Here is a 144,179-nt window from a genome sequence, read left to right on the forward strand (position 1 = left end):
CCTCTTCAGCAAAAACAACAACAGAGAAGAATGCAGCAGGCGACACAACGGGTTACTCCATGGAGCTCTTTACACATACCGTCCCTGGCTTAGAAAGTGAAGCAGTTAACAGTCCATGCCCATTACAAGTTGAATCTGACATGGAGTGCACTGATGCACAGCCACAGCCAGACTACTATGCTGGTCCTTTGACTCAGACCACAACATTGCCCTCGCAGGGTGCTGATCAAGAATCAGACCCTGATGAGACTATGTTGCCCCATCACGAACGCTATACCACCGACCGACACGGTGACACAGACGAAGTTGCACACGAGCTACAAGAAGAGGTAATAGATGACCCAGTTCTTGACCCCGATTGGCAGCCATTGGGGGAACAGGGTGCAGGCGGCAGCAGTTCTGAAGCGGAGGAGGAGGGGCCGCAGCAGGCATCAACATCGCAACAGGTTCCATCTGCCGGGCCCGTATCTTGCCCAAAACGCGTGGCAAAGCTAAAACCTGTTGGAGGACAGCGTGGCCATCCGGTTAAAGCTCAGTCTGCAATGCCTGAAAAGGTATCCGATGCTAGAAAGAGTGCAGTCTGGCATTTTTTTAAACAACATCCAATTGATCAGCGCAAAGTCATCTGTCAAAAATGTTCAACTACCTTAAGCAGAGGACAGAATCTGAAAAGTCTCAATACAAGTTGCATGCATAGACATTTAACCACCATGCATTTGCAAGCCTGGACTAACTACCAAACGTCCCTTAAGGTTGTAGCACCCTCGGCCAATGAAGCTAGTCATCAACGCAACATCCCTTCCGGCAGTGTAGGGCCACCATTTTCCGCACCACCTGCAGTATCTGTGCAGGTTTCTTTGCCAGGCCAAAGCCGTCAGGGTCAGGGAATCACCAGTTTCGTAGTAGGAAACACTGCATCTAGGGCACCGGTGGCAACAATACCATCTCCCACCGTCTCTCAGTCTGCCATGTCCACCGGCACCCCCGCTAGTTCCACGATCTCCAGCTCTCCAGTCCAGCTCACCCTACATGAGACTATGGTTAGAAAAAGGAAGTACTTAGCCTCGCATCCGCGTACACAGGGTTTGAACGCACACATAGCTAGACTAATCTCGTTAGAGATGATGCCCTACCGGTTAGTTGAAAGCGAAGCTTTCAAAGCCCTGATGGACTACGCTGTACCACGCTACGAGCTACCCAGTCGACACTTTTTTTCCAGAAAAGCCATCCCAGCCCTCCACCAGCATGTTAAAGAGCGCATCGTCCATGCACTCAGGCAATCTGTGAGCACAAAGGTGCACCTGACAACAGATGCATGGACCAGTAGGCATGGCCAGGGACGTTACGTGTCCATCACGGCACACTGGGTAAATGTGGTGGATGCAGGGTCCACAGGGGACAGCAAGTTTGGGACAGTTCTGCCTAGCCCACGGTCTAGGAAACAATTGGCTGTAGCCGTTCGCACCCCCTCCTCCTCCTCTTCGTCCTCCTGCAGAAGCGAGAGCTCGTCCACAGACCGCAGTCGCACAACCACTCCATCCGCAGCTGCCACTGTTGCACACCAGGTCTCCCATTATGGGGCAGCTACTGGCAAACGTCAGCAGGCTGTATTGGCTATGAAGTGTTTGGGCGACAACAGACACACCGCGGAAGTTCTGTCCGAGTTCTTGCAGAAAGAAACGCAGTCGTGGCTGGGCACTGTAGATCTTGAGGCAGGCAAGGTAGTGAGTGATAACGGAAGGAATTTCATGGCTGCCATCTCCCTTTCCCAACTGAAACACATTCCTTGCCTGGCTCACACCTTAAACCTGGTGGTGCAGTGCTTCCTGAAAAGTTATCTGGGGTTATCCGACCTGCTCCTCAAAGTGCGTGGACTTTGCTCACATATCCGCCGTTCGCCCGTACACTCCAGCCGTATGCAGACCTATCAGCGTTCTTTGAACCTTCCCCAGCATCGCCTAATCATAGACGTTGCAACAAGGTGAAACTCAACACTGCACATGCTTCAGAGACTGTGTGAACAGAGGCGGGCTGTTATGTTTTTGTGGGAGGATACACATACACGGGCAGGCAGTAGGATGGCAGACATGGAGTTGTCAGGTGTGCAGTGGTCGAAGATTCAAGACATGTGTCAAGTCCTTCAGTGTTTTGAGGAATGCACACGGCTGGTTAGTGCAGACAACGCCATAATAAGCATGAGCATCCCCCTAATGCGTCTGCTGATGCAAAGTTTGACGCACATAAAGGATCAGGCGTCTGCAGCTGAGGAAGAGGAAAGCCTTGATGACAGTCAGCCATTGTCTGGCCAGGGCAGTTTACAGGACGAGGTAGCGGGCGAAGAGGAGGAGGAGGACGAGGAGGATGATGGGGATGATTATATTTTTAATGAGGAAGCTTTTCCGGGGCCACTGGAAATTGGTGGCGCGGCAAGGCCGGGTTCTGGTTTTTTGAGGGACACAAGTGACGTGGATTTGCCTGAAACTGCCCCTCAACCAAGCACAACCGCAGATTTGAGAACTGGAACTTTGGCCCACATGGCGGATTATGCCTTACGTATCCTCAAAAGGGACACACGCATAACTAAAATGAAGAATGATGACGATTACTGGTTGGCCTGCCTCCTTGATCCTCGCTATAAAGGCAAATTGCAAAATATAATGCCACATGAGAACTTGGAACTAATATTAGCAACCAAACAATCAACTCTTGTTGACCGTTTGCTTCTGGCATTCCCTGCACACAGCGCCCGTGATCGTTCTCACACGAGCTGCAGGGGCCAGCAGACCAGAGGAGTTAGAGGGGCAGAAATCAGAAGTGGCGTTGGCCAGAGGGGTTTTCTGACCAGGTTGTGGAGTGATTTTGCTATGACCGCAGACAGGACAGGTACTGCAGCATCAATTCAAAGTGACAGGAGACAACATTTGTCCAGTATGGTTACAAACTATTTTTCATCCCTTATCGATGTTCTCCCTCAACCGTCATTCCCATTTGATTACTGGGCATCAAAATTAGACACCTGGCCAGAATTGGCAGAATATGCATTGCAGGAGCTTGCTTGCCCGGCAGCTAGTGTCCTATCAGAAAGAGTATTCAGTGCTGCAGGTTCAATACTAACAGAAAAAAGGACTCGTCTGGCTACCCAAAATGTAGATGATCTAACCTTCATTAAAATGAACCACAACTGGATTTCGAAATCTTTTGCCCCACCTTGCCCGGCTGACACCTAGCTTTCCTATGAAAAGGTCTTGCCTGTGGACTATTCTGAATGCCTTTTCCAATCTCGTAATTTTCTGCACCTGATTGTCCAGCATACGACATGTTTACACCTCACTAAATGGCCAAACTCCCCACACGGGGCCGTGGTATCGACACTTGGCGACAGCACCCGTGAGAGTGCAGTTTGTCTGAAGAGGTGGGTGAGCCCGCTTTTGGTCGACGGCACTGCCACTGGGTCCCTCCTAGTACAATAAAGTGTCTCTGGCGGTGGTGGTGCGCACCCAACGTCAGACACACCGTTGTAATATGAGGGGCCCTGGGCCTGTACCGCCGGCCACAAGACAGTTTCCCCCCACCCCAGCTCAAACAGTGCTCTACCACTTGCAAAATTATCTCACAGCTCCACCAATGTTTAGTCTATGCGCTGACATCCTTCAATGCCTGCCACTGACAATACCATTGTATTGACATTTTTGTTATGTTAGGCCTTCGATGCCTGTCTGTGGTCACTCCTTCCACTAGGCCTCCACTGACCACACCACTGCTGCCCGTGTACCCCTGTAACCAATTTAAAATTGCCTACAGCCATGTGTTATTATTTTAGGCCTTCGATGCCTGTCTGTGGTCACTCCTTCCACTAGGCCTCCACTGACCACACCACTGCTGCCCGTGTACCCCTGGAACCAATTTAAAATTGCCTACAGCCATGTGTTATTATTTTAGGCCTTCGATGCCTGTCTGCGGTGACTCCTTCCACTAGGCCTCCACTGACCACACCACTGCTGCCCGTGTACCCCTGGAACCAATTTAAAATTGCCTACAGCCATGTGTTATTATTTTAGGCCTTCGATGCCTGTCTGCGGTGACTCCTTCCACTAGGCCTCCACTGACCACACCACTGCTGCCCGTGTACCCCTGTAACCAATTTAAAATTGCCTACAGCCATGTGTTATTATTTTAGGCCTTCGATGCCTGTCTGCGGTGACTCCTTCCACTAGGCCTCCACTGACCACACCACTGCTGCCCGTGTACCCCTGGAACCAATTTAAAATTGCCTACAGCCATGTGTTATTATTTTAGGCCTTCGATGCCTGTCTGCGGTCACTCCTTCCACTAGGCCTCCACTGACCACACCACTGCTGCCCGTGTACCCCTGTAACCAATTTAAAATTGCCTACAGGCATGTGTTATTATTTTAGGCCTTCGATGCCTGTCTGCGGTGACTCCTTCCACTAGGCCTCCACTGACCACACCACTGCTGCCCGTGTACCCCTGGAACCAATTTAAAATTGCCTACAGCCATGTGTTATTATTTTAGGCCTTCGATGCCTGTCTGCGGTCACTCCTTCCACTAGGCCTCCACTGACCACACCACTGCTGCCCGTGTACCCCTGGAACCAATTTAAAATTGCCTACAGCCATGTGTTATTATTTTAGGCCTTCGATGCCTGTCTGCGGTGACTCCTTCCACTAGGCCTCCACTGACCACACCACTGCTGCCCGTGTACCCCTGGAACCAATTTAAAATTGCCTACAGCCATGTGTTATTATTTTAGGCCTTCGATGCCTGTCTGCGGTCACTCCTTCCACTAGGCCTCCACTGACCACACCACTGCTGCCCGTGTACCCCTGGAACCAATTTAAAATTGCCTACAGCCATGTGTTATTATTTTAGGCCTTCGATGCCTGTCTGCGGTCACTCCTTCCACTAGGCCTCCACTGACCACACCACTGCTGCCCGTGTACCCCTGGAACCATTTTAAAATTGCCTACAGCCATGTGTTATTATTTTAGGCCTTCGATGCCTGTCTGCGGTGACTCCTTCCACTAGGCCTCCACTGACCACACCACTGCTGCCCGTGTATCCCTGGAACCAATTTAAAATTGCCTACAGCCATGTGTTATTATTTTAGGCCTTCGATGCCTGTCTGCGGTCACTCCTTCCACTAGGCCTCCACTGACCACACCACTGCTGCCCGTGTACCCCTGGAACCAATTTAAAGTTGCCTACAGCCATGTGTTATTATTTTAGGCCTTCGATGCCTATCTGCGGTCACTCCTTCCACTAGGCATCCACTGACCACACCACTGCTGCCCGTGTACCCCTGTAACCAATTTAAAATTGCCTACAGCCATGTGTTATTATTTTAGGCCTTCGATGCCTGTCTGCGGTCACTCCTTCCACTAGGCCTCCACTGACCACACCACTGCTGCCCGTGTACCCCTGGAACCAATTTAAAATTGCCTACAGCCATGTGTTATTATTTTAGGCCTTCGATGCCTGTCTGCGGTCACTCCTTCCACTAGGCCTCCACTGACCACACCACTGCTGCCCGTGTACCCCTGGAACCAATTTAAAATTGCCTACAGCCATGTGTTATTATTTTAGGCCTTCGATGCCTGTCTGCGGTTACTCCTTCCACTAGGCCTCCACTGACCACACCACTGCTGCCCGTGTACCCCTGTAACCAATTTAAAATTGCCTACAGCCATGTGTTATTATTTTAGGCCTTCGATGCCTGTCTGCGGTGACTCCTTCCACTAGGCCTCCACTGACCACACCACTGCTGCCCGTGTACCCCTGGAACCAATTTAAAATTGCCTACAGCCATGTGTTATTATTTTAGGCCTTCGATGCCTGTCTGCGGTTACTCCTTCCACTAGGCCTCCACTGACCACACCACTGCTGCCCGTGTACCCCTGTAACCAATTTAAAATTGCCTACAGCCATGTGTTATTATTTTAGGCCTTCGATGCCTGTCTGCGGTGACTCCTTCCACTAGGCCTCCACTGACCACACCACTGCTGCCCGTGTACCCCTGGAACCAATTTAAAATTGCCTACAGCCATGTGTTATTATTTTAGGCCTTCGATGCCTGTCTGCGGTCACTCCTTCCACTAGGCCTCCACTGACCACACCACTGCTGCCCGTGTACCCCTGGAACCAATTTAAAATTGCCTACAGCCATGTGTTATTATTTTAGGCCTTCGATGCCTGTCTGCGGTCACTCCTTCCACTAGGCCTCCACTGACCACACCACTGCTGCCCGTGTACCCCTGTAACCAATTTAAAATTGCCTACAGCCATGTGTTATTATTTTAGGCCTTCGATGCCTGTCTGTGGTGACTCCTTCCACTAGGCCTCCACTGACCACACCACTGCTGCCCGTGTACCCCTGGAACCAATTTAAAATTGCCTACAGCCATGTGTTATTATTTTAGGCCTTCGATGCCTGTCTGCGGTCACTCCTTCCACTAGGCCTCCACTGACCACACCACTGCTGCCCATGTACCCCTGTAACCAATTTAAAATTGCCTACAGCCATGTGTTATTATTTTAGGCCTTCGATGCCTGTCTGCGGTCACTCCTTCCACTAGGCCTCCACTGACCACACCACTGCTGCCCGTGTACCCCTGGAACCAACATCAGAAAATATAAAAATAAGTATTTTGCTTATAAAAAAGAAAATACTGGAGAGATATCAAATGCAGACATTTTAACATTAAAAACAAACACATACAACAAAAATCTGGTACAGTACTAAAAATGGCCACCAGCTACAATAACTTTCTCCTGCAAGTAGTTAACTGAAAGGTTTTTTCAATTTTAAACACAGATATGGCATCCACCGAGTGTTGTCCTGTCGCGTCTTCTTTATATTATTGCCAAGAAGATGCAAAACAATGAAAATAATAAAATCATTATTTACCAAAAAAATAGAGTAAGTCAAAACCACATTGCAAATAAACATTCATTACAAATAAAGAAGCAGGGCGCGTCCGAGGGTGAGTATATACCTAATAAGAATATAATCACCCTCGGACGCGCCCTGCTTCTTTCCGACAGCCTTCCTTCCTAAGAATCAGCCCTTCCGTGGTGTAGAGAGAGGGTTTGTTACACTCCAAGGTGTTCCCCAGGTTGCCTTTCCTGAGCTTCGATCTTCCGGCTCTCGTTTAGTAGTTGTTGGAAACTACGCTGCATTGGGCCTAAAAATTGGGTATGGGGTGTAGAGAGATGGTGTGTTCCACTCCAAGGTGTTCCCCAGGTTGCCTTTCCTGAGCTTCGATCTTCCGGCTCTCGTTTAGTAGTTGTTGGAAACTACGCTGCATTAGGCCTACAAATTGGGTATGGGGTGTAGAGAGATGGTGTGTTCCACTGTAGAGAGATGGTGTGTTCCACTCCAAGGTGTTCCCCAGGTTTCCTCTCCATTGCTTCGATCTTCCGGCTCTCGTTTAGTAGTTGTTGGAAACTACGCTGCATTAGGCCTACAAATTGGGTATGGGGTGTAGAGAGATGGTGTGTTACACTCCAAGGTGTTCCCCAGGTTTCCTCTCCATTGCTTCGATCTTCTGGCTCTCGTTTAGTAGTTGTTGGAAACTACGCTGCATTAGGCCTACAAATTGGGTATGGGGTGTAGAGAGATGGTGTGTTCCACTCCAAGGTGTTCTCCAGGTTGCCTTTCCTGAGCTTCGATCTTCCGGCTCTCGTTTAGTAGTTGTTGGAAACTACGCTGCATTAGGCCTACAAATTGGGTATGGGGTGTAGAGAGATGGTGTGTTACACTCCAAGGTGTTCCCCAGGTTTCCTCTCCATTGCTTCGATCTTCCGGCTCTCGTTTAGTAGTTGTTGGAAACTACGCTGCATTAGGCCTACAAATTGGGTATGGGGTGTAGAGAGATGGTGTGTTCCACTGTAGAGAGATGGTGTGTTCCACTCCAAGGTGTTCCCCAGGTTTCCTCGCCAATGCTTCGATCATCATGCTCTCGTTTAGTAGTTGTTGGAAACTACGCTGCATTAGGCCTACAAATTGGGTATGGGGTGTAGAGAGATGGTGTGTTCCACTCCAAGGTGTTCTCCAGGTTGCCTTTCCTGAACTTCTATCTTCAGGCTCTCATTAAATTGTGGTTAAACGGAACAACTGCATTTGGCGTACTAGTTGGTTTGGGGCCTACTATCGGTGTCTGCCGCTCCTTGCTGTTCTCCTGGTTTCCTGTCCTGAAATTCCGTTTTCAGGCGCTCGTTAAGTAGTTGTTAATGTTAGACTGCATTTGGCCTACTAGTTGGGTTGGGGCCTACTATCGGTGTCTGCCACTCCTTGCTGTTCTCCTCCACTGAACAAAGCTGTGCCGCCTGTTTACTACTGTTGCCAATTTTGAACTGCATTTCGACTACTTACTGATTTGGGCCTACTCTCTGTGTCAGCCTCTCATTCCAGTTGTCCTCCACTGCAATGCCCCCTGATTAGTCCTGTGTTACCAATTTTGAACTGCATTTAGCCCACTTTATTCTTTGGGCCTATATCTGTGTTTCCTCCTCATCCTGCCCATTGCCCAGCCAGTGATAGATGAGTCTGCTGGTACATTGACCCATAACGCAACATTTCCCGTGCACGCTACACTGCAAGATTGTGACCCTGCTGAAAGTCAGGTCCCCCTTCCCGCATACCATACCACCTTACACGGGGACAAACAGGAAGGTGCAGATGAAAGTGCAGGTTCCTTCATCAGGTGGGGGGAGGAATACTAGTTGGCGACGTCACTGGCACAGGGCCTCTCATGGTACGCAAAAGTGTTGCTGCCGGTGGGAGGCGCCCCCGCCATGCAAACACACCGCTGTACTTTGAGGGGCCCTGTGCCAGTGCCAATGCCAACGAGTGGGCCCCCCCTGCTTGCTCAGGTTCACAGCACTTGCAAAGTTGAAATACTTACCTCTCCCTGCTCCACTGCCGTGACGTGGTCCAGATTTCCTGGGCCCACTAATTACTTGAACCAGCCCTACCCACCACAACTTTAGCCAAATGACCCCCAATTTCAAATGCCTTCCAATTATTATAAGGTAAATTACGCTTGACAAGCTTCATTAAGAAGAATGGATGGTTTTGACATTAAAATGGGCACTCTAGGTGTTTTCCTGGCCCCCACTCACTGCCGACTATGCTGCCCCATTGACTTGCATTGGGTTTCGTGTTTCGGTCGATCCCGACTTTACGTCATAATCGGGCGATTTCACTCGACCCGACTTTTGAGATAGTCGGGTTTCGCGAAACCCGGCTCGACTCTAAAAAGGTCAAGGTCGCTCAACTCTAGTCATCACATCATCCTCAAACTTTTAGATCTGTGCCCATCAGCCAATTTCTCCGTATCAAACGTATCTGTTCGGATGACGATACGTTTGAACAGCAAGCTAGGATATTGAAGAACAATCTTCAGCAGAGAGGGTACAATCATAGAGCCATACGTGCTGGATATAGGAGGGCGAAATTTACGCCAAGGGAAATTCTCTTGGCCCAGTCTCGACACAATGTGTCTAGAACACGTTTTGATAACCAACCTGTACGGTTTATTACCACTTTCAACTCCGAGTGGAGAGTAATATCTGACATTTTGAGAAAATACTGGCCTGTGCTCCTGGCAGATGAAGATGTTGAACCATACATCTCTCAATATCCTTCAGTTACATGGCGGAGGTCAAGGAATCTTAAAGATTTGTTGACTAGAAGCCACTATGTGGCTCCGCACAGGCCAGTATTTTCTGGAACTGCGGGTCCAAAATGGGGGTCATTCCAGTGTGGAGGATGTTCGGCATGTAAATTCATGGAAAGGACATTTTCATTTGAGAATAGTGACTCTAACAAAACCTTTTCCATTACACACCACATCAATTGCAAAACCGAGAATGTGGTGTATTATGCCAAATGTGGTTGCGGTCTCATCTACATTGGAATGACCACACGTGAGCTGCGGGTGCGGGTTTTGGAACATGTACGAGACATAAGAAACGGAGCCCTGGCAGTAGACATAGACACGTTAAAAACTGTACCCAAACACTTCAGGTTACATCATAACAGCAATCCTAAATGGTTCAAAGTGAGAGGAATTGACCGTGTCCAACTGGGGATCAGAGGGGGGAATTATAAGAAGGAGCTACTTAAAAGAGAAACCAGATGGATGGTAGATCTGGACACAGTTGCCCCCAAGGGCCTTAACGAGTATGTTAGCTTTAAATCCTTTTTAGGTTAGCGCGAATTTTAGTTGTGGTCTTTTGTACTTTATGTTTACGTTTTTATTTTGTATATATTTGTGTTTCTTTCCCTTCCCATTGTTCTTTTTGTCGTTTTCTTTATGATATGGTGTTGGCATAATACCTCTTGTCCAACAGTCATTAGGTTCGTTTTTGGTGGTGCGAGATATCAATAACTTTTGCTTATATTATAGGTTTGTTATTTCACTACAGTATTCTAACAGACATTGTGGACCATCGTTGCAATATCGTATGAACATTATGGTCACATCATCTATCTGGAAATGGATCTCTACATTACTGTTATATGTGAAAACATCCCCAAATGAGAGATTGACAATTTGCTCCATTTTCAAATGTATATGTAGTCGATGTTTATCCATATGTATATGGTCCTATTGTTACTGTGTTATGTTATATATTCCTGTATGTATTTGATGTGATGTCGTTGTTATTTAGCTATTATACACCACTATGTAGATCCTGTATTAGGGTCTTTAGAAGGTTACGGGTATGTTTAGAATTGCAGTTAGGTTATTGTTCTATTAAGAATTCCGGTATATGGCACCTACCACTCACCTTAATATCAGATACGCCGTAACTTAGGCGATATGAGTGTAAACTAGTGAGCCCCGGATATTCACTACCTTTGGGAGGAGCTACCTATATTTTGTTGTGTTGTGTTGGCGCACGGCGCGCATGCGCTGTGTCGGCGCTGTGGAGAAGTGCTCTGTTGTTGCTTCGCGTCACCCTGGTTACATGCCGGGTCATATGACCTGGGCATGTGACCGGATGACGCGCGTACTGAGCGCGGTCTCTTCTAGTGACGACGCATCATGGCGCCGATGCGCGATTCCACACACACATGCCGGTAATTGAGTGATCAGTTCCGGCTATATAAGACCGAGGCAACATCCACACCATACCTCCTGACAAAGCTGGTAAGACAGCGAAACGCGCGTCGAGGTGCGCTTTGGCTGATTGACCCCCCTTCTCTTTCTGGTGACCAACATGACAGCAGGTATAATGAGGGTTTCTTTATAATTGTATGTGGAGCCGTACTAGCTACATGATATAGGGGAACTTGACTGACATTTATATGTGGCTAGGGGCCGAGTGGATATATATACGTATTAGATCCTGCATATGAGCCAGATTAGCGGCTGTAAGTATACTATGTCATGTTTAGATTATACGCACTAGTGTGATTGTTCTGATAGTCATTCAGTGGGGAGTCACTCTAGTCTCTGGCTATGTTATGATCTCATTGTTACTGTATCTCACCATATTATTGTAGATGTTATGTGTATGTTTTATACGTTTTTGATATTAATAAATTGATTGTTTTTATATGCTTACTTGGTTGTGATCCAGCCTCTTCATGCTTTCTCTTTTGGTGCCCATAAAAATTAAAAGTTTGAAAATTGCAAAATTTTCAAAATCTTCGTCAAATTTCCATTTTTTTTAACAAATAAATGCAAGTCATATCAAATAAATTTTACCACTATCATAAAGTACAATATGTCACGGGAAAACATTCTCAGAATCACTGGGATCCGTTGAACTGTTCCAGAGTTATGACCTCATAAAGTGACAGTGGTCATAATTGTAAAAATTGGCCTGGTCATGAAGGTGACTCCTTCCACAGGACAATCACAAAATCTTTCATAAATCCACTCTACCCTGGAATTTATCAATAATAAGACTGGATGATCTGCTTAAGTGGGATCCTCAACAGCTAAATTTTGGATCTCCCAGAGCCCCAGCTTCCAGCCATGGACTCGGCACATTATAATACCAGCAGTGAGTGTATGTTTCACAACATAATGGTAGAAACGAGAGTAATAAAAATGTACTTACTGCTGTCAAAACGGATCTATTAATAGGAAAGTTTTCGGCGCGTTTTCTCTAATATCTATGGGGAAACAGGTTCTCTATTTAGAGAGAATGGAGCTGTTATTCTTAAGCAGTGAGATTCCTATTGTGTGGGTAATTACAAGAAGGCCTATGTTGACCTGGCAATGAGGTACTGTATCTGAATACCTGAAGTGAAGGAGAAAAACAGAAATGAAAGCAAAGGCACCATCTGTTACGCAGTAATGATTGTGCTATTTGAAGGCAGAAAGGTTTGTCTGGAGCAGCTGGTTTCCCTCCAAGTGACCTTTTAGCATTTCTGCTTTTGCCGTCTGACAGATGTGTCAACTCAATAATTTCAAAGGCCCCTGAATAAATAACCAATTGTGAGCAAGGATGACCCAAAGCGATGACAAAATGGGTGCATGCAGCACCATTATACAACATAATATCTACTGAAGGAGAAGGGAACATTACGGGAGGAAAATGCATTTTACTCTTTAGTTTTGACTAAATGGCTTTTTCTCCTTACGGATCTGTTGTTTTCTAGGGGAAGGAGGAAAAAAAAAAGGAAACGTGAAGTGATCAAAATGGTATTGTGATGCATTTGCCCTTGGAAAACTTTTATTAGCTGGTTGCAGGACTCAGGTGGTGGGTTTCGTCTCAAAATGGATTCCTGTTCAGTCACTCAGCTCGCAGCTGCGAAGAGAGACTCAAGGCCAAAGCTAATTGGTTTTGTGAATGATTGCGGCACCGCGGATATGTGACTGCAATCAGACCCGCTCTGATCGGGTTTAAGTCCCCCAAATAGTTTTAAAATGCGGTGCAGGTGTTACTCGAGATTTTAACTTGCACTTGAAGAGATTTCGGTTTAAAAGCCATCCGCATTGTACAACATGTGCAATACCAACCCGCGCGTTTACTCTGCCAGCAGTAGCACTCGTGCACACATCAATTAGCCATTAACCAGCTACACGAGACAATGGATCACTTTACTTCATAGTCATGGTTTCTATGTCATTCTCGTTTAAATATAAAAGAATAATAAATTATAAAAATTAAACATTTTACATTTAGGATTTGTTTTTACTCGTACAAAAAGGATTATCTCGTACTGACCAACCAGAGCCTCAGCAATAGGGCGAGTGATTCTAAACACATGTGCAATATACTTAATTTACCCATTTTCCCATCTTCTACGGATGATCGCTGCACTGCGCTTCACTCCATCAAATTGCAGTAACACTACATTCCTATCATGAGTATATGGTGAGTCTTATATTTCAGCACCTATTACTTAAATTAGGTTACTTGTGTTTTTTTCATTGCGTTTTTAGTGCGTTTTTTAGATGCTTTTTTGGCGTTTTTGTGTCTTTTTGGTGTGTCATGATTTAAATAAAGTTGCTTTGTTTTTTATATTTCTTTTTATTTGGCTTTCACAAAACTTTATTGACACAGTGATGTGCAGATTACACATCATGTATTTAGTGTGTTTCCACAGTGGAAGCACACTAAAAACGCATGTGCATTTTTCACCTGTGGATATTCCATATTTCATGCAATTCACACATAAAACTCAGCGTACCCACAAGAGAAATTAACATGTTGCAGATTTGAAACACGCACCACCGGTCAGTTTACGCTGCGTCATAAAAAGCACAGTGGGCAGGAGGTTATTATAAATCCTATCCACTTTGCTGGATCTGTAAGACGATGTGTTATGCGCAGTGAAAATATGCAACGTCAAAAACTCATCATGTGAACTTAACCTAAAGTTTGTGAACGGATCATTATCAGCAATGCATGGGGCAGGCAGGTACAGTTAGGGCCAGAAATATTTGGACAGTGACACAAGTTTTGTTATTTTAGCTGTTTACAAAAACATGTTCAGAAATACAATTATATATATAATATGGGCTGAAAGTGCACACTCCCAGCTGCAATATGATAGTTTCCACATCCAAATCGGAGAAAGGGTTTAGGAATCATAGCTCTGTAATGCATAGCGTCCTCTTTTTCAAGGGACCAAAAGTAATTGGACAATGGACTCTAAGGGCTGCAATTAACTTTGAAGGCATCTCCCTCGTTAGCCTGTAATCAATGAAGTAGTTAAAAGGTCAGGGGTGGATTCCAGGTGTGTGGTTTTGCATTTGGAAGCTGTTGCTGTGAGCAGACAACATGCGGTCAAAGGAACTCTCAATTGAGGTGAAGCAGAACATCCTGAGGCTGAAAAAAAAAAAATCCATCAGAGAGATAGCAGACATGCTTGGAGTAGCAAAATCAACAGTTGGGTACATTCTGAGAAAAAAGGAATTGACTGGTGAGCTTGGGAACTCAAAAAGGCCTGGGCGTCCACGGATGACAACAGTGGTGGATGATCGCTGCATACTTAATTTGGTGAAGAAGAACCCGTTCACAACATCAACTGAAGTCCAGAACACTCTCAGTGAAGTAGGTGTATCTGTCTCTAAGTCAACAGTAAAGAGAAGACTCCATGACAGTAAATATAAAGGGTTCACATCTAGATGCAAACCATTCATCAATACCAAAAATAGACAGGCCAGAGTTAAATTTGCAGAAAAACACCTCAAGAAGCCAGCACAGTTCTGGAAAAGTATTCTATGGACAGATGAGACAAAGATCAACCTGTACCAGAATGATGGGAAGAAAAAAGTTTGGAGAAGAAAGGGAACGGCACATGATCCAATGCACACCACATTCTCTGTAAAACATGGTGGAGGCAACGTGATGGCATGGGCATGCATGGCTTTCAATGGCACTGGGTCACTTGTGTTTATTGATGACATAAGAGCAGACAAGAGTAGCCGGATGAATTCTGAAGTGTACCGGGATATACTTTCAGCCCAGATTCAGCCAAATGCTGCAAAGTTGATTGGACGGCGCTTCATAGTACAGATGGACAATGACCCCAAGCATACATCCAAAGCTACCCAGGAGTTCATGAGTGCCAAAAAGTGGAACATTCTGCAATGGCCAAGTCAATCGCCAGATCTAAACCCAATTGAGCATGCATTTCACTTGCTCAAATCCAGACTTAAGACGGAAAGACCCACAAACAAGCAAGACCTGAAGGCTGCGGCTGTAAAGGCCTGGCAAAGCATTAAGAAGGAGGAAACCCAGCGTTTGGTGATGTCCATGGGTTCCAGACTTAAGGTAGTGATTGCCTCCAAAGGATTTGCAACAAAATATTGAAAATAAAAATATTTTGTTTGGGTTATGTTTATTTGTCCAATTACTTTTGACCTCCTAAAATGTGGAGTGTTTGTAAAGAAATGTGTACAATTCCTACATTTTCTATCAGATATTTTTGTTCAACCCTTCAAATTAAACGTTACAATCTGCACTTGAATTCTGTTGTAGAGGTTTCATTTCAAATCCAATGTGGTGGCATGCAGAGCCCAACTCGCGAAAATTGTGTCACTGTCCAAATATTTCTGGCCCTAACTGTATTGTCAGAGACTCATCGGGAGCTTCTTTGCATTCTTGTGTAAGAGGGTGACATGGAGTCTGGCCATCTTCTTCATAGCCAATATGTTGTTTATGAACATGTTGCTTTTATGACCAAGTGTTAGTCTATACTGTATTTGCTACCTGAAAATGAATGTTTGGGCCTAGTACATAGATTCCAAGAAGGTACTTAATTATGTTAGTTGTACATGCAGAAGGTTCTGGGGAACCCTTTGGTAGTAGTGAGTTCATAGGAGAACTGTTCTGTTCTTAATAATATTGTAAGGATCTGGAACTGAGCTAAGAGATCATGAAACTGTACTTTAATAGTCGTTGAATCGGCAGTGCAGAAGAAGAAGGCGGCAGGGTTGCCAACATGACATTTCATTATTTCTGAAACAGATTATAAAATAATCACAAAGCAGACAATAATTTTTACCGACTTACTGGAAAGCCATAATAAATCATTAACGGGAACCTGTCACCAGGATTGTCCCATATGAGATAAGGCCACCAACTTTCAGCCGTGATATCCAGAATTCTGATGTTTTCTTGTGGTAACAAGTATCAATTTTCATGTGGGCTGCAGTACTAACTAACGGTCACAAAATGTCACTGTCTTCCTTACAGGAAAGAAATATATCTTGGTACCGTGTTAGCCAGTGGATAGAAAAATATTTAGAATTAGCTGAAAAGCCCGGCGTTGCCTGGGCATAGTAAATATCTGTGGTTAGTTATAGCACGTCACTTCTTTTATTTTCCCATCACGCCTCTCATTTTCCCAATCACATCTTTAATTTTCCCCCTCACATCTCTCATTTTCTCCCTCACACCTCTCATTTTCTCCCTCACTCCTCTCATTCCCCCCTAACACTTGTCATTTCGACCTCACATCTGTCATTTTCCGATCACTACACTATTTTCCCTCACTCCTCTCATTTTGCACTCACACCTTTTCATTTTTACCTCACACCTCTCATTTTCACCTCAGTATATACATGTTTGTCATCTCCCTTATATATAGTATACACCTGTATGTCATCTCCTGTATATAGTATATACCTGTATGTCATCTCCTGTCATGATTCCAATGGCAGGGAATCACAAAAGGACAAGCACCAACGAGCTCTAGGGTGATGGAACCTGAGCTGACCGCGACCCTAAACCTGAACACACAAATAACAATAGCCGGGGAACGTGCCTACGTTGATCCTAGACGTCTCGCACCAGCCGAAGATCTAACTTCTCCTATTAGAAGAAACACAGACCTCTCTTGCCTCCAGAGAAATACCCCACAGAAATAGCAGCCCCCCACATATAATGACGGTGAAATGAGAGGAAGGCACATACACAGTATGAAATCAGATTCAGCAAAATGAGGCCCGCTAAAACTAGATAGCAGAGGATACAAAAGTAAACTGCGCGGTCAGCAAAAAAACCTTCAAAAAACCATCCTGTAATTACTTGAACTCATGTTCCAACTCATGGAACATGAGGAGCAATTACAGCCCGCTAGAGCAACCAGCAGCAAAGAAACAATTATAAGGAAGCTGGACAAGACAAAAAATAAATCAAAACGTGGAACAAGAAAATCAAAAACTTAGCTTGTCCTGAAGATTACTGAAGCCAGAAGCTGAGGTAACAAAACACTCTGATAACCTTGATAGCCGGCGGGGAAATGACAAGAAAGCCCGGTTAAATAGGAAACTCCCAAATCCTAATAGAACAGGTGGACACCAGAGACAGCAGAACACAAATCACCCAGTACCATCAGTAACCACCAGAGGGAGCCCAAAAACAGAACTCACAACAGTACCCCCCCCTTGAGGAGGGGTCACCGAACCCTCACGAGAACCACCAGGGCGACCAGGATGAGCCCTATGAAAAGCGCGGACCAAATCATCAGCATGAACATCAGAGGCAACCACCCAAGAATTATCCTCCTGACCATAACCCTTCCACTTGACCAAATATTGGAGTTTCCGTCTGGAAGCACGAGAATCCAAGATCTTCTCCACAACATACTCCAATTCTCCCTCCACCAGCACCGGAGCAGGAGGCTCAGGTGAAGGAACAACAGGTACCTCATACCTCCGCAACAACGACCGATGGAACACATTATGAATAGCAAACGATGCCGGGAGATCCAAACGAAACGACACAGGGTTAAGAATTTCCAAGATCCTATAAGGACCGATGAACCGAGGCTTGAACTTAGGAGACGAGACCTTCATAGGAACAAAACGAGAAGACAACCACACCAAGTCCCCAACACGAAGTCGAGGACCCACGCGGCGACGGCGATTAGCAAACTGCTGAGCCTTCTCCTGGGACAACTTCAAATTGTCAACCACATGACTCCAAATCTGATGCAACCTATCCACCACCATGTCCACTCCAGGACAATCAGAATGCTCCACCTGACCAGAGGAAAAACGAGGATGAAACCCCGAATTACAAAAGAAAGGAGAAACCAAGGTAGCAGAACTAGCCCGATTATTAAGGGCAAACTCGGCCAGCGGCAAAAAGGTAACCCAGTCATCCTGATCAGCAGAAACAAAACACCTCAAATAAGTTTCCAAGGTCTGATTAGTTCGCTCCGTCTGGCCATTCGTCTGAGGGTGGAATGCAGACGAAAAGGACAAATCAATGCCCATCTTAGCACAGAACGTACGCCAAAATCTAGACACAAACTGGGATCCCCTGTCAGAAACGATGTTCTCCGGAATCCCATGCAAACGAACCACGTTCTGGAAAAACAGAGGGACCAACTCAGAGGAGGAAGGCAACTTAGGCAAGGGTACAAGATGAACCATTTTAGAAAAGCGGTCACACACAACCCAGATGACGGACATTTTTTGAGAGACAGGGAGATCCGAAATAAAGTCCATGGAAATGTGCGTCCAAGGCCTCTTCGGGATAGGCAAAGGTGACAACAATCCACTGGCTCGAGAACAGCAAGGCTTAGCCCGAGCACAAACCTCACAAGACTGCACAAAAGAACGCACATCCCTAGACAAGGAAGGCCACCAAAAAGACCTGGCCACCAAGTCTCTAGTACCAAATATTCCAGGATGACCTGCCAACGCAGAAGAATGGACCTCAGAGATGACTCTACTGGTCCAGCTATCCGGAACAAACAGTCTCTCAGGCGGACAACGATCAGGTTTACCCGCCTGAAACTCCTGCAAAGCACGTCGCAAGTCTGGGAAGACGGCCGACAAAATCACCCCATCCCTAAGGATACCAGTGGGCTCAGAATTTCCAGGGGAGTCAGGCACAAAACTCCTAGAAATAGCATCCGCCTTCACATTCTTTGAACCTGGCAGGTAGGAAACCACAAAATTGAAACGAGAGAAAAACAGTGACCAACGAGCCTGTCTAGGATTCAGACGCCTGGCAGACTCAATGTAAATCAGATTTTTGTGATCAGTCAAGACCACCACACGATGTCTAGCACCCTCCAGCCAATGACGCCACTCCTCAAATGCCCACTTCATGGCCAAAAGTTCCCGATTACCCACATCATAATTCCGCTCAGCGGGCGAAAATTTTCTAGAAAAGGACGCACATGGCTTCATCACCGAGCAATCGGAGCTTCTCTGTGACAAAACCGCCCCCGCTCCAATCTCGGAAGCATCAACCTCAACTTGGAAAGGAATCGAAACATCAGGCTGACGCAACACAGGAGCAGAAGAAAACCGGCGTTTAAGTTCCTGAAAGGCCTCCACAGCCGCAGGAGACCAATCAGCCACATCAGCACCCTTCTTAGTCAAATCCGTCAAAGGCTTAACAACACTAGAAAAATTAGTTATAAAACGACGATAGAAATTAGCAAAGCCCACGAACTTCTGCAAACTCTTAAGAGATGCAGGCTGCGTCCAGTCACAAATAGCCCGAACCTTGACGGGATCCATCTCAATAGTAGAAGGGGAAAAAATATACCCCAAGAAAGAAATCTTCTGGACTCCAAAGAGACACTTTGAGCCCTTTACAAACAAGGAATTAGCCCGCAGGACCTGAAACACCTTCCTGACCTGCTGAACATGAGACTCCCAGTCATCTGAAAAAAACAAAATATCATCCAAATACACAATCATAAATTTATCCAGATATTCACGGAAAATATCGTGCATAAAGGACTGGAAGACTGAAGGAGCATTAGAAAGTCCGAAAGGCATTACCAAATACTCAAAATGACCCTCAGGCGTATTAAATGCGGTTTTCCACTCATCACCTTGCTTTATTCGTATAAGATTATATGCACCCCGGAGATCAATCTTAGTGAACCATTTAGCCCCCTTAATGCGAGCAAACAAATCAGTCAACAAAGGCAAAGGATACTGATATTTTACGGTAATCTTATTCAAAAGACGATAATCTATACAAGGTCTCAAGGACCCATCTTTCTTGGCCACAAAAAAAAAAACCTGCTCCCAAAGGGGACGAAGATGGACGGATACGTCCCTTTTCCAAGGACTCCTTAACATAATCCCGCATAGCAGTATGCTCTGGCACTGACAGATTGAACAAACGACCTTTAGGAAATTTACTACCAGGAATTAAATCTATAGCACAATCGCAATCCCTGTGAGGAGGAAGCAAACTGAGCTTAGGCTCCTCAAAAACATCCCGATAATCCGACAAAAATACAGGAACCTCAGAAGGAGTAGATGAAGCGATAGAAATCGGAGGTGCATCATCATGAACCCCCTGACATCCCCAGCTTAACACAGACATTGTTTTCCAGTCAAGGACTGGATTATGAGTTTGTAACCATGGCAGACCAAGTACTAGAACATCATGTAAATTATACAACACCAGGAAGCGAATCACCTCCTGATGAACGGGAGTCATACGCATGGTCACTTGTGTCCAGTACTGAGGTTTATTCATAGCTAAAGGTGTAGAGTCAATTCCCTTCAAAGGAATAGGGACTTCCAGAGGCTCAAGACTAAACCCACATCGCTTGGCAAATGACCAATTCATAAGACTCAGGGCAGCGCCTGAATCTACATAGGCATCGACGGAAATGGATGATAATGAGCAAATCAGAGTCACAGACAGAATGAACTTAGACTGTAACGTACTAATGGCAACAGACTTATCAACTTTTTTGTGCGTTTAGAGCATGCTGATATAACATGAGCTGAATCACCACAATAAAAGCACAACCCATTTTTCCGCCTATATTTTTGCCGTTCACTTCTAGACTGAACTCTATCACATTGCATTGTCTCAAGTGCCTGTTCAGAAGACACCGCCAAATGGTGCACAGGTTTGCGCTCCCGTAAACGCCGATCAATCTGAATAGCCATAGTCATAGACTCATTCAGACCCGTAGGCGCAGGGAACCCCACCATAACATCTTTAATGGCCTCAGAAAGGCCATCTCTGAACTTTGCAGCCAGGGCGCACTCATTCCACTGAGTAAGCACTGACCACTTCCGAAATTTCTGACAATATATTTCTGCTTCATCTTGCCCCTGAGAGAGAGCTAATAAAGCTTTTTCAGCCTGAATCTCTTGGTTAGGTTCCTCATAGAGCAAACCCAATGCCAGAAAAAACGCATCCACATTAAGCAACGCAAGATCCCCTGGTGCCAATGCAAATGCCCAATTTTGAGGGTCACCCCGCAGGAAAGATATAATAATCTTAACCTGCTGAGCAGGGTCTCCAGAAGAGCGAGATTTCAAAGAAAGGAACAGCTTGCAATTGTTCCTAAAATTCAGAAAACTAGATCTATCTCCAGCAAAGAACTCTGGAATAGGAATTCTAGGTTCAGACATAGGAGCATGTACAACAAAATCTTGTATATTTTGAACCTTAGCAGCAAGATTATTCAAGCTGGAAGCTAAACTCTGGACGTCCATGATAAACAGCTAAGGTCAGAGCCATTCAAGGATTAAGAGGAGGAGAAAAAAAAATCAGCCAGGCTGCAATTAGGGCTAAGCAGCAACCTCAGAGGAGAAAAAAAAAAAAAAAACTTCCTCAGACTACTTTTCCTCCTACTTCAGCCCAAACATTTTGGGCCGGCTATACTGTCATGATTCCAATGGCAGGGAATCACAAAAGGACAAGCACCAACGAGCTCTAGGGTGATGGAACCTGAGCTGACCGCGACCCTAAACCTGAACACACAAATAACAATAGCCGGGGAACGTGCCTACGTTGATCCTAGACGTCTCGCACCAGCCGAAGATCTAACTTCTCCTATTAGAAGAAACACAGACCTCTCTTGCCTCCAGAGAAATACCCCACAGAAATAGCAGCCCCCCACATATAATGACGGTGAAATGAGAGGAAGGCACATACACAGTATGAAATCAGATTCAGCAAAATGAGGCCCGCTAAAACTAGATAGCAGAGGATACAAAAGTAAACTGCGCGGTCAGCAAAAAAACCTTCAAAAAACCATCCTGTAATTACTTGAACTCATGTTCCAACTCATGGAACATGAGGAGCAATTACAGCCCGCTAGAGCAACCAGCAGCAAAGAAACAATTATATGCAAGCTGGACAAGACAAAAAATAAATCAAAACGTGGAACAAGAAAATCAAAAACTTAGCTTGTCCTGAAGATTACTGAAGCCAGAAGCTGAGGTAACAAAACACTCTGATAACCTTGATAGCCGGCGGGGAAATGACAAGAAAGCCCGGTTAAATAGGAAACTCCCAAATCCTAATAGAACAGGTGGACACCAGAGACAGCAGAACACAAATCACCCAGTACCATCAGTAACCACCAGAGGGAGCCCAAAAACAGAACTCACAACAATCTCCCCTGTATATAGTATATACCTGCTGTGTGTCATCTCCCCTGTATATAGTATATACCTGTATGTCATCTCCTCCTATATATAGTATATACCTGTATGTCATCTCCTCCTATATATAGTATATACGTGTATGTCATCTCCTCCTATATATAGTATATACCTGTATGTCATCTCCTTCTATATATAGTATATACCTGTATGTCATCTCCTCCTGTATATAGTATATACCTGTGTGTCATCTCCCCTGTATATAGTATATATCTGTGTGTCATCTCCCCTGTATATAGTATATATCTGTGTGTCATCTCCTCCTGTATATAGTATATACCTGTATGTCATCTTCTATATATAGCATATACCTGTATGTCATCTCCTCCTGTATATAGTATATACCTGTAGATAATCTGCTCCTGTATGTAGTATATACCTGTGTGTCATCTCCTCCTGTATATAGTATATACCTGTATGTCATCTCCTCCTGTATATAGTATGTACCTGTATGTCATCTCCTCCTCTATATAGTATATACCTGTGTGTCATCTCTCCTGTATATAGTATATATCTGTGTGTCATATCCCCTGTATATAGTATATACCTGTGTGATCTCCTGTATTAGACCTCAATAACACGTTATTTGCTCAGTATTTTTACCTCAGTATTTGTAAGATAAATTGGCAGCCTGATAAATCCCCAGCCAACAGGAAGCCCTCCCCCTGGCAGTATATATTAGCTCACACATACACATAATAGACAGGTCATGTGACTGACAGCTGCTGTATTTCCTATATGGTACATTTGTTGCTCTTGTAGTTTGTCTGCTTATTAATCAGATTTTTATTTTTGAAGGCTAATACCAGACTTGTGTGTGTTTTAGGGCGAGTTTCGTTTGTCAAGTTGTTTGTGTTTAGTTGTGTGTGGCGACATGCATGTAGCGACTTTTGTGAGATGAGTTTTGTGTGGCAACATGCGTGTAAAAACTTTTTGTGTGTCGAGTTGCATGTGACAGGTTAGTGTAGCAAGTTGTGTGCAGCAAGTTTTGCGCATGGCGAGTTTTGCGCGTGGTGAGTTTTATGTCTGGTGCCTTTTGAGTATGTGCAAGTTTTGTGTGAGGCAACTTTTGCATGTGTTGCAAATTTTGTGCATGTGGCAATTTTTCCGCGTGTGCAAGTTTTGTGTGTGGCGAGTTTTCCATGAGGTGAGTTTTGCACTTGTGACGAGTTTTGCGTGAGCCTAGTTTTTGCATGTGGCGAGTTTTGCGCGTGGCGAGTTTTGAGCGGCGACTTTTGTGTTTCGACTTTTATGTGGTGAGGTTGGTGTATGTGTGGTGAAATGTGTGCTGAGGGTGGTATATGTGTTCAAGCACGTGGTAGTGTGTGGCGCATTTTGTGTGTGTGTTCATATCCCCGTGTGTGGTGAGTATCCCATGTCGGGGCCCCACCTTAGCAACTGATCGGTATATACTCTTTTGCGCCATCGCTCTCATTCTTTAAGTCCCCCTTGTTCACATCTGGCAGCTGTCAATTTGCCTCCAACACTTTTCCTTTCACTTTTCCCCATTATGTAGATAGGGGAAAAATAGTTTGGTGAATTGGAAAGCGCGGGGTTAAAATTTCACCTCACAACATAGCCTATGACGCTCTCGGGGTCCAGACGTGTGACTGTGCAAAATTTTGTGGCTGTAGCTGCGACGCCTCCAACACTTTAAGTTTCACTTTTTTCCCCATTATGTAGATAGGGGCAAAATTGTTTGGTGAATTGGAAAGCGCGGGGTTAAAATTTCACCTCACAACGTAGGCTATGACGCTCTCAGGGTCCAGACGTGTGACTGTGCAAAATTTTGTGGCTGTAGCTGCGACGGTGCAGATGCCAATCCCGGACATACACACATACACACACACACACACACATTCAGCTTTATATAGTAGATTGAGAGTCCTCAGTGGTTGATACCTTTTAATGGCTAACTGAAAAGATGGTAATAAATTGCAAGCTTTGGAGACTACATACGTCTCTTCATCAGGCAAAGACTAAAACAAATTGTGAAGAATCACATATTTATGCACAACATAGTATAGAAAAAAAAAGGGAAAAAAACCATGGATAAGCCAGGTGACATGAAGCAGAATTACCATGGGTGATAAACAGTTACGTCCATAAATATTGGGCCAATTCTTAGATAAGGATTGTTTTATTGTCCTGTGATTAGGGTCTCTGTTTTGATGACCCCACATGGACTGAGGAGCAAGTTCCTTAGTTGATGTAAAAAGACATAAATCCGTGTGACACATTTATTCCTTCAGTGAGCGTGTCAAAGGTCGTCATCAGTTTATATTCCCAGACTCTTCTCTCTTTCTGTGATTTGAAGTTACCTTTTAATACAAGTAATTTCATGTCCATAATGTTATGATTTGGGAGACAGAAATGTATTGCCACAGGTATATCCATTCTTTTTTCTCTTATTGTATGTCGGTGAGAGTTCATCCTTGTTCTCAGTTTCTGCCCTGTCTCCCCCACATACCGATCCCAGTTGGACATTTAGTACAAATAATTAGGTACACCACATTAGAAGTGACGCAGCTGAAAGTACCTGGTATCTTCTAGTCCTGATGTGAATTGGGGATCTTTATCTTGTCCGTGGTCATTATAAATGGACAGGTTTTACATTTTTTCTGGTTGCAAGGAAAGGTTCCTGTAGCTGTTGGAGAGGACAGGGAGATCTTGACAATGATGCTTCTTAGATTTGGGGGCTGCCTAAAACACAGTAGTGGGGGGTCTGGAAAAATGGATTGTAAGCGGGGATCTTTTTGCAGTAAAGGTTGTAATTTTCGTGCAGCTCCCCTTAGCACCTCCAGATTTGGATTGTAGGTAACCACTAGAGGTACCCGGTTATTTTCTTCTTTAGCTTTGTAATGTAGCAGGTGATTCCTTGATATTCTGGTGGCTCTTGTGATCTGGTTTTCAATTGTTCTTGGATGGTAGCCCTGATTCAAAAAGGTCTTTCTGAGGTGACCAAGGTGTTCATCTCTATCCATTGGGTTGGAACATATACGATTGTATCTGATGGCTTGGCTGTAGACAATAGAGTTTTTTATGTGTTTTGGATGGAAACTGTCCCATTTAAGGTATGTTGGGCGGTCGATTGGCTTCTGATACAGGGATGTCCTTATTTTATTGTTCTGCAGCTTAATGATGGTGTCCAAAAAGTTAATTTCAGTGCAGGAGTAGTTGAGTGTCAAGTTGATGGTAGGATGAAATTGATTAAACTGTTCATGGAACGTCTTTAGCTGTGGCTCTGACTCCGTCCAGATGATTAAAATGTCATCAATGTAGCGGTAGTACGCCAGAGGCCTGATGGGACATGAGGACAAAAAGTCGCTTTCAAGTTTGGCCATGAAAAGATTTGCATACTGTGGGGCCATTTTACTTCCCATTGCTGTGCCAGTCTCCTGTAGATAGATCTTCTTGTCAAACTCAAAGTAATGGTGGGTGAGGATGCATTTTGGAAGTTTCACCACAGAATTTGCATCAGTCCCTGCGTTTTCCAGGAAGAATTTGCAGGCATTTAATCCATCCTGGTGTGGGATATTGGAGTACAGAGATTCCACATCCATGGTGGCCAGGATGGTTCCTTCTGGTAGAGGACCTATTGCTGATAGTTTATTCAATAGGTCAGTTGTGTCCTAAATGAAGCTGGGTGTCTCCTTTACCAGGGGTTTAAGAATACCCTCTACCCATCCAGATACCTGCTCAGTAAGGGTGCCCACACATGAAATAATTGGTCTTCCTGGGTTTCTAGATTTGTGGATTTTGGGAAGCATGTAGAATGTCCCTGTTCTTGGACTTTCTGGTATCAGGTCATTGGTTCTTATGGATTCGTCGGGCAGACAAGATACCAACTTGTTTAGTTCCTTGTAATAATCCTGTGTAGGATCTGACTCCAATTTTTTGTAGTAGCGTGTGTCCAAAAGTTGTCTGTTAGCTTCCCTCATATAGTCTCATGTGTTCATCATGACTATTGCACCACCCTTGTCAGCAGGTTTGATGATGATTTCTTTGTTGGTTTTCAGAGACTGTATGGCCTTTCTATCCTGGGCACTGATGTTGGATGCTTGTCTCCTGTTAGTATCTATGATGGTGGATTTTATCAAATGTCTGAAGGAGTCTATATAGTTATCCAAATAAGGGTGGCGTCCAGGTGGAGGTGTCCAGTCTGACCTCTTCTTTGTTGTTAGGATCCCTTTTCCTTCAGTCCAGGTGGGTCCTGAATCTTCTGTATCACTAAAATATTCCCTCAGACGCAGTCTCCTGAAATATGTTCCATATCACTGCAGAGTTCAGTTTTATCCAGTTCCTTAGTAGGACAAAATGAGAGTCCTCTGGAAAGCACAGCCTGCTCCACTTTGTTGGGTTTATAATCTGGGAGATTAATGACACAGTTATTTGTGCCTGGAATGGAGTGGTTGTCCAAGTTGTCAGGTTTTGGCTTTGTTTTGTATCTGTTTGTATAGAGTCCTGGCCCCAAAGTATGCAAATCTTTTCATGGCCAAACTTGAAAGCGACTTTTTGTCCTCATGTCCCATCAGGCCTGTGGCGTACTACCACTACATTGATGCATTGATGACATTTTAATCATCTGGACGGAGTCTGAGCCACAGCTACAGACGTTCCATGAACAGTTTAATCAATTTCATTCTACCATCAACTTGACACTCAACTACTCCTGCACTGAAATTAACTTTTTGGACACCATCATTAAGCTGCAGAACAATAAAATAAGGACATCCCTGTATCAGAAGCCAATCGACCGCCCAACATACCTTAAATGGGACAGTTTCCATCCAAAACACATAAAAAACTCTATTGTCTACAGCCAAGCCATCAGATACAATCGTATATGTTCCAACCCAATGGATAGAGATGAACACCTTGGTCACCTCAGAAAGACCTTTTTGAATCAGGGCTACCATCCAAGAACAATTGAAAATCAGATCACAAGAGCCACCAGAATATCAAGAAATCACCTGCTACATTACAAAGCTAAAGAAGAAAATAACCGGGTACCTCTAGTGGTTACCTACAATCCAAATCTGGAGGTGCTAAGGGGAGCTGCACGGAAATTACAACCTTTGCTGCAAAAAGATCCCCGCTTACAATCCATTTTTCCAGACCCCCCACTACTGTGTTTTAGGCAGCCCCCAAATCTAAGAAGCATCATTGTCAAGAGCTCCCTGTCCTCTCCAACAGCTGCAGGTACCTTTCCTTGCAACCAGAGAAAATGTAAAACCTGTTCATTTATAATAACCACGGACAAGATAAAGATCCCCAATTCACATCAGGACTACAAGATACCAGGTACTTTCAGCTGCGTCACTTCTAATGTGGTGTACCTAATTATTTGTACTAAATGTCCAACTGGGGGCCTGTATGTGGGGGAGACAGGGCAGAAACTGAGAATGAGGATGAACTCTCACCGCCATACAATAAGAGAAAAAAGAATGGATATACCTGTGGTAATACATTTCTGTCTCCCAAATCATAACATCATGGACATGAATTTACTTGTATTAAAAGGTAACTTCAAATCACAGAAAGAAAGAAGAGTCTGGGAATATAAACTGATGACGACCTTTGACACGCTCACTGATGGAATGAATGTGTCACATGGATTTATGTCTTTTTACATCAACTAAGGAACTTGCCCCTCAGACTATGAGGGGTCATCACAACAGAGACCCTAATCACAGGACAATAAAACAATCCTTATCTAAGAATTGGCCCAATATATATGGACGTAACTGTTTATCACGCATGGTAATCCTGCTTCATGTCACCTGGCTTATCCATGGTTTTTTTTCCCTTTTTTTTTTCTATACTATGTTGTGCATAAATATGTGATTGTTTTAGTCTTTGCCTGATGAAGAGACGTATGTAGCCTCGAAAGCTTGCAATTTGTTACTGTCTTCCTTTTCACTCTTGTACAGAACTAGGTGAAAGGGTAAGTTTTATCCAGCAACAAAAGAACAAAGACAGATGTGCGAGAGTTAACTAGAAGTACAGCCCATAGAGGGTAGGAGCATTGGGAAACTCTGGGTAGTTAGAGATTTTGCAGGAAGTTCAGTCAGTCAGTGAGTGTGCAGAGATCTGGAGAGAAGCAAAACTAGTGTGGAGCTGGAAGGCACAAAGCAACAAGAATTGTGAAGGAACTTTAGAGTTAACTAAGATGAAGTTCTGCAGACAACTGAGTGAAAGCTATTTGAGGGATAGAGAATTAAAAGAAGTGAGTCCAGTGTTGGCCAGATGTGGGAGGCCAAATAGAGCAAGGTCTTACCCAGCTGAGGATACAGTAGGGCACGGCTCCAAGGGAGGCCCTCGTTTGCAGATGACATGCAACTGTTTGGGTGCAAAGTTTGCAGCGTAACATATTGACCCATGTGTCCCTGCTTGTTTACCATCCACATGTAAAGTGCCGCTGCCCGAAACCGATAAGAGCCTTCCTATGAAACAGAAGAAGTTGTAAAGTGTACTGCTTGCTGCCTTGTGTACCTAAGTGTGTTGCCAAGTAAAGAAGGCCTTGTTTTTATGAACGTGCCAGGTGCCATTGTTTTGAAGTCTAATAGACCTGGTGAGCAGTGAAATGGGCCTGGCCTGATGGTGAAGGTACCAATAGCAGCACTGCCAGCATACACACACATCCAGAACTCTTGTTTTGCTTGTATCGTGCCAGGGCGTCGGACTCATGACACTCCCCTACAGCTACCACCCTTGGCACTGAAATACAAGGATGAATGCTTTTATTCCATTGACTTCAAGAAGTAATATAGTGTTTTACAATGAATATTTCAATCCTAATAATGCAAGGACGATTAGTGGGAGTGGGCGCACGGCCCCCAATGAGATCCATGCAAGCTTTTACAGTGATGTGTCAGGTTTGCAGTCTTTACCCTGATTGACACACATTGTTTTTAAATAAACTGTTTTATTTGCAGACATGCTGTGAACAAGGGCTAATGTAAGCATAAAACAAGGTAACTTCTTTTTTTTTCTACACGTCATGATTGTTTGTCAATATTTTTATGAAGATGTGAATACAATTACAAGAAATTCTAATCCCTAAATGTTAGGCTACCATTTATTCTTGAGATACATCATTAGTTAGAGGGTGATGGGTGGTGTAATTACCAGGAATACTACTTAAGGTACCGTCACATTTAGCGACGCTGCAGCGATCTAGACAACGATGCCGATCGCTGCAGCGTCGTTGTGTGGTCGCTGGAGAGCTGTCACACAGACAGCTCTCCAGCAACCAACGATGCCGAAGTCCCCGGGTAACCAGGGTAAACATCGGGTTACTAAGCGCAGGGCCGCGCTTAGTAACCCGATGTTTACCCTGGGTACCAGTGTAAATGTAAAAAAAAAAAAAACACTACATACTTACATTCCGGTGTCTGTCGCGTCCCCCGGCGTTCTGCTTCCCTGCACTGTGTAAGCGCCAGCCGTAAAGCAGAGCGGTGACGTCACCGCTGTGCTTTACGGCCAACCGGCGCTAAGTCAGTGCAGGGAAGCAGAACGCCGGGGGACAGACACTGGAATGTAAGTATGTAGTGTTTGGTTTTTTTTACATTTACACTGGTAACCAGGGTAATCATTGGGTTACTAAGCGCGGCCCTGCGCTTAGTAACCCGATGTTTACCCTGGTTATCAGTGAAGACATCACTGAATCGGCGTCACACACGCTGATTCAGCGATGTCTGTGGGATATCCAGCGACGAAATAAAGTTCTGGCCTTTCTGCTCCGACCAACGATGTCACAGCAGGATCCAGATCGCTGCTGCATGTCAAACACAACAATATCGCTATCCAGGACGCTGCAAACGTCACGGATCGCTAGCGATATCGTTGTTAAGTTGTTCAGTGTGAAGGTACCTTTAGAAAAAAGTGGTGAGTAGGGTTGAGTGACTTTTCCTTTTATAGGATTGGGTCGGGTTTCACGAAACCCGACTTTTTCAAAAGTCGGGTCGAGTGAAATCGGCCGATCCTATAGAAAAGTCGGGGTCGGGGTCGGCCGAAACACGAAACCCAATGCAGTGCATTGGGTTTCTAATGGTTCCCAGGGTCTGAAGGAGAGGAAACTCTCCTTCAGGCCCTGGGATCCATATTTAAGTGTAAAATAAAGAATGAAAATAAAAAATATTGATATACTTACCCTCGGACGCACCCTGGTTCTCACCGGCAGCCTTCCTTCCTAAGAATGAGCGCCTGAAGGACCTTCGATGATTGGTCGCGTGAGCGGTCACATGGGCGTCACGCGACCAATCACAAGCCGCGACGTCATCTAAGGTCCTTCAGGCGCTGATTCTTAGGAAGGAAGGCTGCGGGTTAGAACCAGGGCGCGTCCGAGGGTGAGTATATACCTATTAGGAATATACTCACCCTCGGACGCGCCCTCGGACGCTTCCTTCCTAAGAATTAGCGCCTGAAGGACCTTAGATGACGTCGTGGCTTGTGATTGGTTGCGTGACCGCCCATGTGACCGGTCACGCGACCAATCACAAGCCGCGACGTCATCGAAGGCCCTTCAGGCGCTCATTTTTAGGAACGCAGGTTGCCGGTTAGAACCAGGGCGCGTCCGAGGGTGAGTATATCAATATTTTTATTCTTTACTTTACACTTAAATATGGATTCCGATACCGATTCCTGATATCGCAAACATATCAGAACTCGGTATCAGAATTCCGATACCAGATCAGAAGATCGCCGACCTCATGGCCGACCCCACACAGGGGTCGGGTCGGGTTTCATGAAACCCGACTTTGCCAAAAGTCGGCGACTTCTGAATCTGGCCGACCCGTTTCGCTCAACCCTAGTGGTGAGCTCAAAGGCCATGAAAATGAATCAAGGAAAATGCAGATATTGTGGTCAGGAATCCAGGGACCGTAAGTTACTGATGTTAGCAGAACATCTGGCCGCAGAAAAGCAAAGAATGGTATGAAAAAAAATGTATGGTGGATGCATTTTAAATACATTTTTAAAAAACTTATGGTCTTGTCTTAACCCTTTGTATGATAACATTAATTTGTTTTGAAGTGACCATTATGAATTGAAAATAATGTAACGTGCCATAGCAATAGATTACAAACTCTCCAAAATATAAATCACAAATGAGAAGAATAATAAAAGCTCAGAACAAAATTAATATAAAAGATGCAGCTGTAACCAGAAGCCATGGAGAACTTGTGCATGATGTGTCATAAATGAGGAGATGAGGGGAGAATGCCATTTTATGGCCAGCCGAAATCAAGCGGAACCAAAGTGTGCTGGGAGATTTGCAGGGGGAACGACCTCGTGTGCTGGACTGGTTCAGGTGACCCACAGGGAGAACTTCCCTGATGTGAAAGCCCTGGGGGCACCAACCACTAGAAAATTTGGCCACAGGGAAGAGAGCGGAGTAGACATGCTCCAGATACATTGCTGAGACCAACATGACAGGCCTCAGCGGGAAGTCTGCACCACCCAGGTGCCGGTCACCGCTTGGCAAGGTCCAGATTCCCCGGAAAATATCTGCAAGTACTGCTTACGCTGGTCAGAGCCAGGATCTTCGCCCTGTGCTGGTCAAGCCTGAGAGGCCCGACTACGCCTGCGAAGAGATGAGGCCCAGTCCTCTCTGCCCCGAGCCTAAGAGACTTCCGCCGATAGTCAAGTTGAGAAGAACCATGCGGAGACTGTGACAGGAGATGTACGGCTGCGATTGTGGGGGAACAGTGCGAGTAGGCATGGCCGTCACTTCCAGCTATCACCTACTGTACCGGAGTCAGCTGGGATTAGGAGTACAGGTTGGGAGGGAGTCAGTTGGTGTGTGGGAGGCTCAATGGGCTTTAATACACTACATAAGGAAGAGACATGCGACCTAGCGGGAAATCCCGTTGACCCCTGCTAGGACTAGAAGTTTGAGGGAGAATTCACATGGTGACTCCCAAGACTTAGCGCACCACCTATGTGAAAAAGACATTAGCGTTAAGTAGTGAAAGACTTCCTTGTTTATTCTAAATGTGTTATTCCTTCTACTGTTAACTTGCATTGCTACTAACACTAATTGTTTAACACTAGAAGTCCCCGAAATTTCGAGCTCCAAAGGTAGTTCAAGAAAAGCACATCCAGCCCATGAATGGCAGCGCTTCCCAGGACTCACATTCAAAGATGATATTTCATATTTTTTATTTCATAACTTAAAATAGAAGAGATACAACGCGTTTCGGATACAGTATATATCCTTCTTCAGGTATCATAAAAACACAGTACAAATCCTACTAATATAAAATTCAATTACACTTATATATAGTATCAAACCTTTTATCCCAGTCTCAGAAACTTGATTTGGGGTGTGGACCAATTTCAGGAAAACACCCACTGATTGATACAGCCTTGATAACGTTGATGCAAGAAAGAGAGCAAAAAAAAAATATATATATATATATATATATATATATATATATATCAAAGGAAAAAAAAAACACAAGAAAAAAAATAAATAAATAAAAATAAAAAATAAAAGATTAAAAAATAAAATATCCTTTAAACTCTCTCTATGATATCATTCAATCCATTTGGAAATAATGTTCCCAAACGATGTATCCAAAACGTTTCTTTCCTGTTTAAAAGAGCATTCCTGTTTGCAACTCCAGAGGGTATCTGCTCCACTGGAGTTACTTTTATGTTAAAAATTTTATTATGTTTAAGTAGTAGATGCCTTGAGAGACTATGTTTTAAAAAGCCATTTTTTGCTCTATTTCTGTGGCCATTAATGCGGGACCGCAGTGTCTGTACAGTGCGTCCCACATACTGCAAACCACAACTGCATGTGATGACATATACAACATGATCACTACTACAGGTGAGTCTTTGTGAGATTTCAAAGACATCACCAGTATTATTGCATTTAATAGTTTTAGCCCCATGATCTACATAGAAACATAGTAACATAGTAACATAGTAACATAGTTAGTAAGGCCGAAAAAAGACATTTGTCCATCCAGTTCAGCCTATATTCCATCATAATAAATCCCCAGATCTATGTCCTTCTACAGAACCTAATAATTGTATGATACAATATTGTTCTGCTCCAGGAAGACATCCAGGCCTCTCTTGAACCCCTCGACTGAGTTCGCCATCACCACCTCCTCAGGCAAGCAATTCCAGATTCTCACTGCCCTAACAGTAAAGAATCCTCTTCTATGTTGGTGGAAAAACCTTCTCTCCTCCAGACGCAAAGAATGCCCCCTTGTGCCCGTCACCTTCCTTGGTATAAACAGATCCTCAGCGAGATATTTGTATTGTCCCCTTATATACTTATACATGGTTATTAGATCGCCCCTCAGTCGTCTTTTTTCTAGACTAAAAAATCCTAATTTCGCTAATCTATCTGGGTATTGTAGTTCTCTCATCCCCTTTATTAATTTTGTTGCCCTCCTTTGTACTCTCTCTAGTTCCATTATATCCTTCATGAGCACTGGTGCCCAAAACTGGACACAGTACTCCATGTGCGGTCTAACTAGGGATTTGTACAGAGGCAGTGTAATGCTCTCATCATGTGTATCCAGACCTCTTTTAATGCACCCCATGATCCTGTTTGCCTTGGCAGCTGTTGCCTGGCACTTGCTGCTCCAGGTAAGTTTATCATTAACTAGGATCCCCAAGTCCTTCTCCCTGTCAGATTTACCCAGTGGTTTCCCATTCAGTGTGTAATGGTGATATTAATTCCTTCTTCCCATGTGTATAACCTTACATTTATCATTGTTAAACCTCATCTGCCACCTTTCAGCCCAAGTTTCCAACTTATCCAGATCCATCTGTAGCAGAATACTATCTTCTCTTGTATTAACTGCTTTACATAGTTTTGTATCATCTGCAAATATTGATATTTTACTGTGTAAACCTTCTACCAGATCATTAATGAATATGTTGAAGAGAACAGGTCCCAATACTGACCCCTGCGGTACCCCACTGGTCACAGCGACCCAGTTAGAGACTATACCATTTATAACCACCCTCTGCTTTCTATCACTAAGCCAGTTACTAACCCATTTACACACATTTTCCCCCAGACCAAGCATTCTCATTTTGTGTACCAACCTCTTGTGCGGCACGGTATCAAACGCTTTGGAAAAATCGAGATATACCACGTCCAATGGCTCACCGTGGTCCAGCCTATAGCTTACCTCTTCATAAAAACTGATTAGATTGGTTTGAAAGGAGCGATTTCTCATAAACCCATGCTGATATGGAGTTAAACAGTTATTCTCATTGAGATAATCCAGAATAACATCCCTCAGAAACCCTTCAAATATTTTACCAACAATAGAGGTTAGACTTACTGGCCTATAATTTCCAGGTTCACTTTTAGAGCCCTTTTTGAATATTGGCACCACATTTGCTATGCGCCAGTCCTGCGGAACAGACCCTGTCGCTATAGAGTCCCTAAAAATAAGAAATAATGGTTTATCTATTACATTACTTAGTTCTCTTAGTACTCGTGGGTGTATGCCATCCGGACCCGGAGATTTATCTATTTTAATCTTATTTAGCCGGTTTCGCACCTCTTCTTGGGTTAGATTTGTGACCCTTAATATAGGGTTTTCATTGTTTCTTGGGATTTCACCTAGCATTTCATTTTCCACCGTGAATACAGTGGAGAAGAAGGTGTTTAATATGTTAGCTTTTTCCTCGTCATCTACAACCATTCTTTCCTCACTATTTTTTAAGGGGCCTACATTTTCAGTTTTTATTCTTTTACTATTGATATAGTTGAAGAACAGTTTGGGATTAGTTTTACTCTCCTTAGCAATGTGCTTCTCTGTTTCCTTTTTGGCAGCTTTAATTCGTTTTTTAGATAAAGTATTTTTCTCCCTATAGTTTTTTAGAGCTTCAATGGTGCCATCCTGCTTTAGTAGTGCAAATGCTTTCTTTTTACTGTTAATTGCCTGTCTTACTTCTTTGTTTAGCCACATTGGGTTTTTCCTATTTCTAGTCCTTTTATTCCCACAAGGTATAAACCGCTTACACTGCCTATTTAGGATGTTCTTAAACATTTCCCATTTATTATCTGTATTCTTATTTCTGAGGATATTGTCCCAGTCTACCAGATTAAGGGCATCTCTAAGCTGGTCAAACTTTGCCTTCCTAAAGTTCAGTGTTTTTGTGACTCCCTGACAAGTCCCCCTAGTGAAAGACAGGTGAAACTGCACAATATTGTGGTCGCTATTTCCTAGATGCCCGACCACCTGCAGATTTGTTATTCTGTCAGGTCTATTAGATAGTATTAGGTCTAAAAGTGCTGCTCCTCTGGTTGGATTCTGCACCAATTGTGAAAGATAATTTTTCTTGGTTATTAGCAGAAACCTGTTGCCTTTATGGGTTTCACAGGTTTCTGTTTCCCAGTTAATATCCGGGTAGTTAAAGTCCCCCATAACCAGGACCTCATTATGGGTTGCAGCTTCATCTATCTGCTTTAGAAGTAGACTTTCCATGGTTTCTGTTATATTTGGGGGTTTGTAACAGACCCCAATGAGAATTTTGTTACCATTTTTCCCTCCATGAATTTCGACCCATATGGACTCGACATCCTCATTTCCTTCGCTAATATCCTCCCTTAAAGTGGACTTTAGACAAGACTTTACATAGAGACAAACCCCTCCTCCTCTCCGATTTTTACGATCCTTTCTAAACAGACTGTAACCCTGTAAGTTAACTGCCCAGTCATAGCTTTCATCTAACCATGTCTCGGTTATTCCCACTATGTCAAAGTTACCTGTAGATTTTTCTGCTTCTAGTTCTTCCATCTTGTTTGTCAGGCTTCTGGCGTTTGCGAGCATGCAGTTTAGAGGATTTTGTTTTGTTCCAATCTCCTCGCTGTGGATTGTTTTAGAAATGTTCTTACCTCCCATCTGAGTATGTTTTCCTGGGTCTTCTTTGTTCAAGTCTAATGTTTTTCTTCCCGTCCCCTCTTCTTCTAGTTTAACGCCCTCCTGATGAGTGTAGCGAGTCTTCTGGCGAATGTGTGTTTCCCAGGTTTGTTGAGGTGTAGTCCGTCTCTGGCGAGGAGTCCATCGTACCAGTAATTCACACCGTGGTCCAGGAATCCGAATCCTTGTTGTCTGCACCATCGTCTTAGCCAGTTGTTTGCATCAAGGATCCTGTTCCATCTCCTGGTGCCATGCCCGTCTACTGGAAGGATAGAAGAAAAAACTACCTGTGCATCCAGTTCCTTTACTTTCTTCCCCAACTCTTCAAAGTCTTTGCAGATTGTCGGTAGGTCCTTCCTTGCCGTGTCATTGGTGCCAACATGTATCAGAAGAAATGGGTGGACGTCCTTGGAGCTAGGATCCCACAGGTACAACATTTTTTGGAGTTACATTTAAAAACTCCGGTGCCTTGAAGAACTCCACATAAAGTTTGATCCTTATTTTTATAAATGTTTTTTCTTTTTGGATCCAACTGTTTTTTTAATTTACTGGGGGCCACCAAATTTTTCAAAGTTTTCCCCCTTCTATATGTAATCCCTGGTTTATCAGGGAGATGTTTTCCCAAGACAGGGTCAAGATGTACCAATATTTAGAAAGCACAGTTCTTATGATTTCTGTTGCCCCTATTGAATGTTGTCACAAAATTCAATTTCCAGCGATCATCACTTTTTTCCTCACCAGTAGTCAAAGTATCCCCTTCCTGGTTTTTCCTTTTAACCCCTTAGCGACCGCCGATACGCCTTTTAACGGCGGCCGCTAAGGGTACTTAAACCACAGCGCCGTTAATTAAAGGCGCTGTGGAAAAAGTAAATAGCGCCCCCCAGAGTCGGATTTTCTCCGGGGTCTCGGCTGCCGGGGGTAGCCGAGACCCCAGAGAACATGATTCAGGGGTTTTTTAACCCACCCCGCATTTGCGATCGCCGGTAATTAACCGTTTACCGGAGATCGCAAAAAAAAAACGCGATCTCTTTTTAATTTCTCTGTCCTCCGATGTGATCGCACATCGGAGGACAGAGATAAGGGGTCCCAGGTAGCCCCCCAATACTTACCCATCTCCCCCGAAGCTCCTCGTGGCTCCCGGTGGGCGTCGCCATCTTCAAAATGGCGGGCGCATGCGCAGTGCGCCCGCCGGCTGGCCCCACGAGAATTTTTGGGGTCTCGGCTGCCGGGGGTAGCCGAGACCCCAAAGAGCATGATCGCGGTCGGTTTTACCGACCCCTGTTTTGCGATCGCCGGTAATTAACTGTTTACCGGCGACCGCAAAAAAAAAAAAAGTCAAAGTGTAATTCTCTGTCCTCTGATGTGATCGCACATCAGAGGACAGAGAAATAGGGGGATTCGGGGACCCTGCCATACTCACCTGTGTCCCTGGGTCCTCCTGCTGCTCCTCCTGGCCGCCGGCAAAAGAAAATGGCGGGCGCATGCGCAGTGTGTCCGCGATCTGTCTCCATCTGCCGGCTGGCAGGAGAAGAGCAGTTGGGGCTAAAATTAGGGTTAGGGGTAGGGTTAGGGGTAGGGTTAGGGGTAGGGTTAGGGTTAGGGGTAGGGTTAGGGTTAGGGGTAGGGTTAGGGGTAGGGTTAGGGTTAGGGTTAGGGGTAAGGTTAGGGGTAGGGTTAGGGGTAGGGGTAGGGTTAGGGTTAGGGGTAGGGTTATGGGTAGGGTTAGGGCTAGGGTTAGGGCTAGGGTTAGGGGTAGGGTTAGGGCTAGGATTAGGGTTAGGGCTAAATTTAGGGTTAGGGTTGGGGCTAAATTTAGGGTTAGGGTTGGGGCTAAATTTAGAGTTAGGGTTGGGGCTAAATTTAGGGTTAGGCTTCTTTCACACTTACGTCGGTACGGGGCCGTCGCAATGCATCGGCCCGACATACCGACACACGTTGTGAAAATTGTGCACAACGTGGGCAGCGGATGTAGTTTTTCAACGCATCCGCTGCCCAATCTATGTCCTGGGGAGGAGGGGGCGGAGTTACGGCCACGCATGCGCGGTCAGAAATGGCGGATGCAACGTACAAAAAAAGTTACATTGAACTTTTTTTGTGCTGACGGTCCGCCAAAACACTGATCCAGTGCACGACAGACGCGACGTGTGGCCATCCGTCACGATCAGTCTATGGGCAAAAAACGCATCCTGCTGGCACATTTGCAGGATCCGTTTCTTGTCCAAAACGACGGATTGCGACGGATGCCAAACAACGCAAGTGTGAAAGTAGCCTTAGGGCTAGGGTTAGGGTTGGGGCTAAAGTTAGGGCTAGGGTTGGGGCTAAAGTTAGGGTTAGAGTTTGGATTAGGGTTAGGGTTTGGATTAGGGTTGGTATTAGGGTTAGGGTTGGCATTAGGGTTACGCTTGGGATTAGGGTTAGGTTTGGGATTAGGGTTAAGGTTAGGGTTGTGATTAGGGGTGTATTGGGATTAGGGTTAGGTTTGAGGTTAGGGTTGAGATTAGGATTAGGGGTGTGTTGGATTTAGGGTTTTGATTAGGGTTATGGTTAGGGTTGACATTAGGGTTGTTTTGGGGTAAGGGTTGTGATTATGGTTAGGGTTAGTGATTAGGATTATGGATCCGGTTGGGATTAGGGTTAGGGGTGTGTTGGGGTTAGGGTTGGAGCTAGAATTGGGGGGTTTCCACTGTTTAGGTACATCAGGGGGTCTCCAAACACGATAGCCAATTTTGTGCTCAAAAAGTCAAATGGTGCTCCCTCCCTTCTGAGCTCTGCCGTGCGCCCAAACAGTGGGTTACCCCCACATATGGGGCATCAGCATACTCAGGATAAATTGGACAACAACTTTAGTGGTCCAATTTATCCTGTTACCCTTGTGAAAATAAAAACATGGGGGCTACAATATCTTTTTTGTGAAAAAAAAAATATTTTTTATTTTCACGACTCTGCATTCTAAACTTCTGTGAAGCACTTGGGCATTCAAAGTTCTCACCACACATCTAGATAAGTTCCTTGGGGGGTCTAGTTTCCAAAATGGGGTCACTTGTGGGGGGTTACTACAGTTTAGGTACATCAGGAGCTCTGCAATCGCAACATAATGCCCACAGACCATTCTATCAAAGTCTGCATTCCAAAAAGGCGCTCCTTCCCTTCCGAACTCTGCCGTGCGCCCAAACAGTGGTTTACCCCCACATATGGCACATCAGCGTACTCGGGATAAATTGGACAACAACTATTGCAGTCCAATTTCTCCTGTTACCCTTGTGAAAATAAAAACTTGGGGGCTACAATATCTTTTTTGTGGAAAAAAAATATATTTTTTATTTTCACGACTCTGCATTCTAAACTTCTGTGAAGCACTTGGGCATTCAAAGTTCTCACCACACATCTAGATAAGTTCCATGGGGGGTCTAGTTTCCAAAATGGGGTCTCTTGTGGGGGATTTCTACTGTTTAGGCACATCAGGGGCTCTCCAAACGTGACATGGCGTCCGATCTCAATTCCAGCCAATTCTACATTGAAAAAGTAAAACGGCACTCTTTCTCTTCCAAGCTCTGCGGTGCGCCCAAACAGTGGTTTACCCCCACATATTGGGTATCGACGTACTCAGGAGAAATTGCACAACAACTTTAGTGGTCTAATTTCTCCTGTTACCCTTGTGAAAATACAAATTTGTGGGCAAAAAATCATTTTTGTAGAAAAAATTCGATTTTTTTTTTTCACGGCTCTACGTTATAAACTTCTGTGAAGCACATGGGGGTTTAAAGTGCTCACCACACATCTAGATAAGTTCCTTAAGGGGTCTAGTTTCCAAAATGGTGTCACTTGTGGGGGGTTTCCACTGTTTAGGCACATCAGGGGCTCTCCAAACGCAACATGGCGTCCAATCTCAATTCCAGCCAATTCTACATTGAAAAAGTAAAACGGCACTCCTTCTCTTCCAAGCTCTGCGGTGCGCCCTAACAGTGGTTTACCCCCACATATTGGGTATCAGCGTACTCAGGAGAAATTGCACAACAACTTTTGTGGTCTAATTTCTCCTGTTACCCTTGTGAAAATAAAAATTTGTGGACAAAAAGATCATTTTTGTAGAAAAAATGCGATTTTTTTTTCACGGCTCTACATTATTAACTTCTGTGAAGCACATGGGGGTTCAAAGTGCTCACCACACATCTAGATAAGTTCCTTAAGGGGTCTAGTTTCCAAAATAGGGTCACTTGTGGGGGGTTTCTACTGTTTAGGCACATCAGGGGCTCTCCAAACGCAAAATTGCGTCCAATCTCAATTCCAGCCAATTCTACATTGAAAAAGTAAAACGACACTCCTTCACTTCCAAGCTCTGCCATGCGCCCAAACAGTAGTTTACCCTCACATATGGGGTATCAACGTATTCAGGAGAAATCGCACAACAACTTTTGTGGTCTAATTTCTCCTGTTACCCTTGTGAAAATAAGAATTTGTGGGCGAAAAGATCATTTTTGTGTAAACAAAAGCGATTTTTTTATTTTCACGGCTCTACGTTATAAACTTCTGTGAAGCACTTGGGGGTTCAAAGTGCTCACCACACATCTAGATAAGTTCCTTAAAGGGTCTAGTTTCCAAAATGGTGTCACTTGTGGGGAGTTTCCACTGTTTAGGCACATCAGGGGCTCTCTAAACGTGACATGGCGTCCGATCTCAATTCCAGCCAATTCTGCATTGAAAAAGTCAAACGGCGCTCCTTCACTTCTAAGTTCTGCGGTGCGCCCAAAAAGTGGTTTACCCCCACATATGGGGTATTGGCATATTCAGGAGAAATTGCATAACAAAATTTATGGTTACATTTCTGTTTTTACACTTGTGAAAATAAAAAAAATGGTTCTGAATTAAGATGTTTGCAAAAAAAAGTTAAATGTTCATTTTTTCCTTCCACATTGTTTCAGTTCCTGTGAAGCACGTAAAGGGTTAATAAACTTCTTGAATGTGGTTTTGAGAACCTTGAGGGGTGTAGTTTTTAGAATGGTGTCACACTTCATTATTTTCTATCATATAGACCCCTCAAAATGACTTCAAATGTGATGTGGTCCTTAAAAAAAAATGGTGTTGTAAAAATGAGAAATTGCTGGTCAACTTTTAACTCTTATAACTCCCTAACAAAAAAAAAATTTTGTTTCCAAAATTGTGCTGATGTAAAGTAGACATGTGGGAAATGTTATTTATTAACTATTTTTCATGACATATCTCTCTGATTTAAGGGCATAAAAATACAAAGTTTGAAAATTGCAAAATTTTAAAAATTTTCGCCATATTTCCGTTTTTTTCATAAATAATCGCAAGTAATATCGAAGAAATGTTACCACTAACATGAAGTACAATATGTCACGAAAAAACAATCTCAGAATCAGTGGGATCCGTTGAAGCGTTCCAGAGTTATAACCTCATAAAGTGACAGTGGTCAGAATTGCAAAAATTGGCTCGGTCATTAAGTACCAAATTGGCTCTGTCACTAAGGGGTTAAACATTCCTCCTGTGTTTTTATTTTGTTGTCCCTATATGCACCATTTATCAAATTTTTCGGGTATCTTTTTTCCTTGAATTTTCTTTTTAAAATTTTAGACTGAGCTACATAATCAGATTCTATTGTACAATTCTCTCTGATGCGATAAAATTGGCTGTGGGGTATATTAACCTTCCACTTCTTGTAATGTGCACTATTGAAATATAAAAAGCCATTTGAATCCACTTTTTTGAAGTGGGATTTTGTGATGATTTTTTTACCACTATGGCTGATCTCTAAATCAAGAAATACCATTTTTTCTTTATTAATTTGTGATGTAAAGGTAATCCCCCAGGTGTTATTATTGAGCTCCTTTATTAATTGTGCAGCTTCCTCCTCTGTCCCCTTCCATATGATAATCAGATCATCTATGAAGCGCTTGTAGAGCCTTATTTTGTCATAGAAAACAGGCTTAGAAAATGACGATGAGGACTCGAATCGCTCCAAAGGTAGAAATGTTAAATGACCCCTCTCTGGGACTTCTAGTGTTAAAAGATACTGTTGTATATAAATAGCATTATATCAACCCCTGGCTGTTTCTGCCTCATGATTTCTGCTTGTTGCATCCAGACACCTGCATTACACAGCAATGTACGTATTGAGTAAAAGTCATACAGAACTAATTGAAGCTGAAAACTCACTTCTGATTATAAGAATAGGAGCTTCCTCGGAGTTTATATAGTATAAATCATGCATAGCAAAAATAAATAAAATTGTGTTACTCTCACCTGGCATCCAAAGAGCACCCTGTCCTGGCACAAGTACATACCAATAGGGGGTGATTCATTAAGACTGGCATAGCACAAACTAGCCTTAATGATGCGCTTGCTGGAGAACACTGACCTGTTTCATTAAGTGTTGTGCGTTGCTTAACGAATCAGTCACTTATGATGCACAAAGCTGCCAGAAATGTTCATCAGCCATGGGCTGGCATATATCTTTTTAGTTAATTACACCATTTTCATGGCATTACTTATGATGAATTTTGACTGGTGGGTATCACCATAATGGTGTAGCTGGCTGGGACTGCCATATAAATGCCAAATGTTGCAATGCTTTTGCGGAATAGCAGATTTGTGCAAAAATATTGTGACTTATTATTATTATTAATAATAATAATAATAATAATAATTTTACTTATATAGCGCCAATATATTCCGCAGCACCTTACAATTGATTGGGAATATGAACAAACAATATCAGACATTACAATGTAACACATAGTTCAACAGTTACAGGAGTAAGGTTCCTGCTCGCAAGATTAATAATAATAAATAATAATCTTTATTTTTATATAGCACTAACATATTCCGTAGCGCTTTACAGATTGCACACATTATCATCACTGTCCCCGATGGGGCTCACAATCTAGGTTCCCTATCAGTATGTCTTTGGAATGTGGAGGAAACCGGAGTACCTGGAGGAAACCCACGCAAATGCAGAGAGAACATACAAACTCTTTGAAGATGTTGTCCTTGGTGATGTTTGAACCCAGGACTCCAGCGCTGCATGGCTGCTGTGCTAACCACTGCACCACCGCGCTGCCCTATAGGGGGGCACAATAGATAGAATGTGCATGTCATGTATAGTCCACCCATCAATATAATAAATAGAGATTTTCATGTAAAGCTGTATGAACTGGTCACCAGACAGTATCTGTTTAAGTACAGTCACCAAGTGCTACTGGGAGGAGGATGGAGGATGTGGAGACAGATGAATAAGAGAGACCAGATTCTGAGGAAAAATTATAAAGCGAATAGGGAAGAGTTAGATTAGTGAAGTGAGTGGAAAGGCCTGTCTAAAGAAATGTATTTTTAAGGCACACTTATGTGGAGGCTTGGTATTAATTGGATTGTTCGGGATGGTGCATTCCAGAAGACTGGCACAGCACGAGAGAAGTCTTGGTGATGGAAGTGGTAGGTTCGGATAATGAAAGATGTTAGTCTCAGATCAGTTGCAGAACAGAGAGCACAGATAGGGGTGCAGTTAGACTGTCGTATTAATTGCTCGAGCTCAGAGATGTTTCTAAAATGTAGGTGACATGAATAAGTGAGGAATTGGACATAGAGAATAGAAAAAAGTTCCATGTCAAATATGACCCCAAGTCAACAGGCGTGCTGCTTTGGCGTTATGGTTAAAGCACCCAAGGAAATTGCAATTTTGGATATAGGTAGATTAGTAGAGGGAGCAAACACAAGAAGTTCAAATCTGAAGCAACGTGTTTACACAAGATTTCTGGTGTAAGGACCTTAATGAATCACCCCCATAGTATAGGAGAAGGTGCACCCAGTATACAAATAAAATCCAATGCTTTACTCAATCTAAACATAGTGGGGCAAATGTGTCAAAATTGTCTAATTTTTAGAAAATGCAAAGTTAGTCTTGGCAGTCTTAAAATTTGATTTTGATTGATTTTTTATCAAAATATTTTTTTCTGTTAGAAAAATCATGAAAAAAACACAGAATAAGTTGGGTTACTTTGTGGCAGAAATGTGCTGCTGATTTTGGTGCAATTTTTGACACATAGACCGTGAATGCATATGCAGGTTTGGTGTGGAGATGGCTAGCTGTTGGTCGGATGATTGTTTGGTCAACAGTTGCCCAGTGTGTACAGTCACCTGGAGAGACTTTATCAAAATAGTTGGATCCTTTGATTTGCCTTACAGAATTTGAAAAGTAAGAAGGCTTTTTTTCCATAAAATCAACTTTCATACAAGTAACTGCCTTCCCTTGAAAAATAAAAATGGTTTTACATAAAAAGCTTGATATTGATAATTATCTTAAATACTATGTTGCTCCTCTGCGAGATATTTATCCAGTGAAATCTGAATCATATTATTATTACCAATACGCCTATTGAGATAGAAACAGAGAAAAATGAACTCACATAAACATGCAAGCATGATCTACAAGTGCCTTCTGCTACAACCCTTGAGTGGCATATCAGAACAAACAAACACAATGAACAATATTAATAATCTAATATATAAAGCTGAATGTGTGTGTGTGTGTGTGTGTGTGTGTATATATATATATATATATATATATATATATATGTGTATATCCGGGATTGGCATCTGCACCGTCGCAGCAACAGCCACAAAATTTTGCACAGTCACACGTCTGGACCCTAAGAGCGTCATATGCTATGTTGTGAGGTGAATTGAGAGCTGCCAGATGTGAACAAGGGGGACTTAAAGAGTGAGAGCGATGGCGCCAAAGAGTATATACCGTACAGTTGCTAAGGTGGGGCCCCGACATGGGATACTCACCACACACGGGGATATGAACACACACACAAAATGCGCCACACACTACCACGTGCTTGAACACATATACTACCCTCAGCACACATTTCACCACACATACACCAACCTCGCCACATAAAAGTCGAAACAAAAGTTGCCACTCAAAACTCGCCATGCGCAAAATTCGCCACATGCAAACACTAGGCTCACGCAAAACTCGCCACACGTGCAAAACTCACCTCATGGAAAACTCACCACACGCAAAACTTGCACACGTGGAAAAATTGCCACATGCACAAAAGTTGCAACACATGCAAAAGTTGCCTCACACAAAACTTGCACCTACTCAAAACGCACCCCACATAAAACTCACCGCACGCAAAACTTGCTGCACTAGCCTGTCACATGCAACTCAACACACAAAAAGTTGCTACACGCATGTTGCCACACGAAACTCATCTCACAAAAGTCGCTACATGCATGTCGCCACACGCAACTCAACACACACAACTTGACATATGAAACTCGCCCTAAAACACACACAAGTCTGGTATTATCCTTCAAAAATAAAAATCTGATTAATAAGCAGACAAACTACAAGAGCAACAAATGTACCATATAGGAAATACAGCAGCTGTCAGTCACATGACCTGTCTATTATGTGTATGTGTGAGCTAATATATACTGCCAGGGAGAGGGATTCCTGTTGGCTGGAGATTTATCAGGCTGCCAATTTAGCTTACAAATACTGAGGTAAAAATACTGAGCAAATAACGTGTGAATGAGGTCTAATACAGGAGGAGATGACATACAGATATATACAATGTACAGGGGAGATAACACACAGGTATATACTATATACAGGAGAGATGACACACATGTATGTACTATATACAGGAGGAGATGACACACAGGTATATACTATATACAGGAGGAGATGACTTACAGGTATATACTATATACAGAAGGAGATGACATACAGGTATATACTATATACAGGAGGAGATGACTTACAGGTATATGCTATATACAGGAGGAGATGACATACAGGTATATACTATATACAGAAGGAGATGACACACATATATACTATATACAGGAGATGACACACAGGTATGTACAGGAGGAGATGACATACAGCAGGTACATACTATATACAGGGGAGATGACATACAGGTATATACTATATACAGGAGATGACATACAGGTATATACTATATATAGGAGGAGATGACATACAGGTATATACTATATACAGAAGAGATGACATACAGGTATATACTATATAAAGGAGGAGTTGACACATAGGTATATACAATTTACAGGAAGAGATGACATACAGCAGGTATATACTATTTACAGGGGAGATGACATACAGGTATATACTATATACAGGGGAGATGACATACAGGTATATACTATATACAGGAGATGACATACAGGTGCATACTATATATAAGGGAGATGACAAACATGTATATACCGAGGGGAAAATGAGAGGTATGAGGTGAAAATGAGGGGTGTGAGGTGAAAATGAAAAGATGTGAGTGCAAAATGAGAGGAATGAGGGAAAATAGTGGAGTGATCGGAAAATGACAGATGTGAGGTCGAAATGACAAGTGTTAGGGGGGAATGAGAGGAGTGAGGGGGGAATGTGAGGAATGAGGGGGGAATGAGAGGTGTAAGGGAGAAAATGAGAGATGTGAGGGGGAAAATGAAAGATGTGAGGGGGAAAATGAGAGCCGTGATGGGAAAATGAGAGAAGTGAGGGGGAAAATGAAAGATGTGAGGGGGAAAATGAGAGGCGTGATGGGAAAATGATAGAAGTGAGGTGCTATAACTAACCACAGATATTTACTATGCCCAGGCAACGCCGGTCTCTTCAGCTAGTATTTTATAATAATATCAATCTGAAACATTAATACGTAAATTTCAGCTTCATAAACCTTCCTTTCACTTCCAAATAAGTGGATCAGTTTAACTAGACAAACCTTTCCAGGAACAATAGCACACATTATTTGTGCAATGCTACCCTTTTACATCTTAGATACATACATTATAAAACAGCAGATAAATAAAGATAAGCACGTCAGAGTCCTTAGTGGTAGTCTTTGACGATGAGGTGTCCACTGAGTACTTTAAGAATTATAGCAATCAGTAGGACATTACAGTACTCTTTATTTCATCGTGAGAAGTTACAGAAAATTGCTAGTTGCAAGAATACAGGGTGGTAAAATAGATTTGGGGGTTACAACACACTTTAAGTCAAGTAGATGGGTTTCTTGGCTTGGTAGCAGGATTACACACGGTAGAAGTCATTCTTAACCAACCATTTAAATTTAGCAAGGAATAAAACAGTACAATATCAACAGTAATTCACAATAATGTATGATAATCCCTTACAAGTTAAAGGGGTTGTTTGTCGAAAAAAAATGTTCCTCAGTGGCTTGAAGCTGTAAAAAATAGCCAACTGATGCTCATCTACCAGCATACACCCTTGTCTAGCGCAGGTCACATTGTCGTCTGCACTGACACAGGAAGAGGAGATGTCATTGTTCTACCAGCATGAGCAGCACGTCATTGATGTTTTTCTGATGATGCATTGTTCAAGTCATCTGAATGCTAAAGTCGATCACAAGGTGCAGCGGTCCTGCTGCTGGTGGACTGATTTCACCTCCTCTTCTTGTGCTACCGCAGCCTACACAGCAGCCCAGGCTGGATCCAGGTAGGTGCTGGTAGGCAAGTGTGATGTTGTGATATGCTATGTGGGTATCATTTTTGTGTATATTTCTATTTTACTTATTTTCATGGTGCTCTCTTGTAGGAGTTATTTGCTAATTGTTGAATGGCTGTTGCTGCCATCTGATATCACCCCCCACAGTACTGTATTGTATGCTAATGACATGTTGACCTAGCCTGTTGAAACAATGAGCCCCTGAGACCTTCCCCCTTCGGGAATGTGAATGTGAATGTGAATGAGGAGGGAGACTTAAAATATCAGGGAGGTGAGACACAGATCAGTCCTGTGTGGAATGATGATGTGTTCACAGCATCTCAGAGAGAAAGAAGAGTATATGGACTATTTTATCCTCTGCCTGCTGGATTGTTGGACTTTTATCCTGTTACTGAACTGCATTCGTGTTCTGGACTATTTTATCCTTTGTGTGGCGGATTGTATATGGACATTTTATATTTTTGCCTAAATAAAGGTCTTGGGATTGTTCACTCTTCTCTTGCTCTGTTGATTGTGTGATACCGGAGAAGGACCCCGTGACAGCAAGTATCACTTTGTTACCAAGCCCCTGATGAAATTTTTCTTTTTGCTTGGAAAATCCATTTAATGTTTACTTCACCAATACCAGTTTTAGGTTGTTACGGACGAGATAACTTCAACTACAAAACTTGAACCCCTACATTTACTCAGGAGTATGGATAATCACTAATATTGAACTTTACCCTTATGAGTCTGTTGAGCTTACACTATTCCTATAGATATCACCAGTCTTCTACTTTCACAGGAGTGGAATAACAGGCAACCTACATCATTCGTCTCAAAATTTCAAAAGAAAAATTGTGAGCATTTAAGGCTAACCCCTTGGAATGCCTCCAAAATGTTCGACAATAGAACAAAAATGCTTGCTTTAGGGATGGTAATGGTTGCCTAAGTCCTAACCCTTTAGGGGGTCATATTTAAAGGACAGTCTTGGCAAAATCGAGACTCTAGGCAAAACAACTTACAGATCGACACAATAATCAACCTTTCCACAACTACACCTATGGGGCATGTGCGGCCAGTGCTCCAATCCGATGAGTCATTTCAGAGCCCTATGAAAGAGTCCGAGTGGACAGTTCCTCATCAATCTACACATTAGTTCCTATATGTTGAAGAGAGAATAGCCTTTAATGGTGGGGTTAATGAAGAGAGAATAGCCTTTAATGATGAGTGGCACCGTACACATGACTGTGATCATGATGTAGGACTGACAGACATTTACAGCTTATTCATTTTTACATATGTTGAGCTGAATGGAATAATGAAGTCACAAAGCCCATTTAAAGCAGACCATCAATCCAAGGGTCACAGTCCTTACATAGAATCTATTACTTGCATTATCCTGATCCCTGTGGCAGCAGTGGCAGGCACACAGAAACTCAGTATTTCTGGGTTTTATCTAGACTAAATTAGCTTAGGCTACTTTCACACTAGCGTTTTCTGCAATCCGTCACAATGCGTCGTTTTGCAGAAAAACGCATCCTGCAAAAGTGCTTGCAGGATGCGTTTTTTCCCCATAGACTTGTATTGACGACGCATTTGCGACGGATTGCCACGTGTCGTGCTTTTGCGGACCGTCGGGAGCAAAAAACGCTACATGTAACGTTTTTTGCTCCTGACAGACCGCTTTTTCCGACCGCGCATGCGTGGCCGGAACTCCGCCCCCACCTCCCCGCACCTTACAATGGGGCAGCGGATGCGCCGGAGAAATGCATCCGCTGCCTCCATTGTGCAGTACGTTAAACGCTAGCGTCGGAATCTCTGCCCGACGCATTGCGACGGGGAGATTCCGACGCTAGTGTGAAAGTAGCCTTAGACTACTAGAAGCATACTGTCTTTGGATAGTTCCAGACCCTATCTCATATGGGTTCACACTGCTTGCTTGACCATTTTGAAAACAATGGGAATATTTTCACTTTGCATTGTGGAGAATGAGAAGTTCTACAGATATTTTTTTGACAACCCAAAGAAGACCACAAATTTGTGAGCGCCAAATAATATTACTCCGTATGCACCTACACATACCACATTTTGTCCCTGAACCAAAGGTAACTTTAAAGGTTGTCCAAGTTTGGCTGCAGAATGGTCAGGAAGAATTATTGAACTCAGCCTTACTATTATTATTATTACTATTACTAGATGGCAGCCCGATTCTAAAGAATCGGGAGTCTAGAATCCATATATACTTGAAATTCGGCAGGAGCTTGAAGAGCAACGTCACTGGGCCCGCCTCCACGCAGTAGAAACTTGCTGTGAGGTAAAAATTCAAAAATCACACCAAAATGGCGGGCGGAGTGTGTCACAGTACGGCACGTTTCTGATTGGTCGCTCGCAGCAGGCGGCAACCAATCAGACACTGGACACTGTTGACGTCACTTATCTCCGGACATTAGCTCCGGACATTAGCTCCGGACATTAGCTCCGGACATTATCTCCGCACATTAGCTCCGGACATTAGCTCCAGACATTAGCTCCGGACAAAGCCACGGAAGTTGGCACAAATTGCAGGAAGTAGTATTCTAGGCAATTATATATTAGATTACTCATTTATATAGCACTATTCATTCCATGGTGTTGTACCTGAGAAGGAGCTTATTCAAATGGTGTTGACATACTGCATGCTGATATGAAAAAAAGCTATTTAGAGAAGATAAAATTACCATCTGAATGTTAACATTTTATTTTGAGACTTTAAAAACTTGAAACATAAAAATTAAGTCTCGGCCAGAGGATCTACTGTAGACAGATATCCTATAAGTTGTTACAAAGCTCGCTGATGAGTCAGACATCAATCGGTTGGATCAGTGGTGTAACTAGAGTCTGATGGGCCCTGGTGCAAGATCTGGACCTTAATATATATATACTGTGGGGAAAATAAGTCTCTCACAGTTGAAATGTATATATCTATGGGCCCTCCATTCTTATATATATATGTCCCTCATTCTGGTAAATATGGCCATCATCCTGGCTCCATCATGGTATATATATCCCCCATCCTGGTATATGTCCCTTATCCTGGGCCTCCTCCTGCTATGTATATCCCCCATCCTGGTATATGCCCCCTGTTCTGCTACTGTTCTTTAATGTAAATAAAAAAAAATTATACTCACCAGGGGCATACATAGAAGTCATGGGGCCTCATAGCAGAAGTATAACACATTCCCCATAGTCCTCCATATAGTGTAATGCATCCCATAGTCCTTTATGTAGTATAATGCACAGCCCATAGTCCTCCATATAGTATACTGCAAAGCCCATAGTCCTCCATATAGTATACTGCACAGCCGATAGTCCTCCATATTAGTATAATGCACAGCCCATAATCCTACATATTAGTATAATGCACAGTCCATAGTCCTCAATATAGTATAATGCACCCCCCATAGTCCTCCATATAGTATAATGTATCCCATAGTCCTCTTTTTATAATATACTGCACAGCCCATAGTCCTCCATATAATATACTGCATATCTTATAGTCCTCCACAGAATATAATGTACAACCGATAGTCCTCCAAATAGTATAATGCACCTCTATATTAGTATAATACACAACTGATATCCTCCATATAGTATAATGCACCTCCTTCCTCCCTGAAGAGGCAATTTACATATTAAATTTCCCAGATTAGCATTGCATGGCGAATAAGCCTCCATACCTTGGCATGTCAGAGCCAATATGTCACTCTCTGTAAGAAGAAACATTACCCCTTATACCTCAGTCCAGAGCCTCTCACCTAGCCAAATCAGTTCTCATACTTTGCACTGACGAGGGGCAATACCCCCACAAATTGAGATTCTGATTTGGCTATTATCCTAAGTCACATTTCCTTGTCAGGTAAAGGGTAGACAGTGACTTGTAGGATTGCTGCTTCCAGCATGTGGCACTATAGAGTTCAAGTTCTCTTCCTCTCTGAAGAGGCAATTTGCAATGCACCTCATAGTCATCCATAAAGTATAATGTCCCCCATAGTCATACATAAAGAATCATGTACCACATACTTATCCATAAAGTATAATGAAGCCCATAGTCCTCCATATAGTATACTGCACAGCCGATAGTCCTCCATATTAGTATAATGCACAGCCCATAATCCTACATATTAGTATAATGCACAGTCCATAGTCCTCAATATAGTATAATGCACCCCCCATAGTCCTCCATATAGTATAATGTATCCCATAGTCCTCTTTTTATAATATACTGCACAGCCCATAGTCCTCCATATAATATACTGCATATCTTATAGTCCTCCACAGAATATAATGTACAACCGATAGTCCTCCAAATAGTATAATGCACCTCTATATTAGTATAATACACAACTGATATCCTCCATATAGTATAATGCACCTCCTTCCTCCCTGAAGAGGCAATTTACATATTAAATTTCCCAGATTAGCATTGCATGGCGAATAAGCCTCCATACCTTGGCATGTCAGAGCCAATATGTCACTCTCTGCAAGAAGAAACATTACCCCTTATACCTCAGTCCAGAGCCTCTCACCTAGCCAAATCAGTTCTCATACTTTGCACTGACGAGGGGCAATACCCCCACAAATTGAGATTCTGATTTGGCTATTATCCTAAGTCACATTTCCTTGTCAGGTAAAGGGTAGACAGTGACTTGTAGGATTGCTGCTTCCAGCATGTGGCACTATAGAGTTCAAGTTCTCTTCCTCTCTGAAGAGGCAATTTGCAATGCACCTCATAGTCATCCATAAAGTATAATGTCCCCCATAGTCATACATAAAGAATCATGTACCACATACTTATCCATAAAGTATAATGTGGCCCATAGTCTTCCATATAGTATAATGCACAACCTATAGTCATACATAAAGTATCATGTACCACAGAGTTATCCATAAAGTATAATGTGGCCCATAGTCATCCATAAAGTATAATGTCCCCCATAGTCATACATAAAGTATCATGTACCACATAGTTATCCATAAAGTATAATGTGTCTCATAGTAATCCATATAGTATAATGCACAACCTATAGTCATCCATAAAGTATAATGCACAGCCCATAGTCATCCATAATGTATAATGTGCAACCCATAATTATATGTGTATTCACAGGCATTCAATATATATATATTTACGTTCTAGTGCTCCCCCGCCACGTGGCGTCTTCTTCTGAAGCCAGCAGCTGAGTTCAGCGTGCAAGTGAAGGGAGTGCATGACGTCACTGCTATGCGCCCCTGTGCACGTCGACGTTAGCAGCTGGCCTCTGATTGTCGAACCTCATGTATTGCAATACACTTCAACTGGATGTGCGTCTGAAGATGCACATACAGTTGTAGTTTCTGCTGGCATCAGCAGGCCCCACATCAGCATGGGCCCGGTCGCTTCCGCGGTCGTTACTCCCTTAGTTTAGGTACGTTCAATAATGGCTTTAACGAGCTGCTTTTATGTCTTCTTAGAGAGAGATGATTTGCATGTCTTTTTGTATGGAAAATTACCCATAAGGCTCCACCAATCAACTTCGCTACTTAATTAGAACAGGTACCCTGCCAATACATTTATTTAAAAAAAATCATGGAAATTCATGTTAAAATACCTTCACGATAAGGATTGGTAGGATCTCATTTATTATATTCCTGCAAATCAGATAGTGGTGACATATTCTGGTGATATGCCAACGCTTAGTTTGGAGAGAAAACGCTTTCCCTCTCGCTTCATGACATTCTCACAAGTGTTAAAACTTACACGATAAGTTCTTTATTATCATATTTTTATCAGAACTTCTAAGTAAGAAGAACAGCACTAAAACATTCACTTAAAATAATTTCAGCCTGCATCTCTGGTTCTCAAGCAGAACTATTAGTTTAGCTAACATTAAACTGCGGTACACTGATGGTTCCCAGCGGTGGTCTTTTCAAATGGCTCCTATTTTTGGCCTGTGCCCAAGAATGATTTAATGATTCTAGACCATAAGTTCCAAATGGTCAATCACCTAATGGCACGAATAATAGATGCCTATGAGATCAGTAGATTAGCTGGAACGAGAACAAACAATGGAAAGCGCAATTTTTTTATAAAGTTCTTTGCTATGCCAAAAATCATCCATTCTTCCCAGAACATATTTGTTTGTATTTTACGTAACTAATGACCTGTTTTGTGAAAGGATGCTTACTTTCTGCCCTGGCGATCAATATGGTTGTTTTTCCATTAATAATAGCAGAATAGTTTTTGTGCTGAGCTAACCTGGCATTATAGCAACTATGTTTATATGTTGCAGACAAAGAAGGTAAGAAACATGCACGATAGGGCATTTAAAGTGAACCTTCACTCTTTTATTTTATGGCTTTAAACAAAAGCATGTATTGCTACATTATTATCTGCAATATGTTAATTTTCTCATAGCTACATGGATCTGGCAATGGAAAATCTTCATAGTGTCATTTTGTAAATTCATGTGAATGAAAAGTTTACTGGTAGCTTACACCAGTAAAAAACTAACAAACTAAGTTAGACTCACCTACTGGCACCCACCTGAATCCAGCGCAAACCGTTTCATGGTTTGTAGTTGCACAGGAAGAGGAGATATGACGGTTCCACCGCAGCAGGACCCCTGTGGCCTGTGAGTGGATCCACTGCAGCAGTCAGGTGAGTTCATTGCATTTTTTTTGATGATGTGCTGCTGATGTCATCTAACTGCAGTGTAAGCTTTAACACCACTGCCTACATCCCTGCATGACTTCCCACCCCCCACCATGCAGAAACACTGATGTGCTCACCACCCCAGGCCATGCAGTGAGCTCTTTGTCCTCTGCTTGCTCTATGCTGTAAGCTTTGTGTCATCTGGTGGCTGTGCATGTTTCCTGGCTGCATGCTTAGGGCGCACGAGTGTGAACTTCCTTATTCTTATAGAGACAGTGCATGCCTTCCTAATTTGTCCCCAGCCTATTGCTGAGAAGCACTTGGTACTTAAGGCACCTCCACATGTTGGAAGGTGCCTGAGCAATGTTCTATTTCAGTGTGTGTACACCTGCCAGGTCTTTTCTTGTTGCTACCACCCTAGGGGATGAATACCCAGGCCAGAGCCCTTAATCTGTACCTGCATCTGATCCTTCCCATTTCTGCCACTATGGGGGCTGAATAACCAGGCCTGAAAACCCTGAATCTGCACCTGTATCTGATCTTTCCTGTTTATGTCACCCTGGGGGCTAAATATCCAACACTCAACCCTGAATCTGTACCTGTGTCTGTCCTTGTCTGAATTAGGACCTATCCCTGAACCTGTTTGTATCCAAGTCTGGACCTTTCCCTAAATCTGCTGTGTCTGTACCTGTACCTATCCCTAAACTGCAGTGTCTGAACCAGTACCTATCGCTAACCTGCAGTGTCTAAACTTGTTCATATCCCTAAAATCTGCCGTGTCTGAAACTGTAGCTATCCTTAAAACCTACAGTGTATGAACCTGTTCTCATCCCTAAAACCTGCAGTATCTGAATCTGTTCCTAGCTCTGAAACCTGCAGTCTGAATGAGTGCCTATTTCTAATCTGCTGTCGCTGTGCAACATTGGTGTTTACTGAGTACACTTGCTACTTCATTGTAAGTATCCTGTGGGAACTTGTCAAAGTCTGTCTTGTCCGAATCCTTTCCTTTATGCATCTTGTGTGAACCTGACCCTGTCTACTCTGTGTGAACAGAGTTTTATCTTGCCTGTCCACGTCTGCAGTTTTGTGCCTGTTCGCATATGCGGTATGCAGTTCCCTGTCTGTCCGCCTCTGCAGTTCCCTGTCTGTCCACGTCTGCAGTTCCCTGTCTGTCCGCGTCTGCAGTTCCCTGTCTATCCGCGTCTGCAGTTCCCTGTCTGTCCGCGTCTGCAGTTCCCTGTCTGTCCGCGTCTGCAGTTCCCTGTCTGTCTGTGTCTGCAGTTCCCTATCTGTCCGCGTCTGCAGTTCCCTGTCTGTCCGCGTCTGCAGTTCCCTGTCTGTCTGTGTCTGCAGTTCCCTGTCTGTCCGTGTCTGCAGTTCCCTGTCTGTCTGTGTCTGCAGTTCCCTGTCTGTCCGCGTCTGCAGTTCCCTGTCCGCGTCTGCAGTTCACTGCCTCTCCGCATCTACAGTTCACTGCCTGTCTGCACTTGCGGTCCAGTACCCCATTGCCAGAGCCCCAGGTCTTCATATCTTGTAGAGGGCTAAAATGCCATGTGACTGAAGTCAATCCTGGTGTAGCACCTGGTCATGCCTTCCCAGGTCTCCTCAGATCGCGGCACTGTCAGTTGCTGTGCATCCGGTGTCAGTCTTGGGGATACAGTTATTCACACCACTCCAGGCTCTCCTAGGACCACAGCACAGTGGGACCACAATCCACGCTCGCACTAACAGTCTGGGCGCGAGCGTAGCATAATCGCACACCGTGGAGGGCCTGCGCTGGATCCGGGTTGGTGCTGATAGGCGAGAATCATTTCATTGGTTATGTTTTATTGCTCCACGCCACCAGTGAACTTTTCATTTAGCCCAGGCAGCCCTTTAATACATTTTAATAGATTTTGTTGGCTGTAAGTGGGTATATTGGTTCTCTATATACAGTGGGGCAAAAAAGTATTTAGTCAGTCAGCAATAGTGCAAGTTCCACCACTTAAAAAGATGAGAGGCGTCTGTAATTTACATCATAGGTAGACCTCAACTATGGGAGACAAACTGAGAAAAAAAAATCCAGAAAATCACATTGTCTGTTTTTTTTATCATTTTTTTGCATATTATGGTGGAAAATAAGTATTTGGTCAGAAACAAACAATCAAGATTTCTGGCTCTCACAGACCTGTAACTTCTTCTTTAAGAGTCTCCTCTTTCCTCCACTCATTACCTGTAGTAATGGCACCTGTTTAAACTTGTTATCAGTATAAAAAGACACCTGTGCACACCCTCAAACAGTCTGACTCCAAACTCCACTATGGTGAAGACCAAAGAGCTGTCAAAGGACACCAGAAACAAAATTGTAGCCCTGCACCAGGCTGGGAAGACTGAATCTGCAATAGCCAACCAGCTTGGAGTGAAGAAATCAACAGTGGGAGCAATAATTAGAAAATGGAAGACATACAAGACCACTGATAATCTCCCTCGATCTGGGGCTCCATGCAAAATCCCACCCCGTGGGGTCAGAATGATCACAAGAACGGTGAGCAAAAATCCCAGAACCACACGGGGGGACCTAGTGAATGAACTGCAGAGAGCTGGGACCAATGTAACAAGGCCTACCATAAGTAACACACTACGCCACCATGGACTCAGATCCTGCAGTGCCAGACGTGTCCCACTGCTTAAGCCAGTACATGTCCGGGCCCATCTGAAGTTTGCTAGAGAGCATTTGGATGATCCAGAGGAGTTTTGGGAGAATGTCCTATGGTCTGATGAAACCAAGCTGGAACTGTTTGGTAGAAACACAACTTGTCGTGTTTGGAGGAAAAAGAATACTGAGTTGCATCCATAAAACACCATACCTACTGTAAAGCATGGTGGTGGAAACATCATGCTTTGGGGCTGTTTCTCTGCAAAGGGGCCAGGACGACTGATCCGGGTACATGAAAGAATGAATGGGGCCATGTATCGTGAGATTTTGAGTGCAAACCTCCTTCCATCAGCAAGGGCATTGAAGATGAAACGTGCCTGGGTCTTTCAACATGACAATGATCCAAAACACACCGCTAAGGCAACGAAGGAGTGGCTTCGTAAGAAGCATTTCAAGGTCCTGGAGTGGCCTAGCCAGTCACCAGATCTCAACCCTATAGAAAACCTTTGGAGGGAGTTGAAAGTCCGTGTTGCCAAGCGAAAAGCCAAAAACATCACTGCTCTAGAGGAGATCTGCATGGCGGAATGGGCCAACATACCAACAACAGTGTGTGGCAACCTTGTGAAGACTTACAGAAAACGTTTGACCTCTGTCATTGCCAACAAAGGATATATTACAAAGTATTGAAATGAAATTTTGTTTCTGACCAAATACTTATTTTCCACCATAATATGCAAATAAAATGTTAAAAAAACAGACAATGTGATTTTCTGGATTTTCTTTTCTCAGTTTGTCTCCCACAGTTGAGGTCTATCTATGATGTAAATTACAGACGCCTCTCATCTTTTTAAGTGGTGGAACTTGCACTATTGCTGACTGACTAAATACTTTTTTTCCCCACTGTATGTATAGTATAAACATTTTACTAAAACTGTCTTTTGACAGAGTAGATTGAAAACAGTCTTAAAGTGCACCAAATTTATTACAGAGCTTCATGCTAGATTATTAGTGACATTCAGAATGTTTAGTCTTAAGGTACCTTCACACTAAACGACGCTGCAGCGATCCAGACAACGATCCGGATCGCTGCAGTGTCGCTGTTTGGTCGCTGGAGAGCTGTCACACAGACCGCTTTCCAGCGACCAACGATGCCGGTAACCAGGGTAAACATCGGGTTACTAAGCACAGTGCCGCGCTTAGTAACCCGATGTTTACCCTGGATACCATCCTAAAAGTAAAAAAAACAAACGCTTCATACTTACCTACCGCTGTCTCTCCCCGGCGCTCTGCTTCTCTGTACTGGCTGTGAGCACAGCGGCCGGAAAGCACAGCGGTGACGTCACCGCTCTGCTTTCCGGCCGCTGTGCTCACAGTGAGTGCAGGAAAGCACAGCGCCGAGGGACAGACAGCGGAAGGTAAGTATGAAGCGTTTGTTTTTTTACTTTTAGGATGGTATCCAGGGTAAACATCGGGTTACTAAGCGCGGCCCTGCGCTTAGTAACCCGATGTTTACCCTGGTTACCAGCGAAGACATCGCTGAATCGGTGTCACACACGCCGATTCATCGATGTCAGCGGGAGAGCCAGCGACCAAATAAAGTGCTGGCCCTCTAGCCCCGATCAGCGACATCACAGCAGGATTCTGATCGCTGCTGTGTGTCACACTGAACGATATCGCTAGCGAGGACGCTGCAACGTCACGGATCGCTAGCGATATCGTTTAGTGTGAAGATACCTTAAGTTTACACAACCTTTTATTTGATTTACTTATTTTGTCACTTTTTGGTACATGGTATTACCACATTATTATTATTTATTTATATAGCACCAATAATTCCATGGTGCTGTACATTAGAAAGGGGTTACATACAGGGTTATAGATATCATTTACAGTACACAAATTTACGATGACAGACTGGTACAGAGGGGAGAGGACCCTGTCCTTGCGGACTTACATCCTACATTAAAAAATGACGTTTTTGCAACTCTCTTTTCACTACATTGCTTTATACTGAATTCTAAGATTCAAGATAAATGGATTCGCAAACAATGGCTAAAATAAATGATGCAGGTTACTGAAATGATAATAAAAATCACATTTAAGAGAATATTTACAGAAGATATCAAACTAAAGAAATGGTTCGGAACACCTGTGGTTATTAGTGCAATGTGTCACACTGTGGCCATAAACAGACAAAACCTAAGATAAAAAAGAGCAAATATCCTGCAGTAAGTAATTACATAATAATAGTACATACAGTGGGGAAAATAAGTATTTGATACAATTCAAATTTTGCAAGTTTTCCCACCTACAAAGAATGGAGAGGTCTGTAATTTTTATCATAGGTACCCTTCAACTGTGACAGACTGAATCTAAAAATAAAATAGAAAAACACATTGGAAGATTTTTACATAATTAAATAGCATTTTATTGCATGAAATAAGTATTTGATCACCTACCAACCAGCAAGAATTCTGTCTCTCACAGACCCGTTAGATTTTCTTTAAGAAGCCCTCCTACTCTGCACTCATTACCTGTATTCATTGAACATGTTTGAACTCGCTACCTGTATAAAAGACACCTGTCCACACAATCAATCACACTTCACCCTCTCCACTGTGGCCAAGACCAGACCTAATGACACCAGGGACAAACTTTTAGACCTGCAATAGGATGGGATGGGCTACAAGACAATAGGCAAACAACTTGGTGAGAAGGCAACAACTGTTGGCACAATTATTCGCCCGACGTTAACCTTGTTGTCTACAGTCACTATATCTTTTGGGAGAAAAAAAGCACTTGGTGATGTGTGTATATACATGAATAAAAAAGCAATTTTGTCCATATAAAACCTAACTACTTGAGTGCAGCTGTTATCTCATTGATATTAGATCTGTTTGGACACAGGAGTAGACTTTCCAATCTGCAGTTTCAGTTGGACTCAGCTCCTTTGTCTTGCACCAAATTTTTAAATCCTTGAAATCGTATGACTATTGAAATCGAATACTTCTGACGGTAAGGCTGTGTGCACATGTTGCTGAATTTTCGCGTTTTTTTGCTATAAAAACGCTATAAAACTGCAAAAAAAGCATACATTATGCATCCCATCATTTATGAATTCTGCAATGTTTGTGCACACACAAAAAACGCAGCATGTTCATTAATTTTGCGGATTTTTTGCAGATTTCCCACTATATAATGCATTGGGAAATGTCCAAAAAAAATCAGCAAAAAAAAAAACCGCACCAAAAACCGGCGTAAAAACGCATGCAGATTTCTTGCAGATTTAATGCAGAAAATTTCAGGTTTTTCTCAGGAAATTTCTGCAAGAAATCCTGAACGTTTGTACATAGCCTTAAGACACTGGGACCACGTGCCTAGCCTTAGCTCCTGAATCCACAATCAGTCCATACCCTTCCCCCACCCAGGGAAGAAGGGAGTAATAGTGTACCGTAATACACCAACTAACAACATAATATCACACAAGCAACAGAGGAATGCACCAGGGAGTGGAGGATGGGGTTAAATCAAAGTAGGAGAAGAGGAGGAATTATCACACATCTAAAACCTAGCAACAGTCACAGATAAACCCACCAAGCGCCTTCTCAATTAACAGCCACCAACAACCTCCAGCCATTAGTTGCCTATTTGTTAAGAAATTCCCACATGTATTCAGGCTGTCTAGCAGCCGCAAATCATGCAGCTGCGGGGACACAAACATAATCTTCGAGCATGCCCAAGATACTCGGAGACAACCCAAGCATGCTCGGAAAACCCGAGTAACGAGCACACTCGCTCATCACTAGACGCTACACCTAGAGGATATATAAAGCAACCATTCTATTTTCCTTGTTTTACAAAAATCATCAAAAGTCTAAAATTATCATATAACAAATGACAAGTTCATACTTTAAAAAAAAAAAGCTGGTTCTGAAAGTCTTAAAGGCATATGGACACCTAAGGGCCCTTTTTTTACTTAAAGCATAAATGTAATTCAAATTTTTATTTTATAAATCAATACTACACATGAAAATAAACAAATTTGTAAAATATCGTATCAGAGAAAACCTCTTCTTTCTCTGCCAGGGCTGATTATTAATTCTCAAAATTCTCAATTCTTGATTAACCCCTTCATGACCTTGGGATTTTCCGTTTTTCCGCGTTCGTTTTATGCTCCCCTCCTTCCCAGAGCCATAACTTTTTATTTTTCCATCAATATGGCCATGTGAGGGCTTATTTTTTGTGGGACGAGTTGTACTTTTGAACGACACCATTGGTTTTACCATGTCGTGTACTAGAAAACAGGAAAAAAATTCCAAGTGCGGTGAATTTGCAAAAAAAAGTGCAATCCCACACTTGTTTTTTGTTTGTTTTTTTTTCGAGGTTCACTAAATGCTAAAACTGACCTAATATTATGATTCTCCAGATCATTACGAGTTCATAGACACCAAACATGTCTAGGTTCTCATTTATCTAAGTGGTGAAAAAAAATTCCAAACTTTGCTAAGAAAAAACAACATTGTGCCATTTTCCGATACCCGTAGTGTCTCCGTTTTTCGTGATCTGGGGTAGGTTGGGGGCTTATTTTTTGCATTCCAAGCTGATGTTTTTATTGATACCACTTTTGTGCAGATACGTTCTTTTGATCGCCCGTTATTACATTTTAATGCAATGTCGCAGCGACCAAAAAAACGTAGTTCTGGCGTTTAGAATTTTTTTTCTCGCTACGCTGTTTAGCGATCAGGTTAATGCTTTTTTTTATTGATAGATCGGGCAATTCTGAATGCGGTGATACCATATATGTGTAGGTTTTATTTTTTTATTGTTTTATTCTGAATGCGGGAAAAGGGGGGTGATTTAAACTTTTTTTTTTTTTTCCACATTTTTTTTAAACTTTTTTTTTAACTTTTGCCATGCTTCAATAGCCACCATGGGAGGCTAGAAGCTGGCACAATGCGATCGGCTCTGCCACATAGCAGCGATCATCAGATCGTTGCTATGCAGCAGAAATGCAGGCTTGCTATGAGCACCGACCACAGGGGAGCGCTCACAGCTAGCCGGGATCAGTAACCATAGAGGTCTCAAGGATCTCTATGGTTACAATGCAGAAGCATCGCTGACCCCCGATCATGTGACGGCTGCGCGGCTGGAAGCGCTAGTTAAATGCCACTCTCTGCGTTTGACAGCGGCATTTAACTAGTTAATAGCGGCAGGTGAATCGCAATTTCACCCGCCGCTATTGCGGGCACATGTCAGCTGTTGACATGTCACGGCTTTGATGCGGGCTCACTGCCGGAGTTCTGACTTCGGACATACTATCCCGTACGAGGTCAGAAAGAGGTTAAAATCTGTATTCAGTGAAGACAGATTGTTACATTACTGAGCTAGGAGATGACTACTGAAAGGAGTCTATGTAGACCAGAGCTCCTCCACCCTCACCTCCTCCCCTTTACATCGAATCTTATCAGCATCATCTGCCAACCCTATCGAACAACTAGTTCTTTAACCAAAAACATACTTTTAAAGAAAACCTATCACTATGAAAATAAATTCTAAACTACAGTATGTTATAGAGCAGAGGAAGCTGAGCAGATTGCTATACAGTTTTGTGAGTAAATATTAATCTTTCGATCCTCTAGGTTAGTTGGTCCAGTGGGCGGTCCTACCAGTGACTGACAGCTTTCTTTGTATAAATGTGCATACAGAGATACTGTAACTGTCAAACACTGCTAGGACTGCCCACTGGACCGAAAATCCCAATCTGAGGATCAAACGCTAAAAATATAGGTTACATTGAATCTTTCTCACGAAACTATGTATTAATCAACTCAGCTTCAGCTGCTCTATAACATGGTGCCTGCAGATTGGACTGCAGTTTCCTGGTGACAGGTTCCCTTTAAGTAAAAACTAAAAAAAAAATACCTCTAAATGGTTTAAATCCTTCCTTAAGACATGATCAAAATGGATGCTTGAAATCGTATTACTTCTTCACATCCGTAGTGCATTTTTATCTATAGGTTATCATCCAATGAGGTGATATGATCCCTACCCACCTCAAAGATGAACACTAGTGATGAGCAAATTTGTTCAGAAAACGATCGCCAAATAAATTAGGCACAAATATGGCACATTCGGATTCGTGATCGGAAACACGCGCAAAATTTTATCAAATCGGAAAAAAATGGTAACATTCAGGAAAAAGTGTAGGAGAATATTTGCATTGCCACAAAAGTAAATTCAGCACTTAAGCAACGATAATGGTGAGCGTGTGGCAGGTGTTTGATGAGGGGAGGGGGTTGGCAGAGCTCAGAGGCGTGGCGTTTTTGTAAACAGGTTGTGTCATTGGCTGATGAAATCACATGTCCCTCTCCATATAAAGAGAAGACATCTTGTTTTAGCGCCGTTTTTACACTGTAACAGACAGGCGGCTCCTGATGTTTGCACAGTTAGTAGTAAGATTTTAGCTACTTAGCTAAGGGTACCGTCACACACTGGCATTTTGATCGCTACGACGGCACGATTTGTGACGTTCCAGCGATATATCCGTGACGTTCCAGCGATCTCCCTGTGTCTGACACGCTCCTGCGATCAGGGACCCCGCTGAGAATCGTACGTCGTAGCAGATCGTTTGAAACTTTCTTTCGTCGTCTAGTGTCCCGCTGTGGCGGCATGATCGCATGGTGTAACAAAGGTGTGCACGATATTGTATACGATGTGCGCATAGTAACCAACGGCTTCTACATCGCACATACGTCATGAAATTATCACTCCAGCGTCGTACATTGCAAAGTGTGACAGCAGTCTACGCTGGAGCGATATTGTTACGATGCTGGAGCGTCACGGATCGTGCCGTCGTAGCGATCAAAATGCTACTGTGTGACGGTACCCTAAGTGGTTGTACAGTATATCAGTCAGATGGTATAAGTAGCTGGTGTCCATTGTGGCTGTTAAATTTACCTTACAGTATTTCTTTTTTGTCATTACCGAGGTCTCAGACAAAGCCACGTTGTCATTTTTTGGTGGTGATATGAACCTGTCTGCAGACCTAATGCACATTAAAAAATATACATAATATTTTTCTGTTGCTGAATGTGATACAGTCTGCCGTATCCCACGTTGTAATTTTATGGTGGTAATATGAAGCTGTCTGCAGATCTCACGCACATTAAAATATTTTTTTTTCTGTTGATAAACGTGATACAGCCCGCTATATCCAACCTTTTCATTTAGTGACATTGAAATAGTTCTGTGTGCAGAACTGTTGCACATTAACATTTATTTTTTTTTATTTTTTTTACAAACGTGATACAGCAGCTGAGATCTGAGTTTGAAATTGTTTTGAGCCTATCTTCTAGATTATATGCATCTTTGGCATCCAATTTCTCATGGCCATGTTTTATGCCTAGCTTGAGACACGCATCTGTGCTGTGAATTCTGCTCTTGGGTTCCCTCCAGTGGTGGTAGGTGGGAATGCAGTTGTCTCTGAGTCACAGTCCTGGCCAGGTATATCTGCTAATTGCTGTTCTGACTGGGATATTTAAGTGTGCAGGATTCATTAGCCCTTCCCAGTTGTTAATGTTTCTTTGGAAGTATTGGATCTCTGCCTGGCCTCTCCTGCTTATCTGCCAGTTCAGCAAAGATAAGTGTCTGTTTCTTTTTCTGAAGCACACTTGCTGTGTGCTTATTTTCAGTGCTGATCTTTTGTTTCTATTTGCTCCAGCTTAGACTGTGTCAGTTGTTTTTCTCAGTCTGGTTGGATTCTCTGGAGTTGCAGTTATACTCTCCACATCTTTAGTTAGGTGGTGGAGTTTTGTATTTTCTGCTGTGGATATTTTTGTAGTATTTTTATGCTGACCGCTTAGTATCCTGTCCTGTCCTTTTCTATTTAGCTAGAAGTGGCCTCCTTTGCTAAGCCTGTTTTCTGCCTGCGTGTGTCTTTTCCTCTCCAACTCACAGTCATTATTTGTGGGGGGCTGCCTATCCTTTGGGGGTCTACTCTGAGGCAAGATAGTTTTCCTATTTCCATCTTTAGGGGTATTTAGTTCTCTGGCTGTGTCGAGGTGTCTAGGTTTTGTTAGGCACACCCCATGGCTACTTCTAGTTGCGATGTTAAGATTAGGGTTTGCGGTCCGTATAGTTACCACCTACTCCAGAGAAAGTTTGACTAGCGGTGGATACCGCGTCTACTACGCCATCCCTGCACAGGGGCTGCCCTTAAAGCCATACACGGACCATCACTCTGCATCTTTATTGAAACTAACTAGTGTCTGCCCATATGGGCACATCCCTTCTAAGAACTCTACATATCACGTGACTGATGAAGGTCCAGTTTTTGGGACCGAAACGTTTTGTTGCTGATAATAAAATATATCTCCAGACACAAAGTTGAGTGCCAGGTTTTATTATATACCTGAGCATAACACATCTGCTACACCTATCTTCTGACGAGCATCAAATGCTCTCTGGTAATAGGTGTTGGCTAAATGAGTAATCGTTGTAGGATGGATCTTGGATCGCGTACCTCTCATAGCCACCCTGTTATTGATCCTGTTGTCCTATCACATTCCCATCGTTGTCATGGCCCTTTTCCTGATCAGTTCATGTAACGACACGTCGGCCATATTTCTGCAGCAAACCTGCACCTTACCAGCAGCAACTGTAGGAAAGAGGGTCTTCCATGGCCATGGAAAATCTTCTAGATTACACAGGCCTCATCCACAATAAAAAAAATTTTTTTTTTACGTTACTAACGTAATTCAGAAGGGGAGATCTCAGTTTGGATTTTTTTTTAGCATCTATTCTATGTTATACATGCCTCATCGACAGGTCCAAAAAAATTATTATGTTACTAATGTAATATAGTTGGGGACATCTCATGTAAAAATTGTTTGGAACATGTATTCAGTGCTATACAGGCCTCATCCACACAAAATAAAAATCTGTTACTAATATCATACAGTAGGGGACATCTCAGTTTGAATTTTTTTGGAGCAGATCTTCTTTGTCATACAAGCCTCATCCACACTGAAACAATTCTTTCTTCTGTGAGCAACGTGATTCATTACACCATATTTCACCTTCTAATTTTGTGCCGCTGAAATTCAGCTGTGTGCAGAGGTTGTGCAGAGTAAAAAAATCTAATTTTTAGTTGCTAATAGTGTGCTCCTAGCACACTATCTGAGCAACATGACTGGGAAAAAGCGAGGCCACGGTGGAAGGGGGATTAGGCTAGGTGTTTGAGGTGAATGTGGGGTAGATGTTAATGCTTCTGAAAGCACTAGTGAACCACTAACATGATGTCCTATCCAAAGACAACTGACAACTTCTGTTACTGGATGTTGTAGTTTTTAGTGTGCTGTATTCTTCTTGTGTAATTGCTGTCTCTGACATATTTAGTAGGGCTTATGTGCCTGCTGTTGCTGCTGCTGCTGCAGATGTTAACACTAATTTGTGGAAATGTGAACAGTCCTGCTTGGGTGTCCATCTGCTGGGTTGGTGTAGTGGAAAACCTGTGAGTCCCTAATATAATATTTCCACTGTGTTAAAATTGATGCCACTTTGTTGGTGTCTGCCACTATGTTTTTTAAATGTGAATTCTTGGATGGGTGTCCATCTGCCGGGATGGGTGTAGTGGAAGACCTGTCGGTCCCTATTAGACTATTTCTACTGTGGTGAAATTGATGTCACTTTGTTGGTGTGTGCAAATACATTTTTGTAAATGTGTAGATTCCGTGTTGGGTCTTCTTCATGTGTGTTGCCTGTAGCACTAGGCAGGGCCAGACTGGCCATCTGGCACTTCTGGCACCTGCCAGAAGGGTATTTCGGGTTGAGGGCTGCCTTGTCTGCAGTGTTGTTAACAGAAGCGGTGTTCTCAAGACACCCATACTGTTAAGTGTTGTGACAGAGCACAAAGTCCCTGACTCAGTCACTTATCCTACAGGTCACCGGTATCATTAGAAATATTTTTCTTGTAGTAAATCTTGCTTTCCTCTATTCAGGGTAATATTAGTAATGTATCCCATCTAGTGCTTGGGGATGGGGACAGCATGGGCCTGTGTGATTTCAAATGCCAGGGCTGAATTTCAGCCCCAGTCCGTACCTGGCAGTAGGCCTCCAATACCAGCAGTCCTCCACTGTCTTTGAGTCAACTACCCGTGTTACTATCCTTACATTTTTCTGACAATAGTAATCTACAAAACTTATATGTGTGCCACCTGAGTGTGGCTGAGCATCAATTTAGACTTTAATGGGGGGTTTTATCACTTACATAGGGCCAATAATTCAACATTTGCTTTACAGACATTACTGGCACTGTCACCATTGGGACTCACAATCTAAATTTACTATCTGTACATCTTTGTAGCGTGGGTAGAAAAAGAATTACTGGGAGTAAACTCTTGCAAACACGGGTAGAACATACAAACTCTGCAAGGCTCCTAATGTTTTTGCATTGGCAACTGAACGTTTCTGTAGTTGGAAAGCTATCACTGCGATGCAAACTGTGTGTCTCACTGCTGTGTTGGGAAAAACCACTGTCAAGATTGTCTTCTAGCATGTTTTAATACTGCAGCATGGGTGCGTCCCTTTCCAGGGGGGAAGCTATTGGTAAAATTTACTTTTCTATAGTGGTTTGAACACACTGGCAACCCAGTAGTCAGCACTATTTAAAATCATAACTATACGGGTCTCAATCACATTGCAGATAGTGCTGCAAGAAGGTGCTCATGGGTCAGTCTCTTTCATGAGGTCCTTCCTCCATCCCTTCCTGACAACCACGGACAACACAGAGGGAATTATTATCGTCTTCATCTCCTAACTGTTGCATGTCCATCACCTCTTCCATCTTGTCCTTTTCATGATCCTTCTCCATTTGTTCTTCCCATGGCAAATATCTGTGAGATGACAGACTTGAACTTATAGATATTGTTAACCATAAAGGTATCCTCCTCTTTCCCCAGGACCACCACAAACACCTCCTCACCCACACTATTGAAAGTGTGCTCCGGCATGTAGATGACAGTAATAGGGATGCTGATGATGGTATCATGACCGCAAACCATCTTAGTAGCCATTAAGAAAACGTGCAAAAGGGTGCAGATGTCCTTCATCTGCATCCACTGCCGTAAGTGTGAATTGCACCATGTCCGTACTGCGTTGTGTCAGGCTATGAAAAATGTCTTACTGCACCAGGTCTCGGCGCTGCTGCCAGAGTCGCTGCAACATGTGCACAGTTTAATTCCATGGTGTGGTCATACCACATATCAACCAGTTAACCTGTAGTCCGAAAGATCTCTATACCTATGGAAGTAAAATGGTGGAAGTCAGCACGACAGTGGTTTCTGCATTAGCGCATCCAGGGTGGGACAGTGGCGGAGGAATTGCTGTTACATCAGGTTGAGGATGCGAGCCATGCAAAGCACATGTGTAAGGTCAATCCAGCTTAGGGCCGCCACTAGGTTTGCACCGTTATCGCACACGGCCTTCCTTGGTGCCTGCTTGAGTGTAGACAGCCATTGCTCAAACTCGGCATGGATAGCTGTCCTCAACTGTTGATCTGCATGACTTCAATCTCCAAGGCATATTAATGTAAACACTGCCTAATTATAGTGAGCCCTGGCTGTGCAGTATGGAGGTGGGGGAGGGATTATCTCTGCAGTATTGGAATATGTGCTTAATTAAGGCAGAGGTTGAGGGCGAAGGTGGAGACCCTAGAGGAGGTGGAGGAAGAAGAAGCACTGCAGGAACTGTTTCATACAGAGGCTTGTTCCGCAAACCCTGGGGATTCCAAGACTTGGTGTCTAGTGACACCTTGGTGTCTACTGCTTTAGTTCTCCATTCCCTGGTGTGTACTAGTTTAGTTCTCCAACCCAAGCTGTTTAGCAGTTTAGTTCTCCAACCCCTGTTGTCTATTAGTTTAGTTCTCCATGTTTTGGTGTGTATTTCTTTCCTTCTGCGATAAAAGCTGTTTAATAGTTTAGTTATCCAACCCCTGCTGTCTATTAGTTTAGTTATCCATCGCATGGTGTATAGTGGTTTAGTTCTACAACCTAGTTGTTTAGCAGTTTAGTTCTCCAACCCTTGTTTTCTAGTAGTTTAGTTATCCATCTTAAGGTGTGTAGTGGTTTATTTCTTCATCCCCAAGTGCCCTACAAGCCTTGGGGATTGCAAAACTTGTGAAGCAGCTCCTTTGCCGACTGCCCCACAGCCACCAAAGTCACCCAGAGCCCAGTCATCGAGATGTAACTCCCCTGTCTATGCTTGCTCATCCAGGTGTCATTGTTTAAATGCACCCTGGCAGACATAGAATTTTTCAGGGAACAGGTGATGTCTGTGACTTGTTGCTGCAGCGCAGGCACATCTTTCTGAGAGAATTAATGGTGACTGGGTAACTGGTACTGGGGGACCGTGACGGCCATCAGCTTTTGGATATATAAATAAAGGTTATTATTATTAGTAAATTTAAGATGGTGAAGTTCAAGCTATTAGCTTTGCCACGTGTAGGAGGAAGGAATCTTTTATGTGAGCACAACTGCACAAACAAGGGTTTTCTGCTGTGCTAACACAGGGTGGAATAGGATGAACACAACAAGCTATGGTATTGTGAGAGAGGTGCAGGCAGAGATGTTACGGTGGATTGAGAAAGATGGGATGTGCTTGGTATGTAAAGTCAGTCAAAAACAGAAGGCATGTCCAATTCCGTATCAGCTGACAGACTCTCAGTCACCCCAACTGCAGGGGGTAAACAAGTGGAGGTTCTTCAGCCGGAGACCTGTGTAACAACACTTGCCACAGTGAGGGAGGAGGAAGAATCAGAAGAAGCGTTTGATGGGATGGACGGTGGTTGGTGAGGCCCACTATTCCGCATTTTAGCACAGTGACATTCCCAGATTAAAGCATTTTGACTATGCATGTGCCAGTTCATGTATGTAGTTCATTTTTTTATAACATTTTTTTTTGTATTTCATTTTTTTTACTCTACTAGGTCTTTTTTTAAAAAAGTTGACAGCTAACGTGATTTTTTCCGATTTTTGCCGTTCTTAAAAAAGACCAAAGATAGGCAACTACAAAACCATGAATGTTGCTGTCCACTGCCAGAGTTGAGGCTCAGGATGCATTGGTTGTCATGGTTGCATAACTCTGTGTCTACATAACCTCCTCGTCTTCCCTCTCCTCCTCTGCTGGGCTACTCAGCTGCATGCCTCTAGGTTTACACCAAGTGTACTACCTCATCGTCACACCTCACATCCCTAAACAGCTATTCAGTACTTTCACCAGCTCCCCTCCGTCTTCTCTCATCTCAGCCTTTTGACTTTGCCTCTCCACCTGTGAACGTGACACAATAACATCCCACCTCATTCCAAACTTTACCACAGTCTTCATCAAAAACCTAAACCACCTTTTCAACCTGTTACTAACAACTGGCGCATAGTCGCAGCTAGGGTTTTGGTTCAGGGGGGAGCGGAGGTTCTGAGTGGGCCCCTAACCAGGTAACCTTGAGTACAACTGGGTGACGCACCCTAATAGTGGAGGAGAACCTCAGCAGATGACAGCAATGTTGCTGAAAATAATCTCTATACAAAGAGCAACATTGATATTACCGCCATATGGTCAGTGGTAAACACCAGCCCTGCAGAACATACAGTACAGACCAAAAGTTTGGACACACCTTCTCATTTAAAGATTTTTCTGTATTTTCATGACTATGAAAATTGTAAATTCACACTGAAGGCATCAAAACTGTGAATTAATACATGTGGAATTATATACTTAACAAAAAAGTGTGAAACAACTGAAAATATGTCTTATATTCTAGGTTCTTCAAAGAAGCCACCTTTTGCTTTGATGACTGCTTTGCACTCTCTTGGCATTCTCTTGATGAGCTTCAAGAGGTAGTCACCAGAAATGGTCTTCCAACAATCTTGCAGGACTTCCCAGAGATGCTTAGCACTTGTTGGCCCTTTTGTCTTCACTCTGCGGTCCAGCTCACCCCAAGCCATCTCGATTGGGTTCAGGTCTGGTGACTGTGGAGGCCAAGTCATCTGGCATAGCACCCCATCACTCTCCTTCTTGGTCAAATAGCCCTTACACAGCCTGGAGGTGTGTTTGGGGTCATTGTCCTGTTGAAAAATAAATGATGGTCCAACTAAACGCAAACCGAATGGAATAGCATGCCGCTGCAAGATGCTGTGGTAGCCATGCTGGTTCAGTATGCCTTCAATTTTGAATAAATCCCCAACAGTGTCACCAGCAAAGCACCCCCACACTATCACACCTCCTCCATGCTTCACGGTGGGAACCAAGCATGTAGAGTCCATCCGTTCACCTTTTCTGCGTCGCACAAAGACGCGGTGGTTGGAACCAAAGATCTCAAATTTGGACTCATCACACCAAAGCACAGATTTCCAGTGGTCTAATGTCCATTCCTAGTGTTCTTTAGCCCAAACAAGTCTCTTCTGCTTGTTGCCTGTCCTTAGCAGTGGTTTCCTAGCAGCTATTTTACCATGAAGGCCTGCTGCAAAGGCTCCTCTTAACAGTTGTTGTAGAGATGTGTCTGCTGCTAGAACGTGTGGCAATGTGTGGCATTGACCTGATCTCTAATCTGAGCTGCTGTTAACCTGCGATTTCCGAGGCTGGTGACTCGGATAAACTTATTCTCAGAAGCAGAAGTGACTTTTGGTCTTCTTTTCCTGGGGCGGTCCTCATGTGAGCCAGTTTCTTTGTAGCGCTTGATGGTTTTTGCAACTGCTCTTGGGGACACGTTCAAAGTTTTCCCAATTTTTCGGACTGACTGACCTTCATTTCTTAACGTAATGATGGCCACTCGTTTTTCTTTACTTAGCTGCTTTTTTCTTGCCATAATACAAATTATAAAAGTCTATTCAGTAGGACTATCAGCTGTGTATCCACCAGACTTTTGCACAACACAACTGATGGTCCCAACCCCATTTATAAGGCAAGAAATCCCACTTAGTAAACCTAACAGGGCACACCTGTGAAGTGAAAACCATTCACGGTGACTACCTCTTGAAGCTCATCAAGAGAATGCCAAGAGTGTGCAAAGCAGTCATCAAAGCAAAAGGTGGCTACTTTGGAGAACCTAGAATATAAGACATATTTTCAGTTGTTTCACACTTTTTTGTTAAGTATATAATTCCACATGTGTTAATTCATAGTTTTGATGCCTTCAGTGTGAGTTTACAATTTTCATAGTCATGAAAATACAGAAAAATCTTTAAATGAGAAGGTGTGTCCACTTTTGGTCTGTACTGTATAACAGATCAAAGTACAGATACAGATGCTGATGTTCTTTCTGATGGAGTTGTTCACTTTTCCGGTCATTTACATCTGGCCCAGACCAACACAACTTCTTCCAGCCAGGACTCGGGTACAGAGAATACAACAGACACATTTCACTTCCCATATTTTCAGCACATCACCATCTATTCCCAACCTGCACAAACTCCTCATCCTACTAGTACCCCAATGCTGCTGCTGTATGTCTCCCTATTACTGCACCTGCTGTGCGATTTTCTGTGCCCTCAAAATTCTAACGCACCCCTCTATAATATAGTAATGCCGGGTGCAAGTGCCCACTTTTTGCTCCCTAGAAAGTAATATTGCCCTGTGTGACCCTTTGATAATCACAGTAACCTGAGTTCCCCTATGCCATTAAGTGCCCACTTTACTCATTAGGCAGCCAGTACAATATAGTGCACCTCCATTAGGCAGCCTGTATAGTATAATGCACCCCCATTAGGCAGCCTGTATAGTATAATGCACCCCCATTAGGCGGTCTGTATAGTATAATGCACCCCCATTAGGCAGCCAGCATAGTATAATGCACCCCCATTTGGCAGTCTGTATAGTATAATGCACCCCAATCAGGCAGCCAGTACAATATAATGCACCCAGATTAGGTAGTCTGTATAGTATAATGCACCCTCATTAGTCAGCCAGTACAATATAATGCACCCCCATTAGGCAGCCAGTATAGTATAATGCACTCCCATTAGGCAGCCTGTATAGTATAATGTACTTCATTAGGTAGCCTGTATAGTATAATGCACCCCCATAAGGCAGATTGAATACCATAATGCACCCCCATTAGGCAGCCAGTACAATATAATGTACCCCCCATTAGGCAGCCGTTATAGTGTAATGCACCCCCATTAGGCAGTCTGTATAGTATAATGCACTCCCATTAGGCAGCCAGTACAGTATAATGCACCCCCATTAGGCAGCCTGTATAGTATAATGCACCCCTATTAGTCAGCCAGTACCATATAATGCACCCTCATTAGGCAGCCAGTATAGTATAATGCACCCCCATTAGGCAGCCAGTACAGTATAATGCACCCCCATTAGGCAGTCTGTATAGTATAATGCATAAATCATAAGGAAAATGCCCTAACATTTAAAATATATACTTTATTATTAAAACCAAGGCCAACTGCCATGTATACAAGAAAACCAACACAAAAAAAAGAAAAAAACAAAAAAGTGCTCAAAACAACAAAAAAAACTAATGGGGGAAAAAAGGCTAGATTGCCCTAGCTACCGCACCTATATACGTTCCTGCCTAGCTGCGGAGGTTGGCACCCTAGGGGGGAGCGTAATGGCGCCCCCGCTCCACGTAGGCTGTCCCTATATGCCCTGATAAACACTGCCACCGCTAGTGAGCACCTCTACCCACAGACTAAAGGATCCTCTAGCACTAGACAGAGGACTACCTATGCTAGGGAAAATCTAGAACCCCAAGGATAAAAACATTGTATGAACACATAGGCGTATGTGAATTAGGGAAACAGATATCACCGCCCTTTAGGGGATCACTTATGTATCAACCTCTATGATCTAGATATTACCTTGATACGTGTCCCAAACAGTGGGGCAAGGGTCAAAATGTATGCAGACCAGAACAATGCACAACATTGATTAGATACATATATCATTAAGTGCAATGCAGGACAAATATAGCACATTGATTAGATCCCCTGCAAGCACCAAACTGGTCCTGATATCAAAAAGATCACAATTCATAAGTGCCAAAATACATGGGATACATAGGTATACTCATCTCCCAATCTGTCAGCGGTGGTGCCCTATACGCCATAAATATATAGCGCGCCTCTACGCGTTTCGCCCAAATGGGCTCCTCAGGAGGCCTGATGCAAAGATACTCTGTGTCATATCCGATGGTAAGCAATCTGCCATAAGGCACATACCTGTTCTTATAGTTTCCGCCATCCCCAACATAAGATAAGCTCCCCCTCCTCATTTCCTTTAGCGTTCATCGCCCTAGACTGCGCATGTCCGCCCTGGACCGCATATGGAGCGCAAACAAAGCCTGAATGCTCCTCTCTAGGACGTCCCCAAGTTGCCATGGCGCATGTCCACCAAAGACCGCGCACCATTAGCAGTGGTCCGCCCTCTGATGACGTCCATCCGCTGCTGCTTCCGGACCCCCGGATCCAAATGCAGCGACACGATCTGCGCATGTCTGCCGTGGAGCGCACACAAAGACAGAGCGCATGCCCGCCCTGGACCGCGCTCCGCCCATATCAGTCCACTCTCTGACGTCAGTCCATGCCGGGCAGAGGGCGCACAATATACAATATCACTGCGCATGTCACCTCTGCTCACAGTCGTCATGGCAACAGTATCCAGTGAGGAGCAGCCAAATATATCGAGCATCACAGGTCAGATCTATCGAGCATCACAGGCCATATACATCGCCTCTTCTCACACTCTGGCAGCAGTATTCAGTGAGGAGAGGCCAGATGGACCTGGCATCACAGCCTGCGCATATCGCCCCTACTTATACTCTAACAATAGTACCCAGTAAAGGGCGGTCAGATAAATCGGGCATGACAACCTGCGCATTCATTCCTTCCCAAGTACCTAGCTGCCTGGGCAACGATATACCTATATGACCCGCGGGCAGTCACCCACTGCCTTAAGTCCCAGGCCGCCATATGAGGCATTTAAATATGGGGGAGCAGCAATTGATGTACAAATTATCAGATCCCTAATGTTTGCCATGAAACCAACCCACCGAGCCATACTTGTTGACACATCGTAGGCTTGTCAGTATATTCTTAGGTCCCAGAGGCTAAAGATAAAAAGCACATATACCAGTGCCGGATATACCGATAGATAAAGGGCCTAACAGCCCCAATTGCCCAAGGCTCCTCCTCATCAGAGACCTGTCAGATCGACAAAGCGATATATGGGGGTTTCACAAAATTAGTAATATTCTTGTTAGAACATAAAAGTGGAAGACAGGGGCAACCACAGGATCAGGTATGTTTAAAGATATTTTTATTTTTTGGGGGCAATGCCCACATTAATGTCCCATGCAGATCCATGTGATTCCCCAAACCATAAGGAATCCATCAAGGTAATGGTATAGCTCAATACTCTCTGAAGGACACCGACCAAGGAACTATGTACATTAGTGTGCACCCTCCCCCTTCCAACCAATTATAGAAAGCACATATATGATATCTGCTCATTCAGTCCCTTAGGTTCCAAAGACTCCAACCTAAAAATCCACTCACATTCTCGTTGGAGGATCATTCTATCATGATTACCCCCCCTTGGATTCACCTTCACCACTTCTATAACCGTGAACCTCACACCTGTCGGATCCTCACTATGGTGAGTGTGCATATGTTTGGCTAGTGGGGTATCTCTTTTATTACGGATATCTCCCATATGTTCCCCCACTCTTCTTCTAAACTCCCTCTTTGTCTTTCCCACGTAATCCTTCGGACAGGAGCAAGATGCCACATACACTACACCTTCTGTTTTACAATTAGAGAACTCACGCTGATAGAAGATTTTACCCGTGGTGGAGCTTTGGAACTTTTTACAGGGCCTCATCCATTTGCATAAGCTGCAGTCACCACATTTAAAGAAGCCACATGGTCTCCTATGCAACCATGTATCCCTTGGTCTCGGTCTCTGGTACTGGCTATGGACCAGCATATCCCTAAGGGATCTCCCCTTTCTGAAAGTGATGTTTGGACGCTCTCCCACACGGTCCCTCAGGTCCGGGTCAAATCTAAGTATGTCCCAATGTCTAGAGAAGATCCTTCTAACTTCCTGGTGTTGTGCATCAAATGTACCGATGATCCTCAGGACGTCATCTGAGTCCTCTCTTTTGTGATTCTGCAGAAGTGTTTGTCTGTCCGCTTTTTTAGCAGCATCATAGGCTCTATTGAGGACATGCCTAGGGTACCCCTTCTCATTAAACCTGTTATACATGTCCCCTGCTTGGCTTTTGAACATGTTAAAACCGGAACAGTTCCTCCTAGCCCTGAGGAACTGACCCTTTGGGATACCTCTTTTAAGGGAGGCCGGGTGATGGCTTTGCCAATGCAACAGGCTATTTGTACTTGTCGGTTTCCTATAAATACTGGTGGCCAAACCTCCGTTGATTTCTTTTTCAATTTTCAGATCTAGGAATGCCAATTCCTTTTCTACAATCTCAGAGGTAAATCTTAGACCCACGTTGTTTACGTTAAGATGTCTCATAAACGCTTCAAACCCCTCCTTGGAACCAGTCCACACCAAAAAGACATCATCAATATATCTATACCATATTGATATAAACTCGTCCCACCATCTATCGTCACCTCCAAAAACTATGGTCTCCTCCCACCAGCCCAGGAACAGATTAGCATACGATGGGGCACATGGACACCCCATCGCTGTGCCCCTGAGCTGGTGGAAGTGTTTACCATCAAAACTGAATGCATTATGGGTAAGGATATATCTGAGGATGTTGAGCACAAACTCATTATGTTCCCAGCATGCGACTGATCTTTGTTGCAGAAAATATCTTACCCCTTCTATCCCTGCTTCATGCGGGATACTGCTATAGAGTGCTTCGATATCGATTGAAGCTAACCATACATCTTGTCCCAAATGCATTCCTTCCAATTTCAATAATAAGTCAGATGTATCCCTCAGGTAGGATGGGATGGAGGTGACAAAGGGACGGAGAATCTGATCGACATAAATTCCACAGTTTTGTGTTAGGGAGTCCACCCCCGACACGATCGGACGTCCTTTAAGGGGATGACACCCCTTATGTACCTTGGGGAGTGTATAGAATGTCGCCACCAAGGGACACTTCGGCAACATGAAATCAAACTCACTTGGTGAGATCAGTTTATGGGAAATAGCTTCCTCCAAAATTAGCCTCAATTCGCTCTTAAAATCCTCAAGCGGGTTACCCTCTAGTACCTCATATGTTGTCCTATCCTGTAGGATGGTAGTGCACATAGTGCGATACTCAGGATGATCCATAAGGACCAGATTTCCCCCTTTATCTGAGGGTTTTATAATTAGTTGGTCATTTTTTCTCAGGGTATCTAGCGCCTCCCTTTCCTTTGCCGTGAGATTATCATCAGTATCCCAGTTCATTTTACCAAGTTTCTTGAGGTCCCTTTCTACTAATAGCGAGAATAGATCAATATTTCCCGTATCCCCCTGTGGCGGCATCCTCACGCTCTTATTTTTTAGGGAGGTAAATGGACCTTTTCCTTCTCTGGGTGCCCCACTATTCTCCTGGAGCAAACCGTATAAGGCCTCATACCCCTCGAAATCCCCCTCACTAAGTCCTAGATCATGGCATTCCTCCCGTGTCTTATGCTTGAAGAATTTATGCCATTTCAATTTCCTACAGAAAAGGTTGAGGTCTTTAGTCCACTCAAAACAATTGAAGTGGTTCAATGGAACAAAATTGAGGCCCCTCTGGAGTACACCATACTCTTCCCTTGAAAGTGCGTGCGAGGACAGGTTTATAATCTGGCCCCTGTTCAATTGAACCGGGTTCTGAGTTGGTAACCCGTACTCGCACTTTGCTCCAAAAAAGAGGCAGAGGATGATGAGGAGGCTAAATGTGGTTGAGCCTGTGCTTGGTTCACCGCTAGAAACGGAGTCATAGTCCCCATACCACCTCTGTATGGACCTTTCCCCCTCTTTCCAGATTTCCCCCTTCCACCTTGCCATCTCTGTTTCGTTTGATGACCCCTAAAAAACCGTGTTCCACTCCCTGTCAGATCAGTCTTTTCCGTATCTGATGTGTCTATATCTGAAGAGGAAGCTTCCGACGGTCTTTCTACCTGTGGGGTGAAAATCTTATTCTCGTTAAAGTCTTTTAAGTCTCTCTGGAACTGCAGATGTTTCCTCTCCTTCAGTAATGCCTGATATCTCTCAACCGAGGTCTGTAATAACCCTTCCCTCCTGTTGAAGTCTGGATCCGATTTACACTTCAAAACCCGCTCGATAAGCTGATTAAGCTGACTGGTGGCTTTATCAAACACTTTTTTCTCCTCTGCTAAGAGGATTTGCATAAATCTAATGGAAGACTCCACAGATTCTTTGAACCAGATATTTAAAAGTTCAGGTGATGCAATCCTCTGTGAAGGGGAGATATTACTCCTTAGTCCTCTCGGCACAATACGATTTTTAAGATAATTTTCCAATGCCCTAATCTCCCACCAGGATTTAATATACTCCTTATAGCCACCATACACCTCATTGAACAAGTTCTTCAAGGCAAGAGGGCCTGTACCAACCTCCTGTGTGCCAGCTACACTAAATGCCTGGTTAGCATCTTCCAGCCATAGATCCGAATTGACAGGTCCAACTAGAAAGCTCACCATACCAAACTTGGAATACAATAGTAAACTTCTAATAGTAAATGCATATAATAGGGAAAAGGTATAAATCATAAGGAAAATGCCCTAACATTTAAAATATATACTTTATTATTAAAACCAAGGCCAACTGCCATGTATACAAGAAAACCAACACAAAAAAAAGAAAAAACCAAAAAAGTGCTCAAAACAACAAAAAAACTAATGGGGGAAAAAAGGCTAGATTGCCCTAGCTACGGCACCTATATACGTTCCTGCCTAGCTGCGGAGGTTGGCACCCTAGGGGGGAGCGTAATGGCGCCCCCGCTCCACGTAGGCTGTCCCTATATGCCCTGATAAACACTGCCACCGCTAGTGAGCACCTCTACCCACAGACTAAAGGATCCTCTAGCACTAGACAGAGGACTACCTATGCTAGGGAAAATCTAGAACCCCAAGGATAAAAACATTGTATGAACACATAGGCGTATGTGAATTAGGGAAACAGATATCACCGCCCTTTAGGGGATCACTTATGTATCAACCTCTATGATCTAGATATTACCTTGATACGTGTCCCAAACAGTGGGGCAAGGGTCAAAATGTATGCAGACCAGAACAATGCACAACATTGATTAGATACATATATCATTAAGTGCAATGCAGGACAAATATAGCACATTGATTAGATCCCCTGCAAGCACCAAACTGGTCCTGATATCAAAAAGATCACAATTCATAAGTGCCAAAATACATGGGATACATAGGTATACTCATCTCCCAATCTGTCAGCGGTGGTGCCCTATACGCCATAAATATATAGCGCGCCTCTACGCGTTTCGCCCAAATGGGCTCCTCAGGAGGCCTGATGCAAAGATACTCTGTGTCATATCCGATGGTAAGCAATCTGCCATAAGGCACATACCTGTTCTTATAGTTTCCGCCATCCCCAACATAAGATAAGCTCCCCCTCCTCATTTCCTTTAGCGTTCATCGCCCTAGACTGCGCATGTCCGCCCTGGACCGCATATGGAGCGCAAACAAAGCCTGAATGCTCCTCTCTAGGACGTCCCCAAGTTGCCATTGCGCATGTCCACCAAAGACCGCGCACCATTAGCAGTGGTCCGCCCTCTGATGACGTCCATCCGCTGCTGCTTCCGGACCCCCGGATCCAAATGCAGCGACACGATCTGCGCATGTCTGCCGTGGAGCGCACACAAAGACAGAGCGCATGCCCGCCCTGGACCGCGCTCCGCCCATATCAGTCCACTCTCTGACGTCAGTCCATGCCGGGCAGAGGGCGCACAATATACAATATCACTGCGCATGTCACCTCTGCTCACAGTCGTCATGGCAACAGTATCCAGTGAGGAGCAGCCAAATATATCGAGCATCACAGGTCAGATCTATCGAGCATCACAGGCCATATACATCGCCTCTTCTCACACTCTGGCAGCAGTATTCAGTGAGGAGAGGCCAGATGGACCTGGCATCACAGCCTGCGCATATCGCCCCTACTTATACTCTAACAATAGTACCCAGTAAAGGGCGGTCAGATAAATCGGGCATGACAACCTGCGCATTCATTCCTTCCCAAGTACCTAGCTGCCTGGGCAACGATATACCTATATGACCCGCGGGCAGTCACCCACTGCCTTAAGTCCCAGGCCGCCATATGAGGCATTTAAATATGGGGGAGCAGCAATTGATGTACAAATTATCAGATCCCTAATGTTTGCCATGAAACCAACCCACCGAGCCATACTTGTTGACACATCGTAGGCTTGTCAGTATATTCTTAGGTCCCAGAGGCTAAAGATAAAAAGCACATATACCAGTGCCGGATATACCGATAGATAAAGGGCCTAACAGCCCCAATTGCCCAAGGCTCCTCCTCATCAGAGACCTGTCAGATCGACAAAGCGATATATGGGGGTTTCACAAAATTAGTAATATTCTTGTTAGAACATAAAAGTGGAAGACAGGGGCAACCACAGGATCAGGTATGTTTAAAGATATTTTTATTTTTTGGGGGCAATGCCCACATTAATGTCCCATGCAGATCCATGTGATTCCCCAAACCATAAGGAATCCATCAAGGTAATGGTATAGCTCAATACTCTCTGAAGGACACCGACCAAGGAACTATGTACATTAGTGTGCACCCTCCCCCTTCCAACCAATTATAGAAAGCACATATATGATATCTGCTCATTCAGTCCCTTAGGTTCCAAAGACTCCAACCTAAAAATCCACTCACATTCTCGTTGGAGGATCATTCTATCATGATTACCCCCCCTTGGATTCACCTTCACCACTTCTATAACCGTGAACCTCACACCTGTCGGATCCTCACTATGGTGAGTGTGCATATGTTTGGCTAGTGGGGTATCTCTTTTATTACGGATATCTCCCATATGTTCCCCCACTCTTCTTCTAAACTCCCTCTTTGTCTTTCCCACGTAATCCTTCGGACAGGAGCAAGATGCCACATACACTACACCTTCTGTTTTACAATTAGAGAACTCACGCTGATAGAAGATTTTACCCATGGTGGAGCTTTGGAACTTTTTACAGGGCCTCATCCATTTGCATAAGCTGCAGTCACCACATTTAAAGAAGCCACATGGTCTCCTATGCCAGGGGTCCCCAACTCCAGTCCTCAAGGCCCACCAACATGTCATGTTTTCAGGATTTCCTTAGTCTTGCCCAGGTAATAATTGCATCACCTGTGCAATGCAAAGGAAATCCTGAAAACATGACCTGTTGGTGGGCCTTGAGGACTGGAGTTGGGGACCTCTGTCCTATGCAACCATGTATCCCTTGGCCTCGGTCTCTGGTACTGGCTATGGACCAGCATATCCCTAAGGGATCTACCCTTTCTGAAAGTGATGTTTGGACGCTCTCCCACACGGTCCCTCAGGTCCGGGTCAAATCTAAGTACGTCCCAATGTCTAGAGAAGATCCTTCTAACTTCCTGGTGTTGTGCATCAAATGTACCGATGATCCTCAGGACGTCATCTGAGTCCTCTCTTTTGTGATTCTGCAGAAGTGTTTGTCTGTCCGCTTTTTTAGCAGCATCATAGGCTCTATTGAGGACATGCCTAGGGTACCCCTTCTCATTAAACCTGTTATACATGTCCCCTGCTTGGCTTTTGAACATGTTAAAACCGGAACAGTTCCTCCTAGCCCTGAGGAACTGACCCTTTGGGATACCTCTTTTAAGGGAGGCCGGGTGATAGGCTGGTGGGAGGAGACCATAGTTTTTGGAGGTGACGATAGATGGTGGGACGAGTTTATATCAATATGGTATAGATATATTGATGATGTCTTTTTGGTGTGGACTGGTTCCAAGGAGGGGTTTGAAGCGTTTATGAGACATCTTAACGTAAACAACGTGGGTCTAAGATTTACCTCTGAGATTGTAGAAAAGGAATTGGCATTCCTAGATCTGAAAATTGAAAAAGAAATCAACGGAGGTTTGGCCACCAGTATTTATAGGAAACCGACAAGTACAAATAGCCTGTTGCATTGGCAAAGCCATCACCCGGCCTCCCTTAAAAGAGGTATCCCAAAGGGTCAGTTCCTCAGGGCTAGGAGGAACTGTTCCGGTTTTAACATGTTCAAAAGCCAAGCAGGGGACATGCATAACAGGTTTAATGAGAAGGGGTACCCTAGGCATGTCCTCAATAGAGCCTATGATGCTGCTAAAAAAGCGGACAGACAAACACTTCTGCAGAATCACAAAAGAGAGGACTCAGATGACGTCCTGAGGATCATCGGTACATTTGATGCAGAACACCAGGAAGTTAGAAGGATCTTCTCTAGACATTGGGACGTACTTAGATTTGACCCGGACCTGAGGGACCGTGTGGTAGAGCGTCCAAACATCACTTTCAGAAAGGGGAGATCCCTTAGGGATATGCTGGTCCATAGCCAGTACCAGAGACCGAGGCCAAGGGATACATGGTTGCATAGGAGACCATGTGGCTTCTTTAAATGTGGTGACTGCAGCTTATGCAAATGGATGAGGCCCTGTAAAAAGTTCCAAAGCTCCACCACGGGTAAAATCTTCTATCAGCGTGAGTTCTCTAATTGTAAAACAGAAGGTGTAGTGTATGTGGCATCTTGCTCCTGTCCGAAGGATTACGTGGGAAAGACAAAGAGGGAGTTTAGAAGAAGAGTGGGGGAACATATGGGAGATATCCGTAATAAAAGAGATACCCCACTAGCCAAACATATGCACACTCACCATAGTGAGGATCCGACAGGTGTGAGGTTCACGGTTATAGAAGTGGTGAAGGTGAATCCAAGGGGGGGTAATCATGATAGAATGATCCTCCAACGAGAATGTGAGTGGATTTTTAGGTTGGAGTCTTTGGAACCTAAGGTACTGAATGAGCAGATATCATATATGTGCTTTCTATAATTGGTTGGAAGGGGGAGGGTGCACACTAATGTACATAGTTCCTTGGTCGGTGTCCTTCAGAGAGTATTGAGCTATACCATTACCTTGATGGATTCCTTATGGTTTGGGGAATCACATGGATCTGCATGGGACATTAATGTGGGCATTGCCCCCAAAAAATAAAAATATCTTTAAACATACCTGATCCTGTGGTTGCCCCTGTCTTCCACTATTATGTTCTAACAAGAATATTACTAATTTTGTGAAACCCCCATATATCGCTTTGTCGATCTGACAGGTCTCTGATGAGGAGGAGCCTTGGGCAATTGGGGCTGTTAGGCCCTTTATCTATCGGTATATCCGGCACTGGTATATGTGCTTTTTATCTTTAGCCTCTGGGACCTAAGAATATACTGACAAGCCTACGATGTGTCAACAAGTATGGCTCGGTGGGTTGGTTTCATGGCAAACATTAGGGATCTGATAATTTGTACATCAATTGCTGCTCCCCCATATTTAAATGCCTCATATGGCGGCCTGGGACTTAAGGCAGTGGGTGACTGCCCGCGGGTCATATAGGTATATCGTTGCCCAGGCAGCTAGGTACTTGGGAAGGAATGAATGCGCAGGTTGTCATGCCCGATTTATCTGACCGCCCTTTACTGGGTACTATTGTTAGAGTATAAGTAGGGGCGATATGCGCAGGCTGTGATGCCAGGTCCATCTGGCCTCTCCTCACTGAATACTGCTGCCAGAGTGTGAGAAGAGGCGATGTATATGGCCTGTGATGCTCGATAGATCTGACCTGTGATGCTCGATATATTTGGCTGCTCCTCACTGGATACTGTTGCCATGACGACTGTGAGCAGAGGTGACATGCGCAGTGATATTGTATATTGTGCGCCCTCTGCCCGGCATGGACTGACGTCAGAGAGTGGACTGATATGGGCGGAGCGCGGTCCAGGGCGGGCATGCGCTCTGTCTTTGTGTGCGCTCCACGGCAGACATGCGCAGATCGTGTCGCTGCATTTGGATCCGGGGGTCCGGAAGCAGCAGCGGATGGACGTCATCAGAGGGCGGACCACTGCTAATGGTGCGCGGTCTTTGGTGGACATGCGCAATGGCAACTTGGGGACGTCCTAGAGAGGAGCATTCAGGCTTTGTTTGCGCTCCATATGCGGTCCAGGGCGGACATGCGCAGTCTAGGGCGATGAACGCTAAAGGAAATGAGGAGGGGAAGCTTATCTTATGTTGGGGATGGCGGAAACTATAAGAACAGGTATGTGCCTTATGGCAGATTGCTTACCATCGGATATGACACAGAGTATCTTTGCATCAGGCCTCCTGAGGAGCCCATTTGGGCGAAACGCGTAGAGGCGCGCTATATATTTATGGCGTATAGGGCACCACCGCTGACAGATTGGGAGATGAGTATACCTATGTATCCCATGTATTTTGGCACTTATGAATTGTGATCTTTTTGATATCAGGACCAGTTTGGTGCTTGCAGGGTATCTAATCAATGTGCTATATTTGTCCTGCATTGCACTTAATGATATATGTATCTAATCAATGTTGTGCATTGTTCTGGTCTGCATACATTTTGACCCTTGCCCCACTGTTTGGGACACGTATCAAGGTAATATCTAGATCATAGAGGTTGATACATAAGTGATCCCCTAAAGGGCGGTGATATCTGTTTCCCTAATTCACATACGCCTATGTGTTCATACAATGTTTTTATCCTTGGGGTTCTAGATTTTCCCTAGCATAGGTAGTCCTCTGTCTAGTGCTAGAGGATCCTTTAGTCTGTGGGTAGAGGTGCTCACTAGCGGTGGCAGTGTTTATCAGGGCATATAGGGACAGCCTACGTGGAGCGGGGGCGCCATTACGCTCCCCCCTAGGGTGCCAACCTCCGCAGCTAGGCAGGAACGTATATAGGTGCCGTAGCTAGGGCAATCTAGCCTTTTTTCCCCCCATTAGTTTTTTTGTTGTTTTGAGCACTTTTTTGGTTTTTTCTTTTTTTTGTGTTGGTTTTCTTGTATACATGGCAGTTGGCCTTGGTTTTAATAATAAAGTATATATTTTAAATGTTAGGGCATTTTCCTTATGATTTATACCTTTTCCCTATTATATGCATTTACTATTAGAAGTTTAGTATAGTATAATGCACCCCCATTAGGCAGCCATTAAAATATAATGCACCCCCATTGGGCAGTCTGTATAGTATAATGCACCCCATTAGGCAGCCTGTATAGTATAATGCACCCCCATTAGGCAGTCTGTATAGTATAATGCACCCCCATTAGGCAGCCAGTACAATATAATACACCCCCATTAGGCAGCCTGTATAGTATAATGCACCCCTATTAGGCAGTCTATATAGTATAATGCACCCCCATTGGGTAGCCAGTACAGTATAATGCACCCCCATTACGCAGCCAGTATAATATAATGCACCCCATCAGGCCCTGGACCCATGGAAGCACATTTGTGTGAAACGGACGTCGTCCGTTCTCCTGTCCCCGCACCCCTCACTTTTACCTGCCGCCTCTCCACAGATGTCTAATGCCGCATAAAGCGAATTAAAGGACATTGTTTTTCAGCAATCTTGGGGTGAGTGCCACATCTTTTATGCTTACATAGTGTGTAACTCTATTGTTCTGCTATATGTAGAGCATCGCCCATGAATGCATCAATTGTTGTGTTTTTAAGTCTGATGGAAATCCGGTCCCATATGTTCTATAGCCTGTGAAGATTACTAGTTACCTGGTGCCGCTCAGTTTGGAATCTTGTTTGTTTAGCCTGTACAGTATAATGCACCCCCATTAGTAAGCCAGTACCGTATAATGCACCCCCATTAGGCAGCCTGTACAATATAATGCACCCCCAGTAGGTATCCAGTACAGTATAGTGCACCCCCATTAGGCAGCCAGTACAGTAATAATGCACCCCCATAGACAGCCTGAATAGTATAATGCACCACCATTAGGCACCAGTACAATATAATGCACCCCCATTAGGCAGCCTGTACAGTATAATGCACCCCATTAATAAGCCAGTACAGTATAATGCACCCCCATTACGCAGCCAGTATAGTATAATGCACCCCCATTAGGCGGCCTGTACGGTATAATGCACCCCCATTAGGCAGCCTGTACAGTATAATGCACCCCCATTAGGTAGCCAGTACAGTATAATGCACCCCCATTAGGCAGCCAGTACAGTATAATGCACCCCCATTAGGCAGCCAGTTCAGTATAGTGCACCCCCATAGGCAGCCTGCATAGTATAATGCACCCCCATAGGCAGCCAGTACAGTATAATGCATCCCCATTAGGCAGCCAGTACTGTATAATACAACCCCATTAGGCAGCCAGTACAGTATAATGCACCCCCATAGGCAGCCTGCATAGTATAATGCACCCCCATAGCCAGCCCGTACAGTACAATGGACCCCCATTAGGCAGCCAGTACGATATAATGCAACCCCATTAGGCAGCCTGTACAGTATAATGCACCAGATTAAAAAAAATCCAATACTCACCTTTCTTCCTCCTTGTTCTCACAGTGCTCTGAGCGCCCGCTCATGTCAGATGCTGACAGAGGGATGATGGGAGAGGGAGTGCAGCGCTCCTTCTCTCATCAATGCGGTCAGCTGTATCAATATGTAGCCGATACAGCTGACCCTGCGATGACGGTGGGGGGCCCACTGCTGGCACAGGGCCCCCCACTGCTTCCTCAGGGGCCCTATAGCGGCCAGGCAGCAGAGCAAGGAGATTATGTCTCCCTGCTCAGCCGCAGAATATAACTGTATCGGCGCGCTGTGCACACCAATACAGTTACATAGCGTAGCTCCGTGTGGGCCCACTCAGATTGCAGGGCCCTGGGTGACCGCCCCCTCTGCCCCCCGGTAGCTACGCTACAGAACTGATGTCTTCCATCCTGATTGATCACACCAAGCCCACCCTTGACCCATCCTCTCTGTCTTGCTATCACCCCATGTCATTTCTCACCTATGCCTCCAAACTACTGGAAAAACACGTGAATTTTGAACTGTCCTCTCTTCTTGCTCCCTCTTTGACCGTTTACAATCTGGCTTCAGACCGTGCCATTTTGCAGAAACTGCCTGACTAAAGTCACCAATGACCTACTAACCGCCAAATGAAAATGACACGAGTTTGTCCTCCTCCTTCTCCTGGACCTGGCATCTATCTTTGACGCAGTGGACCATTCCCTCTTACTTCAGACATTCTGATCTGTTGACATTACAGACTTGACCCTTTGTTGGATCTTCTCGTACCTAACAGACTGGACATTCAGTGTCTCCAAATCACACACCACCTCCTCATCTTGCCCCTTATGTGTCAGTATCCACCAAAGTTGAGTTGTAGGACCGTAAGCTATGCTTCGAGGGTACAGGCGTGCCTTCCCTCTTAAAGGGACAGCTTGCATCAATCCAAGGTATTCCCAGCCTGTAGCTGGGCGACACCTTTTATTTAAGGCTTCTCATATGGAGGTGCCTGAGCTACGTTATTAGTTTGCCTTGCATGCTTGCTAGTTGTCAGGTTCCCCAGGTCTGCCTGTCTGCTTGTCTACCCTGTACCTGTCTGCTCTTCCCTGGCTGTGCCCATCTGCTCGTACCTGTCTGTGCTCTTCTATCCATCAGCCGGTCCAGATCGCACCTGCCAGTGCCCATCTGTCTAACACATGGTTCAGCCTGCACCTGCCAGTGCTTTACTGTTCCTCAGCCAGTCCCATCTGCACCCATGGTTTCAGAGACCCTACAGTGCCTGCCTGCATTTTTCAAATCTCCTTCGAGCAGTAGCAACTTACCCGCTGTAGAAAGTTAGCTGCCACATTGTGTAGGTCAGCCATGAAGTAGCACCTGGTGCCACCTCTTTGTCCCTCCTTGGGTCACAGTTTTCCCCTGCTGCTACTTGTCCGACTAGGAATTTGGTAGGCCACCTAGTTATGCCCCTTCCAGGCTTTCAGAAAGATATGGAACAGTGATTCCACCATCTTGCCCGTTACAGTCTCCATCTGCTGGGTTGGCTGTAGTGGAAGAGGTGTCGGTCCCCGCTATACTATTTCTACTCTATTGCAATTGATGCCACTTTGTAGGTGTCTGCCACTAGTTGGGTCTCCTACATGCGTGTTGCCTGTAGCAGTAGGCCTCCAAGACCATTAGGCCTCCACTTCCTTGGAGTCAACTACCCATGTTACTATCCTTAGATTTTTATGTCAATAGTAGTCTACAAAATGTATATGATATTTGTGCCACCTGATTGTGGCTGAGGATTAAAGCAGGTTGAGCTGTTTCATGTGGTATCAAGGCTCCCAGCAAAGGAGGCCCACACCGTTCTCTTACCCAACTCGCCTTACTCTGACATTCAATTGAAAGCTGTAAATGCTGTCTTAGACCCCTGATTGCTGCAGTGCCATGCTACAATTTGTACGGTGGGTGAATTGAGGCCACTTTCCTGGTGTCTGTCCCTCATTTGATGTGTTTTGGCAACATTTGGGGCCGTTATAAGGCATTGTGCATGTGTTTGTTTTTGCCTCCCATTGACTGTAATGGCGTTCGGTTATGTTCCGCAAATATGCGACAAATTAATCAGCAAATATTACAAATTCTGCGATCGTAATCCGAACCAAACATTGAAATATTCGCTCATCTGTAATGAACACGTGCAACAGATTGGCCCCAAATTAGCCAAACAAATGAAAATACAAATAGCCGACAATATTTTGCAAACTGATAAATGTTAAATCAACTTGCAAAAATATATATATATATTCTTAGAGCTTATAGTGTAGGAGATTTGTAAGATGAAGATATAACTGGATTTTAAAGTGAGTTCTTGTAGTAATAATAGTGTATGTTGTGTATGTAATCGCAGGGAGTAAATAATGATGGGGAATAATTGGGTCTAGCAGTCCTTATCCGCCCGCAATTTGTGTGTTTTTATGTAATTATCACCTTACAAGTGAGCAAAACCAGCGGTATCACCCAGTAGATACAAAGCGCGAAGGATCAAAAGCCAAACTACAACCAGCCCCTTAAGTATTTCATCATGACAAACAGGTCCTACTCTCCGTAATGGCTGTGTCAGCAGGAGAAGAGTTTTATAAAGACTCTTGACTTCTTGAATTGCTATACCGTGGAGTTGGGAGAATAAAGTAATTTTTGATTTATACTGAAGTTAAGGAGATTCATTACTCCCCAAATCTTTATTTAACGCTCTCGTACTGCTTTGGTGCCTACTGTGTAAAAGGTACTTAGAAAAAGCCTGTACATTTGGGCAGCTGGACCTCTTGATTTGACGGCACCTTGCACTGCTATTTTCACAAATTCTCCGGTACTTAAAAAGGTTTTACTCTGGTTAACCTTTTGTTGAGAAACCGTAAAAAAAAAAACTGACTCGAGGTAAATGGATAGACAACTTGTAACAACTCCACAGTGGCCAATTCTGCCGCCGAACTCTTAACTTCAATCGGTACAATTTTAGATTATTATGGTTTAAATGGGAGCGCTGTTACTATATTATTAGATATGGACGCACAGGTAAATTTATATACTTTCAGGAAACTGGAGAGTCCAACTGCGCCTACTCGCTCGCAGAAAGTTTCATGCTATGATAAAGCTGAAAATGAGAGCAAAAAAAACACGGATTTTTAAAAGTCACTTTAGAAAACAAGCTAACAAGAACAAATATTATTTATAAGTTTATGTTTCTGCAGCTGAACATGTATCCATCTACATACATTACGGGCTCCTTCTCACTTGCGAGAAATACGTCCGAGTCTTGCAGGTTAAAACCCTGCTCTGGCGCCGGCACTCCAGAGCGGAGCGTGCGGCCGCACAGCAATACATGGAGCTGCACGCGCCGCTCTGGAGTGCCGGCGCCAGAGCAGGGTTTTAACCTGCGAGACTCGGACGTGTTTCTCGCAAGTGAGAAGGAGCCCTAATACTGCTGTACATGTTTTTTGTAGGAATATTAATGGGGTCGATATTACAGCATGGGATCAGTGTAATAAAAAATACCCCTGGTACCCCAAAACTAAATACGGAATGGAGTCATTAAAGCCTTTTTCACTCCAGAGAAGTTGGTTATTTTACTTTCATGTGAAGTAGGTTCCATTATCTTTTGCCAAAATATATAAGATGACCCAGATAGGTGTTATACAACTGTCCCAGGTATCCTGCGCTCTGCTTCCTCCATCTCCATCCAATGCCCTCTGTTGTGCTCCACGTTGGGTTTTGCCTGGAGTTGCTCAGTGACATCTCCTTAATCCTATTTAAGGTTCATTAGGACACACACATGTTCCTTAGGATTGAGACTCAATGGGAATCTGTTGGTAGGATCACCAGTCCTAAGCAGTCTACAGTGTGTTCCAAATTATTATGCAAATTGGATTCAAGTGTCATAAAGATTTAATTGTTTTGTTTTTCAAATAAACTTGTGGATTGTATTGTGTCTCAGGGCTCAATAGATCACTGAAATCAATAAACACGTGTGATAATTAGTTTTCCAGGTGATTCTAATTAAAGGAAAACTACTTAAAAATTATGTTCCACATTATTAAGCAGGCCACAGGTTTCAAGCAATATGGGAAATAAAAAGGATCTCTCTGCTGCTGAAAAGCGTAAAATAGTGCAATGCCTTGGTCAAGGTATGAAAACATTAGATATTTCATGAAAACTTAAGAGTGATCATCATACTGTGAAGAGATTTGTGACTGAAACAGAGCACAGACAGAGTTCATGCAGATAAAGGCATAATGAGAAAGGTTTCTGCCAGACAAATTCATTGTATTAAGAGAGCAGCTGCCAAAATACCATTGCAAGGCAGCAAACAGTTATTTGAAGCTGCTGGTGCCTCTGGAGTCAATCGAACCTCAAGGTGTAGGATCCTTCAAAGGCTTACTGTGGTGCATAAACCTACTATTCTGCCACCCCTAAACAGTGTTCACAAGCAGAAACGGTTGCAGTGGGTCCAGACATACATGAAGACTAATTTTCAAACAGTCTTGTTTACTGATGAGTGTCGAACAACCCTGGATGGTCCAGATGGATGGAGTAGTGGATGGTTGGTGGATGGCAACCATATCCAAACAAGGCTGCGACGTCAGCAAGGAGGTGGAGAAATCATGTTTTGGGCTGGAATCATGGGGAAACAGCTGGTAGGGCCCTTTAAGGTTCCTGAAGGTGTGAAAATGACCTCTGCAAAGTATATAGAGTTTCTGACTGACAATTTTCTTCCATGGTCTAAAAAGCAGAAACGTGCCTTCAGGAGCAAAATCATCTTCATGCATGACAATGCACCATCTCATGCTGCAACGAATACCTCTGAGTCATTGGCTGCTATGGGCATAAAAGGAGATAAACTCATGATGTGGCCACCATCTTCCCCTGACCTCAACCCTATAGAGAACCTTTGGAGTATCATCAAGCAAAAGATCTATGAGGGTGGGAGGCCGTTCACATCAAAACAGCGGCTCTGGGAGGCTATTCTGACTTCATGCAAAGACGTACAAGCAGAAACTCTCCAAAAACTCACAAGTTCAATGGACGCAAGAATTGTGAAGGTGATTTCAAAGAAGGGTTCCTATGTTAACATGTAACTTGGCCTGTTAGGATGTTTTGGCGTTAAACAGCTTTTTTGTTCAGTGAATGTGACCTCCTAATGCTTCAAACTCCACAAATGAGCATTTTCAGTTCTTTAAAACATATGAAATGTTTAGAAATTCTACTGTGCCTAATAATATGGAACAGTGCATTTTGAGTTTTTATTCATTTTGGAGATTATATTGTTATCATTGGGAGGTTTCTTCAATAAAATTTGAAGTATAATCTAACGGGTGATGACTCTTAAAAATGTATAAAAATATTTGCGCTAAAATTTCAGTAAAAATATAAATAAGGACATAACACCGTGTAAAATTTGCAAAAATATATTACCATAGGTGCGAAAATTTATTACCTCAGTCTTTTTGTGCTGTATGTAAATACTCTCCCCTGTGTCCTGGGAGGTCCTTCAGAAGGCGTCCACTCGGTTTCTGTGTCACAGTTCAAACAAATGTCCCAGAGGGGGATGGGTAGTGAAGTGTTAGGCAACAAAAGAACAATAGTCTGGGAGGCGCCGTCCCGGCCGGTGACAGGCTTAACTCCCAAGCAAAAGAAAAATCTGCCCTGCACAAACAGAAGAGGCTCTGTCCTAAGATAAAGTCGGCAAGGTGCAGCCTCGCTGCAGGACCTTGCGTGACGTCACTGACACATGATAGATCACGTGACCGGCTACGGGGCGCACACCAGACCACTTCTCCAATGTGTTTCGGAATCTCAGATTCCTTCTTCAGGGTGATGACTTTTATTAGACTGACTGTCATTTGCACCGACCAAAAATATAGTTTGCATAATAATTTGAAACACGGTGTAAATGGCCAAGTAGGTCATAGAAAGTTGAATATACTGAGACCTTGATGTTTGTGATATGATGACTTATTGCACAGAAATCCATGTTTTTCTTATTATGTAATTGTAATGTTAAGATCTCTGGGTGGGACGAAGATCTTTCCGAGAGTCTGCCTTCTTATATTATTTCAATGAAAAGTGACTCCTCTCTATGTAAACTGATCCCCATGTTGAAAGCGTGACGTTAGGCTCTGCCCATAAATGCTCAGGTGTACGAAGATCGCCACTGTCCTCGCTTCTGCTCAGTGTTCTGTCCTTCTTTAGGCACTGACTTCAACTTCCTTCTATGTACAGTCATGGCCAAAATTTTTGAGAATGACACCAACATTATATTTTCATTAGCGAGATTATACAAGGCTCAGCAGATAAAGAAATGGCAGATGTGCAGCAGATAGAAGAGTAATTTTATCAAAAGTACAGCAAGCAGCCGAGTAAGTGATACATTGCTGGACTCAGGGTCTCTACCCTTACATTATGCAGCTCTGATATGAGGTAGAAAAAACTGGTAACAGAAGGGGCTGACTCAGTATGGACTATGCCCTTAACAAAAAATCCATGCATGCGGCTCTTGGGACCCCCTGTAAATATGAGATATTACCAATGGAACTTCTCGGTCGTTACACATTTCCCAATGAATGGAATACAAGATTGAGCCCCTCTATAGCACTCATATGCCCTTATTGTTGCAAGGTAAGGTGTAGCACAATGGAATTAGTTTTTGCGTGGACACAATTAATATTTATGTGGTTCACTAAGAGCTGATTGAGATAAATATAAAACATATTTAATAAAATGTAATAGTGTACTTACAAGCATGCCATAAATTGATAATTACACTACAGCTGCAGAAAGTTCACCTTATATGTTTGCAATGTGTCGAGTCCGGGGACTTTCTTGCTTCAGAACAGTTAAGGAAAATATTGTAATGTTAGTCCCTGCAAAGGAAATGCATATTAATATGGTTTTACATCTGTCTCGCATTAATATTCATGCCTGAATCCACATCCCTACACAAAGCCAATTTTCTGACCATCTGTGTGATGGCTGGTGGATGCAATGAATAAATTTTATTTGTGAGGGGAGCGATAAATCATGTATCTTCTGTATTTCTGCACAGTCTTTCTCTTAGGTGCTAAAAATTTTTAATAACCTCTAAAAATGATTAACCCCCTTTCTGAAAATTCCAAATCTGCTTACTCTTTATCATTAGATTATCAAGTGTGATGGTCGTATGGACCAATCGTCTATGCTTCATTACTGCACAGGAACATTTGTACTGATGTATAGCCTTCATGTTAGGGCGGAATTGGTGCTCGCAGTGGTAGGGCTTATTCAGACACCGGATTTTCTCATACTATCCATGGTTTTCACATACGGTATATCTCTCGTACATGTGACAGTCTATGGGACTATTCATATGACCGATTCTTTTCAAGGATAAAGAGGTCCATGGAAAATTGTGGAGACATGTCTGATTTTGAACTGAGTGTCAGATCAAAATTAACAATGTAAGTCAAAGGGTACGTGAAAATTTCAGACTGCACTCAGATGATGGACAATTTTCATGAACTGCCAGAAGGAAGAAGTTGGAGAATTGTTTTCTTTTTTTAATTTCTCCACATATGAGAAAATGGGATGACACTTGTACCACACTCTAATCAAACTCTGATCAGAGTCTAATAACAATAATTGGTCCGATTTTTTCATACATGAAAAAAAACAGACGTTTGAATGAGCCAGTAAGAGGTTGCCATTATGGAAAATCGGGGGTTTTTGACTGATAAACAGAAAAATGCAGTATTTTTAATTTTTTCAGAAGGCATCCAATGATCTCGACATCGGGATTGTTTAAAAATATTTTTAAATATTCTGTAGACTTTTTTTTGCAGAACTGTAAAGCAGCAGGTCCTGGATTCCACCTGTTTATGAAAGATACCACACACAAAAAAAAACCCTGAGAATAAAATCACAGAAAAAGGTCATAGAGTGTATTCACAAAAATTATCCAATTTATTGATACAAACAAATTTAAAATTAGATCAAATCAGAGTAGCACTAACAAAAGCAGGAAAAGTTTGGGGAATGATAGACCAAGGTATAGCTAAGAATCACAGTTCAAAGTGAACTTCCACATAGAGAAATAGTACCATGCGTAAGGCACCATAGAAAAGATCACAGCTGCATAAGCGTTCCAAGTTGTCCAATACAAAATCATACTCTAGAGAGATGGAACCTTAAATGCACTAGCGGTATCTTAGATGCTGAAGTAGTGCGTAGTGTGCAAGGTAAGCAAAAAAGAATTAAAGTGCGTGTGCATAGGCTATAACTCACATGGTATTAATAAGATGGACCCCGGTCTGCCGCCTCAACGCGCGTTTCGCCGGTCTTTGTCAGGAGGATGTACCAATCAGAAGTGTCTGCTGTTTAGTGACGTAGGTTATTGGTCGGTGCATTCGTGGACGTTGCCACACCACGTGGGGGTACTTCTTCATGCGCCCGTGGAACGCAAGCTATCCACTGCTGCTTAGCAGCAGAGATCGCACGTGTACCAATGGAGCACATCGGGAAGACCCAGGAGAAGCGAGGCCTGGGCATGCACACTGACCAAAAGGGGCCAAACATAAAGCGCTGTTATATATGAATATGGGGAAAGAAAGAGGAGTGTTAGAGATTGAACCTGGCGAAAATGCAGCATGGTACAGGTGCCAGATGAAGAATAAACAAATAATGACTCATCTGGCCCCTGTACTCATGTACACCCCATTTCCCTCAACCCTCTCTCAGAACCTCAGTCTAGGAAAACCCAAGCCATTGGTAATGGACAGTGTACACCTAATCCCGGTGACCGTCAGGATCTTTTACTAGGGATAAGTTATTCAGGTAACAAAAATTCTGGGTGAATTAAAGTTTGTTCTGCACCAATGTCCTTGAGCCCCACAGTGACAGTGTCACCCACAGTAACTGTTTTCAGGCCTTCACGGGCTCTCCCAACTGCCCCACCCACAAAAACAGCTGCATTATGCCCCTTGGCTTTGGATGTTGGGTTCCAGTCCAGTTGCAGGTAAAGCATCTATGGGAATCAGATGCAGGCCAGGTGCTGGGAGATGGGGCAAGGCTCCCCAGGATCAACTGGCCGGGTCATTGGTGGTAGTTGTCAGCTTAGAACATTTCCAGCTGGCGATGGCCGACTGGGAGATGGAGAGAGGACCCCTAAGGATTGACTGGCAGGGATATTGATAGTGGTTGTCAGCTTATCCCCTTTCCAGCTGGCAACTGCCGACTTCTGCACCTCAAGTGTATGGTTGGCCACATAGGCATCCACGATTTGGTCTAACATGGCTGCCTCCTTTTGCTTCTGACCCATCACAAATTGTTGTACATCTACAGGGCAAAGATGCAAAAATTGGTCCTTCACCATCACTTCCTTCAATTCCTCAAAGGTGGCAATCAACAATCCATGAACCCACTGCTCAAAGTTAGTTCTAAGCCCATCTACCACATCCCTACAGCAGCATTAGATCAATGTTGAAGGGTCCAAAATCTCTGGTGGTACACTTCTGGGGTCAGCTGATTCATCCTTATCAAGGCCTGATTGATAGCCTCATAGATCCATCTTTGTTTCGAGGGAGAGCGGTGAACACTTCCAGAGTTTTGCCTCATATCCTTGGGGTTAAGTATGAAGCCTATTGCTCACTGGGCAACTAGTAGTGTCTGTATATCTTTTTAAATCCCTTCAAAAATGTGTCCAAATCTCCGTCTTTTTTAATGACAGGTGTCGTGACACTGTTGCATGATTTCCCAGGGCATCTTCCCTATCCCTAAAGCTAGGGGCGTCGGAGCTTTTCCTGCTACTCAGATTACTTCTGATGGTCACTTCTCAGCAAGGGCCATGAGCCTTACTGAGCTCCTATATCAACCCTTATGTTTACCCTTCCCAACGCAGGGAAGTGGGGAGTTTTAAGATATAAGAATACACAAACCAGACTAACAAGGTAAGACGTTCAGATATAAATGAAAATACCAATCATTCAACTATGCACTCACAAACAACAGAGTGTAACACCAGGAAGTAAAGGAAGGAAAAAACAAATAGGAGAGGATGAGGATATGCACACAGACAAATCTCCAAGCAACAGTCTTCTGAACAACACTCCAAAAACCTCCTCAAACAACTAACACCTCCAACTGCAGAACCAGGCAGTATCAAACTAACACTGGTAATCCCTGATTGACAGAAGAGAGTATATATCTCAGAGGGGTGTGGCCAATACTGAACAACTGAGACCATCAAAGCAGGAAAGATCCAGGAGCTGCCAACTGAACAGAATAGCCCCTGCGCTGCTAGCAGAAACCTACACTCTTTAATATGATGGTAAAATGCTTCTAATTACTGCAGGAGTACATGAAATCAGACTCGGTCTTCTGGCCTCTCTCTGTTACAGTAAACCTGTGACCACAGGAAAGTGCTCCAGATGAGGTTTTAAGGTGTTGGCAATACTGGACTTACTGCTCCGTGAGGTAGATCCCTGCATCTTAGGTTATCTCCAGCTGGTACTTTAGTCGCTCTCACACTGCAGACTCTCGCTCGGCTTGTCGCACTGCAGCCTCCTGCTCTAAAATCTCTCACTCTCACTCTGAAGCCTCTTGCTCATCCTGGACCTTTCACAAACTTGCATACTGCTTGGCATTCTCATAGTACCAGCTGCATCCGCATTTGAGGGTCACATTCTCCCATTTGTCGCAGAATGAGTCGCACACAAGAGTTCAATCCACTTTGGAAGCTATGGTTGCTGCTGACCCCCTCAGAGTCAGACAGTTCTGGAACCAGATCCCCAACTTAGTATCCTGGTGCACCACTGGTCCACGTCTCTGGTGCCACATTGTGTTCGTGCCTGGTATCATCCACAACCAATGTACAGATCAACATTTCTTTGGTTTTATCTGTCCCATCGAGTCCTTGCTCTACACAGAGATGAATCAGCATGCTTTATCGTGCTTTTTATATGCAGCTGCCATCTTAGCAGTCACTAGCCAAATAAAAGATAGAACTGAAAAACAAGATAGGGGAGAAGGGTAACTGCTACACAAACATTAATATCCCAGATGTAATTAAACACTGAGTCTGATTCTCAAATCTCTGCACAGAATCCTTGCAGGGACCGTGCCAGTTTTTAGTGACTGGAATAATTGCTCAAACAAGATCACTAATGCTCTATATCCCACCGCTTGCCACCAATTTGTCATGAACAGCACTTCTCTTGCCAACAATCTTCAGGGCAATCACACAATTGACGATTGATGGATGAGATCACTGCTGTTTTCGCTAAAAGGCAGGTTACTGAACGCTTCCCAGTGCATGTATAGTATATACACATCTGATTCCATCACTTGGGTATATATATATATATATATATATATATACACTAGCTACTGAACCCCTTCTATGCCTGGGTGGTGAGTATTTTATTGGTACATTTATACAGTGTCTTCAATAAAATGGCGCCGGAGATCGCAGTATTCCCACGCGCTGACTCCAGCGCCATGTCATTGAAGTAATGTACTACAACATCAACGTGGTAGTGCATATGCGACGGCCAAAGGGATAATGATGATGTCCGGCTCGTGCGCACTGTTGTGTTGACGTTGTAGTACAATCCTTCAATAAATAGGCGCCGGAGTCAACGTGTACGTACCCTGCTATATCCAGCACCATATTGTTGAAAACCCTGTCTGTGAACTCACATACACAGGGTCTTCAATAAAATGGTGCCGTAGTGAGGTTTGCGCAAGCGCTGACTCTGGCGCTGCATGAGGTGGTGAAACGCGCGTCGAGGTGTTTTGGTACACACACACTTATCTCGTCATGTCAACAGGTACAGTTTCAGATGGGCATATCTGCTAGCATTTAGCTATATATTGATTATATATTAGTGCAATCAGTCTGGATGGCTATTATTATAGATGGGCCTTTGTATACTTAGCCTGCTCTACCTTTAAAAGACTGTGTCAATATAGGACAAATTTGTTATTTGAACTTATGTAGGCAGGACTATGAGGTGGGGATTTTATTTAAATATCCCCTCATATAAATACACTTCACTGAACTCCATGGTATGCAATTTATATCTACAGTTAGGTCCATATATATTTGGACAGAGATGACTTTTTTCTAATTTTGGGTATGGAAATTACCACAATGAATTTTTAAACAAAACAATTCAGATACAGGTGAAGTTCAGAATTTCAGCTTTCATTTGAGGGTATCTGTTGTGGATTCTGTTTTTGGGCTCCCTCTGGTGGTTACAGATGGTACTGGGTGACTTGTGTTCTCTGCGGTCTCTGGTGTCCACCTGTTCTATCAGGATATGGGAGTTTCCTATTTAACCTGGCTTTCTTGTCATTTCCTCGCCGGCTATCAATGTAATCAGTGTGTCTTGTTACCTCTGCTTCCCGCTTCTGTATTCTTCAGGACAAGCTAAGTTTTTGATTTTCCTGTTCCACGTTTTGCTTAATTTTTGTCTTAGTCCAGCTTGCAGATATGTGATTCCTTTTTGCTGGTTGCTCTAGTGGGCTGATATTACTCCTCATGTTCCATGAGTTGGAACATGAGTTCAAGTAATTTCAGGATGGTTTTTTGTAGGGTTTTTCGCTGACCGCGCAGTTCACTTTTGTATCCTCTGCTATCTAGCTTTAGCGGGCCTCATTTTGCTGAATCTGTTTTCATAACTACGTATGTGCTTTCCTCTCATTTCACCGTCATTACATGTGGGGGGCTGCTATTTCTGTGGGGTGTTTCTCTGGAGGCAAGAGAGGTCTGTGTTTCTTCTAATAGGGAAAGTTAGTTCTTCGGCTGGTGCGAGACATCTAGAATCATCGTAGGCACGTTCCCCGGCTACAGCTAGTTGTGTGTTGAGGTTCAGGATCGCGGTCAGCTCAGTTTCCATCATCCTAGAGCTTGTTTTGTTTTTTGTGCTTGTCCTTTTGTGATCCCCTGCCATTGGGATCATGACAGTATAGCCGGCCAAAAAGTGGTAATCGTATTGGCTGAAGTAGGAGGAAAAGTAGTCTGAGGAAGTTTTTTTTTTTTTTTTTTTTTCCCCTCAGAGTTTGCTGCATAGCCTTAATTGCAGCCTGGCTGCGTCTTACCTCCTCTTAATCCTTGAATGGCTCTGACCTCAGCTGTTTATCATGGACGTCCAGAGTTTGGCTTCCAGCCTGAATAATCTTGCTGCTAAGGTTCAAAATATACAAGATTTTGTTGTACATGCTCCTATGTCTGAACCTAGAATTCCTATCCCAGAGTTTTTTTCTGGAGATAGATCTAGTTTTCTGAATTTTAGGAACAATTGCAAGTTGTTTCTTTCTTTGAAATCTCGCTCTTCTGGAGACCCTGCTCAGCAAGTCAAGATTGTTATATCTTTCCTGCGGGGTGACCCTCAGAATTGGGCATTTGCATTGGCACCAGGGGATCCTGCGTTGCTCAATGTGGATGCGTTTTTTCTGGCATTGGGTTTGCTCTATGAGGAACCTAACCTAGAGATTCAGGCTGAAAAAGCTTTATTGGCTCTCTCTCAGGGGCAAGATGAAGCAGAAATATATTGTCAGAAATTTCGGAAATGGTCGGTGCTTACTCAGTGGAATGAGTGCGCCCTGGCTGCAAGATTCAGAGATGGCCTTTCTGAGGCCATTAAAGATGTCATGGTGGGGTTCCCTGCGCCTACAGGTCTGAATGAGTCTATGACTATGGCTATTCAGATTGATCGGCGTTTACGGGAGCGCAAACCTGTGCACCATTTGGCGGTGTCTTCTGAACAGGCACCTGAGACAATGCAATGTGATAGAATTCAGTCCAGAAGTGAACGGCAAAACTATAGGCGGAAAAATGGGTTGTGTTTTTATTGTGGTGATTCAGCTCATGTTATATCAGCATGCTCTAAACGCACAAAAAAGGTTGATAAGTCTGGTGCCATTAGTACTTTACAGTCTAAGTTCATTCTGTCTGTGACTCTGATTTGTTCATTATCATCCATTTCCGTCGATGCCTATGTGGATTCAGGCGCTGCCCTGAGTCTTATGGATTGGTCATTTGCCAATCGCTGTGGGTTTAGTCTGGAGCCTCTGGAAGTCCCTATTCCTTTGAAAGGAATTGACTCTACACCTTTGGCTATGAATAAACCTCAGTACTGGACACAAGTGACCATGCGTATGACTCCCGTTCATCAGGAGGTGATTCGCTTCCTGGTACTGTATAATTTACATGATGTCTTAGTGCTTGGTCTGCCATGGTTACAAACTCATAACCCAGTCTTGGACTGGAAAACGATGTCTGTGTTAAGCTGGGGATGTCAGGGGGTTCATGATGATGCACCTCCAATTTCTATCGCTTCATCTACTCCTTCTGAGGTTCCGGTATTTTTGTCTGATTATCGGGATGTTTTTGAGGAGCCTAAGCTCAATTCGCTTCCTCCTCACAGGGATTGCGATTGTGCTATAGATTTGATTCCTGGCAGTAAATTTCCTAACGGTCGTTTGTTCAATCTGTCAGTGCCAGAGCATACTGCTATGCGGGATTATGTTAAGGAGTCCTTGGAAAAGGGACATATCCGTCCATCTTCGTCCCCTTTGGGAGCAGGTTTTTTTTTGTGGCCAAAAAAGATGGTTCCTTGAGGCCTTGTATAGATTACCGTCTTTTGAATAAGATTACAGTTAAATATCAGTATCCTTTGCCATTGTTGACTGATTTGTTCGCTCGCATTAAGGGGGCTAAATGGTTCACTAAGATTGATCTTCGGGGTGCGTATAATCTTGTGCGGATAAAGCAGGGTGATGAGTGGAAAACCGCATTTAATACGCCTGAGGGCCATTTTGAGTATTTGGTGATGCCTTTTGGACTTTCTAATGCTCCTTCTGTCTTCCAGTCCTTTATGCACGATATTTTCCGTGAATATCTGGATAAATTTATGATTGTGTATTTGGATGATGTTTTGGTTTTTTCAGATGACTGGGAGTCCCATGTTCAGCAGGTCAGGAAGGTGTTTCAGGTCCTGCGGGCCAATTCTTTGTTTGTAAAAGGTTCAAAGTGTCTCTTTGGAGTCCAGAAGATTTCTTTTTTGGGGTATATTTTTTCCCCTTCTACTATTGAGATGGATCCCGTCAAGGTTCAGGCTATTTGTGACTGGACGCAGCCTACATCTCTTAAGAGTCTACAGAAGTTCTTGGGCTTTGCTAATTTTTATCGTCGTTTCATAACTAATTTTTCTAGTGTTGTTAAGCCTTAGACGGATTTGACTAAGAAGGGTGCTGATGTGGCTGATTGGTCTCCTGCGGCTGTGGAGGCCTTTCAGGAACTTAAGCGCCGGTTTTCTTCTACTCCTGTGTTGCGTCAGCCAGATGTTTCGCTTCCTTTTCAGGTTGAGGTTGATGCTTCCGAGATTGGAGCGGGGGAGGTTTTGTCACAGAGAAGCTCTGATTGCTCAGTGATGAAGCCATGTGCGTTCTTTTCTAGAAAGTTTTCGCCCACTGAGCGGAATTATGATGTTGGTAATCGGGAGCTTTTGGCCATGAAGTGGGCATTTGAGGAGTGGCGTCATTGGCTTGAGGGTGCTAGACATCGTGTGGTGGTCTTGACTGATCACAAAAATCTGATTTACCTTGAGTCTGCCAAGCGTCTGAATCCTAGACAGGCTCGTTGGTCACTGTTTTTCTCCCGTTTCGATTTTGTGGTTTCATACCTGCCAGGTTCAAAGAATGTGAAGGCGGATGCTCTTTCTAGGAGTTTTGTGCCTGACTCCCCTGGAAATTCTGAGCCCACTGGTATCCTTAGGGATGGGGTGATTTTGTCGGCTGTCTCCCCAGACTTGTGACGTGCTTTGCAGGAGTTTCAGGCGGATAAACCTGATCGTTGTCCGCCTGAAAGACTGTTTGTTCCGGATAATTGGACCAGTAGAGTCATCTCCGAGGTCCATTCTTCTGCGTTGGCAGGTCATCCTGGAATATTTGGTACTAGAGACTTGGTGGCCAAGTCTTTTTGGTGGCTTTCCTTGTCGAGGGATGTGCGTTCTTTTGTGCAGTCTTGTGAAGTTTGCGCTCGGGCTAAGCCTTGCTGTTCTCGGGCCAGTGGATTGTTGTCACCTTTGCCTATTCCGAAGAGGCCTTGGACGCACATTTCCATGGACTTTATTTCGGACCTCCCTGTCTCTCAAAAAATGTCCGTCATCTGGGTTGTGTGTGACCGCTTTTCTAAGATGGTTCATCTGGTACCCTTGCCTAAGTTGCCTTCCTCCTCTGAGTTGGTCCCTCTGTTTTTTTCAGAATGTGGTTCGTTTGCATGGGATTCCGGAGAACATCGTTTCTGACAGGGGATCCCAGTTTGTGTCTAGATTTTGGCGGACGTTCTGTGCTAAGATGGGCATTGATTTGTCCTTTTCGTCTGCATTCCATCCTCAGACGAATGGCCAGACGGAACGAACTAATCAGACCTTGGAAACTTATTTAAGGTGTTTTGTTTCTGCTGATCAAGATGACTGGGTTACCTTTTTGCCGCTTGCCGAATTTTCCCTTAATAATCGGGCTAGTTCTGCTACCTTGGTTTCTCCTTTCTTTTGTAATTCGGGGTTTCATCCTCGTTTTTCCTCTGGTCAGGTGGAGCCTTCTGATTGTCCTGGAGTGGACATGGTGGTGGATAGGTTGCATCAGATTTGGAGTCATGTGGTGGACAATTTGAAGTTGTCCCAGGAGAGGGCTCAGCAGTTTGCTAATCGCCGTCGCCGCGTGGGTCCTCGACTTCGTGTTGGGGACTTGGTGTGGTTGTCTTCTCGTTTTGTTCCTATGAAGGTCTCTTCTCCTAAGTTCAAGCCTCGGTTCATCGGTCCCTATAGGATCTTGGAAATTCTTAACCCTGTGTCGTTTCGTTTGGATCTCCCGGCATCGTTTGCTATTCATAATGTGTTCCATCGGTCCTTGTTGCGGAAGTATGAGGTACCTGTTGTTCCTTCGCTTGAGCCTCCTGCTCAGGTGCTGGTGGAGGGAGAATTGGAGTATGTTGTGGAGAAGATCTTGGATTCTCGTGTTTCCAGACGGAAACTCCAATATTTGGTCAAGTGGAAGGGTTATGGTCAGGAGGATAATTCTTGGGTGGTTGCCTCTGATGTTCATGCTGCTGATTTGGTCCGTGCATTTCATAGGGCTCATCCTGGTCGCCCTGGTGCTTCTCGTGAGGGTTCGGTGACCCCTCCTCAAGGGGGGGTACTGTTGTGGATTCTGTTTTTGGGCTCCCTCTGGTGGTTACTGATGGTACTGGGTGACTTGTGTTCTCTGCGGTCTCTGGTGTCCACCTGTTCTATCAGGATATGGGAGTTTCCTATTTAACCTGGCTTTCTTGTCATTTCCTCGCCGGCTATCAATGTAATCAGTGTGTCTTGTTACCTCTGCTTCCCGCTTCTGTATTCTTCAGGACAAGCTAAATTTTTGATTTTCCTGTTCCACGTTTTGCTTAATTTTTGTCTTAGTCCAGCTTGCAGATATGTGATTCCTTTTTGCTGGTTGCTCTAGTGGGCTGATATTATTCCTCATGTTCCATGAGTTGGAACATGAGTTCAAGTAATTTCAGGATGGTTTTTTGTAGGGTTTTTCGCTGACCGCGCAGTTCACTTTTGTATCCTCTGCTATCTAGCTTTAGCGGGCCTCATTTTGCTGAATCTGTTTTCATAACTACGTATGTGCTTTCCTCTCATTTCACCGTCATTACATGTGGGGGGCTGCTATTTCTGTGGGGTGTTTCTCTGGAGGCAAGAGAGGTCTGTGTTTCTTCTAATAGGGAAAGTTAGTTCTTCGGCTGGTGCGAGACGTCTAGAATCCTCGTAGGCACGTTCCCCGGCTACAGCTAGTTGTGTGTTGAGGTTCAGGATCGCGGTCAGCTCAGTTTCCATCACCCTAGAGCTTGTTTTGTTTTTTGTGCTTGTCCTTTTGTGATCCCCTGCCATTGGGATCATGACAGGTATCCACATTAAAATTGGATGAAGGGTTTAGGAATTTCAGCTCCTTAACATGTGCCACCCTGTTTTTAAAGGGACCAAAAATAATTGGACAATTGACTCCAAGGCTATTTCATGGACACGAGTGGGCAATCCCTTCGTTATGTCATTCTCATTTAAGCAGATAAAAGGCCTGGAGTTGATTTGAGGTGTGGTGCTTGCATTTGGAAGGTTTTGCTGTCAAGTAAACATGCGGTCAAAGGAGCTCTCCATGCAGATGAAACAAGCCATCCTTAAGCTGCGAAAACAGAAAAAACCCATCTGAGAAATTGCTACAATATTAGGAGTGGCAAAATCTACAGTTTGGTACATCCTGAGAAAGAAAGAAAGCACTGGTGAACTCATCAATCCAAAAAGACCTGGGCGCCCACGGAAGACAACAGTGGTGGATGATGGCAGAATAATCTCCATGGTGAAGAGAAACCCCTTCACAACAGCCAACCAAGTGAACAACACTCTCCAGGAAGTAGGTGTATCAATATCCAAATCTACCATAAAGAGAAGACTGCATGAAAGTAAATACAGAGGGTTCACTGCACCATGCAAGCCACTCATAAGCATCAAGAATAAAAAGCCTAGACTGGACTTTGCTAAAAAACTTCTAAAAAAGCCAGCACAGTTCTGGAAGAACATTCTTTAGACAGATGAAACCAAGATCAACCTCTACGAGAATGATGGAAAGAGAAAAGTATGACGAAGGCGTGGTACAGCTCATGATCCAAAGCATACCACATCATCTGTAAAACACGGCAGAGGCAGTGTGATAGCTTGGGCATGCATGGCTGCCAGTGGCACTGGGTCACTAGTGTTTATTGATGATGTGACACAGGACAGAAGCAGCCAAATGGAATTCTGAGGTATTCAGAGCCATACTGCGTGCTCAGATCCAGCTAAATGCAGCCAAACTGATTGGTCGTCGTTTCATACTACAGATGGACAATGACCCAAAACATAAAGCCAAAGCAACCCAGGAGTTTATTAAAGCAAAAAAGTGGAATATTCTTGAATGGCCAAGTCAGTCACCTGATCTCAACCCAATTGAGCATGCATTTCACTTGTTAAAGACTAAAGGTACCGTCACACATAACGATATCGTTAACGATATCGTTGCTTTTTGTGACGTAGCAACGATATCGTTAAGGAAATCGTTATGTGTGACAGCGACCAACGATCAGGCCCCTGCTGGGAGATCGTTGGTCGCTGAAGAAAGTCCAGAACTTTATTTCGTCGCTGGATCTCCCGCTGACATCGCTGGATCGGCGTGTGTGACACCGATCCAGCGATGTCTTCACTGGTAACCAGGGTAAACATCGGGTAACTAAGCGCAGGGCCGCGCTTAGTAACCCGATGTTTACCCTGGTTACCAGCGTAAAAGTAAAAAAAAAAAAACAGTACATACTTACCTACCGCTGTCTGTCCCCGGCGCTCTGCTTCTCTGCACTCCTCCTGCACTGGCTGTGAGCACAGCGGCCGGAAAGCAGAGCGGTGACGTCACCGCTCTGCTTTCCGGCTGACTGACGCTCACAGTCAGTGCAGGAGGAGTGCAGAGAAGCAGAGCGCCGGGGACAGACAGCGGTAGGTAAGTATGTACTCTTTGTTTTTTTTTTACTTTTACGCTGGTAACCAGGGTAAACATCGGGTTACTAAGTGCGGCCCTGCGCTTAGTAACCCGAAGTTTACCCTGGTTACCGGGGACCTCGGCATCGTTGGTCACTGGAGAGCTGTCTGTGTGACAGCTCTCCAGCGACCAAACAGCGACGCTGCAGCGATCGACATCGATGTCGGTATCGCTGCAGCGTCGCTTAGTGTGACGGTACCTTAAACTTCAGACAGAAAGGCCCACAAACAAACAGTAACTGAAAACCACTGCAGTGAAGGCCTGGCAGAGCATCAAAAAGGAGGAAACACAGCGTCTGGTGATGTCCATGAGTTCAAGACTTTAGGCAGTCTTTGCCAACAAAGGGTTTTCAACCAAGTACTAAAAATAAACCTTTTATTTAAAATTATTGAATCTGTCCAATTACTTTTGGTCCCTTTAAAAACAGGGTGGCACATGTTAAGGAGCTGAAACTCCTAAACCCTTCATCCAATTTTAATGTGGATACCCTCAAATGAAAGCTGAAAGTCTGAACTTCAACTACATCTGAATTGTTTTGTTTAAAATTCATTGTGGTAATGTCTATAACCAAAATTAGAAAAATGTTGTCTCTGTCCAAATATATATGGACCTAACTGTATGTCCTTTTCATAGAGGGAGCTGTGTGTATGTGCAACCAATAGATCTTTGTACCATGTCCCATAATTATGTTATCCATATTTTGTACAATTGTGCATTTAAATGTTGTTTTATGGAATAAAATTTGGTTATTATTATTATTTACAAAAATATTGGATCATTGCTCCTTCTTTGTACTATGGTAGTCTGGCGCTGCACTGTGCAGGTGCCACCCATCCCGGCTTTGGACAGAAGGATGCTCTACTAAAACCAAAGAAAAACTAGCAGCCACAACCAATTGTTTATAACAGGCTGATTAGACACCTGTTACTGATAACGTGGCACCTCACGAGTCTTCCTTTGTGCAGTTTATAGAGCAAAAAGAGAGAAAGGGACAAAAAAATGCAGTGTATACAGTCACATAAAAATAAAAGGCATAAACAAAGAATTACTAGACCTGATGTCAAAGGAATGGTGCAAATCTTGCAAAAGGGAGCACTACAATTAGGAAATGGTGCAGTCTTACAAATGACTCTCCCAGTACTGAACACTGGCTCTATGTCAGAGACCGCTATTGCCCGGTATCAGTTACTAGCCTTATGACCTCAGATGGAGCCAGTAAATGAGATGCAGCTTAGGTACCAAATTTTAAGAGATCCCCACAGCCTGTTATTTCCTTGGTGTACAGACTCCATGCCTGCTCTCCATCAGATAACCTACTTCACTAATCTGTTCACAGTAGGGAGTCGTAGAACAAAGGGGTCAAAATAGAGTTTGCGCTGTTTTTTCATTTTCAATTTATACCGAAGCCATGTTTCTATGCTCAATATGAGGATGACACATCCTGTCTCAATAGATGGTGGAAGAGATTGGTAATTTAATTTGTGACAGTTGGGGAAAAAAGTAGAAGACAAAAATAAAGAGCAAAATTCATGAACCACGTTTTCCATTTTGAAGGATTTGGTGTAAAAAAAAAAGTAAATGAAAACCACAGGACAAAGAAAAGAAATGTAACTTAAATATATCTGCAAATGATGACAAACCCCATGTACCTATAGACTTCTACCAGCCAAACGTAAGGCAGAGTGTCATTTTGGCTAGGTGATCTCACAAAAAATAATACATACAAAGTAGAGAGGAGCTGATCTTTTGAATTTTGAACTCGCCAGGATTGACCAAATTTCCCCAAAAATTTGATTTGCAAAAAATAAATTTGCGCAAATCTCAATACTAGAAAGCTTGTAATTGTTCTGAAACGACACGAGGAGGAAATGAGAGAATGCCCTGCCATGTAAATATATATCACAATATATAAGCAGCACATTACGCCTCTGAGGTTTTTAGACAGAGAAAATCCTCCTACAGACAACATTGTTGCCTGTGTCCTAAATGTTACATAAGAACCAGCTCTTTTCTACATGGAAATTAAATGTACACCATGGGGTACAAAATGATAAGAGAAGATTCCAAGGACTATAGAGGTCCACAATATTCCATATGATAGCCACAATGAATAACAATGCGAAGAAGGTGCTGGAGCATTTTAAAATATTGGAGTTTATACACTCCTCCCCATTGGCTACAAAAAGCATATCAACTCGTCTATAGCTAAGAAATCCACTTTATTTAATTGAACACTTCTAAGCAAAAGGGCGAATACGCTTCCAATGGACGCTACGAAAGCAAATCTAAATTGTGCTGCTTCAATACCACCACCACAGAATTTAATTTATCGCATTGATTTCATTGTAACCTTTAACAATGCCAAATTAAGCATTTATATAGCATTAGTTACTTTTAAACACATCACATCCCATTAAATGCAATTATGTGTAGCCCTATGAATAAAACATATTAAAATGCATAAATAGTGTAAATGCTATAGAGAAGAATAGTATGTATTCAGTAATGAAGCTAAAGCAAGTCCCTTCATACATGGCAGACCTTGAATTATAGCGATGCATAACTCCTTATGGTAATGACCAAAGAAATACATAATTTATGTGTTAGGAGGATTTAAAACAGCATTCCTAACCCTGCAAATGGATGCTTTATGTTTAATGGTAAATCTATGGGTTATGTTGTTAAAGCTACTGTAGCAGGGAGGCAGTACTGAAGGAATCAATGGTGTAAGTAAAGGATTAGTAAAATGTTTCTGATGCATCTATAGTGCACACATCCCATCCACAATGCAGATAAGTCTGGCTTGTTGGCAATGATATCTTTTTCCATTATTCTGGATGATCTCTCTGTAGTTCTCTTCTGAATTAATAGTCTATTTTTCTCCCTGTGGAAGTTCCTGAGGAAGCTGAATCTTGTATTAAACCAGGCATGATTTTTAAAATTATTATTTATTTTATTTAATTTTTTACTAATGAAAGTTGACACCCAATAAATCTTTCCAATCTATGGAAGCAATTAATATATTATTTGAAATAAATACACATAAAATAATAAAAGGTTTATGCTTAACCCCTTAGTGACAGAGCCAATTTGGTACTTAATGACCAGGCCAATTTTTGCAATTCTGACCACTGTCACTTTATGAGGTTATAACTCTGGAACGCTTCAACGGATCCCGCTGATTCTGAGACTGTTTTTTCGTGACATATTGTACTTCATGTCAGTGGTAACATTTCTTTGATATTACTTGCGATTATTTATGAAAAAAACGGAAATATGGCGAAAATTTTTAAAATTTTGCAATTTTCAAACTTTGTATTTTTATGCCCTTAAATCAGAGAGATATGTCACGAAAAATAGTTAATAAATAACATTTCCCACATGTCTACTTTACATCAGCACAATTTTGGAAACAACATTTTTTTTTGTTAGGGAGTTATAAGGGTTAAGGCTATGTGCACACGTTCAGGAATGTGTGCAGATTTTTCATGCAATTTTCCTGATGAAAACCTGATATTTTCTCCCAGAAATCCGCATGCGTTTTTGGTGCGTTTTTGATGCGTTTTTGGTGCGTTTTTGATGCGTTTTTTTCTAGCGTTTTTGAAGCGTTTTTGAAGCGTTTTTAAGAACAAATAAAGTTGGTTAAAAAAAAGGAAAAAAAGAGAGTCTCAATAGGTCATTTCCTGTTCCATCCCCTCTTCTCCATTTTGCCTTTTTGCTGCATTCAACACGCACGTTCAGCCCCATTGGCGTCTTTCGCCACAACAAAACCATCTTTTGTTGCTGACGGCACTGCTTTTGCTGCACCACCACAGTGAGCAGGTAATATAATGTCATTAGATGTGCACACTATGCGGACTATGCTGTGGATTTGTAGTGTTTCTGTTGCTGCGGATAGGCTACTTCCCACTTCCGTAACGCTCCCTCGCAATCTGTCATTTTGGGATAAAACGGATCCTGCATATGTGCTTGCAGGATTTTATTTTCTCATAACACTTGTATTTGCAATGGTTTTCGACGTTTTGCCGCACGTTGCATCCATTGTGCGATGTATGTGTCTTTTTTTGGCAGACCCTCGACACGTAAAATCCTTACCTACATGTTTTTCTTGGTGCATCGCATCCGCCATTTTTGACTGCTCATGTGCGGCAGAAAATACATCCCCTCCTCCCCAGACAGCAGAATGGGCAGTGGATGTGTAGAAAAAATGCATCTGCTGCCCACGTCATGCAGTTATTTCACAACGTCCATGGGTATGTTGGCGCCAGTGTATTGCGACGGAACAGTACTGATGGAAGTGAAAGTAGCCTTAACAGCGATTGTCTATGCGTTGTACATTACCATCTATATATATAATTGTCTATTTTTCCGTATGTCTGTCTGTCTGTCTTTCTGTCTGTCCTGGAAATACCGTACCGACACAGTACCGCACAGTACCGACGTTGAAATCCCGCGTCTCTGATTGGTCGAGGCTGCCAGGCCAATCAGCAACGGGCACAGCGATGATGATGTCATAATGGTTGCCATGGCGACGATGATGTCATAAAGGTTGCCTCAATCAATCAGCGACGGACACAGTCTGCCGCGAATTCTTGAATCATCATTGTCCATATACTACGGGGACATGCATATTCTAGAATACCCGATGCGTGAGAATCGGGCCACAATTCAGTGTAAATAATAAAGACTATATTCTCCCATAGGAGCAATCTCGGAGAAGGATTAGAAGACGTCCAAAACGGATGTGGGTTCATCCCATTATTAATGAGCGGGAGGAAAAGGGACACTTCCATGTCCTTTACCAAGATTTAAGGAGGTAAGATATAGGTAGAAATGATATATTGTCATCTGTGTTCACCTTTTTTTTTTATGTTATAAACTGTTGTGTTATATATCTGTGGTTTTTGAATTTTTTTTTTTTTTTACATTCAGTTTTCCTAAAAAATTTATCCAGTTTTGCCGGCTTACGATTCAGGCATTTGATCGCCTTCTGATAATTCTGGCTCCACAACTCAGCTACGAAGACACATGCATGCGAAGATCAATCTCTGCTGAGGAAAGGCTGCTCATCACCTTGCGGTAAGGCCCTTTTTAAAAAAAAAAAAAAAAAAAACACAAACTCCACACATTGGCCCCATAGTTAATGCTGCAACAGTGCCGCCATAATGCTGCCACTGCGCCACAATGCTGCTAATGCACCCCAGAATGCTGCCACTGCGCCACAATGAAGCCACAGCCCCCATAATGCTGCCACTGCGCCACAATGCTGCCAGTGCCCCCATAATGCTGCTATTACCTCCCAATGTTGCTAGTGCCTCCATAATGCTGCCACTGCACCACAATGCTGTGAGTGCCCCTATAATGCTGCCACAGTGCCGCCATAATGCTGCCAGTGCGCCACAATGCTGCCAGTGCCCCCCATAATGCTGCCACTGCGCCACAATGCTGCCAGTGCCCCCATAATGCTGCTATTACCTCCCAATGCTGCCAGTGCCTCCATAATGCTGCCACTGCGCCACAATGCTGTTAGTGCCCCTATAATGCTGCCACGGTGCCGCCATAATGCTGCCAGTGCGCCACAATGCTGCCAATGCACCCCAGAATGCTGCCACTGCGCCACAATGCTTCCACAGCCCCCATATTGCTGCCACTGCGCCACAATGTTTACAGATCTAGTGCCCCTGAATCGTACTAGTTATGTTGTCATGCATATTTTCATCGTTATTAAAAATATTCTAATTTTTTTAAATTTTTTTCCAGGTTTTTGGCCACAGGAGAGAGCTACACATCCCTGCACCTCCAATTTAGGGTTGGCAAATCCACCATCTCTCAAATTGTGAGGTGCACATGTGCCGTCATCTGGCAGAAGTTGCAGCCCATCGTGATGCCTTGCCCAACCGAGGAGACTTGCCTGCAGGTTGCAGCAGGCTTTCAGTCTGTGGCCAATTTCCCCAACTGCGTAGGTGCTGTCGATGGCAAACATGTGAGAGTGCTGAAGCCACCAAGATCAGGATCACGCTTCTTTAATTATAAGAAGTATTTTTCTGTGGTCCTGATGGCGGTGGCTGATGCCCATTACAAGTTTGTTGCCATCGACGTTGGTGCTTATGGCAGTTCTGGGGACTCTCGGGTGCTGCAATCTGCAAAACAGATTGGACTTCAAATTCTTCGAGATGGCGGAACGCTCCCAGCCCCAAGACCTTTGCCTGGTTCCACACATCCTGTACCCTTTGTGATGGTATCGGATGAGGCATTTCCCTTAAAAACTAACCTGCTGCGCCCATACCCACAAAGGGCACTGGATGACCGGCGGAGGATTTTCAACTATCGGCTGAGCCGTGCACGAAAATATGTGGAATGCACCTTTGGGATCATGTGTAGTCAGTGGAGGATCTTTCACACTGCCATCCAGCTAGATACGGAGACCGTTGACACTGTGATCAAGGCATGCTGTGTTCTCCACAACTACGTTCGGGACTACAGTATAGAGGTAGTTGAGGAGTCACAGCTGTCTGAATTAATTGCAGTGGAAAACTTGGGTCAAGGCAGGCAATCCATCTCGGGGTTGCGTGTGCGAGAAACATTCACTGACTACTTCATGAGTCCTGAAGGTGCCGTGCACTGGCAATACTCCTGTGCCGGTGTTGAGCAGCCTGAACAGCAGAGAAGATCGAACACCTAATCCCCATCAAGATGTCAGCCTGTTCAGAAGAGCAGATCGGATGGCTAACCCCAAAGCAATCAAGGCCCTTGTATTCTTCATCAGTACAGCTGAGCAGATTGGATGGCTAACCCCATGCATTCAATGTCCTTTTGTTCTTTATCATTTTTTTAAAAAAAAGGAATTAATAAATAAGAATTTTGTTTGAAAAATCAAACCTTGTGTCCGCAACTTACTCTTTAGTCACTTACAGTTATTATCCCATTACTCACAGTTCATATTCTGCAAATTGAAATAACCTTTTTTTAAAATAAAAAATTACCAGACATTTTTGCAAATACAAATTTAGTTTTTATTCATAAATAACACTGTGTACTACACATAAAAACAAAACGTCTTTAAATGACGTAGGTATTATAACACAAGGACAAACATTGTCCAGAACAGTCCATCAACAATGGACATTATCATAACCTGTCAACAGGACAAAATAGTGCATCAACAATGGATTTGTGAACAACCTGTCAACAGAACAGTTGGGTTGGGGACAGAAATCCAAAAAATTCACCTTTCTCCGGACACACATATCTCCCAAAAATATATGTATTATTTTTTCCAAAAAAAAATATTTGTACTACACATAAAAATGTAACGTCGGTAACAGACGTAGCTTGTAGAAAACAAGGACAAACATTGTCCAAAACAGTCCATCAAGAATGGATGCTACCTGTCAACAGGACAAAAGTGCATCAACAATGGATTTGTGAACAACCTGTCAACAGGACAGGGGGGTTTAGGAACTAAATCCTCAAAACTGCTGGTACTCTGGCTCGTACCTATACCCCGGAAACATTTCTTGCGACGAAATACTCGTGTTTTGGGAGACATTATGCCCAGAACTTTGACGAGTTGTACAGTGGCTTGAATTATAGGCTTCTGCAGCGTCGGGCCTGTGTGCTGCATGGAAAAAACGTTGCGAAGCAGCTGCTGGTGGTGGTGGTGGCGGCCCACTTGGGATAGTAAATGCTTTCATAATTGCTACAACTATGTCTTGTGGTGGGGGGATTGGTGATGGGACAGCAGCAGACATTAGAACTGCATTAACTGCTGTCATGCACAGGCTCTGCCTGTCCCATGTCATGGACCTTAGGCGGCTAGCTATCACAGATCCATATTTATCCATTTCATCTTGTGGAGATGAATGGTCTATAATATTGAGGGTTCGACTTGTGAGTGCTTCAGTGGCACTAGTCGAACCCTCCTTTTTTTTCCCCTTCTTGGGTGCTGCCCTAACCATTGGCACAGGACGGGCAGAACCAGACCACAACCCAGTGGGCCTTGAACCCCCAACAAAGGAGCTGGACGCAGTGGAAGAGGCAGCAACAACAGCGGAAGACAACACCGCCGCATCCACCGCAGAGGACGAACTTGCCACAGTACAGGTGGGTGGCATAACTGCAGCATGCATGGAGGATGACTGCCTAGGCAAGGGTGGATTTGGTGAGGAGCACATAGGATAGTCCTCCACCTCCTCTCCATCACCATGCTCCAGGCTGTTGTCTTCCTGGACCGGTGGGGTTTCGGCCCTTACATTGCCTTCAGTTCTGTACAAGGAATAAAAAAAGACTTTGTCAATAATAGAGTACTGTGAAACGTGGAAAATACAACAAAATATATATATATATTACTTACCGCCGCAAATTTCTGCTTGTTAAAATGAATTGCAGCTGGTCTGCAAACGGCACCCTCTTTTTTGAGGGCGAGCTGCCACTTTCTGCCTTCTGTGCCTTCATCAGTCTGTCGGTCACAGATCTCCAACGTTTTTTCACATCTTCCACTGAAATGGAACAATTTAAAAAAATTATAAAGGAAATAGATGGTGGCCCAATTCTAACGCATCGGCTACTACAGAATATGCCTGTCCACGTAGTATATTGCACAGGACAAGTACTATATTGCCCAGCCACGTATGTCCACAAGTTTCACCAATCTAAAGTGGCACTGGACAGAGGGGATTTATGATCAGGTTGTGGAGTGATTTCGCAGAGACCGCTGACATGACAGGTACTGCTGCATCGAACTTGCCGCTTGCACTGTCAAGGACAGGGCGGGAGGTCGGAGGGTGAGAATAACGTTATTTTAATTATTTTTTACTTTAGATCTTTGTACTAGTGATGCTGCATACGCAGAATCTATAGTAAAAACATTGTCAAACAGGGTTAGGTGCATAACCAGAGTGTGTAACACCTCGCTTGGTTAACGGTGGCATTAACCCTGTGTGAGGCCTGACTAGAGGGGAGTATGGAGCGGGCACTGACTGCGGTGATGAAAGAGCGGCCATATTGACGCCAGTCTGAGCCCGTCGCACATTGGTCGTGGCAATGTTTGTGGGCTTTTTGCCACAACAAACCAGCCACTTGGATTCCATGAAAGAAAAAATCCGCAAACAATGAATATCTGTGACAGACAGAAGGACAGACAGAAAGAGGGAATTGACACAAATAGACAATTATATAGTACACACTGAATAAAAATAACACGAATTTAACATACTTACAAATAAGTTTTTGGCCCGCTTTTGGTAGCTGAGGCCACTGCGGATAAATTTCTGTTACAATGGCTGGCCAGGCATCACGTTTAGAAGCGGAGGCTTTGTACTCCTCACTGGCACGGTCCCAGACCTCCGGGTGTTTTTCTATCTACAATTTTGATAGAGAACCAGTCACTACATTTGATAAAATTATTATTTGGATAAGAAATATAAAAAAATCTGTACACTAAATGGTGCCACGATTCTAACGCAGCGGTTATTATACATATGTATTTCTGTATATAGCAGCCACATACTATGTAGCACAGGCCACGACATTTTGTAGAATACCCGATGTGTGAATACAGGCCACGCAGTACATAACAGTGTACACGCAGTATATGGCGTCACACTCGGCATAAGACAATACGGTCCGTATTTTACAGCCGTAAATCGGTGAAAATTCCCCAAAATATTGGTCCATATCTCCTCCGTAGGCAGGGTGTGTCAGCGTATTTTGCGCATGGCATCCTTCGTATGTAATCCGTAGGGCATCCGTACTGCGAGATTTTCTCGCAGGCTTGCAAAACCGACATACGGACATACAATGGATCCATGTGCTCCAAAAATAATAAAAACATATACACTCTCTCTCTCTCTCTCTCTCTCTCTCTCTATATATATATAAATATATATATATATGTTAGTGAGACACACACACATATATATATATATATATATATATATATATATATATATATATATATATATATATTTCATACAGCGCTAGATAGCTTAAAAGCCGGTAATTCAATTGCCGGCTTTTAATATCTCCTTCCTAAACCCGACATGATATGTGACATGGTTACATACAGTAAACCATCTCATATCCCCATTTTTTGGCATATTCCACACTACTATTTTTAGTAGTGTGTATGTGCAATATTTGGGCTGTCTATCTACTAAATTAAAGGGTTAAATGGCGGAAAAAATTGGCGTGGGCTCCCGCACAATTTTCTCCACCAGAGTAGTAAAGCCAGTGACTGAGGGCAGATATTAATAGCCTGGAGAGGGTCCACGGTTATTGGCACCCCCCCTGGCTAAAAACACCTGCCCCCAGCCACCCCAGAAAAGGCACATCTGGAAGATGCGCCTATTCTGGCACTTGGCCACTCTCTTCCCATTCCCGTGTAGCGGTGGGATATGGGGTAATGAAGGGTTAATGCCACCTTGCTATTGTAAGGTGACATTAAGCCAAATTAATAATGGAGAGGCATCAATTATGACACCTATCAATTATTAATCCAATTGTAGTAAAGGGTTAAATAAAACACAAACACATTATTTAAAATTAGTTTAATGAAATAAAAACAATGGTTGTTGGAGTATTTTATTCTACGCCCAATCCAGTCACTGAAGACCCTCGTTCTGTAAGAAAAAAAAAATAATAAATCAACAATATCCTTACCCTCCGCAGATCTGTAACGTCCAACGATGTAAATCCATCTGAAGGGGTTAAAATATTTTGCAGCCACGAGCTTTGCTAATGCAATGATGCTCATGGCTGCAAAAACCACGGAAAATGAAGAAAGCTCCCAGGCTCGAGTTCATATGAGGACAACCAGCAGAGGGCGCCTCTTATGAACTCGAGCCTGGGAGCTTTCTAGGAAAGTTCCCACGATCTAGGAACAGCTAGCAGAGGGCGCCTCACCGCAAATGAAGGTAAATATAGGTCATTGACCTACTTTACCTTCATTCCCCGGGGTTTGGCAGCCAGGAGCACCGCTGCATTAGCAGAGCTCCTGGCTTCTAATATTTTAACCCCTTCTGATGGATTTACATCGTGGGACCTTACAGATCTTCGGAAGGTAAGGATATTGTTGGTTTATTATTTTTTCTTTGTCACAGGGCGAGGGTCTTCAGATGGATTGAGGGTTGAATAAATTATTACAACAACCTTCGTTTTTATTTCATTAAAATAATTTTAAATAATGTGTGTGTGTTTTTTTTAACCCTTTACTAAAATTGGATTAATAATGGATAGGCGTCTTATTGACGCCTCTCCATTATTAATCTGGCTTAATGTGACCTTACAATAGCAAGGTGACATTAACCCTTCATTACCCCATATCCCACCGCTACACGGGAATGGGAAGAGAGTGGCCAAGTGCCAGAATAGGCGCATCTTCCAGATGTGCCTATTCTGGGGTGGCTGGGGACAGGTGTTTTTAGCCAGGGGGGGGCCAAAAACCGTGGACCCTCTCCAGGCTATTAATATCTGCCCTCAGCCACTGGTTTTACTACTCTGGCGTTGAAAATTGCGCGGGAGCCCACGCCATTTTTTCCGCAATTTAACCCTTTAATTGCCTGTCGCTATTAAATTTTAAGGGTTAAAGGCAAATTAAGGGTTAAATGGCAGAAAAAAATGGCGTGGGCTCCCGCGCATTACGATCCCGTTCATTGTATCGATGGAGAGAAGGTTTTTCCACCAACATAGAAGAGGATTCTTTACTGTTAGGGCAGTGAGAATCTGGAATTGCTTGCCTGAGGAGGTGGTGATGGCGAACTCAGTCGAGGGGTTCAAGAGAGGCCTGGATGTCTTCCTGGAGCAGAACAATATTGTATCATACAATTATTAGGTTCTGTAGAAGGACGTAGATCTGGGGATTTATTATGATGGAATATAGGCTGAACTGGATGGACAAATGTCTTTTTTCGGCCTTACTAACTATGTTACTATGTATCGGCGGCCGCGGTTTAGAGCAGCCGCATGTTATGTGGCTGCTCTAAACTGTAGATCATCGTGGGACACTCGTTTATTTGGATGCTGCGGAGGGTAGGTATATGTTGTGGTTTGCTTTTTTAATATTTTTTCTGACGAGGGATTCGTGGAATTGGGTGTATAGGTGAGTATGGGTTTTTTAGTTTTTTAATTATTTTAGGTGGCGATCGGCGGGGACAGGTATGTATATTTTATTTTCACAGATAACCACTGGCCACCAATGAAACTTTATAGGGGTGGGTGGGGGGGTTAATACGGGCCACTGGCCACCAATGAAACTTTATAGGGAGGGGGGTTAATACGGGCCACTGGCCACCAATGAAACTTTATAGGGAGGGGGGGTAATACGGGCCACTGGCCACCAATGAAACTTTATAGGGGTGGGTGGGGGGGTTAATACGGGCCACTGGCCACCAATGAAACTTTATAGGGAGGGGGGGTTAATACGGGCCACTGGCCACCAATGAAACTTTATAGGGGTGGGTGGGGGGGTTAATACGGGCCACTGGCCACCAATGAAACTTTATAGGGAGGGGGGGTTAATACGGGCCACTGGCCACCAATGAAACTTTATAGGGGTGGGGGGGTTAATACGGGCCACTGGCCACCAATGAAACTTTATAGGGGTGGGTGGGGGGGTTAATACGGGCCACTGGCCACCAATGAAACTTTATAGGGAGGGGGGGTTAATACGGGCCACTGGCCACCAATGAAACTTTATAGGGGTGGGTGGGGGGGTTAATACGGGCCACTGGCCACCAATGAAACTTTATAGGTGGGGGGGGGCATCGTGGATATAAAAAAAAAAGTGTTTTTTTGCACACAGGAACAGTTCGATGGGAAATACTGCTCCCATCGAGCTGAGCCTGCTGCTACTATAGGGAATAGACATAGGCCGATGGGAGTAGTAGTAGTCTCATCGGCCTTTGTCTGACAACACACATACACCATATACACCACACACACGAACACACACAAAACACACACATAGACACTTACCACACTAATCATGAAAGGCACATCCAGCGCCATCCGGTCATACCAGTCCATGCTGGCAGCCATGGGATGCTCCTGGCATGATGGGATGGCCATGTGACTTCCGGTATGCCGCACTGTGTACCTCCGCAAATCTGCTTGAATTCCGCAAATTTTTTATAGATTTGCGGAATTCAAGCGGTACAATACAAGTCTATGGGCACGGAATCGCCGCGATTCCGCAAATTAATGAACATGCTGCGTATTTTACCGCGAATCTTTTCCGCTGCGGAAAAATACTCAGTATGTGCACATAATTTGCGGTTTCCATTATAATTGATAGGATGCTTAACGTTAGCGTTTTTTTCACGGTTTTATAGCGTTTTTAAAGCGAAAAACCGCAGGAAAACACCGATAAAAACGCTACGTGTGCACACAGCCTAAAAGTTGACCAGCAATTTCTCATTTTTACAACACCATTTTTTTTAGGGACCACATCACATTTGAAGTCATTTTGAGGGGTCTATATGATAGAAAATAATGAAGTGTGACACCATTCTAAAAACTACACCCCTCAAGGTTCTCAAAACCACATTCAAGAAGTTTATTAACCCTTTACGTGCTTCACAGGAACTGAAACAATGTGGAAGGAAAAAATGAACATTTAACTTTTTTTTGCAAACATCTTAATTCAGAACCATTTTTTTTATTTTCACAAGTGTAAAAACAGAAATGTGACCATAAATTTTGTTATGCAATTTCTCCTGAATACACCAATACCCCATATGTGGGGGTAAACCACTTTTTGGGCGCACCGCAGAACTTAGAAGTGAAGGAGCGCCGTTTGACTTTTTCAATGCAGAATTGGCTGGAATTGAGATCGGACGCCATGTCACGTTTAGAGAGCCCCTGATGTGCCTAAACAGTGGAAACTCCCCACAAGTGACACCATTTTGGAAACTAGACCCCTTAAGGAACTTATCTAGATGTGTGGTGAGCACTTTGAACCCCCAAGTGCTTCACAGAAGTTTATAACGTAGAGCCGTGAAAATAAAAAATCGCTTTTGTTTACACAAAAATGATATTTTCGCCCACAAATTCTTATTTTCACAAGGATAACAGGAGAAATTAGACCACAAAAGTTGTTGTGCGATTTCTCCTGAATACGTCGATACCCCATATGTGAGGGTAAACCACTGTTTGGGCGCACCGCAGAGCTTGGAAGAGAAAGAGTGCCGTTTTACTTTTTCAATGTAGAATTGGCTGGAATTGAGATCGGACGCCATGTCGTGTTTGGAGAGCCCCTGATGTGCCTAAACAGTAGAAATCCCCCACAAGTGACCCCATTTTGGAAACTAGACCCCCATGGAACTTATCTAGATGTGTGGTGAGAACCTTGAATGCCCAAGTGCTTCACAGAAGTTTATAATGCAGAGCCGTGAAAATAAAAAAATATTTTTTTTTCCACAAAAAAGATTTTTTAGCCCCCAAGTTTTTATTTTCACAAGGGTAACAAGAGAAATTGGACCTCAAAAGTTGTTATCCAATTTGTCCTGAGTATGCTGGTACCCCATATGTGGGGGTAAACCACTGTTTGGGCGCACGGCAGAGCTCGGAAGGGAAGGAGCGCCTTTTTGGAATGCAGACTTTGATAGAATGGTCTGTGGGCATTATGTTGCGAATTCAGAGCCCCTGATGTACCTAAACTGTAGTAACCCCCCACAAGTGACCCCATTTTGGAAACTAGACCCCCCAAGGAACTTATCTAGATGTGTGGTGAGAACTTTGAATGCCCAAGTGCTTCACAGAAGTTTAGAATGCAGAGTCGTGAAAATAAAAAATATTTTTTTTTTCCACAAAAAAGATATTGTAGCCCCCAAGTTTTTATTTTCACAAGGGTAACAGGAGAAATTGGACTGCAATAGTTGTTGTCCAATTTATCCCGAGTACGCTGATGTGCCATATGTGGGGGTAAACCACTGTTTGGGCGCACGGCAGAGCTCGGAAGGGAAGGAGCGCCTTTTTGGAATGCAGACTTTGATAGAATGGTCTGTGGGCATTATGTTGCGTTTGCAGAGCCCCTGATGTACCTAAACTGTAGTAACCCCACACAAGTGACCCCATTTTGGAAACTAGACCCCCAAAGGAACTTATCTAGATGTGTGGTGAGAACTTTGAATGCCCAAGTGCTTCACAGAAGTTTAGAATGCAGAGTAGTGAAAATAAAAAATATTTTTTTTTCACAAAAAAGATATTGTAGCCCCCAAGTTTTTATTTTCACAAGGGTAACAAGAGAAATTGGACCCCAGAAGTTGTTGTCCAATTTATCCCGAGTACGCTGATGCCCCATATGTGGAGGTAACCCACTGTTTGGGCGCACGGCAGAGCTCAGAAGGGAGGGAGCACCATTTGACTTTTTGAGCGCAAAATTGGCTGTCGTGTTTGGAGACCCCCTGATGTACCTAAACAGTGGAAACCCCCCAATTCTAGCTCCAACCCTAACCCCAACACACCCCTAACCCTAATCCCAACCTGATCCATAATCCTAATCACTAACCCTAACCATAATCACAACCCTTACCCCAAAACAACCCTAATGTCAACCCTAACCATAACCCTAATCAAAACCCTAAATCCAACACACCCCTAATCCTAATCTCAACCCTAACCTCAAACCTAACCCTAATCCCAATACACCCCTAATCACAACCCTAACCTTAACCCTAATCGCAAACCTAACCCTAATCCCAAGCGTAACCCTAATGCCAACCCTAACCCTAATACCAACCCTAATCCAAACCCTAACCCCAATCCCAGCTCTAACCCTAACTTTAGCCCCAACCCTAGCCCTAACTTTAGCCCCAACCCTAACCCTAGCCCTAAGGCTACTTTCACACTTGCGTCGTTTGGCATTCCGTCGCAATCCGTCGTTTGGACAAGAAACGGATCCTGCAAATGTGCCCGCAGGATGCGTTTTTTGCCCATAGACTTGTATTGCCGACGGATCGTGACGGATGGCCACACGTCGCGTCCGTCATGCACTGGATCAGTTGTGTTTTGGCGGACCGTCGGCACAAAAAAACGTTCAATGAAACGTTTTTTTGTACGTCGCATCCGCCATTTCTGACCGCGCATGCGTGGCCGTAACTCCGCCCCCTCCTCCCCAGGACATAGATTGGGCAGCGGATGCGTTGAAAAACTACAGCTGCTGCCCACGTTGTGCACAATTTTCACAACGTGCGTCGGTATGTCGGGCCGACGCATTGCGACGGCCCCGTACCGACGTAAGTGTGAAAGAAGCCTAACCCTAAATTTAGCCCCAACCCTAACCCTAAATTCAGCCCCAACCCTAACCCTAAATTTAGCCCCAACCCTAGCCCTAACCCTAACCCTAGCCCTAACCCTAGCCCTAACCCTAGCCCTAACGCTAGCCCTTACCCTACCCCTAACCCTAACCCTACCCCTAACCCTAACCCTACCCCTACCCCTACCCCTAACCCTACCCCTAACCCTACCCCTAACCCTAACCCTAACCCTACCCCTACCCCTAACCCTTCCCCTAACCCTACCATTAACCCTAACCCTACCCCTACCCCTACCCCTAACCTACCCCTAACCCTACCCCTACCCCTAACCCTATCCCTAACCCTAACCCTAATTTTAGCCGCAACTGCTGTTCTCCTGCCGGCCGGCAGATGGAGACAGATGGCGGGCGCACTGCGCATGCGCCCGCCATTTTCTTCTGCCGGCAGCCAGGAGGAGCAGCAAGAGGATCCAGGGACACAGGTGAGTATTGTAGGGTTCCCGAATCCCCCTATTTCTCTGTCCTCTGATGTGCGATCACATCAGAGGACAGAGAATTACACTTCACTTTTTTTTTTTTTTGCGGTCGCCGGTAAACAGTTAATTACCGGCGATCGCAAAACAGGGGTCATGCTCTTTGGGGTCTCGGCTACCCCCGGCAGCCGAGACCCCAAAGATTCTCGCGGGGCCGGCCGGCGGGCGCACTGCGCATGCGCCCGCCATTTTGAAGATGGCGGCGCCCACCGGGAGACACGAGGAGCACCGGGGGAGATAGGTGAGTATTGGGGGCCACCTGGGACCCCTTTTCTCTGTCCTCCGATGTGCGATCACATCGGAGGACAGAGAAATTAAAAAGAGATCGCGGGTTTTTTTTGCGATCGCCGGTAAACGGTTAATTACCAGCGATCGCAAATGCGGGGTGGGTTAAAAAAAACCCGAATCATGTTCTCTGGGGTCTCGGCTACCCCCGGCAGCCGAGACCCCGGAGAAAATCGGCCTCTGGGGGGCGCTATTCACTTTTTCCACAGCGCCGTTAATTAACGGCGCTGTGGTTTAAGTACCCTTAGCGGCCGCTGTTAAAAGGCGTATCGGCGGTCGCTAAGGGGTTAAAAGTGTTTTCCAGACTTATGATATCATCATTATCCGAAAAGTGGAAGCCCAACACCCAACACCCCTACCAATCAGCTATTGTCATCTTTGGCGGCCAGTGGATGTAAACAGTGAATGGAGTAGGAAGAGCTCAACTGAAAAGCCCCTTTAGTACTAGATATTTCCAGAGTATAGATAAGGCGCAATTCAGATGTCCGTTTTTCATGTACAAGTTCTCTCTGTGATATATAGGGGTAGAACGAATACCCATTATAATCTATGGGGCTGCACACATGTCTCTATTTTTTTTCGGACCATGTCTCAGCAAAGAAAATCACTGAGACATGTCCATTTTTTATTAGCTGTGAGGATTCGCACTCCTTGGGATACGGTAGCGTTCACATAGGCTCGAGGTATCTTTGTCTAAACCGGTAGATATAACAAAGTTAATAAGTCTTCACCATTAACAAATGTACTGTCTTCTAACATAAAGCAAAAACAAAACATAACAAGACTATACAACAATATGGCTCAGTTATTCAGATATCACAGGGCTTAAGCCAACTTTAATCAAGACTGACCAACACAAAAGGTGTTTCCACCTGTCAACACAGACAGCTGAGCTACCATAGCTAGGCCATTCAGCTTTCAGGGTGGAGATATGGAAGCAGCCAGTCCCTCCCATCTCTTCTGACTGCTCCTGCTTAAAACCCGGACCCATGATGCCCTATTAAAAAAACTTTCAGGATTGACAGTGCGGAAGCCTGCTTCTCCGGGCATTATATCATTTTGGATAACCACTTCAGTGATACATATCTCTCACTGAGGACCTTTCCGGCTGCAACCTTGCATAGCGTAATGATGAAAATTAGTCATACAATTCTACAGGTTCATAAAAGTTAAGCTAGGTTCACATTGCGTTAGTGGGTGTCCGCTAACGGATTCCGTTACATGGCGCAATTGTCACAATTAACGCTATGTAACGGATACGTTAGCGCACCCATTGACCGCAATGTGCTAACGGATTGCTAACGTATGCCATTTTTGGCATGCGTCAGTGATGTCCCGTTATTTTCGGACGGACCTCGAACGCTGCTTGCAGCATTCAGGGTCCGTTCTTTGCTAGCGCAGATCGGGCATCTGCGCTAGCGGGATCGCCAAACGCAATCCCTTTTTGGACATTGCCTTAGCGCATTCCGTTAGTGTATGCGCTAAACGGATTGCACTAACGCAATGTGAACCTAGCCTTACTGACAGCACGCAGATCGTATCAGAGTGCAGTCTGAGCACAGTCCGTGATTCACATTGTAATGTATAGAAGATTTGTAAATTATTTATTTTTCCAATCACTGATGAAAATCACATCCTAAACACTGATGACACTATGACCAGTAATTTTTCACATATGCAAAAAAATGAAGTCTGAATGAGGCATAATTTTCAGTTTATCTTAAAGGGATTGTAGGGTATGAATAGACACTGTGTGAATGCAGACTTATGAATCCCCCCAGAGCACGCGTTGTGCACTGTGAGGATACATACTCTCGGCTAGAGTCTTTCCAGTGAACGAGGCCTCGCTCCACAAACTTGTACAGAGCAAGGCTGCTCTATATCTAGTGACACTGCCGTCCAGTGAGCAAGGCCGACTTGAGAGCACTGCCTTGCTCCATACAAGTTTTTTGGAGCGAGGCCGTGCCTACTGGACTGGGAGTATATGTAACTCATTCATACCCTACGGTTCCAGCTCAGAAACCGGAGAATTCATAAGTCTGCAGCCACACAGAAAGTCGGATAAAAGGTTGAAGACAAAATAAAGAGCATGTTTTATTTTGGGCAAAATTCATGTACCGCATTTATTATTTTGAAGAATCTGGTGCAAAAAAGTCTACGAGTACCATCCTTCTATATTATTTTAAAACACTCTTTTTCAGTGATTACTTTGTATCTCCGTTCATACTGCACCCAAACACAAATGATACACCATTTGAAAGGTAAACTTGCCCCTTCAGCAAGAAAATAGCCAAACAAACCACACATCCACGATGTTATCACAAAATACATTTTAAACATTAATTTTCATAAAACTGCAGTAAGGAAAAATTACCTGCAGGTGGCACCACACTACCCCAAAGCACAATACCACAAAGCTGAATCAAATCCTAACATTTGCCTTGGGGGCTTTCCAGCTTGCCGAACTCCTTGCCCAGCCATTTTCAGGCAGTTACATATAAAATATTTGCTACATATGTGGAAATAGAATAAAAGCAAAACTTTACCTGTTTAAGACTTCAGCTTTAAAACTGAAGATATAAATGAATGCAGCCTAAAGGACCGGATAGGTTATGAACAATCAGATTTTCCGTATTATTGGACAGTTATTGAAAAGTCTATCTTCCTTCTAAGGTTGCAGCTTATTGGTGACCTGGAGTCATAAATCTAAAGAATGTCTTTTTGGCTGGGAGAGCTCACAAACAAACATATACAACATAGAGATGATTGAATTTTTTTGAAAGCTGAATTCACCAGCTATGCTAAATTTTCCCCCCAAATTAGATTTGTGGAGAATAAATTTATGCAAATCTAAGTACTAGAAAACTTGTAATTGATCAGAAAATACACATGGAGGACAGAGAAAGTGAGAGAGTACCCTATTGATCATAAGAGTTTACAAACTACAGGCAGGACTGGCGTTAGTGGCAGGCAGACTAGGCAGCTGCCTAGGGCCTCCACTACTCAACTGGGCTCCAGCGAGTGGTGTCCTGCTAACAGCAACACACCACGTGGCCGCTATGGGGCCATAAGAGAGGACTGGCACCGACCCCCGAGCACATTCAACAGTTGAAAGCAATGGTGTCACTTCATTGTGCGCCACGCTGTGCCAGCAGTGGAGCTGATAAGATGTGCTACAGAAGCCAGAGCAGTGGGGGAACGGGGAGAGGTAAGAATTGTACCTATTTATAATACTGTGGGGCTCCATCATGCTGTGTGTTGCATTATACAGTGTGGGGGCTGCATTATACTGTGTGTTTGTGGGGAGGGGGGCTGCATTATACTATGTGTGTGGTGGCTGCATTATAGTGTGGAGGGGGCTCTATTATACTGTGTAGGGGGCTGCATTATACTGTGTAGCGGGCTGCATTATACTATGTGGGGGGCTGAATTATACTGTGGGGGGCTGCATTATACTATTTGGGAGTGTGTTTGTTCATTATACTGTGTGGGTATGTTGCATTATACTAGGTATGAGGGGAGGCTGCATTATACTGGGTGTTGCATTATGCTGTGTGTGGGGGGTTGCATTATACTGTGGAGGGGTTGCATTTTACTGTGGGGGGCTGCATTATTTTGTGTGTGGTGGGCTGCATTATATTGTGTGGGGGATGCATTATACTGTGTGGGGTGTTGCATTCTACAGTATGAAGGGGGCTGCATTATACTCTGAGGGGGTATGCATTATACTCTACCAGGGGGCTGCATTTTACTTCATGAGGGGGCTGCATTATACTTCATGAGGGATGCATTATACTCTAGGGGGTGTATTATCCTCTGAGGAGGGTTGCATTGTACTCTAAGGGGGATGCATTATACTCTGAGGGGGATGAATTGCACTCTGAAGGGGCTGCATTATACTCTATAAGGGGGGATGCATTATACTCTGAGGGGGATGAATTGCACTCTGAAGGGGCTGCATTATACTCTATGAGGGGGGCTGCATTTTACTCTGTTGAGGACTATAGGTTGCATTGTACTATATGTACTATATGAGGGCTGCATTATACTCTATCAAGGACCATGGGGAGTGCATTATACTATATGTACTAAATGGGACCTGCATTATACTGTATTGAGAATCATGGGAAGCGCATTATACTATGTGTATTATATGGAACCTTCATTATACTATACATAGGACTATGGGGGTGCATTATACAATATGGAGGACTATGGGATGCGTTATATTATAGGGAGGATAAGGGGAGGGTATTATACTATATGGAAAACTATGGGGAGGGTATTGGACTATGGGGAGTGTATTATACTATACGGAGGACTATGGGGAGTGTATTAAAGTATATGGAGGACTATGGGGCACATTATACTATATGGAGGACTATGGGGTGCATTATACTATGTGGAAGACTATGGGATATATTATACTAAACAAGCAAAATGCTGCCTGTTCAACGTTCTCAGCAGAACATCGCCTGGTGAAAACCGCAGATGTGCTGCCGAACATGATACTGTATGTGGACAGATTGATCTAGTAGTGATCGTTCTGTGCCCATCATTCTTCCTCAGTCAGTGTAAAGAGGCTAGGAGACAAGTGTCGAATGACTTAAATATTGTCGATCGTGCTTGTTTACCGGCCTCAACTCAGCGCATTTAAATACAACCAAAATGTTTCTATGTGACTGATGATGCAATATGTGGGTATTTGGAGTCCCGCTTTAAACTTTTGCAAAGGGTGCCACTTTGTCAAAAACTGGCCCTGACTACAGAAGAGAGAGACTTACCCAGTGACTCTGGAGATGGAAAATAACTGCCACACAAACTGTGCTCCACTGGGCACAGCTGATCTGTGATGTCCCAGGTACTGACCACCACTGTACAAGGTATGATAAACCACTAGATATCATAGCCGCAGATCATTATAGTAAAGCCCAAGCAATATAACATTAGCCTGCTCTCTTATGCTTCATTATACACAAAAACTCAGATAAAGATTAACTATCCAGAGTAAAGAAAAGAACCATTGGATACAAATTCAATCAATTCAATTATTAAAAAATCAATTAAAATACATTAAAAAAAAGATTTGAATATGTGTGAAACTGTGAATTTTAGGAAATTCAACTCGAACTCGATCCTACACAGATCGATCTGCTTATCTCTAATACCAAGTATAACTTTTCAAATACAGTCAATGGAAGACGTAGGCAAATCAATAATTATGAAGCATCTGGGGCATATGTTCAATGACTCCCTTTGGCAATATTCATACACTTAATATGACATCAAGCCCACTGCAAAAATTCCATTATTTTTATGGCCAACATTAGAAGATCGATATAACAGAGATTTCAGAATGGAATCCAGCAAAGATAAATTATTGTTTAGTGAGAAGTTTCTTTTTGAAAAACTGGTTAGTAAAAACAAATTACACAATTTGTAAATTAAATACTACAATATGTTTATTCTGCATGTAAGGGCTCATTCAGACACCCTTTTTTTTCTTGCATATAAGTGCTATCCGTGCTTTTCACAGATAGCACTCATATCTATGAAGGCCTTTGGGGCTGTTCACGTGTCAGGAATTTTTGTGGACCGAGCAGTGGTAGGTGCAAAATTGTGGAGAAATATCTGATAATAATACAAGTGTTGGATCAAACTCAGCAATTAAAGTCTATGGGTACTTGAAAATATTGGACAGAACTTAGATGCCATCTGTGTGCTGTCCGTTTTTCGCTGACTGATATATAGGAATAGGTGGAAAACACCAAGGTTACTTACCGGTAGCCGTTTTTTCTGGAACTCATGACAGGACACCTGAGAGAGGGGATCCGCCCAGTCAGGACAGGAACCCTACTGAAAATAAAAGGGCGGTACCTCTCCCTCACTTCAGTTGGTTTACAGACCATGAGAGGACCCCCTGGTTAGTGCACATGGCAAAACCATCACCACATCATATCAACTAAAACCCCCAAACTATAGTGCACACCAAAGGAGTGAAAAGGGGGGAAATATACGGGTGCTGTCATGGGTTCCAGAAAAAATGGCTACCGGTAAGTAACCTTGGTGTTTTACCTTCCCCCATGACAGCAAACCTGAGAGACTTTTGGAGAATGAAAAACCTTAGGGAGGGACCACTGCTTGCAGCACCCTTTTACCCAAGGTTAGATCAGCAGAGGAGGACAGATCTAGTCGGTAATGCTTAAAGAAGGTAGATGGTGAGGACCAGGTAGCAGCCTTATATATCTGATCAATCGATACCTCTACCTTTTCTGCCCAGGAAGTAGCCACAGCTCTGGTGGAGTGAGCCTTGATGCCTTCAGGAACTGGAGCACCACTCGCAGAATAGGATAAACTGATGGCCTCCCTGATCCATCTGGGAATGGTACATTTAGATACGCCATACCCCTTTCTGCTACCTTGGAAGGCTACAAATAGAGACTGATCTTTCCTCCACTGACTAGTCATAGACATGTAATGTAACATGGACCTTCTTACGTCTAAGGTATGGAATTTTTCCTCCCCTGGATTTGTAGGGTTACTACAAAAAGATGGCAAGGTGATCTCCTGGCTCCTATGGAACTTAAGAGCTATGTTGGGGAGATAGGCAGGATCTGGTCTTAGAATTACCCTGTCCTCAAAAACCTGAGTGTATGGAGGGCAATATAGACAAGGCTTGTAAGTCGCTTACTCTATGGGCTGATGTTAGGGCCACTAGCAACACTGTTTTAAGCGTGAGGAATTTTGGTGACAATTCCTGTAAGGGCTCAAATAGGTCTTTGGTTAATGCCTCTAAGACTAGATTTAGATCCCAGGGAGGAATTTTCGGCACTATAACTGGTCTAGATCTACTACAGGACTTGGAAAGGGACACCCACCTATTGGATGCTAGGTTACAATTATATAACAATCTTGCAATCTTGCAAGCAATCTTGCCTTGCGCAGGCGTGGGGAGGGGACAAGACATGGGCAGGGTAGCTCAACTGTACCTGCCCCGGTGCCTGCATCCACCCTCCTTCCAAAAGTGACATCCATGGGGCCGTGGGCTGCTGGCAGATCACTGGTGTCTGCATGTTGCAAGGTCCTGGCCTTGCTATTCCCAAAGGAGATGGAAATGATGGGGAAGAAATAAAGCTCTCGGGCAAGTAAGGTATTGTACTAGCCCCTGAAGAATTATTATCTGGGGATTTAGAAGAGCCAGAAAGCATTTCTTTATTACACTCAGTCACACTTTTTGCCTGACTGCTGGAATCCCCCTTTGTTACAGGAGCGGAGGAGCGCAAAAAAATCGCCAATGAAAGTCTATGGGGGCAAGAAAATTACGGATTACACACGGACCAGCAGTGTGACTTGCGAGAAATACGCAGCGGTGTTCTATAGAAAAGCCGGCAATTCAGTGCGGTGTACAGTAAAATCACACTGACAGGTTAGAATAGAATAGCTAAGATAAATGTCTACACATAGTATAGGGGTATATATATATACTAGCTGAAGAGCCCGGCGTTGCCTGGGCGTAGTAAATATCTGTGGTTAGTTATAGCACCTCACTTCTCTTATTTTCCTATCACATCTTTCATTTTCCCTCTCACATCTCTCATTTTCTCCCTCACACCTCAAATTTTCCCCTCACTCCTCTTATTTTCCCCCTCACTCCTCTCATTCCCCCCTAACACTTGTCATTTCGACCTCACATCTGTCATTGTCCGATCACTCCACTATTTTCCCTCACTCCTCTCATTTTGCACTCACACCTTTTCATTTTCACCTCACACCTCTCATTTTCACCTCAGTATATACATGTTTGTCATCTCCCTTATATATAGTATACACCTGTATGTCATCTCCTGTATATAGTATATACCTGTATGTCATCTCCCCTGTATATATATATATACCTGCTGTGTGTCATCTCCCCTGTATATATATATATATATATATATATATCTGTATGTCATTTCCTCCTATACATAGTATATACCTGTATGTCATCACCTCCTGTATATAGTATATACCTGTGTCATCTTCCCTGTATATAGTATATATCTGTGTGTCATCTCCTCCTGTATATAGTATATACCTGTATGTCATCTCCTCCTATATATAGCATATACCTGTATGTCATCTCCTCCTGTATATAGTATATACCTGTAGGTCATCTGCTCCTGTATATAGTATATACCTGTGTGTCATCTCCTCCTGTATATAGTATATACCTGTGTGTCATCTCCTCCTGTATATAGTATATACTTGTATGTCATCTCCTCCTGTATATAGTATGTACCTGTATGTCATCTCCTCCTCTATATAGTATATACGTGTGTCATCTCTCCTGTATATAGTATATACCTGTGTGTTATCTCCCCTGTACATAGTATATATCTGTATGTCATCTCCTCCTGTATTAGACCTCGTTCACACGTTATTTGGTCAGTATTTTTACCTCAGTATTTGTAAGCTAAATTGGCAGCCTGATGAATCCCCAGCCAACAGGAAGCCCTCCCCCCTGGCAGAATATATTAGCTCGCACATACACATAATAGACAGGTCATGTGACTGACAGCTGCCGTATTTCCTATATGGTACATTTGTTGCTCTTGCAGTTTGTCTGCTTATTTAACAGATTTTTATTTTTGAAGGATAATACCAGACTTGTGTGTGTTTTAGGGTGAGTTTCATGTGTCAAGTTGTGTGTGTTGAGTTGCGTGTGGCGACATGCATATAGCGCCTTTTGTGAGATGAGTTTTGTGTGGCGACATGCGTGTAGCAACTTTTTGTGTGTCGAGTTGCATGTGACAGGTTAGTGTAGCAAGTTGTGTGCAGCACGTTTTGCGCATGGCGAGTTTTGCGCGTGGCGAGTTTTATGTGTGGTGCCTTTTGAGTATGTGCAAGTTTTGTGTGAGGCAACTTTTGCATGTGCTGCAACTTTTGTGCATGTGGCAATTTTTCTGCGGGTGCAAGTTTTGCGTGTGGCGAGTTTTCCCATGAGGTGAGTTTTGCACGTGTGGCGAGTTATGCGTGAGCCTAGTTTTCCATATGCAAAGAGTTTGTATGTTCTCTCCGTGTTTGCGTGGGTTTCCTCCGGGCACTCTGGTTTCCTCCCACATTCCAAAGACATACTGATAGGGATTCTAGATTGTGAGCCCCATCGGGGACAGTGATGATAATGTGTGCAAAACTGTAAAGCACTGCGGAATATGTTAGCGCTATCTAAAAATAAAGATTATTATTACGCGTGGCGAGTTTTGAGCGGCAACTTTTGTGTTTCGACTTTTATGTGGTGAGGTTGGTGTGTGTGTGGTGAAATGTGTGCTGAAGGTGTTATATGTGTTCAAGCACGTGGCAGTGTGTGGCGCATTTTCTGTGCATGTTTATATCCCTGTGTGTGGTGAGTAACCCATGTCGGGGCCCCACCTTAGCAACTGTACGGTATATACTCTTTGGCGCCATCGCTCTCACTCTTTAAGTCCCCCTTGTTCACATCTGGCAGCTGTCAATTTGCCTCCAACACTTTTCCTTTCACTTTTTCCCCAGACTGTGGAGACCTGGGTGTCGTAACCAGTGCCTTCCCCCCTCCCATCAATCCCGTAATGAAACACACACAGTCCTAGGTGGGTTGAACAGGTCGGTCACAGTTTATTAATTAAATAAGCAGAGAAAGGCAATTACATATCGTAACGAGCGGCTCGCGCCGAGCTCCTGTCCGTGATCGACAGGGGAATTGGCCCAACGAGCAGTTACGACCTTTGCCCTCCTCCGCTTCTTCCGCTGTGACTTAATAAAGGCTACCAGGGTTAGTTATATCAACATACGTATGTAAATACATTTTTTTTTTTTTATATAAATATTACAACATAATTCACACATTTAATCACACATTTACATTATCCTGCGGGTTAGTTTCCTCATTAGCCTTTAAAAGGGAGGGTGGGTGGGACAAAAGCTTCCAGGTGTCCTGCCGAGAGTGAAAGAGAAAGTTCCCGGCTGGACACCAGGATTTAACCCCTGTAGGAGTGGCCGTAGGACCCCTCCCCTCTAGTGACCACTGGCCGGCTGGGGGTCTTCTAATTAGTGCATCACTAAGGGGGAGTGATGCTAGGGGGGAACTGGCACAGACCACCTTTACGTGCAGCTCTCTGTGTGCTCCCCAGTCAGAGACGCGTACCTTATTCAGTACCGCGTCTGCCAGACTGTGGAGACCTGGGTGTCGTAACCAGTGCCTTCCCCCCTCCCATCAATCCCGTAATGAAACACACACAGTCCTAGGTGGGTTGAAAAGGTCGGTCACAGTTTATTAATTAAATAAGCAGAGAAAGGCAATTACATATCGTAACGAGCGGCTCGCGCCGAGCTCCTGTCCGTGATCGACAGGGGAATTGGCCCAACGAGCAGTTACGACCTTTGCCCTCCTCCGCTTCTTCTGCCACGGAGGATCCCGTGTATTAACTACGCGGGACTCCGACCCCCCCCCCTCGATGTTAGGGCCTGTTCAACCCCATCCTGTAAACCCAACAAAAAAATATTGAGGGCAATGTCCGTTAGGTGAACTCCGTCCGGTCTTAATTGTGGCGTGTTATCCCCTTGTAGCGGGTGGTGAAGGATCACGATACCGCCTCTTCCTCTCACATATTTTCCAATCCGAGCATTGAATTTCCTTCTTGTCCGCTCTATGGCTTTTTTATCTCTTGCTCCTCACCAAACGGCCCGTGGTGTTATATCCGACCACACCAGTATCATGTTCCTGAATAGACAGCTGAACCTTTCCATATCCGTTGTCACCCATTTGTACAATTCGGCCACCTTTTGTTTGCCCAGGTCATTGCCACCCGCGTGTACCACCATTACCACAGGGCTTTCCGCCCTCCTTGCAATGCCAACCATCTCCTTGAACACCTGTTTCCACTGGAGGCCTCTGACACCCCTCCAGTTAACTTTTATGCCCGGGAGGTAAAGATTTGTTCCTCCTGGCCGCAGTTTGGCCCTCTTTTCGGCCCAGTAAACGTAGGAATCTCCTACAACCCAAACTTCAACCCCTGTAAGAGACAACACATGTTAATTAAGCAAGTCAGGTCTTATGTATCTGGCGAAGCATGCGGACTTCCGACAACCCATTCTCTGCACTTCGTCCTCTGACACACCTGCCCTAGCTTTTAGGGGGCCGCCCCCTATCCGGAACGAATGTGTCCCATACTCTTTTGGATTTGCACCGGTTTTTTCCAAGCATAGCTTGAACATCGCCTGGAATTGGTACTTGGTCAGAGGGGACCCGTCTGTATGAGTGAAGAAAAATCTACCAGCGTGTCTTATCATGGCGTATATTCTAACCATTTTTAGCGGGCAAGCTGGGCCATCTGTGGAGTTAACCAGGACCCATGTGCCCCTACCGGTGGGATCGCATTTGGATTTTCTAACCCTGATGCGCAGGGCGTCGCTGCATATAACTATGTCCTCATTAATTAGGCCTCCTTCCGACGCGTTTTTTGACCACGGTAGCAATTCGCTGATACGCAGTGCTCCGAAAAAGACGGTCGCAAAAGCTGCTGATATGAGGGCCGCCTCATATTGTGATGAGCAGACTGACGGGGATATCGCAATCAGGTCCTGCAATAGTCTCAGAGAAATGGGGCGGCGACATTCTTGGCTCGGCTGAAGCCTTTTCCAACCTTTTATGGCCTGTCTTATGCAGAAGGACTTAGTTACATCTACCCATCCCAATAATTGAAAGAAAAATGCTAGCCCCGATAACTTCCGTTGTGCCGAGGTGCCCGACGCCCCACCTTCCCTCAACCGTAGTAGAAAATCAGTTGTCACCGCGCTTCGTGCTCGGTCGCATTCATCGACTGGCCTACCCTGAATTAGTGAGCACCACTCCTCCCAAGCCTTACCATACACCTGCCAGGTAGCTGGCGAAACGGAGGCCCGGATTAAGGGCATCAATGATTGGCCACTGTATCCCACAGGGACAGTGGACAGAATACCCCGGGGTTGCGCGTTGGGCTGCTGGATTCTGAAAGCCTGCCAATTGTAAAATAACAATGGGTTAATGGTATTATCGTCGACCTCCACCACCACGGTGGCTCTACACCAAATATTGTTTTCTAGGCATAACAGCGCAAGCCGTCGCAAAAGAGCAAGTATGGGCAAGGATGAAGAAGACATGTGATTTAAACTCTTCGCTGTTTTCGCATTTTTGTTTGGAAACGAATGTTCATGTTCCTCAACTGATCGGCCCATATCTCCATCGCTGCTACTACCGCAAACAATTCCCATAGGGCTGGGTCTTGCCCCCACTTTGTTGCCGTCCATTTCTCTGGCCAACCAGATTTGCACCATTGGTTTTTATAGATTGCTGCAAAACCCTCTTTTTTGTTCCACCCTATTGTCAGCCCTAAATCCCCGCTTGCGATCTCACTAGCCATGACGCACGTGTGACCGTTGTACGATTGTAGGAACGTCTGCCATACTAGCAGATCTGCTTTTAGCAAACGAGTGAGTCTAATTTTATGGCCGGGCTGAGAAGCGCCTTTTGTAACCAGAGATAGTCTGCGCGAGAAAGCTCTGCCGACCGGCATTACGCGGCAGGCGAAGGTCAGTAGACCCAATAACGCCTGTATTTGCTGTAGGGTTACCTTGTTAACTTCGCGGAAGCCTTTCAACGTTTGCAGGGTTTTTTGTATTTTACCCTCTGGTAAGCGGAACACCATCCTACAAGCCTACAGCCTGCAGTGATCCTCAACCTACTGAACAGCCGCGCAACCTGCCCTACCCTCTCCTACTGTATCCTCACCCACCCCCTGCAGACTGTGAGCCCTCGCGGGCAGGGTCCTCCCTCCTTATGTACTCGTGTGCCTTGTTATCTGCTCATGTTTAATGTATTTGTCTATATTTGCCCCGTATTCACATGTAAAGCGCCATGGAATAAATGGCGCTATAAAAATGTATAATAATAATAATAATAATAAATAATCCTGTTGGTATCTATTTCAATGCCCAAGAAAGGCAATACATTACATGGTCCCTCCGTTTTCTCCGGTGACAAGGGCACGCCGAATTTGAGTGAGATAGATTTGAATTTTTCTAGTGGGTCATAGCAGAGTTTAGAATTTCTGGGGCCGACGAACAGGAAATCGTCGAGGTAGTAGATTAGGGATTTATTGCCCGTCTCGTACCGAACTACCCAATCTAGGAAGATGCTGAATAGCTCGAAATAGTGACATGAGATGGAACATCCCATTGGGAGGCACCTGTCGAAGTAATAGTATTGGTCCACTTTACAGCCCAGAAGGTGGAAACATTCGGGGTGTAAGGGTAGTAAACGGAATGCCGATTCTATGTCGAATTTGGCTAGCAGGGCGCCAGGTCCGGCAGCCCAGACTAATTCTACCGCTTTATCGAACGACGCGTATGAGACGGAAGCTTCTTCTGGGGAAATTGCGTCGTTAACCGAATCGCCCTTTGGGTGAGATAAATGATGAATTCAGCAGTATTTACCGGGTTCCTTTTTTGGTATAATGCCTAACGGTGATATTTCCATGTTTTTGAAGGGGAGCGACTGAAAAGGGCTGGGTGTCCCCCCCCCGCAAGCAGAGCAATCATGTCTGAATTTGCATAACACGTGGAATCGACAGTTTCCCTCGTTGAATAGCCAGCAGGCCCCGGGTTTTCGCACGACCACTGAGTTCTGACCTGCGGCTGCGGAGTAATTAGTGGTCGTGGCCGAAAAGGGGGGCTGCTTTTGGGACAACATCAGACGCAACCACACGTCTGTCGCTTTCACCCCCCAGCTTAGATTGGGCTGTAGGGCCAGACGCCTGCGGAACTCCTCGTCGTACCGACGCCAGGCTGAACCGCCGTGCGACTTGTACGAACTATATATCATGTCCTGATATATAAACATTTCAGAGCAGCGTTCCGGATGCTTCTGGCCCATAATACAGCCCAATACTGAGAAGGCCTGGAGCCAATTATTCTTGGTTAAAGCAATTCTTGATCTCCCCCTATTGGTCCGCTGATAACAGCGACCATATATCAATATAATCGTTGCTCCATATCTTCTGTCTAGTTTCCTGATCGATATGAGCGCCTAGCGGGCTGATCCTGCAGAAGAAGGCATCCTTGTGTAGGTTAGCGGACTGTGGTCTTGTATTGTTCACCACTTTCCCACCAGAGTGTGATAATTGCAGGATTAACTCCTTTACCGTTGAGGTTAGCTCCATTTCTTGTAACATTTCCTTGCCACCCCTGGCACACTCACCGCTGTGTGACTCTGGACGAGTGTACTCCGATCCTGAAGGAACCCCCGCAAATGTTGACGGGGTGATTTCACAGGACGGGGAAACTCTGACTCCCGCTACAGCGAGGGACTGGCCGATGTGCTGGCCGATGCACTGATTATCGTGCGTTGGAGCCCGATTACAACCACATAGTGGCGGATTAATGGCTCTGTCTTCCGTGACTGCGTGGTTGTTGTGGCTGGAAGCCGCGGGGGATTGTTCTCCCCGGCTGATAGCCCTAGAGGGTGCCCGCGAATGTACAGCACCATGGAATTAATGGGGGTTATATAAATAAATAAAACAAATAATAATAATAATAATATATGCCGGGGTACAGCCATCTATATATATACTGAGGTGCAGCTAACATCAGGGGTACAACGTATATATAGGTGAAGCGAATATCTTCCCAGTGGAACTGGCATGTTCCCCTCAGGGCCTCACCCCTCCCCCAGCATACAGCCTGTTGTAATAGGCATCACACTACTGGAAGTACAGGCCTCCCCCCTCATTCCTTTGGGACACATGGTAATGGCGTCTCACTGTAATGGTGTTAAGATGGTTGTAGTATATACATGACTATATGCCATACCCTATACTGAGTTATCTGATATATCAGCAATGAATAATGCAAAATATCTGTAGGTCCGACACCCGTACTATACAAAAGCATATACCTATATATCCATATACATATATACACATGCATATACACATATATATATATATCTACATATAATGTAATACCGATAAATCCGCCATGAATCCTCCAGCAATATGTATATACCATCATATATTATACCCAGTGTCTATGATATATAATAATAATGCATAAGGATATTAATAGACTGTGATATTGATGTAACCCCTTTGCACCATGAAATTAATGGCAGTATATAAATAATATAATAGTATCAAAATACATTATCCAGGACCCATATACCGGATAGTCTGCCCTAGTAGTACTTGTGATACATCCGTTATATATATCAAACCCTTAATAGTCAATAATATCCATGTTGTTTTGGGGAGGTTATATAAAACAGTATCCATCCATACAAGCACCATGCCTGTAATGGGGTATATCCCTGGACTAAATTGCAGTATATACATACTTGTCATGCATTATATTGAAGAATCCCATATACTCACCATGCACTCATTTGCAAAACGTCTACCTCATCGCCATACACCAACTTACTACAGTATCTATAAATATCCCCAGTCCCATATATAAACCCTATGGCAGTATGCATATATGTATGTATATCTATATACACATGTCTGCTATGAATAATCGGGCAGTAATCCATGGCATAACAGCCCTGCAGTACATAATAGAACAGCATTGTCTATATATATTACTATATATGTACCCGTGTCTGCAGCCATGCCACAGGTAAACTTGAGGCAGCTAACATATAGAAATCCCTGAGGGCAAAGACCTCCCAGGATATAATGATCCTATATATATATACAGGATCAGATACTGCAGCAGTACATGGTGTATAAGGTACATGTCCCCGCATCCCTCATAATGATGTCCCCAATATTATACTCCCTGCAGCAGCAGACATGCTTCCTGTTTTCATTGTTTGCTTGAAGGATTGTGTATGTGAAATGATGAGGGGAGTAGTTGTCTGAGGATTTCCAGTGTCTTTCCAGAAGCTTCCAGGTGTCCTGCCGAGAGTGAAAGAGAAAGTTCCCGGCTGGACACCAGGATTTAACCCCTGTAGGAGTGGCCGTAGGACCCCTCCCCTCTAGTGACCACTGGCCGGCTGGGGGTCTTCTAATTAGTGCATCACTAAGGGGGAGTGATGCTAGGGGGGAACTGGCACAGACCACCTTTACGTGCAGCTCTCTGTGTGCTCCCCAGTCAGAGACGCGTACCTTATTCAGTACCGCGTCTGCCATTATGTAGATAGGGGCAAAATTGTTTGGTGAATTGGAAAGCGTGGGGTTAAAATTTCACCTCACAACATAGCCTATGACGCTCTCGGGGTCCAGACATGTGACTGTGCAAAATTTTGTGGCTGTAGCTGCGACGCCTCCAACACTTTTCCTTTCACTTTTTCCCCATTAAGTAGATAGGGGCAAAATTGTTTGGTGAATTGGAAAGCGCGGGGTTAAAATTTCCCCTCACAACATAGCCTATGACGCTCTCTGGGTCCAGACGTGTGACTGTGCAAAATTTTGTGGCTGTAGCTGCGACGGTGCAGATGCCAATCCCGGACATACACACACACATACACACATACACACATTCAGCTTTATATATTACTAGCTGAAGAGCCCGGCGTTGCCTGGGCATAGTAAATATCTGTGGTTAGTTATAGCACCTCACTTCTCTTATTTTCCCATCACGCCTCTCATTTTCCCAATCACATCTTTCATTTTCCCCCTCACATCTCTCATTTTCTCCCTCACACCTCTCATTTTCTCCCTCACTCCTCTCATTCCCCCCTAACACTTGTCATTTCAACCTCACATCTGTCATTTTCTGATCACTCCACTATTTTTCCTCACTCCTCTCATTTTGCACTCACACCTTTTCATTTTCACCTCACACCTCTCATTTTCACCTCATCACCTCAGTATATACATGTTTGTCATCTCCCTTATATATAGTATACATCTGTATGTCATCTCCTGTATATAGTATATACCTGTATGTCATCTCCCCTGTATATAGTATATACCTGCTGTGTGTCATCTCCCCTATATATATAGTATATACCTGAATGTCATCTCCTTCTATATATAGTATATACCTGTATGTCATCTCCTCCTGTATATAGTATATACCTGTGTGTCATCTCCCCTGTATATAGTATATATCTGAGTGTCATCTCCTCCTGCATATAGTATATACCTGCATGTCATCTTCTATATATAGCATATACCTGTATGTCATCTCCTCCTGTATATAGTATATACCTGTGTGTCATCTCCCCTGTATATAGTATATATCTGAGTGTCATCTCCTCCTGCATATAGTATATACCTGCATGTCATCTTCTATATATAGCATATACCTGTATGTCATCTCCTCCTGTATATAGTATATACCTGTATGTCATCTCCTCCGTATATATATGTACCTATATGTCATCTCCTCCTCTATATAGTATATACCTGTGTGTCATCTCTCCTGTATATAGTATATATCTGTGTGTCATCTCCCCTGTATATAGTATATACCTGTGTGTCATCTCCTCCTGTATTAGACCTCGTTCACACGTTATTTGCTCAGTATTTTTACCTCAGTATTTGTAAGCTAAATTGGCAGCCTGATAAATCCCCAGCCAACAGGAAGCCCTCCCCCTGGCAGTATATATTAGCTCACACATACACATAATAGACAGGTCATGTGACTGACAGCTGCCGTATTTCCTATATGGTGCAATTGTTGTAGTTTGTCTGCTTATTAATCAGATTTTTATTTTTGAAGGATAATACCAGACTTGTGTGTGTTTTAGGGCGAGTTTCGTTTGTCAAGTTGTGTGTGTTGAGTTGCGTGTGGCGACATGCATGTAGCGACTTTTGTGAGATGAGTTTTGTGTAGCAACATGCGTGTAGCAACTTTTTGTGTGTCGAGTTACATGTGACAGGTTAGTGTAGCAAGTTGTGTGCAGCAAGTTTTGCGCATGGCGTGTTTTGCGCGTTGCGAGTATTATGTGTGGTGCCTTTTGAGTATGTGCAAGTTTTGTGTGAGGCAACTTTTGCATGTGTTGCAACTTTTGTGCATGTGGCAATTTTTCCGCATGTGCAAGTTTTGCGTGTGGCGAGTTTTTCATGAGGAGAATTTTGCACTTGTGGCGAGTTTTGCAAGAGCCTAGTTTTTGCATGTGGCGAGTTCTGCGCGTGGCGAGTTTTGAGTGGCGACTTTTGTGTTTTGACTTTTATGTGGCGAGGTTGGTGTATTTGTGGTGAAATGTGTGCTGAGGGTAATATGTGTTCAAGCACGTGGTAGTGTGTGGCGCATTTTGTGTGTGTTCATATCCCCGTGTGTGGTGAGTATCCCATGTCGAGGCCCAGGGGCTGACTGGCAAATTTTGGCCTGGGGGGCAAGCACACAGCAGTGGCCCATGAGTAGCGGCTCATCCTTAAAGGGGTTGTCGGATCTTATGCTACATGTCTACAGACACTATGTGGGAATCCTCATATCGTGCGCTGTGAAGATTCTCTGGTGTCGGCAACAGGTGGTCTTGTGACTGCAAGCATGCGATATATACTGTATATTCCCAGCCACATTTCGACTAGACTGTTTTGGGCCTTGTTCAATACAGTTGCATTAGGCCATGCAAGTCTAGTCGGCATGTGACCGCATGTATGCAAATCACAAACTTACAGCCACACACCTGCCAAATGACCACAGCACTGCCAGCAATGTGAGAAGCACAAGTCTGCAGTCCAAAGAATGAATGCACCAATGACACACACGCACAGCCCCACTGTATGACACACACACAGCCCCACTGTATAATGACAGACACATGCACAGCAACCACTGTATAATGACAGACATGCACAGCTCCACTGTATAATGACACACACAGCACCACTGTATAATGACACACACAGCCCCACTGTATAACGACACACATGCACGCACAGCCCCACTGTATAATGACACGCACAGCCCCACTGTATGACACACACACACACACACACACACACACAGCCCCACTGTATGACACACACACACAGCCCCACTGTATAATGACACACACACAGCCCCACTGTATAATGACACACACACAGCCCCACTGTATAATGACACACACACGCACAGCCCTACTGTATAATGACAGACACGCACAGCCCCGCTATATGATGACACACACACGCAAAGCCCCACTGTATAATGACACACACGCACAGCCCCACTGTATGACAGGCACATGCACAGCCCCACTGTATAATGACAAACACACACAGCCCCACTGTATAATGACACACACACACAGCCCCACTGTATAATGACACACACGCACAGCCCCACTGTATAATGATATAGCCACACAGCCCCACTGTATAGTGACACACACGTACAGCCCCACTGTATGACACATACACATGCACGGCCCCACTGTATGACACGCACACGCACGCAGCTCACACACACGCAGCTCACACACACACATGCACAGACCCACTGTATAATGACATACCCACACAGCCCCACTGTATAATGACAGGCACACGCACAACCCCACTGTATAATGACAGGCACACGCACAACCCCACTGTATAATGACAGGCACACGCACAACCCCACTGTATAATGACACACACACACCCACAGCCCCACTGTATAATGACATACACACACCCACAGCCCCACTGTATAATGACACACACACACGCACAGCCCCACTGTATAATGACATAGCCACACAGCCCCACTGTATAGTGACACACACGTACAGCCCCACTGTATGACACACACACATGCACGGCCCCACTGTATGACACGCACACGCACGCAGCTCACACACACGCAGCTCACACACACACATGCACAGACCCACTATATAATGACATACCCACACAGCCCCACTGTATAATGACAGGCACACGCACAACCCCACTGTATAATGACAGGCACACGCACAACCCCACTGTATAATGACACACATGCAGCTCACACACACACGCACGCAGCTCTCACACACACACGCACGCAGCTCTCACACACACGCAGCTCACACACACACGCAGCTCACACACACACGCAGCTCACACACACATGCATGCAGCTCACACACGCACGCAGATCACACACACGCACGCAGCTCACACACACGCACGCAGCTCACACGCACGCAGCTCACACACACACGCACGCAGCTCACACACGCAGCTCACACACACAGCTCACACACACACACGCACAGCCCCACTGTATAATGACATACCCACACAGCCCCACTGTATAATGACACACACATGCAGCTCACACACATGCACGCAGCTCACACACACATGCACCTCACACACACACGCACGCAGCTCACACACACACGCACGCAGCTCACACACACACATGCACAGCCCCACTGTATAATGACATACCCACACAGCCCCACTGTATAATGACAGGCACACTCACAAGCCCACTGTATAATGACACACACATGCAGCTCACACACACACATGCACGCAGCTCTCACACACGCACGCACGCAGCTCTCACACACACACGCACGCAGCTCACACACACATGCACGCAGCTCCCACACACACTCACGCAGCTCCCACACACACGCGCGCAGCTCCCACACACACACGCACGCAGCTCCCACACACACGCACGCAGCTCACACACACACGCACGCAGCTCACACACACACATGCACAGCCCCACTGTATAATGACATACCCACACAGCCCCACTGTATAATGACAGGCACACGCACAAGCCCACTGTATAATGACAGGCACACGCACAACCCCACTGTATAATGACACACACACACACACCCACAGCCCCACTGTATAATGACATACACACACCCACAGCCCCACTGTATAATGACACACACACACGCACAG

At 44.0% G+C, this 144,179-nt stretch overlaps 1 protein-coding gene across 1 annotated transcript; it reads left to right on the forward strand.

Annotated features, from left to right (window-relative positions):
• Positions 1–110,027: 110,027 nt before the first annotated feature.
• On the forward strand, positions 110,028–113,113 carry LOC138641485 (uncharacterized). The gene is made up of 4 exons (XM_069728981.1): positions 110,028–110,103; positions 110,985–111,097; positions 111,214–111,360; positions 112,042–113,113. The coding sequence occupies exons 2-4, from the start codon at positions 111,024–111,026 to the stop codon at positions 112,961–112,963; spliced, it is 1,143 nt and encodes a 380-aa protein (XP_069585082.1). The 5' UTR covers positions 110,028–110,103; positions 110,985–111,023; the 3' UTR covers positions 112,964–113,113.
• The last annotated feature ends 31,066 nt before the right edge of the window (positions 113,114–144,179 follow it).

This window comes from Ranitomeya imitator, chromosome 6, assembly GCF_032444005.1.
Source record: "Ranitomeya imitator isolate aRanImi1 chromosome 6, aRanImi1.pri, whole genome shotgun sequence".
NCBI classification, from domain to species: domain Eukaryota; kingdom Metazoa; phylum Chordata; class Amphibia; order Anura; family Dendrobatidae; genus Ranitomeya; species Ranitomeya imitator.

Bases quoted from the DNA above. Each gene is read 5' to 3' on its own strand.
- LOC138641485 (XM_069728981.1), top strand. From the start codon at position 111,024: ATGTGGGTTCATCCCATTATTAATGAGCGGGAGGAAAAGGGACACTTC. The intron at 111,098-111,213 runs GTAAGATATAGG...TTTTACATTCAG, and splicing joins CTTTACCAAGATTTAAGGAG to TTTTCCTAAAAAATTTATCC. The intron at 111,361-112,041 runs GTAAGGCCCTTT...ATTTTTTTCCAG, and splicing joins AGGCTGCTCATCACCTTGCG to GTTTTTGGCCACAGGAGAGA.